The following is a 144,179-nucleotide window of genomic DNA, read 5'->3' on the forward strand; positions in this document are numbered from 1 at the left end:
GGCACCGTCCCCTGAGCCCCCCTGTAGAAGTCTGGCAGGACGCACTTCAGAGGAAGCTCTCAGCAGCTACTTCCGCACTCAAGAAGGGGTCACACGGGCTTTGAAGGTGCTGCTTTCTGTCCAGAGAGCTGGCGCTCGGACTCGAGGAGTTTGGACCCCGTTCTCTACTCATGCCTAGAAGCAATACCCCAGACACCCCGAGAGCTGCCCCCACATAACCCAGGGCATGGCTGGGAGCAGAGCTCCCCGCAGCACCTGCCGCTGAGCTGCATTCTCACAGTTGTGCGCTTGCCCTGGTGCTGAGCTCGGAGCTGCTGCCCTCGTGGCAGACGCGGTCCAGGAGCTGATGAACCAGCTGCAGCAAAGCAGCCCCCTGCATGCTGGGTTACTAGCTCCAGCTCGTGCAGCCGGCTCCATCCTCAGGGGACGTTGTCAGCTTGGGTCCCCTGGCACTGGCCCGCTGGGTCCGGTTAGAGCCGCCTTAGGGGCCGTTTAGCGAGTGCGAACGTTCAGATGGAAGCGTGGTTTCCGAGTGAACAGGGGCCTTTCAAGGAGATTAGCAGCAGCTCTCAGGCTCTTGGCAGATCATCAGCGTGGCCCTAGCTCAGATGGAGGAAGTTTGGGAGGCTGTCTCGACGTTAAAGTGCCCAGGAGAATGATGTGGGGCTCCAGGGACAGGGCAAAGGATTTGCTTTAAACCCCGGTTTGCATTGATGAGATGCTAGCAGCAGAGCGCACCTTTGACAAGAGGGTCACCACGCCAGGCAGGAAGCCCTCCAGCTCCTGCAGGAAACCTCCTCTGACTTTCACTTCAGCAATGTGCTTTCCCCAGAAGCTAGTTGACTGGGTTTGGGCAGGGTCTGGGACTGCAGGCAGTGGCTGCTACATCCCTATGCCATGACCGATCTGCTAATAGCCCTTTGTGAGCTTATAGATTTCCTGGAGGCTTTGCAGACCCGTTTCAGGTTTACTTCTAAAAGTATCTTGCCTGTTTAAGCCTGAGTTGTCCGGCCTGCTCCTCCCCCTCCCCCCAGCTACTGTAGCAAGAGCAAAGCTGGCCACAGCTGTACAGTTCTTTAAACATTTCATCCAGGTAAGAAAACACAGGCCTCCCGCTCCCGCATTGTCTCCTGATGCTGGTCTGTGCCTGCTTCCATAGCCAGCACTTGGCCACACCCACTGCTCTTTAGTTTTACGCTTGCTTTCCTTAGCAAGCCCCAGTCTGCCGCGGCGGACGCCGAGACTATCCTTCAGGTGCCACCTGGCATTTCGAAACAAAGGGCAGTCGCTGCACTGTTGGGATGGACGCTGCGTCCCCTGGTTTATATTTACAAATCGGGAGCATGTCCATTTCGAGAAGCCAAGATGCTCATCGGGCTTGTTTGAAAGAGGCCGGCCTTGACGGGGCAGATTAGAATCCGGCTCTTTCCCAAGCTAACAACGAACCCTGGCTGCTGCACTGTCTTAAAGGGAGAAGTAAAATGCCACTGTACCATGTGGCGCCAGGTAACTGCCTGTGTTATTCTGCAATAGGCCAGATTTAGTTCCAGGCTGCAGCCCGGGCTACCTCCTCCCAGGTGCGAGTCACGCCGGCACGATGGTTAGTGTGGTCCCGGGACATGCCTGGGTCGCCGCAGGCCCCACCCACTCACTGAGAAGGGCAGAGGTTTCTGCTCTGTGCCGGCTGCAGGGCACTGGGACGTGGCTGTGCGGTGGAGCTGGGGCACCTGGGGGGCAACGCTGCAATACACCGAGCTTGCTCCACTGGCCCCTCCCCCCGAGAGAGCGTGGCCACACGGAGGAGGCGCTGGGCGGAGAAGAGCCAAGAGAACCCCCCCGGCTGCAACGGCTGGGATCGGGCTGCACCCGGTAGCTCCCGAGAGCCAACGCCACAGCTGCAAGCGACATGGCGGTGCCAACGGGCTTTATTTTTCTCATCATAAAGCCAGGCTGTGCGCTCGCTAGGGCAGAGCCCGGCTGCTCCCTACACGTCGGTCTATATGGCGCCCGGCACGGCGCTGGCTGGCGTCCCTAGACACTCCTGTAGGACGGGCAGTGCTGCTGGGAGAACTGCCGAGGAGGGACAGGCCTGGGCCCCAGCATGCACCACGTCTCGCACCCTCTTTGAGGTCTTCGGTGCCCCCTGGCCTGGGGTGAAACGGCTCGGCAGACGGAATCCTTGTTGCGCTGGGGAACACGTGGCAGCCGTGTGAGGTTCTGTAGCTGCAAAGAAACCTCAGCTGAGGTTTGGGTGAAGGTTGCAGCTGGCTTCCACTTGTTCTTATGCACATCCCGGTACCCAGCTGCCTTGGCAGAAAGTCTGTGGCCTGGATGCCCGAAGGATGCTGGGCCGGAGGGGGCATAGGGTGCCCGAGGGGTACGTGGCTCTTTGGCCGGGACGTGGCATCCCTTCCCTCAGAGGTCTCTATCTCTTCCCTGCTGTGCTCATCAGTACCTGGCAGGAGGTGGGGCACGGCTGCTGCCAGAGAGCCCTGCGTGCTGCGCTCATTCCCAGTGCGTGCCGGCTGTCTGCACGTTTCCCTCCTCTCCCCGCCCCAAGCACCGGCATGCCCACAGCTTGGGGATGGCAGGAGCAGCGAGGTGGAACAATACCGGCGTGGGGAGGCACTTCCCCATGCCCATAAACAACCAGCAAGCACGTTCTCCTGAGGAGAAGGCATCTCACAGCATTAGTGACAGGACAGTGCTCGCAAAAATAATTGATGTGTTGACAAACGAGGGCAGCTCGTCACTCCCACACCGGTTCGCACCATTTAAAGTGTTTGCAAATGTGAAGTGAGACAGCAAGGCTGGATGTGCAGCAACATGACACAGCTTGGAGCTCTGCAGTGAAAGGGTCTCGTGGAGAGAGCAGCTATAGCGGAGCCAGATGGTTTCCAGCCATGGCTGGGGGAAGCCTCACAAGACTTGGGGGCTCCATTGCACACACAAAGCTCACCCCAACTTCTCCAAACCACCTGGGGCTGGCAGTGCACCAGGCCAGACTGACTTGCAAGACACCAAGTTTCTCCTGGGTTCAGATAAACAAGAAACATTCCAAGCAAGGCTGTTCCCATCGCATTTCTGCTCCCGTGTCTGGCTGGAGCTGGGACTGCGCTCTCAAGAGAGATCCCCGATAGTCCACCCTGAGCATCCCTAGTGCCCAGCAGGCTGTATTCTGGTCAGCGAAGCCAGGTTCCTTCCTGGACCCTTGCCATCTTCTGCCCCAGTTCTGCACACACAAGTGTTTTCTGTTAGTAATTGGGATTGGCCAATGGTCGGTTACTGGAGGCAGTGGGCTAGTGGGATTTGCCTCCAGCTCCCCGTGGAGCCCAAACGTTAGTGAAACGTTTCCATTCCATCCTGGCGGTGCTTACTCTACCACGATCTCGGTCAGGAGGGCGGGAAGTCTGCCAAGGATTCTGTTGTCCCACAGGGTAGTGGAGTTTGAGCAAGATGGTTCTCAGCAGAGGCCATGTCTGTTAGGGTAAGGGGCAGGCAGGAGCTCAGAACCACTCCAGTGCATGAGCAGTTGCAAACCTGATGTACATAGGGCGTGGGCTGGTCAAGCAGGTAAAACTGTCATGAGTCCAAGAGATCCTTGAACTTCAACTCAGTAGAGACAAGGGATCAAATGCAAAGATCTGCTACTATTCTCCCAACAGCAGCCCGTAATCAGCATAAAGCTGTAGCCTCTGATCCAAATCGGATGAAGAAATTACAGTTCATAATTGATTGTAAGATGTGATTTGTTGCTCATACTGGAAGCCAGCTGTAGCGTAGAGACCCTCGATGGTGCAGGGATGTTTGTATTGCTTCATAGCCTGGCTCACCGGTGCTCCAGGCAGCCACGAGGACGTGGGCTAATCTGCCCTGCAAAGGAGCTATCCCCAGCGCTGGAACAGCCCGTTCCTCTGGCGTAACTGCAAAGGGGAGCGAACAGAGCTGCAGGTCTTGCCATACTGGAGCAGAGTCTTCCTTGTGATCTCAGTGAGCATGGCTTTTCTGACAAGGACCCTCACCAAAGGCTCCTTCCCAAAGTGAGCTGTCATGGGATAAGAGGGAAGGTCCTCTCATGGATCGGTAACTGGTTAAAAGATCGGAAACAAAGGGTAAGAATAAATGGTCAGTTTTCAGAATGGAGAGAGGTAAATAGTGGTGTCCCCCAGGGATCTGTACTGGGCCCAGTCCTATTCAACATACTCAAATGATCTGGGGAAAGTGGTAAGCAATCAGGTGGCAAAATTTGCAGATGATCTAAAATTACTCAGGATAGTTAATTCCAAAGCAGACTGTGAAGAGCTACAAAGGGATCGCTCAAAACTGGGTGACAAAATGGCAGATGAAATTCAATGTTGATCAGTGCAAAGTAATGCACATTGGAAAACATAATCCCAGCTACACATACAAAGAAAGATCTTGGAGTCATTGTGGACAGTTCTCTGAAAACATCAGCTCAATGTGCAGTGAGAGTCAAAACTACTAACAGAATGTTAGGGACCATTAGGAAAGGGAGAGATAAGAAGACGGTAAATATCATAATGCCACTAGATAAAGCCATGGTACCCCAACATCTTGAATACTGTGTGCAGTTCTGGTAGCCCCATCTCAACAAAGATATACTGGAATTGGGAAAAGTTTCAGAGAAGGGCAACACACACAGACACCGACTTTTGTTTTTGCCAGTGAGTGTTCCTCTCCGCCCCCTCCCCTCCATGCAAGCAGCAGGCAGGGCCTTGGGGGGAAGAGGCTGAGCAGGGGCAAGGCCTCAGGGCGCGGACGGGGTCTCGGGGGGGGGGAGGAAGAGGCCACGTGGGGGCAGGGCCTTCGGGCAGAGCAGGGGGTGGGCATCCCCTATTATTTTCAGTGGGTGATGAAGCCCTGGAGCATCCACCGAGTTGGCATCTATAGCAACAAAAATGATTGGGGCAGGGAACAGCTTCCATAAGAGGAGAGATGAAAAAGACAGGGACAGTTCACCTTGGAAAAGAGACGACTAAAGGGGAATATGACAGAGGTCTATAAAATCATGACTGGTGGGGAGAACGTGACTAGGAACATGTCGTTTACCCCTTCACATGACACCGGAACCAGGGCTCACCCAATGAAATTACCAGGCAGCAGCTTTAAAACAAACAAAAGGAAGTGCTTCCCCACACAGCACACCGTCACCTTTTAGAACTCATTGCCAGGGGATGTTGTGAAGGCCAAGGCTAGAACGGGGTTCAAAAAATAATTAAATAAGTCATGGAGGATAGTTCCGCCAATGGCTATTAGCAGAGATGCAACCCCAGGCTCTGGGTGCCCCTAGCCTTCCACTGCCAGAATCTGGGGCTGGACGACAGGGGATGGATCACTCAATTGCCCTGCTCTGGTCATTCCCTCTGGGGCACCTGCCAGTGGCCACTGTCGGAAGACAGGATACGGGGCTGGATGGATCACTGGTCTGACCCAGTGTGGTCATTTTAATGTTCTTATGAAAAGCAAGTGAAAATATCTGTGAATATTAAACTACATGTTGATTTACTAGTTTCCTCTGTTAGACTGAGAAAATTCAATGATTTCAATTTCAAGGACAATCTACTGCACCGTTTTACAGCTAAAGTTGGTTGCTGGGAGAATGTAATTTTAGATTTTAACCCTATGGCACAAAACCTTTAAAATGAATTAATACCTAGATTCAGTCTGCATTTACAGCCACCAGTAGAATGACCGACTGTAGGTCTACAAGCATGAGCTAGCTCTCCCTTCCAACACACACACACACACTTCTGTGCAACAAAGACACATTCAAAGAAATCACTTTTCAGTGCCAATGGAGGACACTCTCAGGGTATGTCTACGCTGCAGTTAACACGCATGGGTGGCCTGTGCCAGCAGACTCGGGCTTACCGGGCTCGGGCTAAGAGGCTGTTTCATTGCGGTGTAGATGTCTGGGCTCGGGCTGGAACCCGGGATCTAGGACCCTGCGAGGGTTCCATAGCTCAGGCTTTGGCCCGAGCACGTCTACACCGCAATGAAACACACAGAGTGTCAGCTGGCCCGGGCCAGCCATGGCTGTGTAATTGCAGTGTAGACATATCTAAGTATAGCTGTGGCTACAGAGCAAACTTCTAGAGAAACTGGTTCATGTCCAGGAGCAGGAGCGCTATTTCCTGACTGGGTCAGGCCCCCTGATACTTCCCATGCTGCTAGTAATCCCCCCTCTCCCCGCCCTCCATCTCAACCATCCTACTCACTCCCCCGTGGAGAGGTGCCAGCAGCATCCTCCTGAGAAGGGTCAGGGCAAGGAGCTTACCAGACTGGCAGCCTGTGCCAGTGAACTTGGTGGGATCACCCCCACTGCAGTGGACAAATGGCCGTGTCACCAACCCCTGCACAGGTGGCCCTGCTGGGCACTCAGCAGCCAGGCCACACAGCCTGGGCTCCCCTCAGCCCGCTGGAAGTGGTCCCTCAGTCAGGGATGATGTGGGGTTTTGGGGCATGCCATGTGGGAAGCTGCCAGTCGCCCCTATTCTGGGCACCGGCGGGGCTGTCAATCCAGTACATAAGCTGAAGCAAACTAAGGCCACTTTAGTTCTGAAGGGGCGCGTCCACATGGGGGTTTAACATGCTCTGAATGGCACCCTTCATTAGCTCAGCGTAACCCTGCTGCGTGGCCAGGTGTGGACGAGCCCTTCGAGAGCAGCGGACATCTCCGAAGCGCTGGATGCAGCCACACAGACCTGTGAACTGGGCAGGCGAGAGCCTTTCGCAAGCACCCAGCCCACCACCCTGCATCGGCGGGGCCTACCCAGGCAGCATCCTCCTCACGCTGCCTGGCTGAGCGACTCGCACCAGGGCCGCGCAAACGGCGGGTGTGAGCCCGGGCCAAGGGGCGGTGCCGGAGTTGCTACAGGCACGGGAGGGCCACTGAGCTGCTGCAGGGCCACCCTGCAATGGCAAACGAGGAGATGCCGAGCCCGGCACTGACCGACCGAGTGACAGAACGAGATGGAGACGGAGACGGACCCAGCGACCTTGGGAGCGCCTGGATGGGGACAAATAAGGTTCCTCTGAGGAGAGCTGCCCCCTCATCCACCGCAGATGCCTATGTGGGAGGCAAGCTGCTTCTAGAGCCCCTGTGCACAGAGGGGGGACGTGGACTCCCAGGGCCCAGCGGCAGTGAGTCAGACGCTGCCGGGGGGGGGGCACAAGGGTTAGGGTGCTGGTCTGGGATTGGGAGACCTTGGTTCAATTCCTGGCTCTGTCATGGACTCCCTGTTGCCCTGCGACAAGTCAGCCAGACACCATGCCTCAGTTTCCCCTCTGTACGATGGGAATATAGCACGGCCCTACCCCAGGGCTGCAGGCAAGGTAAATACATCACAGGTTGTGAGGTGCTCAGACCCAGCGGGGGGGGGAGGGGGTCAGGTCAGCACCTCATGGGGCAGCATGGCCAAGCTCACCAGTGCAGCGTGTCAATGCACACAGCCACCCCCAAACCAGTCTGTCCCTCCCAGCGCCTGGGCCCTGCCCCTCCCTGCCCCCAGTGCTGCTGCCCCATAGCCTCCCCCTCCCTCCCAGCGCCTGGGCCCTGCCCCCAGTGCCACTGCCCCATAGCCTCCCCCTCCCTCCCGGCCCATCTCGGTGCGCCCCCAGGTCAGCACTCGGCTGCCCACAGCCCACTCAGAGCCCGGGTCTCAGCTTCACCCCCTTTGCTGCCCACGAGCCAGCTCCGCCCCTGCCACCCCTGGGAACCCCCTGGAAGGGGGTCGGGGGAGAAAACAGTCATGGGCCCTTGATGGCAAGGTCCCCCTGCTCTTTCCGGCGGGGGGGAGGGGGGAGAGTTGTCCCCCCCACCCCATGGAACAGATCCCTGTGACTGTCCCGGACCCCCACAGATCCCAGGGACTAAGGAGGCAGGAGGGAAGCCAGGTCCACCCCACAGGAACTCCGTGTCTCCAGCATCAGAGGAGCCGCCCCGGGGGGCCCTGTGCCCACCTGCACCAGCTCTGCCCCCAGGCCCACGGCTGAAGAGCAGGAATGGGAAAGGGAAAGGCCTGAGGCCAAAAGCACCCACAGCTGTGGGAAGTGAGAACTGTAAATATCTGACGCCATCCGGTGGAAACAGACAGTAACAGGCCAGCTCCTCCTGGCTGCGGCACTGAGGGGAGGGTGCGACGCTCCAGCCAGGAGCCGAAGAGGGGATCTATTCCCCGCTAGCATGAAGGGGATGCTGCCCCCGCTGCAGTGACCCCGGGGCTCAGCGGCTACATAGCTTGGCTACAGCGGGTGCAGGCCACGCCTCAGACGCTGAACTTTGCAGCGTCTGTTCCAGCAGCGCAGGCCTCTGCCCTGGCGTTACAGGAGAGTCGCCAGCAGCCGCCCAGAGTCAGATCCTCGGTACCTTATGCTCACGCTCAGGCCTCCAGTCACCAGAGGGCAAGATCATTAGAAAACACTTCAGCTGCTCCAGCTGCATCCAGCCACGGCACCTGTCGCACAGACACAGGGCCACAGTGCAAGGTGCGTCCCTAATGCACTGGTCCAACGAGTGCAAGCATCTCCCCTCCTCTAGTGCCTGATCCCAGTGCCTGTCCATCCTCCTCCTCGCTGCTAGAGGAGCCCTCTTATAACTTGGCTGGTAAAGGCTTTTGCTTTATGTGCGGAAGATCCCAGGTTCAGTCCCGCTCCATGACCTTCCCATTGGCCCCCATGGCTGCGGTAACTGGGCTCCTTGGAGACATGGATGAAATTATTCTCACAGCTCCCCTGGGAGGCAGAGAGGTTATTATCAGTGAGGCATTAAGTAACATGACCAAGGTCACACAGGGAGGCAGTGGCAGAGCTAGGAATTGACCCCCCCCAGCTAGTTCAGTTCTCAGGCTGATGTCTTACCCATAAGGTCATCCTTCTGCATTGGCCTTGAGGGCTGTACACCTGTGGCTATAGTTCTTTACCCTCTGATGGGAGAGTAGCTGCCCTCTCAGTCACTGACCTGAGCCAGGGGCTACCAGAATCCGCACTCTCTCCCCAGAAGCAATCCAGCCGGCTGGTACAGCAGCCCAGCTCTCTCTCCAGCCAATTCCCATTCAGATAACACATCAGTGCTCCTCACAGGCAGCTAATGACGGACTCGAGACTAAACTCATCCCACTGAAGACAGCACATTAAACTTCAACCATTTCCCCAGCAATGAAAAGTCACTTCATGGCCCCTTCTCTCCTGGGGTCAGGTTCTGCTCTCAGTTACACTGGTAAATCCCAGGCACTTTAGTGAAAATCAGTAGAGCGACTCCGGATTAACTAAGAGCAGAATTTGACCAGAAGGACCCAGCAAAACCAGAAAAACATGCACCAGGAAGGCAGATGAAATCCAGTGCCGACAAGCACGAGGTGAAGCACGCTGGAAGGAACCATCTGAACCACTCAGATGCTGATGGAGTCTAAATCAACAGACCCCTCAGGAAAAGACCTCCGTGTCTGTGTGGGCAGCTTGGCGAAAACAGCTCACTGGGCAGGAGCAGTCTGAGAAGCAAAGGTGCATGGGGGAAAAAGGACAGCATGATACTATCAATATGATAATGTTGTTCCCTAAAATCAAAGGGGCGTGCTGCCCTGCAATTCTGTGCCCAGTCCTCATCACCCCATCTCAGAAAGGAGATGGCAGAGAAGGAAGAGGTGCTAAGAGGAAAGCAGACATATAAAGAGAAGAGAGAGAGACTGGGACTGTTGCATTTAGAGAGAAGAGATCGAGAGAGAGACAATAATGCATGATCCAGAGAGGGTAAGTTGGACCCTGCTATTTACCCTCTAACAACACACGAACAAGTGGCCGCCTACTGAATCCAATTTACACCAGCCGGGGTCTGCTTCCCATCCCCCTCTGAACGTGTGTCTGTGTGCACACCTCGCAGCTCCCAGGCCCTGGTGTAAACCTCACTTACCCTCTTATCTGGGGGAATCTCCCTAACAATCCCCGGGAAAGAGCTGAAGTTAGTTTGATGGCAAATAATCCTGAAGTGAGGTTGAAAGAATGGCTGATTTGCAGTGACTTTTATAAAGCTAAATTAATGTCTTATAATACTAATAACTAATTAAAGCCACACTATAAATAGAACATAATTATAAAGCATCTGATGGGAACTAGTGTTTCTCCTAGTACTTTGTGGCTGATTGTTAAGCAGGACCCAATCCAGCATGTTGGTGACAAACTGTCTTCAAATCCCTCCTCCCTCTGTTTGCTCTGTGTATACAGCGCCTGGCACACTGGGGTTCTGGTCCATGACCAGGACTCCTAGACGCTATGCTCATCATCAGTAATATTAATACGGCCAAAAATCAGCCCGTAGGTGGGTTTTGCCCGACCACAGAAAAAAAGTGGCAGTTGTTGACAGCCACGGTACAATTTCAGACGCACCGAGTGCATGAGCTGACAAAGCATCACAGTGGTTGGTCCTCACCTGGGAACAGTCACGAAACAGGAACTGAGTCTTGCAAAGCTCCGGTGCTAATCTTCGGGCCCTTCGCTCCTGATCGCTACGGGAGCGATGACCAGCCAGCCACTCCCCGGGAAAGGAAGGTTAGATCTGCAATAAGAAAATCGCGCTCCCAGCAGAGTGATGGGACCAGCTGGGCAGCAGGAGGGTTGCCTCACCCAGCACAGGGCATTTCTGCAGGACTCTCGCCTAACCCTGCTCACGTGCACGTGCCCCCATCCAGCCACCAACTCCCTTTCATAGAATAAAGGGCCCAGGCTGGGGGTGGAGTGCTGCATGTAATATCACTAACACCTCTGGTCCCCCACAATATCCACTCTGCGGCCTGACAGGAACATTGTATCGGAATCCCGGAAACCCCCGAACATACCTGGGACAACGCAGCTGCCCAGCAGGTCTCATCTAGCTGGATGCAGCCTGGAGCCAGCAAGAGAGCAAGCGCATCCTAATTGCACACTAGAGGATTCGTTTTTGAAGTATGGCGATTACATAATAAAAACAGAGCTCTCCACATTGACTGCAGTCACCCTCCATAAATGTGTGTCTAGTACTGAACAGTGAATGCTTATTACCTTCCATTACCAGCCCGGTACCCCACCTCAGACTACTGGCCAGTGAGAGCTCATGAACAAAACAAGAGACAACATAGGCATTGGCTCAAAATGCAAAACCAGAGTTCCCATCCAAAGCCAGCTGTACTGGGTCATCTTACACACACACCCTCCCCCTCCTCCTGGTTTGCAAAGAGAAGGCTCTGGTCCAGCCCAACAGAAAGTTTTGCTTCAAGCTAAAGCCTGACCCTGTTCTCTAAGATCCAGTTGACCTGGGTTAGGTGACCAGTGATTGACGGCTTTATGAATGGAATTGGAGACAAACAAACAAGCATCCTTCTCCCAAACTGCTTGGAGCATAACCAACCCTAGAGATGATCACATCAGGTGCCAAGAACTAGAAACCAACATAGCAATCGAGTGTGAATCAACTCTGCCCTGGACTCCAAACTCAGCTCTAGATACGCACGGGTCACTGTGCGAGCCTGCACGTGGAGTCGCCGGAGGAGCAAGCTGTCCACAGCACAAAACCCAGAGTCATTAATATGAGAGAATGCAAAGGTAGGTTATCTCCCACGTTGGGACAGAAGCAGTTGACCTCTCCTGTTAAACAAAAGATAAGTTGTACTTTATTTTCCATTTCCTGTTAGCAATATGTCATCTGCAGCTGCCTTTTATGGTGCCAGCTTTAATATATAATCCATACCCTTGAAGTGGAGTATATCATCTGCTCATTACCAATGATAAATCATTTGCAAAATATTAAAATGCTTAAAGACTGTCATCTGGTCTTCATGAATTGCTTTGCAATCCATACGCTTCTGCCTGTTAAAGGAGAAAATGTATTAATCACAGAGCCGGGCAGCGCTATCATATTCCGCTTTATTTACCGTCTGGAGTACAAAGCTATCAGAGGTTCACAGCAGTGGAGAAAGAACCACCTCCATGCCCTACCATTACCAGCCTTCCTAGATAAATTGGACCTCAGCTATGGAAACTCATTAAGGTCATTAGGAAACGTGCCAATTCTCCAGGGAGCCGGCTTCTCTTAGATTAAAAAGAGAGAGAGAGAAAGAGAAAGAGGGAGTGTTGCTAACTGTGCAGTTTATTCACATCTACACAAGTGCACAACCTCAGGGAGAGAATAATCTAATACATTCTCCGTCAATTTAAACTCATTTCAATAAAAAAAGAATTAGATGGCAGCAAATGGCAGCCAGAGCAGATGTTACAGTATTTGTGACACCCAAAAGAACAAGCTGATAGAAACATACCCTGCAGAGAGGGTCCTGTTCACCTTACAACGGGGGCTGGGAGGAAGCCAGTGCAAGAAGATAGGAATAAATCACTCAGGACAGAGAAATAAGGGAAGCAGGAGGGTGTGGAGCACCAGCAGGCCAGGATCCAGCTGTCAGTCCTGGCGTAAATAACGACGCAGCAGCAGGTATGAATCCAACAACTTTCCCCTCTGAAACAACCCCTTACACTCCTGCTTTCAAATCGCTCTGCCTGCCTGCCACCTTCCGGAGGGCCTTCATTTTTCAGAGCTGAGATCCAGAGAGATTGTTCATTTGCATTCTCGTCATGCTACAAGGCCCTGACTGAGATCCAGCCCCATTGTGCTAGGTGCTGCATGAACACATAGCGCGAGACACAGTCCCAGCTCCAAAGTCGTCATGGGCTAAATAGACACGGGTGGGAGGGGGAACCTGGAGCTCAGAGTGATGAAGAGACTTGCCCAAGGTCACCCAGCAGGTCAGTGGCAGAGTTGGGAAAAGAACCCAGGTCTCCCACTTACCAGTCCGATGCCACAGATGATAGAAAGTATCAGATCCAAGAGAAGCCAGGCCAATTCACGGAATCCATCTTTGAACCAACAACCCATCCCATAAGCAATCTCTTCAGTAGCATACAGCACCTGTACGAACACGCCCCACACTCCCAGGATGCGGCCACAAACACGCCCCCCCGGGGCACGGGGCCGGGGCTTAGTCAGGTATCAGGACCTGGCTGGAGTGGACAGAACTTCCTGCAGGCCAGACCAACCCCAATATCGACTCCCCAGAGTGCCATCCAAGGATACGCAGCTACTTCCCACATGCTCCTAACTTAGCCCTGCTTTGCTGGGCCTGCCTGGCAAAGGGGCTCCCTTGGTGTGTGGCCATGCGCAGAGAGAGGCCTTCGTTCTGAGCTGCGGTTTCCAATGGCTCAGATAGAGTGGGGCTTTCCAAAGAGGTGCTGTCCTGCATGCTTTCTCCAGGGCCAGCAAAGAGCAGCAGAACCAAAAGCCCCGTCCACATTGGCTACAGCTCCCTGGCAGCCTCTGCAGACTGAGGTCAGACAGGCTTCCCCATGCAGGCGCATGGCAGGGGCGGAGCTGTGCTCAGCACCGCGTGCACCTGCCCAGGAGCAAGACGACAGGGTGCAATCGGCTGCATTGCATGCGGAGAGAAAATCAGTCCTGGGGGGAGGGGCTCTGTAGCCCGGGAGCCAAAGCAGGACTGAAGCGGTGCCTAGACCTTATACAGGGCCCCTCTGCCCAGGAGGGATTTTCACGGATAAGCTGCACCCCTCACGTTCCTGACAAGCTGCGAATGGGGCCCTTGGTTGAGCAAAGCCTGGGCGTGAGCCCCGTTCCCGTCAGCCCTGTGGAACCGAGTACTTGTCATCCTCCAGCTACACAGCTTCCCTCACCAAGTCGCAGTAAAGACCCCGATGATAAATGTGTCAGGGGCATGTTTCCCGGGGATGGAGAGCAGCGTGCGCTGCCCAGCTCTCACTCCCAGCTGGAGTAAGTTGGGCTGAACCCACCTTATGCTGAGGCCTCACTGAGCATGGACAGAGACCGAGCGGGAACCCCGTCTGGCTGACCTGTGGGTTGGCATGGCTACAATGCGGGTTCGAGTTATTCAAGTGTGTTTAGATTTCACGAAATGCTTGTGAGTTGCTGCTTGTGCTAATCTCACTTAGGATACCTGGATCCCAGGCTACGTGTTAGTCTGTACGCAGTTGCTCTGGAATGGTAAACCCCACCCCCAGGCAGGAGAGAGACATTACCAGGTGTGACAGAGCTCCTGGGGCAAACTGCTATCTCCTGCCCACCACAGACACCGGACACGCCAGCGTGGAACATCAGATGACACCTCCTCTGGCAAACCACTATTTCACCCTCCAGCCACGGCGTTAATAACTTGTGGGGAAAAGTGCCCGTCTGCTTTGCTGCCCCACAGTCACAGCGTGGGGAGGAAACCAGGCCAAGCTGGTGGATGGTTGCAGCAACTCTGGACGAAGCAGAGAGTAGCCTGCTGAACCTGTCCAGGATCTGCCATCAAGCGGACAGGGATGCAGGTGCAGCGATGGGCCCCAGAATGTCCCTAATGTGCCAGACTCTCTCCCACCCATCCTGCGCTGTAAGAACAGCGTTCGGTTCCCTGGTTGTGCTGAGCATCAGCGCGTGGTAAAGGGTCGGGAGCGCTCTTGTCCAGAGTGCACGAGCTGCTGTAGCAAAAGGGTGTCAAGAGATCAGCCACGGGGTCACAACCCTGTCCGCAGGATTCCTCCCTGGAACATGAACAGGCATTTGAGTTGGTCCTGCATGTTGTCTCCTGTCTGTCAACCAGAGATGCAAGATTGGGATCATCTGTCACAGCTTTCCAGGCAGCCTTAACAGTCACTGCATCTCCTCAAAGGTCTGGAGGAGCTACATGCTGGCACACATGGGCCTGAAATTGATGTATAATTCAAGCGGCCACTAAGAATAGGAGTGGACGAATTCAGCTCCGTGGTGACAAGCTGAGTGTGGTGGCCCGGCTGCAGAGCAGCGTTCAGCTGGAGCAAGCTCCAGGGCCAATGCAGATGTATGAAGGACCAAAGTGTCTGCTCCCCAGGAGGCTCCCCATCGTTGGTGCACTGAGGCAGTGCGGGAAGAGATTAATTTTCAGGTGTCCTAGTGAGGCTGGCATGTCAAGCTCCAATCACGTTTTGCTCCCAAGTACGTGACATTTGGTTGGAACAGCCATAACTGGCTTGCCCAGGGATCAAGGTGGGTTGACAGGCAAGAGGGTTGTCTTGATGGAAAGTCCTGGTCTCACTGAGAATCACACTTCATAGCTGGAAATAAGTAGCCAAAAGATCTCTGTCTTGGTTGAGATTCCCTTCAATCCAGGGGAAGCCATTTCCAGATCCATGTGCAGAGCTGTACTTGCCAGCCTGCCTTTCAGGAAGCTCACAGGTGAGTGCATCTTGAACAAGCGGGGAGGCCAAGCAGACCCTGGGGAAAGCCGTCGTGGAGAGGTTTAAGGTGACTGATTTTTCTCCCCTGCTTCTCGGCTGAATCTGCAGTTACTAGCCAGCTCTTTGCTGAACCACATCATCGGCCTACAGGGAGTAGCTTACAGCAGTTTGGCAGTCAGCCCAAGGCCCCGCGCAGTGCCATAGGCTGCCGGTAGCCCACTAAGGACGAGGCCAACTTTCTTCCCCGACTCTGTTTTGTACGTCTTGAGTCAAACCAAGCACCTGGTATTGGGTGCGTTGTCCCCTCCTGAATCCAGCCTGAATGGAAGGCAGAAGAGGATTTACTACATCAATCTGCACCAACATTAGTCTCTCCAGCTATGCCCTTGACAGGCGGGAAAGGAAGAGGGTTGGGGTTATTTCTATTTTTAAATACTTGCGGGGTACCTGCAGGAGACGGGGCAATGCAAATAGACACGACCGTGGCAGAACATACAGGGTTAGTTCAGTAACATCTCCATCTGCCTGCCCTTCCCCCAGCCTCTCCACCCTCTGAAACCCAAACATGGGACCGAGACCTGAAGAGGCCAGGAAGCCTAAAGTTATCTGGCATCAGCCCGTTGAGCAGGAAGCATTTGTCTGTAGCCTTAGTGTCCTGACTCAGCATTTCTGAAGTCCATAATTTACACGAATGAAACCCAGAGAGCAGCCGTCTGGGCGTGGACGGAGGGGGATCGGGCATGAAACAAGAGACAAGTGAAAGGTTTGAAGACATTTTCAAAGAAAACAGTGAATTAAAATCCCACAGCTCACAGCAAGAGGGTGAAGGAATTTGTATCAGATGCTGCTGGCTAGAATTTCATAGAATATCAGGGTTGTGGTGCGTCCATCAGAGAGATGCATGGAACAGCTTCATACCAGCTGCACCAGACCTCTCGGTTATCAGGATACACGGAGGCTCCAGCACCGGCCTCCCCCGAAGCACTGTGTTCTCACAAACGTCATGGCTGGAAATGACGGTGGCTCCCTCCGAGTCAGGGCCATGATCTGCCACCCAGGCTGGGCCTTGGCCTGCGGCAGGGAAACAGCAGAATGGGCCCTGCTGCTCTGTGGTGTGCGTTGGCTCAGGCTGTTTCACCTTCGCTTCAGGCAGCTTAATCCAGACCTCCTGCCCCAGCAGGCTCCAAACCCCCTTCTCCCTCCCCACCCAAAAGAGACGCGTGCTACTGGGAGCTGAGCCAGGCCCTGGGGAATCAGTCTCTTAAGGGCCTACTCTTGTTTCTGTTGTGGGGATTGGGGCCCCCTTGAGCCGGGTGCAGCAAGGACAGAGCTAGAGCCTGTCCCAGCCCCAGAGAGCTCGGGCTAGTTTGAGACCGATGCAAGGAGAGTGCACCAAACCCCAGGGGTGGAAGTGGGGGGTGAGGGGAGCAGCAGTAAGCTAGGACTATAACAGGGTTTAAAAGAGAACTGGATACATTCATGGAGGTTAAGTCCATTAGTGGCTATTAGCCAGGATGGGTAAGGAATGGTGTCCCTAGCCTCTGTTTGTCAGAGGGTGGAGATGGATGGCAGGAGAGAGATCCCTTGATCATTACCTGTTAGGTTCACTCCCTCTGGGGCACCTGGCATTGGCCACTGTCGGTAGACAGGATATAGGGCTGGATGGACCTTTGGTCTGACCCAGTATGGCCGTTCTTATGTTCTCTCATAGGGACACAGACTGGCCGCGTTTAAGAACCAGCACCTTGTTCAGGAACTAATTTCTTTCTCAAATAAAAACCAGCCCCATAACCAAGCAGCACAAGCCAATCACCACGGAGCGCCTGACTCCTTGCAACCCCACCCTTTGCTGAGATGCCTGCAACCAGGGGAGGGTGGTGGCTTTACAGATGAACGCAGGCAGGAGGGGCAGCGGGAAAGGATGTCTGTGGGAGGAGCAGCGAAATTGGCATCATCAAGGCTCAGGGAGACCCCAGCTCCTGTGAGTGCAGCCCCCACCACCCACTCGGGAAGCAGAGGGGAAGCCAAGAGTATCCGAGAGCTGGGTCCGTGACCTTTACAGACAAAGGCCAACACGCAGTGGGGAGAGGGGGAAGGGCCCCACCAGCTCCCAGCGCCAGTCCCACAGACAGGGCAGAGCTCTTCTCCATTTGGAAGAGGCTCCCTGGAGCCATCGACACTCCTGCAGAGCAGCTCCCCAGGGGCAAGCGCATCTGAACTCCTACCTGGCTGCTGAAGAAGAGGGGCAGGGAATGAGCAGGGCGGGGGGGAAGCAAAACGCCCCTTGCCCCTCCTCACTCCCAAGAGCAGCTGGCCTGGGATGCCCGTGAACGCACAGGGCAAATAACGACATTGTTAGAAATAGTCTAGAAGCCCAAGAACGGCAGCCCATTAAGAAACGATGAGGTCCCTGCTTTCCAAGCAGCAGCAACGATCTACATGCGTTGGCCTCCTGGGAGAGGGATTTAACATAGGGCGTCAGCTGGGGCCGACAGCTGTATTTGTCGTGGGGCTGATGAATAGTTTAAGAAACATTTGATACATTTCGGAAGATCAGTTCATCATGGCTTGGTTCAGGCTGAGGGGAAACATGCAGCCATCCATATTCCACGTGGTTATTAAGAAATTCATGTCGTGATGTTAGACACAAGGTTTCTTATCATTTTTCCACTGGACGAAACGGGTGTGAAAAGGAGACCACGTGGGGACGTGACAAATGGCTCCAGCAGCCAACAGTGAGTTCATTATTCCTGATTTAAACATCTTCAGTGAGGGGCTGGGGGGCTTAGTTTCAAAGTAATGAGCACTTGCAGCTCCCAGCAGGGCTGGGATTGGGACTTGCCTTCAGTTACCAAATAAATACGTTTCACATGATTTGCTATCATGGCAATTACCAGAAGTTCCCCTTGGGCCCCTGCAGGTCACAGCGACTGACTATCCCTGGATCTGGACACCCGGGGCTCCGTGAACAGGAGTTTTTAGACTGAATGACAGCTGGGTCAGAGCAAAGACCAGCGTGGCCAGCGAGCAGGGAAGGAGGTCATGGGGCTTCAGAATGTGTTTGCATGTCACTCGTTATCTCCCCAAACACTCGGCTCTATAGACACAAATCCTGGTGTCTGCTGAGCTGCTACACGAAAAATTAATGTTGGTGTGCCAAAGAACAGGCAGTCAGAGGCAGCGAACGGAGAGGAAGCAGAGGGCGACATGGCATGCATTCAGCTCAACAAGGCGAGCCGGGGGGCGGGGGGGTAGTGCTCCCTCCCTCCCTATGCAATTTACCAGGCCAACAGATCTGTGCTAATAGCGGCTCAACAAGCAACAGCTCGCTCTGAACAACTAGTCCCTCTAGGGTCACTGCAGCAAAGGAGTAACTTGTGTTCTCCAGCAGCATTCAAGCCCAGCTTTGCTATTTGCCGTCGGTACATTGGGTTTATATTCTCAGAAAGGCCACCCAGGGACCAGGGCTCCCGCTACACACAGCGGCAGTAGCTGGAGTGGCAGCCGGCTGAAGACCACCACGCTGCCAAAGCCGGTGAATTAGTGCAGAGGGGAAGGCACCGTGGCTCTCACAGTCCCTGCCGGGCTCATTGCTGTTACTTGTCGGACACCGTTAAGGAAGTGATGCTGGTAGAGAAGAGACCCCGCCCCCTCCCCAGGCCTCCCCAACGGGAAGGAGTGCAGCGGGACCCGAGCCTTGGGAAAGGGATGCCGGAGCCACAGCCTTTGCTCCCAGGGGCCGGCAGGAACATCGCACTCCAGAGGACGAGGCTAGTTCACTGACCAGCTCTCCCACCCCACGACCCTGCTGGAGATGCACAAACACACCAGCCTGTACCATCATCTTACGTTCGAACTCCCCATCAGCGTCTCCCCCTATTTCCCCTCGGAGCGCTCGCTGCCATGGAAAAGGTCCCTGCTCCAGCTGCTGCACAACCCACCTGCCCCACCATCAAAGCCATGTGCCATGTGTCGGCGGGGACCGAATGCCATCTCCCCCTAGCACGGCCAGAGGGGCCTCAGTTTCCTAGGGAGGAGAGGGCCTAGTTCTCAGGCAGAAATCCTTGTCTGCACTAGCTGCAGAACGCTGCTAGGCCCTTTGAGTGGAGGACATGTCTACACGGCCACGGGCAGGAGCCCCTGCAGTCTGGTTAGCCAAAGCTAGCTTGGCTCTAGCTAGCGGGAGTACCAAGAGCAGTGAAGATGAGACGGTGCACCGGCTGTACAAGCCCCAGTACGGCCAACCCCAAACGTTCAAAAACCATGAGTCAGGCTCACCCAAAATCCAGAGATTGGCTTTAAAGTCAGGAGATTGTGTAAAAATACTAGATTTGGGGGGGTCATTTGCCTTCTGCCTTTTAAGCCTTTAGGGTGCACTGGGGTCACATTTTGAAGCTTTCTCCACAGCCTTTAGGGCTAGAAACTCACTTTTTCTGTAAGAACGAAAGCTGAGATCATCGCATCTCCACCTGACTCCAGGAGCTGGGGCTTTAAGGAAAACAATAATTATCATGAGAAAATCATGAACGTTGGCAACGCTGAAGCCCGCCTAGATAAATTGAAGTATATTCATTGCAAGCCCGTACCAAGATCCACAATGCCATGTCAGAGGGTGGCTCTCTCCAGTGAGCCCTGAAATCAGGGTATATAAAAGTGAGGTCACCATGTGGGACCCCAGAGTTGACTGCACCCACAAAGAAGCTACAGAATCCCCACTGCAAAAGATGCCCAGACTAGCCAGAAAGGACTCGCCCCCATGCCAAGACTAACAGAATAAGAAGTGATGGGTTGCATTGCAAAGCTTATAGTAAAGAAAAGAAGGAGAAACACAAATAACCAACATTTGAAATAAGTGAAATTGTTTCTGATATTCTAAATTTAGCTCTTTTGGACCCACCAGCAGGGATCAGACTCTCAAACGTGCCTTAAAGAAACGTGGGTTATTGCTCCAAGGAGAAATAGCGGGAAGGCGATGAGTGTGTTAGGTACTAAAGAACTGATGATTATAAGTCAATGTAATGAGAAATCTTGGTGATTTGCATTGATCCTTGGTGTAACGACAATTGCCTGCAAGACGGTACCTACCTAGAACCTTGGTTGTGTCTACACTTGATTGATGAGCTGTATTGCATACTGAGGTGGTTCTGGGTGAATTAATAAATTGCTGATTGGTTAAAATAACCACATGCCCTGATCTGATAAATACTGCTCCAGTTAAAAGTTGACCTGAAAAGAACCCAGCATTACATTAGTAAGTGAATGCTCGCTGGACTCAGTACAAGGTGGTCACCCTTTTCGATTCCATTCTCACCATGGCTTTAACATGCAGACTGGGAAATCTAGTTTGTTTAATTCATCTTCAAGGTCTAAGTGGAACCTCAGCAGATTCACAGAATCGCCCCCCTCCCGCACTGTAAAAGGCAGGGAGTGGCTGGCCAGGGATTCTCTGTGAGGGCTCCAGGACTCTGGAATTTGCTGTCACTTGGGCTAAAGCTGCCCAAATGTGGTGACCTTTGGGGCATGCTGCAAAGGGCACCTGTTCCACAGGGGCATGGAGAGGGCTCTGGGTGCACTCCCCACAATGCTGAATGGGCAGGGAAGGGGTCCTGAGGGCAGCTGGCTGGGATCTTGTGTGAGATGATTGGTTTTGCTGCTGGGGTTTTATTGTTCCATTAATGACGTGCTAGGGGACCTACCCCGTTCCCAAAAATACAATGCACCCTCCATCCCACCCTGCTGACAGCCCCTCCCTTTGCTGCTCCCCATCCACCAGGCACCGGCACAGGGGAGACGAGCGCTCGCTTTCAACAGGACCAGTTGTGCCTCTTGCTCCTGGATAAAGCGCGCGGGGCTGGCTGAGACAGTGTCCCACCAACGGCCTTGTTCACACGGGGACTGGAGAGGAACAGTGTTAGAGGCACCTAACTCTTGCCCTAGCTTACAAGGAAAGGGCTGGGGAAAGGCACCTGCTTTCCTTGGGTTTTGTCCTACCCTCCCCCCTCGGGCCAGCGCCCTCTCCCGCCCCTGCTCATTCCCAGCTCTCTCTGCTGCTGCCCCATCTCTCAGCCCCCGCAGAGATCACCACATCCCCCCAGCTGGGTGACAGCACAGACTCCGCTCCCTACCGAGGAGGGGGTTAGACAACCTCTACTAGGGATAAATCTATTTAAATCAGCAGGCCTGGAGAAACTTGCACCCAAATGAGTTGCCCAAGAAGATCTCTGGCCCACTGAGGTTAATTTCTAATAAATCTGGAACAACAGGGAATTCCAGAATACTGGAAGAGGGCTAACGTAATGACAATGTTCAAAAAGAGCAAACAGGATGACCCGGGTAACTACAGTCCAGTTAACCTGAACATCAATCCCAGGAAAAATTATGGAAAAGCTGATACAGGATCAAAGGATAGGAATAAAGTGCCCGTCAACATGGTTATATGGAAAACAGGTCTCCACACAAACCTGATTTCATTCTTTGATGACATTACATTTGGTTGATAAGAGGAACTGTGTAGATTAATATACTTTAGTAAGGTGTGTCACTTAGTACCATGCAACATTCTAATTTAAAAAATTAGCACTATACAATTTCAACAAAGCACACATTACATAGACTATAAACAGACTGTCAAATCCCTGGAAAGAGTTTTCAATAGAAAATCACCATCTAATGGGGGTGTTTCTAGTGGTGTTCCGCAAGGATCAGTACCAGGTCTGACACACACATTCTCATCAATTACCAGGAAGTAAACATTAAATCACTGCTAATAACATTTGTGAATGACTCAAAAATTGGCGGAGTGGCAAATGACGATGAGGACAGGGCAGTCAAAACAATCGGGATCGTTTGGTAAACCAGACCCATTCAAATCAGATGCATTTTAAAATACAGCAAAATGCAAAGTTGCACATCGAAGTACCAATATTTCAGACCAGACCTACAGAATGTGGGGCAGGACCCTGGAAAGCAGTGACACTGGACAAGCAACTCAGCGTGAACTCCCAGCGCGATGCTGTGCCCAAAAGGACTAACGTGATCCCTAGATGCATAAATCAGAAGAGCAGTGGGCATGATTTGATGATTTAACTGGGAATTGGTCCTGCTTTGAGCAGGGGGTTGGACTAGATGACCTTCTGGGGTCCCTTCCAACCCTGATATTCTATGATTCTATGTTTCTATGAGTGGGCAGTTGATTTTCCCTCTGGATTGGCCATAGGTGAGACAGGCGCTGGATACTGGGGGCCGTTCTAGTGACCATATTTTAAAAAGGTTGTTGAAAAATTGGAGCAGGGGCAGAAAAGAGCAACAAAGTGATTCAAGGGCAGGAGGAAACGCCCGGCAGCGAGAGACTCAGGCTGGTCTACACAACCGCTTAAGTCGATGTAACTTATGTCACTCAGAGGGGGTGAAAAAGCCCCCTCCCCCCGAGCGACACAAGTTACATCAACCTAAGCGCTGTCCTGCCATCACACCTTCCGCCTCTGGCGGGGGTGTGGAGTAACGATGCCGCCGGGGAGAGCGCTCTCCTGTCAGCATAGGGCGTCTTCACCACACACGCCACAGCCATGCGGCTGCGCCGACGTAGTGCGGTCGTGTGGACTTGCTCTTATTGGGCTCCATCTGTTTAGTTCTGCAAACAGACAGTCTGCAGGCGATTTGATTACAGCGTACAGACACCTTCGCGGGGAGAAACCACCCGAACTAAAAGGCTGTAATCTAGCAGAGAAAGGCATAGCAAGAGCCAATGGCTGGAAGATTAAGTCCATTAAATTTAAGCTAGAAATAAGGCATTTTCTTTTTGTTTTTTTGAAGAGCGAGGGTGACGAACTGTTGGAGCAAACTCCCCAGGCAAGTGGTGGATTCTTCATCTCTTGACATCTTTCCGGAAGATGCTTTAGTCAAACAAGTGATTGGGCTCAGTACAGAGTAACTGGGTGAGACATAATTGCCTGCAACGTACAGGCCACCAGAGCAGATGATCTCGTGGCCCCCGGGGGCCTTCAACTCTGTTAATCGAAGTCTTGTCCTTCTGCCGTCTCCCTTCCTAGATTAGGGATCCAGTTGCAAATGTAAGGCACAAACTGGCAACTTAGCCGTAATTCCAGCTGAAGCTACTTCTAAAAATACTGAGGCAGTCGTCGACTTAGACTGAGCCCTCACTCTGCTCACGGACACAAGAGAGCAGGAGAAAAGTGCCTCAGAGACAAAGGGCAATGGACGCCGAGAGGCCAGTCAGTGTGGGCGCTGAAGAGAGCGGGATGCAGAAGCAGAGTATTTCCCCCCTGACCTGACGGGCTGGGCTTTGGGAGTCATCCACTCCTCCACTTCTGTTATCAAAGGAAAAGGAGCCTGTCAATTGAATCTACCTGGCCCTGCCGGATGATCCCGGATCACATCTTCAGGGAACATGAAAATCCACAGTTTCCTTACTGGGGTGAAAAACTCCTTCCGGATCACACATTTGGCATCAGTCTAACGCTGTCCATGTAAGCAAGAACAGTCGTCACAATGAGCCTCTAACAATCCCATCATCCAGCCTATCCCCAGGGCCCCAGTGGGCCCCAGCAGGAGTCCATTCACTCTGAAATCCTGGTAACAGACTCAATCCATGGAGAGAAAGTTCAAAACTCCCATTGTCCCTCAGCAGCCACCCCTCTTTCGAGCAGACGATTGACTGAGCGGCCTGTTAGACCAGCAGCCGTTCACATCTCAAGCCCCGACACTCAACTGGAAGTCCCATTTGACTATTAGCCCAGACACAGCTAGTGTCTTAGGGCACCACAGTAAGGAGCTGTTGACGAAGGGGGGATAGGATAGAGGTCTATAAAATCACGACTGGTGTGGGAAAAGTGCATTAGGAAGTGATATTCACCCCTTCACATAACACAGGAACCAGGGGTCAGCCAATGAAATTAATAGGCAGCAGGTTTAACACAAACAAAAGGAAGTCACACACAAAGCCCAGTCAACCTGTGGAACTCATTGCCAGGGGATGCTGTGAAGGCCACACTGTTGAACTGGGCTCAAAAAAGAATTAGATAAATTCATGGGGGACAGGACCATCCAGGACCGGCTCTAGGCACCAGCCAAGCAAGCACGGGCTTGGGGCGGCATGATTCCAGGGGCGGCATCCGGCCACCCCCCTTTTTCTCTGCTTGGGCAGTTGAGCTCTCTGAGCTTGCGGTGGCAAAAAAAACCTAGAGCCGGCCCTGGGACCATCAAGAGTTATGTGCCAACCCCATGCTCTGGGTATCCCTAAGCCTCTGACTTTCCGGAAGATGGGACTAGATGACATGGGATCGATCACTTGATAATTGCCCTGTTCATTTCCTCTGAAGCATCTGGCATCGGCCACTACCAGAAGACAGGATACTGGCCTCGGTGGACCATTGGTCTGACCCAGTCTGGCCGTTCTGGTGTAGCAGAGAGTCATCTTCTCACCCCACTGTCCTTGCTCCCAAGCGGAAGTGACTGGAGTGACTGTCTCTGAGGACAGAGTGGAAACTCAACAGCCCACGCCATTGAATCAGCCACAGAGTAGCGGATGCTAAGCCTGGCCCTGGAGAGGCCTTTCCCATCTCAGAGTTCGGCTCCCTCCTCCCTCTGCTTGGGGCCTGAGCACAGACGTACCAGAGACGGGCGGAAGTGGGAAGCAATGAACCCCATAGCGAAAGGCGTGGGGCTGGCATGGGGTGGAGCCCTAAGAACCTGCCATTCACCCCCCCCCCCCCAAGTCTCTACAACCTCCACTGCAGTTCAATGAATAAAACCACCCATCAGCTCTGAACTCCTCACCAACCTCCTTCCAGCCCAGACACAGAGCGAGGCCTTTTCAAACCTAAATGAGAGATTTCGCCAAGGTGCAGATGGAGGCGATAGCATGGCAAATCTCTGCAATTGTGTAATTGTGCTCCAGACCGCAGCTATTCAGTGCAGCCCTCGAGGAGCGCTGTTCTTCTCGGCACGGAGCTCGGCTGCACTCAGATGGTAATAGGAGAGGACCCTATCTCCCCACTCTTACCAGTCTCCTTTCTGTACCTCATAAAAAAGCTGCACACAAGTGTCTCTCTGCCGGGGGGGAGACAATGGTTTATCAGGAACACGATCATACAAGCCCCACTGATGCCCCTATTAACTGTCAGGAGAAGATGTGAGCCTCCTGAGCCCGTGGAGGGGCCAATAGCTCTCACTGGTTTCCACTGGCCCCTGTAGCTTCAATTAGCTACCTAGATATTTATGCAATACTCCGACAATTGAAAGACTCGGTGCTACAATAAAAATCCCTACGTGCAAAATGACTAGCGGCACGGGTGCGCCCTTACCTGCTAAATCCACCCCATAATCAGGGCAGGCTGCCTCCAGGAGGCTGGTGGCCACGGTTTTATTAAAAGCTGTGCTTTTGCGGCAAGAGGTACTAGCTTTATGTTACCATAAATTGTCAACAGTTGGTCAGATCCCCACAGAGACCGGATCGATACCCAGCAGAGGGGAAAAGTGCTGAGACAGGGAAAGCAATGCTCTAATTGGAACAAAATTTAAGAGTCCAGGGCTACCGCTGACAGTGCCTAATATGTTATAATTTATTGACGTCCCCTAAGATTAGGCTTTTGTTCTGGCTCTCGTTGTGAGGCTGCTGGGTGTTCATAAAATATCATAAAGCCTCATACCTAAGTCCAGGGAACAGGCGACGCTTGTGCGCATATTGCCTGCTGCTTGTGTCCTACAGCCAGTGTAACGAACGATCCTCCCTCCGAGAGCGGAAACTCCATCGCTCGTGCTCGGCAGAGCGGAGCCCGTCTCCCACGCCTCTTTCTCTCGCTGACCTCTGTCAGCGGCCCGTGATTTCACTGCTAGTGCAGTGCATATTAAATAGTGCTCCCTCCCTGACTGGGATCTGACAGCCCTACTTAAAGGTCATTCACAATCCTGGTACCCAGGAGAAGGCAGCTTCTTCTAGGGTTAGCAGCACTCAAAAGGCCCTTCTGCTGCACTGAAGTGAGGCTGGAAGCCAGGGTGCAAGTCTCCAGAAAGCGGCACCAGGCCGGGGTTCGCAGTTTGCTCACCCTGCCTATCAGCCCGAACAGCACGATTTGGAGCGTGGCTTTTATGCCTCCACAGAACCGGCCAGGCACATCAACAGCCGACATCTGAACCCCACCCAAAGCCAGATCCCCACAGAGCTGGTCTGCGCACACAGGAAAGAAACCCCACCAGAATCACTACCGCCTAGGCTGGCACGGGAACGGGAAACAGGCAGTTTGATTCGTAGGGACACGTTATAGCCCCACCAGCCAGCACAAGACTCTTCTCAGCCACCTGTCCTGAGAAGGGCCGAGCACACTCACTGCTCACCTGCAAGAGACACAGGAGATATTGCAAACGGACCAGGGACCGCCCTAGCCATGGAAATCCAGGCAGCTCCCAAGGGTGGCCGACTCTGCTTAGGGCCGCAGAGGTGCCAGGCCAAGCCTGCATGGTGCTGCAGCCCTGTGCACCAGGTCCAAAGCCACTCCTCAGATTTGGCCCAGCCAGCCCTCTGTCATAGAGGAGGGGTGGCCGGGCAAATCTGAGTGAGTGGTGCAGCAACCTGGCACTTCTCCCCACACCCCATTTCTGCCATAGCCACTGAACTGTCAGAAGGGTCACTGCACCCCCAGGAAATCCAGTCCTCCCCCCACCCAAGCTGAGAACCTCTGATCTCGGGGCTCGGAGCGGGCGGCACCCTGTGGCTTTGTCTAGGGAGGCGGATTGTCTTGAACTACCTGAAATGGCCAGTTATGCTTCCAGTCCCTGCCCCTCACCAGACCCGAGAGGGGCACGTAACCACCCCTGAGGGAGAGGCAGCCCAGGTTGCAGCCAGTGGGAGCCGCGGAGCCAGCGCTCTGGGTGGAGCCTCCAGGTGGGGGCAGCAAGCGGAGCCCCCTGGCTGCCCCTGTGCCTAGGAGCCAGAGGGATGGGACACCACGTCCTGGAGGCCACGCAGAGCTGGGCACGGAGCCTGTCTGCCCCGCTGTGGCCAAACAGACTTTTAGCGGCCTGGTCAGCAGTGCTGACCGGACCCAGCAGGGTCCCTTTTCGACCAGGCGTTCCTGTCAAAAACCAGACGCCTGGCAACCGTAGACTCAGATCAGCAAGCACTCAGGACCCAGGACTCACCTCACCTCATGTGGGGGGAGCCAGAGTCCGACTGAGACGTGGGTCCAAGCCTGTTACTTTGCAGTGTGGACGCAGCTCAAGCCCCAGACCCGAGTCAGAGGATCTAACCACAGTATGGCCGCGTTAGCGCAGTGGAGAGACCCGAGCCCAGCAATCGTCAACCCAGGGTTCCAGCGGAGTAGCCTAGCAGCCCATCCCTGCCCCAGGCCGCACACAGTCCCAACTGACCAGGCAGGCTCAGAGTGGGAGAAAGGAAACATCTGCCCTGCTCCACACATGGGGAACTGAGGCCCAGAGCTCAGGGACTTACTTCAGGTCCCATGGGGAGGCTGTACTAGAGCCGGGAACTGAGGTCTCCAGGCCCGGGCCTGCACCACAGGCCCATGGAGGCTCTGCCCAGCCAGCCGGGGAGTGCTAGCGATGGGCTGCAGGACCCTGGGCTCCCTCGGTCACTGTAGTGGGGTTTGCCCCGGGGGGAGTGGGGGGGTCAGTCCTGCAGCTTTGTGCTCCTGGGGGCACTGGAACAATCTAGTAAATCTCAGGTACCCAGACTCGCTCCACCCCCTCCTTCACACGTTGCAGAAAAGCCACCCCAAGAGGCAACCCCCAGCTCCATCCAGGACCCCATCCACACAAGCCAGGGCCCAGCCTTCCTGCTCCTCTGCCCCCCACTGACTCCTGACCGGCTTGCCCAAGCTGAGCCTCTGGCTGCATTAACTGCAGAGGTCTGGGGGCACCACGCCCTCGTTTGCTTCCTAGGCTGCAGCACCAGCTGGCCTCGTTAGTCCTGGGCGGACAGCACTGGCTGCAGCTCCGCACTAATCAATGTGACCTTTCGTACTGGCTGTAGGTAAAAGGGCCTCCAAAGGTCACACTGGCGTGCAACGCAAGCGAATCCTTTCACAGCCACCCGGCAACAGGCTTCCCCACCCCGCCGCAGGGAACGAACTTCAGTCCAGTTCAGATTCACCCTTGCGCCGTGCTTGCTCTCCGACAGGGGCAGGGCTGGCTCCCGGTGTGAGACCACAGCCGGTTGCAGGGGAAGCGTGGGAACGGCAGGGGCTCTGGAGGTACCGCGTCCCCTGGAGCGCGGCCACTGCACCACTTGCTTCCCGCTGCACCCGGCTAGCTCCGCTTGGGGGCGCTCGCCCGGCAGAGTCCTTGTGCAGGGGCTCCCGCTGCGTGGGGCCCCGTCTCCACTCCATCCTTCTGCAGCGGCACAAGGGCCAGCCCTTAGATTGCAACCCCGGGACGCAGGGCGCGGCCTGTGGGGTCACGCAGCACGAGCCCAGTGGGGAGAAGGACAGGGTCACTGTGGCTGAGGATCACGACTAAGCCCTGGGGAGGGTTTGGCGGGTGGTTCCACAGGCCAGCTTGAACCAGGACAGGAAATTTTACCTTTCCCAACAAGAGACGTCTCTGTAATGACTGAACACATTCCTACCAGCCGGAACGCGGGGGAGAGAGGGTGAAGAGAAAGGAGCCTCACAGCCCAGCCCTGTGTGGGACTAAGGTAAGGTCTCGTTTACACTGGGACTTAGCCCCAGTTCCAACCTCTGGCATAGCCACCCCGGGTGCAGCACAGCCCAGTTGCAATGCAGGGGCAGCTGCACCCTGCAAGTCACCACTGTCACAGTTCAGGGTAACTTAGGGTGACCAGGTGTCCAGTTTTCGACTGGAACACCAGGTTGTCACGGAGTCCCCGGGCAATGCTCTGGAACTGCTCCCTATGAAGCCAGGCAGGACTCTGGGGAAGTCTCTCTGGGAGCAGCCTGTCTTCAGGACACACAGCTCACCCGGCTTCCACCTTCCTGGGTCTGACCTCGGAGCATTCAGCATCCTCTGCCCCTCCCTGCGCTTCCCACAGCAAGTCCGCCCAGGCGAGGTCCTGGGGAAGCCAGAGGGTCCTGCCCCCCAACTCCGCAGTCAGACGGGACTCTCAGCCAGCCGGTAAAACAGAGGTTTATCAGACAACAGGGACATGATCTAAAACAGAGCTTGTAGGGGCAGAGAACAGGACCCCTCAGCTGGGTCCACTTTGGGGGGCAGTGAGCCAGACAACCATGTCTGCACTTCACTCCATGTCCCAGCCAGCCCCAAACTGAAACTCCCTCCAGCCCCTACTCTTCTGGGCTTTGTCCCTTTCCTGGGCCAGGAGGTCACCTGATTCCTTTGTTCTCCAACCCTTTAGCTCTCACCTTGCAGGGGGGAAGGGCCCAGGCCATCAGGTGCCAGGAAACAGGGTGTCGGCCATTCTCCGTGTCCAGACCCCTGCACACACCTGCCCTCTAGGGCTCTGCAAGGATCATGCACCCTTACCCCACCCCCTAGATACTTAAGAACTGCATAGGGGAAACTGAGGCACCCCCACACTATTCAGAGGAACCATTAAGAACAGTCCCACTTCATCACACAGGTCAAAAAAGGACCCTGGCGGCTCCGGTCAGCATCGCCGACTGGGCCATGAAAGGTCCAGTCAGGGGTGCTGCAGGGCTAAGGCAGGCTAGTGCCTACCTGTCCTGGCTGGCACCGCTCTGCGCCCCGGAAGTGGCCAGCAGGTCTGGCTCCTAGCCGGGGGGGCCACGGGGCTCTGCACGCTGCCCCTGCCCCGAGCACCGGCTCCACACTCCCATTAGCCAGTTCCCAGCCAATCGGAGCTGGGGGGAGGCCTGTGGCAGGCAAGAGCAGTGTGCGGAGCCTCCTGCCCCCCCCCCCCCCACCTACTAGTGTCGGACCCGCTGGCTGCTTCCGGGGTGCACGTAACGCGGCGTCAGGACAGGCAGGCAGCCTGCCTTAGCCCCGCTGCACCGCTGACCGGGAGCCACCCAAGGTAAGCCTGCACCCCAACCCTCTGCCACAGCCCTGAGACGCCCCCAACCCAGAGCCCCCTCCTATACCCCAACCCACTCATCCCTGGCCCCAGAACCCTCACTCCCTCATACCCGAACCCCCAGCCCTGAGACCCCCCCCAACCCGGAGCCCCCTCGTGCATGCCAACGCGTTCATCCCCAGCCCCACCCTAGAGCCCGCACCACCAGCCCAGAGCCCATACCCCCTCCTGCAGCCCAGAGCCTCCCCAAACCTGGAGCCCCCTCCTGCATCCCAAATCCTTGGCCCCAACCCGGAGCCTTCACACCCCAACTCCAGCCTCGGGCTCTGGTGCGTGTCAATGCTCCAAAGCCCACCACTGAGTTTGCCCCATAGTTACAAGTTCATAACGGTCTCCAATCCAGAACCAGAGCCCCACCTGGGCGATGCAGCCATTTCTGCTAATGCCGTTGATCTCCAGGAACAGGCAATCAGCAGACAATGACCCACTGCCCGGGTGTGGCATCAAAAGGCTGGGTTTTGCCTCACTGGAAGTGGGGGAATTTGCGTTAACTTCTCCCTAGTGATTCCCCGGGAAGTCCACTGCATGCTTGTTATCCCACAAGTCCGCCCTTGTCTGGCAGACTTTCAGTGAGGTCCTTTCCAACTCCCAGGCCTCGCATCACATCCCCCCTCCCGCCCCCTGAGAGGTTACATGTGACCCTGCATTTACTACAACGGACCCCAGAGGTACCTAATTAACCCTAATTCGATACGGCCTCCTGAGGATATTGCAGGAAACTGCCACATCGGTCGCTGCGGCTTGGGTTGGTTTTGCCCGCTGGGGCCTGAGGCAGCAGCCAGTGCGCACAGCCAGGGGCGGGGGTACACTCAGAGGCAGGGGTTGGGCCCACTGGCTTTGGGAGCAGCACTGGTTGCAAAGGGGCTACGACAGGAAATAGCACGGAAAACTGCCAGGCACCAGAATCTAAAGCCAATCAGCACCCCGTACTGCGGCCCGGAGAGCTCGCAGTCTGGTTTGATTGTTGGCGTTTGGGGGGCAGGGTCCGAGTCTGTGTTCCATGTTCATACAGCAGCTGGTACACTGGGGGGCCGGTCCAGGACGGGGGCTCCTCGGCATTCCCACAAGACAAAACATGCTGAAGATTCTCCCTCACTAGGGAAAGGAAATGGAAGATTTGCCCTGGGTTCTGCAGGCCAGGCAGGCACCCGCAGGAAGCCAAATGAGGCAAAGGAAGGCCCAGTGGTGATGTTGAGAATCGCCTTCTCCTGACACAGAGCGTCTGGTCCAAAGCAAACCCCTCAGCTCAACCCCCACCTCATCATTAGAAATCTTAGCCTTGTTTCACAATAAACTAATCCTGGTTTAGCCCTGCAATAATCCTGGCCAAGCAGCCAAACAACAGCTGGGCTTGCATGCTCTGCTCTGGTACTTAACCTTCTCTGGTGACCTAGATTTAACCACTGCACGTTCTAAGCTACTGTCCGCTCATTTCAAAGACTACAAAGCACCTTATGCAGGACCCTTCATAAAGCTAAGGAGCAATACAATCTAATCACAGCAAGATCAAAGCTCTCAAGTGTTTTCCAATTATCTGGTCAATACCCTTCCAGCTCTGTTAGGAGAGTTGCAGGGGGGTCTCAATTGACTAAGTGGCTGTAAAAACCTGCCAGGATTTGAAAAATATTGGCCAATAAGACTTAATATATTTTATTGTGTATAATTCCATAAAGCCTAAGGCTATATTAATATATCTTTACTATAATCATCGATAAATAAATGATGGGTGTATGATTTAATTTGACATCTGTCATACCCATCTCCATACAAGATATGAAACAATTATGCTCTTTAAAATGTAATAAAAATATGGATTTCATCTGCGTCCGTGACCTTACGGTGAAATTTAGAGGCCAAAGCTGGGGGTAGCCAAGCCACAGAAAAGGAGAAATGCAGGTATTCTGGGACTGCGAAGGGTAAGTGAAAACTAGCTGGTAGTGAGCTGTACGGCACTAGCAGGGGCCTTCACAGTCAACACAATTGCTTGGCTGCTGCTCCAGGGTCAACACACCCAGTGGGAGAGGACAAGAGGGGAGAGAGGCCTGTGGTTATGGCAGGAGAGCAGGGCTTGGAAATAGAGGGAATTTTCCAGTGACATGGGGGTTTTTTTTTAATCAGAAAATGCTTATTTGTCGCCACCAAAACTCTTGGCAGAAGCGTGTCAGTTTCAAGGAAACTTTTATCCTTGGGAAGGTTTCTCAGGCCCAGGATGGAATTTCTGATCCAAAGAAGAGGGATCCCCCAGACTAGTTCATAGCCCAGTGCTCAGGGCACACACCTGGAGTAGGGGAGACCCAGGGTCAAGTCCCTACTCTGCCCAATTCGGCACAGATCATGAGAGATGAGACGGGGGGAGTGGCCGAACCACTGGGCTATTGGCTAGTCTGGGGGTGCCGCCATTTGTGAAAAACATGACAAGGGCTCTGGTTTGCTCCGCGCTGCAATGAAAACAAGTTCTGAAACTTTGTTTTTTCCTCATGGCCCAGCCAGCCCTCCTCAGCAAGTCAGTGCCTGTCTTCACCACCAGCTGCCCGCAGGACCCCCGTTTAGTTTCCCTGGACCCCAGCTCCCACTCTGTATCCTGGGGTAACAGCCCTGCCAGACGGCCGACGTGGGTTGTGGGAATGGAGTCCGTAAGTGTCTGCAGGGGATGCCTGTATGGCCGAGAGCAGGGCTCTGGAGGACAGGTCGTGACACGGGCTTGTTAAATAGATGTCAATCGCTCTGCCCTGTGGCCAGAAGCTCCAGAAGGGTAGAGCTCTCTACCCCTTCTACGGTGCAAAGGGAAAAGTGGTGCCATAGAGACACTGAATTTGGATATGCTGCCTACCCACAATTCCTCTTGTGGCACGTGAGGAGTCACTGTAACCGTGCATGAATTTGGATTTTGGGGGGTAGTGGGCTCTCAGAGCAGCCTGGTGGGGGAGGTATCTTGTGGTAAATAGGTTATTTCCAACCAGTCAGGACTTTGCTCAAGGGTCTTATGAGTTCTTGGCCCCTCTCCTGTGCGGCTTTAGCTGTGAGAGGTGACCCAGATTGAGGACTCTGCAGCAAGACGTGACCGAGGACAGCAGCAGTGTTCTCCGTTGAAACTCCACCTACCCAACACCTCAGTACAGCTGATCCATTAAACTGCATTAAGGTGATGGCATCTCCAGAACAGCCAGCAAAGCACATGAGACAGATCATAGAATCATAGAATCATAGAATATCAAGGTTGGAAGGGACCCCAGAAGGTCTTATAGTCCAACCCCCTGCTCGAAGCAGGACCAATTCCCAGTTAAATCATCCCAGCCAGGGCTTTGTCAAGCCTGACCTTAAAAACCTCTAAGGAAGGAGATTCTACCACCTCCCTAGGTAACGCATTCCAGTGTTTCACCACCCTCTTAGTGAAAAAGTTTTTCCTAATATCCAATCTAAACCTCCCCCACTGCAACTTGAGACCATTACTCCTCGTTCTGTCATCTGCTACCATTGAGAACAGTCTAGAGCCATCCTCTTTGGAACCCCCTTTCAGGTAGTTGAAAGCAGCTATCAAATCCCCCCTCATTCTTCTCTTCTGCAGGCTAAACAATCCCAGCTCCCTCAGCCTCTCCTCATAACTCATGTGTTCCAGTCCCCTAATCATTTTTGTTGCCCTTCGCTGGACTCTCTCCAATTTATCCACATCCTTCTTGTAGTGTGGGGCCCAAAACTGGACACAGTACTCCAGATGAGGCCTCACCAATGTCGAATAGAGGGGAACGATCACGTCCCTCGATCTGCTCGCTATGCCCCTACTTATACATCCCAAAATGCCATTGGTCTTCTTGGCAACAAGGGCACACTGCTGACTCATATCCAGCTTCTCGTCCACTGTCACCCCTAGGTCCTTTTCCGCAGAACTGCTGCCTAGCCATTCAGTCCCTAGTCTGTAGCTGTGCATTGGGTTCTTCCGTCCTAAGTGCAGGACCCTGCACTTATCCTTATTGAACCTCATCAGATTTCTTTTGGCCCAATCCTCCAATTTGTCTAGGTCCTTCTGTATCCTATCCCTCCCCTCCAGCGTATCTACCACTCCTCCCAGTTTAGTATCATCCGCAAATTTGCTGAGAGTGCAATCCACACCATCCTCCAGATCATTTATGAAGATATTGAACAAAACCGGCCCCAGGACCGACCCTTGGGGCACTCCACTTGATACCGGCTGCCAACTAGACATGGAGCCATTGATCACTACCCGTTGAGCCCGACAATCTAGCCAGCTTTCTACCCACCTTGTAGTGCATTCATCCAGCCCATACTTCCTTAACTTGCTGACAAGAATACTATGGGAGACCGTGTCAAAAGCTTTGCTAAAGTCAAGAAACAATACATCCACTGCTTTCCCTTCATCCACAGAACCAGTAATCTCATCATAAAAGGCAATTAGATTAGTCAGGCATGACCTTCCCTTGGTGAATCCATGCTGGCTGTTCCTGATCACTTTCCTCTCATGCAAGTGCTTCAGGATTGATTCTTTGAGGACCTGCTCCATGATTTTTCCAGGGACTGAGGTGAGGCTGACTGGCCTGTAGTTCCCAGGATCCTCCTTCTTCCCTTTTTTAAAGATTGGCACTACATTAGACTTTTTCCAGTCATCCGGGACTTCCCCGGTTCGCCACAAGTTTTCAAAGATAATGGCCAATGGCTCTGCAATCACAGCCGCCAATTCCTTCAGCACTCTCGGATGAAACTTGTCCGGCCCCATGGACTTGTGCACGTCCAGCTTTTCTAAATAGTCCCTAACCACCTCTATCTCCACAGAGGGCTGGCCATCTCTTCCCCATTTTGTGATGCCCAGCGCAGCAGTCTGGGAGCTGACCTTGTTAGTGAAAACAGAGGCAAAAAAAGCATTGAGTACATTAGCTTTTTCCACATCCTCTGTCACTAGGTTGCCTCCCTCATTCAGTAAGGGGCCCACACTTTCCTTGGCTTTCTTCTTGTTGCCAACATACCTGAAGAAACCCTTCTTGTTACTCTTAACATCTCTGGCTAGCTGCAGCTCCAGGTGCGATTTGGCCCTCCTGATATCATTCCTACATGCCCGAGCAATATTTTTATACTCTTCCCTGGTCATATGTCCAACCTTCCACTTCTTGTAAGCTTCTTTTTTATGTTTAAGATCCGCTAGGATTTCACCATTAAGCCAAGCTGGTCGCCTGCCATATTTACTATTCTTTCGACTCATTGGGATGGTTTGTCCCTGTAACCTCAACAGGGATTCCTTGAAATACAGCCAGCTCTCCTGGACTCCTTTCCCCTTCAAGTTAGTCCCCCAGGGGATCCTGGCCATCCGTTCCCTGAGGGAGTCGAAGTCTGCTTTTCTGAAGTCCAGGGTCCGTATCCTGCTGCTTACCTTTCTTCCCTGCGTCAGGATCCTGAACTCAACCAACTCATGGTCACTGCCTCCCAGATTCCCATCCACTTTTGCTTCCCCCACTAATTCTACCCGGTTTGTGAGCAGCAGGTCAAGAAAAGCTCCCCCCCCAGTTGGCTCCTCTAGCACTTGCGCCAGGAAATTGTCCCCTACGCTTTCCAAAAACTTCCTGGATTGTCTATGCACCGCTGTATTGCTCTCCCAGCAGATATCAGGAAAATTAAAGTCACCCATGAGAATCAGGGCATGCGATCTAGTAGCTTCCGTGAGCTGCCGGAAGAAAGCCTCATCCACCTCATCCCCCTGGTCCGGTGGTCTATAGCAGACTCCCACCACTACATCACTCTTGTTGCTCACACTTCTAAACTTAATCCAGAGACACTCAGGTTTTTCTCCAGTTTCGTACCGGAGCTCTGAGCAGTCATACTGCTCCCTTACATACAGTGCTACTCCCCCACCTTTTCTGCCCTGCCTGTCCTTCCTGAACAGTTTATAACCATGCATGACAGTACTCCAGTCATGTGAGTTATCCCACCAAGTCTCTGTTATTCCGATCATGTCATAGTTCCTTGACATCACCAGGACCTCCAGTTCTCCCTGCTGTGTGTAGGGAGATGTGTAAAGAGCTCCTCAGTCCGCTCCTCCTCGCTGATTCCAAGCACAAGTTGGATTTGGTGGTGCAGTCCAGGGCCTAGCTCCTGTGGGACATTCTCAGCGGTGCGCAGGAAGGCAGCTGAGACTGACCACTGCCGGAGTGGGGCAAATTTTACTCTTTATTTGCTCTTTTGACTGTGGCTGTCTTTTCCCAAGCGCAAGCTCTGCTCCTTACCTTCCCACCAAGCCCCTCGCACGCACAGCCTCAGAGTTCTTGTGAGCAGGGAGATTGTGCCTGTTACGGGCACCCACAGAGGGGCGTTTAGTTTCCCAGATTTCTCGGTGGGGGCTCAGGGTGGTTTAATTATTTGTCCGGAGGGACCCTAAATACATTGTACCCAGCCCCGTTGCTGCGGTGGCCCACCTGGCAGAAGGGTTGCATGGCCAGCGTGTGAGGTTGCATTGATACAGAGGGCTGGAGCGAAGGCCGGCAGTGGCCGGGTCACGGAGGGAAGGGAGCCTGGAGGGAGAATTTGGAGAAGAGGAAAGGTGTCTGGGTCAGGCCGGGTGACCCCACAGCAGGGGCCAGCCCAGGACAGTTTGTGGGCCAAGGAGCTTGGAGCTGCTTGTGCGACAGAGCTCACTGAGGGAGCCGGGGTGCTGGGTGGAGAGCCAGGCAGCTGGAGGAGACCTGGGCAGAGCCCACAGCAAGGCAGGGAATTCAGGGAGGGGTGTGTGGCGGAGGGGCCCTGCCCAAAGATGGGGAGGAGGGGGCAGTAGCCAAGGCAAGGGCTGGCCTGGCCCCAGCCGCCAGAAAGGCTGAACTTTGGAGACACGAGGGAGGAAGAGCCAGCAGCTCAGCAGGAGCCTGGGGGAAGAGAACACGAATCTGGGCCTGAGGCTGTGAGCCTGGAAGGTGGCAGAGAGGGGCGCTGGCAGGGACAGGAGCTGCAAGGGGGCGGGTTGGTGCCCACCTTGCACAGAAGAGGCCTCGCTGCTGGAACACCCAGCTACAGCCGATTGCCCCGCAGGGCCTGGCCCGTTCCCTCAGCCCAGCTCCACACCACGTCCCCATGGGCCAGGCGCTGAGGGGTAGCTGATCCTCATGGCCACCCGGGCTGCTGTGGGGCCAGTGAGGGCAGCCAGAGGTGCCCCCTCCTTCCCCTATTTCCCTTCCAGGAGGCAGCAGCTCCTTGATTTGGCGGTGGGGGGGACAGGGGGAGGTGCTGAGGAGCAGCAGGGGGTGCTGGCTGAATGGGAGAGGCCAGTGGTGAGACCCCATATCTCTGCCACCCACCTCCGCACCCTTCCTGACCAGCAGCCACCCGAGGGCCCTGCCCCCCTCGCTGCTCCCGTGGCCCCACTGAGGCAAGCGGTGCCGTGCCGTGCACACGGAATACAGCAGCCGGGGCCGGCAGGAGCCTGAACGCACGTCTCGCGTCCCGGCCCCCAGGGGCCGAGTTTGGGCTGCGGCCCGCGTGTTGCCTCCCGGGCTGCACCCGCGCACAGCCAGGGTCTTGCTGGCCCGCGGTTCCCACGGCCTCAGGGAGTGGCCAGCCCCGGAACCCGCTTCCAGCGGGAGGAGAGGAGTCCACAAGGCGAGTCTCCAGCAGGGATCAGACACACACGCAATAGCCTAAGAAGCCCTCGACCAGCCCTTGTGGGTCAGAGCAACGTACCCGGCTCGGCTGCCGGCGCTGCTCCCTCTGGACCCTGGGTCAGACTCAGTTCCCGTCGTCAGCGCCCTCCGCGGGGTTGGCCCAGGCTACCCGCGGGGGCCTCAGCCTGCGTGCCCATGAGCTGCCCTGGCTACACCCCCTGAGACCATGGAACCGTCGTCCCCAAAGGCCAGGCTCGGACGTGCAGCAGGTGGAGACTTCTCAGCCACTGGCCCACGGCTCGTGAACTGGCTCCTGGGAGAGACCGGAGTGAGCAGGGGCCTCAGAGCCCCAGAGAAAATGGCCCCCAGAGCCGCCTCCCCCTGGCAAACTGCCCCCCCCCAGCCGCCTTCCCCAGGGCAAACTCGCCCCCACACTGGCGCTCCAGAGCAAATGGCCCCCAGAGCCGCCTCCCCTAGGCAAACCAGCCCCAGAGCCGCCGCCCCCAGGCAACCTGCGCCCCCCAGAGCCGTCTCCCCTGGGCAAACCGGCCCCCAGAGTCACCTCCCCCAACATGCAAAACAGCCCTTCCCCTCTGCCCCCAGAGCCTCTTGCTGTGATTTTGGGCAAAAATCCACAAGGGACTAGAAATAGCAACAAACTAACTTCCTCTCTGACCTCTCCTGAGGCTGGAGGAGATGCCAGGTCACCCATTAACTTCCAGCACCAGGGTCCTTTCATCCCTCCGCTTTCCAGCCAGGTGTAAGTCACATGGTCCAGTCGAGAGTTAGGTGGGGACTGGTAACAAGAACTGCTGTGCTCCTGAGCCTTTGTCAGAGGGGTACTCGCATGTCAGGTCCTGCCCGTTACTCTGGCTAGTCTCCCAAAGCCTGTGACCCTTGTCCAATATGCTTTGAACATCTCCCAACTTGGTGTCCTGTTACCTGCACACTCTAGGGCACCCACATTTATCTTTCTGTGGGCTCAAGGAGTAACCCCATTAATGTAGGCACCCACACCCTTTACTAGGTTCTAGGGCTCAGGGCCACCCATACCCAACTCCTAGAGCTCAGAGTGTAACTTGGTTAATTTAAGTACCCCTCCTTACCCAATTCCCAGGGCTCAGGGCATAATCTTCTGCCAGTTTGTGGGGCCTTTTACCAGTGAAAGAGCCTTACACAAGGATATCCTTAACCTCTATTTATTATCAGATCCCAAACCAGAACGCACGCACTGAGCATTTGATGCTCACCACTCCCAATAAGGCAGACAAACGTTTCCTAGGGGCCAGTCAGGATCAGGTCGTCCAGGGCTCCTCCAACTTCTGCATGATATAGTTGGCAGGGTGTTGAGATCTGGCAGCTCTGATCTTGGGCTGGGTCCTGGGGTTAGGTTCCAAAGAACTTCCTGTTGGACCCCAGTTTATATAGTTAAACCGGAATTCTGCTTAGCTGTACCTTAACCAATCATTTTAAACTAAAGTTCTACAAACAGGTTTCAGAGTAACAGCCGTGTTAGTCTGTATTCGCAAAAAGAAAAGGAGGACTTGTGGCACCTTAGAGACTAACCAATTTATTTGAGCATGAGCTTTCGTGAGCTACAGCTCACTTCATCGGATGCATATCGTGGAAACTGCAGCAGACTTTATATACACACAGAGAATATGAAACAATACCTCCTCCCACCCCACTGTCCTGCTGGTAATAGCTTATCTAAAGTGATCATCAGGTGGGCCATTTCCAGCACAAATCCAGGTTTTCTCACCCTCCACCCCCCCACACAAATTCACTCTCCTGCTGGTGATAGCCCATCCAAACTGACCACTCTTCAAGTTTAAATCCAAGTTAAACCAGAACATCTGGGGGGGAGGGGGTAGGAAAAAACAAGAGGAAATAGGCTACCTTGCATAATGACTTAGCCACTCCCAGTCTCTATTTAAGCCTAAATTAATAGTATCCAATTTGCAAATGAATTCCAATTCAGCAGTTTCTCGCTGGAGTCTGGATTTGAAGTTTTTTTGTTTTAAGATAGCGACCTTCATGTCTGTGATGGCATATATCACCAATGTGATATATGCCATCATGTGCCAGCAATGCCCCTCTGCCATGTACATTGGTCAAACTGGACAGTCTCTACGTAAAAGAATAAATGGACACAAATCAGATGTCAAGAATTATAACATTCATAAACCAGTCGGAGAACACTTCAATCTCTCTGGTCACGCAATCACAGACATGAAGGTCGCTATCTTAAAACAAAAAAACTTCAAATCCAGACTCCAGCGAGAAACTGCTGAATTGGAATTCATTTACAAATTGGATACTATTAATTTAGGCTTAAATAGAGACTGGGAGTGGCTAAGTCATTATGCAAGGTAGCCTATTTCCTCTTGTTTTTTCCTACCCCCCCCCCCCCAGATGTTCTGGTTTAACTTGGATTTAAACTTGAAGAGTGGTCAGTTTGGATGAGCTATTACCAGCAGGAGAGTGAGTTTGTGTGTGTATGGGGGTGGGGGGGATGTGAGAAAACCTGGATTTGTGCAGGAAATAGCCCAACTTGATTGTCATGCACATTGTGTAAAGAGTTGTCACTTTGGATGGGCTATCACCAGCAGGAGAGTGAATTTGTGTGGGGGGGTGGAGGGTGAGAAAACCTGGATTTGTGCTGGAAATGGCCCACCTGATGATCACTTTAGATAAGCTATTACCAGCAGGACAGTGGGGTGGGAGGAGGTATTGTTTCATATTATCTGTGTATATATAAAGTCTGCTGCAGTTTCCACGATATGCATCCGATGAAGTGAGCTGTAGCTCACGAAAGCTCATGCTCTAATAAATTGGTTAGTCTCTAAGGTGCCACAAGTACTCCTTTTCGTTCTACAAACAGTGTTTTGTACCAATCCTGGCCCACTACAAAACAATTCTTTAACCAATCAGACCCCACCACTATAGCTGATTTAAATCTTGCAAAATTAGTTATGCAACGGACAAACAATTAAAGAATCAGACAGAAACCATTCAGATAAACAAGAGAGAAGTAAGGACCATAAAACAATAAAGAAGTGGGGATTTCACTCTCACAACTGTTGATAAGTGATTCCCTGCCAGACAGATGCCATCAGACAAAGTTTTCTTTAAACCTCTTAAGATCTGTATCTTTATCTGGTGAAGGTGGATTCTATTCGAACAGGATCTCCTTCTTAACAGCCCAATATTTCATTGTTTGGATAGAATTGAGAGAGAATGTGACTTTCTACTTCTTGGCTCATGGCTGCTGCTGTCCTAACGTAGCTGCAGAAAAAGATCTCTGGCCTTACAGTCCCTCTCTTCCATTCAGAAAGTTTGCATGGCTCCCAGGAGGTCACAGCTTGCTCGCCTGCTGAGGTCTCTAAGCATTTGACTCTAGTGATCAAGTGTCATTGCTCTAACAGCCTACGGCAAAGTCGCCAAGCCAGAGGCTCAGATCCCAGATCGGCAACTCTGGGTCAGCTTCCGAGCACCCCCCACAGGGCTTGCTCCTTAGCAGCGCCAAGGCGGGAGTCAAGGCTAACTAGGGCATCACCCCTCCTTCCTTTCCCAGCATCCCTGGTGTTTCTTAGCTTTGCCAACGAGGACACTAGTTCTGCTCTGGTAATGCTCAATCTAGAGCCTGGGCAGGCCTGTTCCTACTGTGGAAATTCATGTGGCGTTTAAAGCTTCACCATCGCTCATCTAGCGATCTGGAGTCTCACCCAGCTGGGTACTGGGTCCATTTTGGGTGCTGCCATCCCCCGGGAAATTTATTTGCCAACATACCCACTGCAGACAAAACCTGGCAGAGGATTTTGAACCGCTCAGAAATCTTTGCTTTGCATTCCTTCACCCTCACTACCCTGCAGAGGATGCATGCATCTCTTGTAAACAAAGCACAACTCCGAGGGGGGGCGGGGGGGGGGAGCCCGGCTTGTCTATTGCAGCCAGCTCCTGCCTCCCCAAGCTCTCCATCTATGTACCGAGCAGGCACAGCACAGTAACTGGCTGCCAAACCAACATTCAATCCAGCCCTCAATTTAATCAATACAGAACAGGCTGGTCCGGGGGGACTGCAAAACCCTATTTAAGGCTACTCAGATCAGGCTGCTTTGAGAAGGGCACAGACTTTCCTTATGGAGGATACAGACTCCGAGGAAGAAGCTGTCACTTGTACCAATGCACTGGCCCAATTAAGCTCCTGCATTATTCAGAACATGATCTAGAAGCTTCAGAGCCAAGTGTCAGGACGTCAGCGCCTGACGGGTCACCTGGCCCCTCCGGAGTCCAGGCCGCTATGTGGGGGAAGCTTCCAACGGCAGGAACACACGGGATTGGTCTTGGGCTCTGAGTATCAGCTACGGTCCTGCCTGCAAGGGGAGATGCACTGGAGAGGAGCCAGCCCCCCAGTTGAGCCTGGGTCGCGGCTCGTTCACACCAGTGAACAGTCACATCATGGTCACATCGGTGGCAGCTCCTGCAGAGGGTGGGCACTAAGGGAAGCCAGGGCGCCCGCTCAGCAGAGCCCATTAGTCCAGAGGCACAACGGACCTGCTAGTCTCTGGGCTGCTGCTGCAGACGCAGCTAGCGGAGGGAGCCCAAGTTAACTAACAGACCCAGAGCCAGGGGCTCAGCCGGCCACGACACGTGGTTTCCTGCTCCCTACGGAGCCCAGGACTCAGAGCCCACTTTGCCTAATGGAAAAGACAAGCCCAGGAGGGGAAGGAGCAGCATGCAGGCAGTGCTGCTAATAGGCAAATGCAGGGGAATCCCCGCAGCAGCTGGGAAAGAACAGAGCACGGGGCCCCCCACCTCCGCCAGCCTCAAGCAGCCCTGTGACCTGGATGCTTCCAGAAAATCACCACAATCCCATCTGAAGTCTCACCCCAGTGGCTGAAGAAGGGCTAGAGCAAGACTCCACTAGGGAGCTGCAGCATCGGTCTCTTCATTAGCTTCTCCGGGCTTGTGTCTGACGCCAGCGGTAAATGAGATAGTTAAGGCATGGCTGGTTTCTCAGCTTGGTTAAAATCAATGTGGTGACGCTGGCAGACCAGGTACCAGTTCCTGCCAAGGCCCGTACACCTCACTGGCCACGGACATGGAGCGTATCACCAACCAGCAATTTCAGAGAGCTGGAAACCAGTCTGGCTCACCTGTGCATTAGCCTTGTTAAAACTGATGTGAAGTTGAAGGTGTTTAGACTAGGGTAGGGCTGTCAATTAATCGCAGTCAACGTACATGATTAACTCAAAAAAATTAATCGTGATTAAAAAAATTAATTGCTATTAATTGCCGTTTTAATCGCACTTAACCAATAGAAATTAAATATTTTGGATGTTTTTCTATGTTTTCATATATATTGTATTCTGTGTTGTAATTGAAATCAAAGTGTATATTACTTTTGATTATAAATATTTGCACTGTAAAAATGATAGACAAAAGAAAGTACTTCTCAGTTCACCTCATACAAGGACTGTAATGCAATCTCTGTCGTGAAAGTGCAATTTACAAATGTAGATTTTTTTTTTGTTACATAAAACTGCGCTCAAACAAAACAATGCAACTTCAGAGCCTACAAGTCCACTCAGTCCTATTTCCCGCGCAGCCAATCGCTAGGAGAAACCAGTTTGTTTACATTTACAGGAGATAATGGTGCTTCTTATTTACAGTGTCACCAGAAAGTGAGAACAGGCATTTGCATGGCACTTTTGTAGCCAGCGTCACAAGGTATTTACATGCCAGATATGCTAATCATTCACATGCCCCTTCGTGCTTTGGCCACCATTCCAGAGGACATGCTTCCATGCGGATGCCACTCATTAAAAAAATAATGAGTTAATTATATTTGTGACTGAACTCCTCAGGAGGAGAATTGTATGGCCCCTGCTCTGTTTTACCCACAGTCTGCCCTATAGTTCATGTTCTAGCAGTCTCTGATGATGACCCAGTACATGTTGTTCATTTTAAGAACATTTTCACTGCAGATTTCACAAAACACAAAGAAGGTACCAATGGGAGATTTCTAAAGCTAGCTACAGCACTTGACCCAAGGTTTAAGAATATGAAGTGCCTTCCAAAATCTGAGAGGGACGAGTTGTGGGGCATGCTTTCAGAAGCCTTAAAAGAGTAACACTCCGATGCAGAAACTACAAAACGCGAACCATCAAAAGGGAAAAATCAACCTTCTGCTGGTGGCATCTGACTCGGATGATGCAAATGAACATGCGTCAGCCTGCACTGCTTTGGATTGTTATTGAGCAGAACCCGTCATCAGCATGGGCGCATGTCCCCTGGAAGGGTGGTTGAAGCATGAAAGGACATATGAATCTTTAGCACATCTGGAATGCAAATATCTTGCGACGCCAGCTACAACTGTGCCATGCGAACGCCTGTTCTCACTTTCAGAAGACATTGTAAACAAGAAGCGGGCAGCATTATCTCCTGCACATGTAAACAAACTTGTTTGTCTTAGCGATTGCCTGAATAAGAAGTAGGACTGAGTGGACTTGCAGGCTTTACAATTTTACATTGTTTTATTTTTGAATGCAGGTTTTTTGTACATAATTCTATATTTGTAAGTTCAACTTTCATGATAAAGAGATTGCACTACAGTACTTATATTAGGTGAATTGAAAAATACTATTTTTTGTTTTTTTTACAGCGCAAATACTTGTAATCAAAAATGTAAAGTGAGCATTGTACATTTTGTATTCTGTGTTTGTAACGGAAATCAATATTTGAAAATGTAGAAAACATCAAAAAATATTTAAATAAATGGTATTCTATCATTAACAGTGCAATTAATTTTTTTTAAAGTGCTTGGCAGCCCTAGTTTAGACTATATGAAATGCTTGTAGGATGCTGCATGTATTGATCTCGCTTATAATATCTGCAGCCCATGGTCTAAAGTTACACTGAGTGTTTCCATTGCAAACCTCTGTCCCTGTGTAGCTCACCGGACAGGAAAGCAGCCTGAATTATTGCAAAGTGCTGGTCCTGCATTCCAGGGCCCACTGAAACCAAACGAGCCATTGTGAAATAAAGGCCAAAGACTTTGTTGATTGTCCACACACACACTCCCCCACCATGAAAAGGAGACAAGTGCTGACACTTGTTCCATCAGTTTGAACTCCAGAGGAAGGGAATAAAAATCCCTGACTAGAATAAACGTGACCACGGTGCCGTTTGGAATTTGGAGAGGATGATACTTATAAGCTTAAGCAAGGGATCCCCAAGCTGCTTGGCGTGGGTTAGCCGTCCAGGGCAGACAGATCTTGCATATTAGAGCAGCTTCTATTATCTTATGAAACCCAAGTCTAACTCACTTGTGTGCTTGTACGTTTACCTGCTTTAACCTTGTAAGTAACATTTCTTTTCCTTAGTTAATAAATCTTTAATTAGTTTACTACAGGACCGGCTACAAGTGTTGTCTTTGGTGAGAGATCTGAGGTGCAAATGACTGGTCTTTTGGGACTGGGAGTAGCCTGAATATTGTTCTGATATTTTATGTAAAGGGACCATCTAGCACAAAGACAGGCTTACCTGGGTGGCAAGACAGACTGGAATGTTCAAGGGGACTGTATGACTCCATGGCAAGGCCATTCTAATGCTTGAGGAATTCACACTTGTTACTTGGTTGTGAACTTTGGATGGGCTATCACCAGCAGGAGAGTGAATTTGTGTGGGGGGGTGGAGGGTGAGAAAACCTGGATTTGTGCTGGAAATGGCCCACCTGATGATCACTTTAGATAAGCTATTACCAGCAGGACAGTGGGGTGGGAGGAGGTATTGTTTCATATTCTCTGTGTATATATAAAGTCTGCTGCAGTTTCCACGATATGCATCTGAGGAAGTGAGCTGTAGCTCACGAAAGCTCATGCTCTAATAAATTGGTTAGTCTCTAAGGTGCCACAAGTACTCCTTTTCTTTTTGCGAATACAGACTAACACGGCTGTTACTCTGAAACCTTGGTTGTGAAAGGTAAGCATTGAACACAACCAGTTTGGGGTTTGTGCCCTGAAGATGGCACTCTCGGCCGTGAGCCTCTCCAGACACTGTGGCAAATGCCTCTTGATTTTGTTATGAAATTTCCTGAGGCCTCCAAGACACTGGCAGCCTAGTAAATGGCTGAGTCTTGTTCCCCCTTAATGGCTGGCCTCATACGTGCCCTGAGTCAGAGGTGCTGGCATTCATTTCAGAACTGCACCATTCACACGGTACTGATGGACACAAGCTGCAGTACGGGTACATGGGGCCGGGGGCAGGACAAGGCGTCAACAAGGGAAGGAATATTAAGCTCAGCAGCCTCCAGAAGCAGCAGGTTTAGCTCAGGCTCCTAGTGCAGCTGGGAGGGAGCAGGAGTCCCCGTGACAGATCTGGAGATCAGTCCACGTTTGGCCACCAGCAGGTGTCTAGCTCCCCGCCCTGCTGCACAAGGAGTCTCCATAGGAAGGGAGGCTGCAGTGGCTCCACTTCCTCTTTTGAGCCGTGTGCCCCAGAGACGGGGCATCCTCCCAGCGCATGCGGCAGCCAGGACAAGCGCATGGAGCAGAGCGTGGCAGACGAGACAGGAGCGTCTGACCCCTGGGGACAAGGGGCCGGAAGACGACAGTCGAGGGGAGCGACTCGCCTGGTCATCAGAGGCTACGTGTCTGAGGAGAGTCTCCCCAACCCCTCCTGCAAACACCATCCCCACCGCAGTGGCTCCACCAGTCCCAGAACGGCAGCCTGAACCCCGCCAGCAGACGCACGGCACCAGTCTCAGCAGCCCTACGTACTCACAAAGCACAGGTCAGACCCGGAAAGTCATGAGGTCTTAAAAAGAAAGATGTGAGGCTCTTGGCCCGTCTTTGGTTGTTCCCAGCCCCGGTGCTGCCACCACTCAGTGGTGGAGGTACCTGCTAGAGGACCCTGCCTAGACCAGGGTACGCCGCTCCGCACTGGGCTCAGAAGTCACCATTCCATCCTTAACCGGCCCTTCTGGTCCTTGGAGCCGGACTGGGACGTTACCCTAGTTACAGCTGTTCAAGCCTCCATACTGTGTCCCCTCAGTGCTCCAACCTGGGGTGCCTTTTACACTGCTTCATTGTGAGCATTCCCACTCCTGGTGTCCGCACACCCCGCCTCCAGCCTCTACGTTACTCCCCGCTGTGCTGCACGAGTGCGACAGCCGCCCACTCCCGAACTGTGTTACCAAGTGACACCAGCCAATTCCCCGTCCCAGACTTGTCCCCAGAAATGTGCATCTTGTACCGCCCAGCTCTCTCCTCCTCTGGACAATGCGAGCTTATAGAAACTCCATCCCTTCATGAATAGGAAATAATATGCACAACCCCTATTATCTCCAGTGGAGGTTCCCAAACACTTCAACCAAACACACTGGTTTAGATACAACTATTTTATTAACTACAGATATTTTTTAAGTGACTACAAGTAATGAGGCATAAAAGGTAAAACAAATACCTAACTTAACGAGCTAAGTGAATTCAAAGCAAAATGGCTCTCTCACCACATGCTTTTGCAGTCTGACTGAATCTTTCAGCCAGGATCCCTCCCCAGTCCAGTGATGCTTCCTTTGTCTTTCAAGTATTGTCAATGCCGTGAGTAGAGATGAAGGGAGAGAAGATTTGGGGGGCTCTGTTCCCCTTTTTTTTATACTTTGCCTTTCCTCTGGAAAATCATCTCCAGCTGGGGTTCGGGAGATAGGATGTCTGTGTGGACAAGAACTTCCAGCTGTTCCTTGGCCATAATGTAAATTTCTTGCTCACCCCCTTTTTCCTGCCAAAGAATGACCACTTAACCAGGTAATTGTCCATCTGACGTTGATGACACCTGGCTCCAGTGTTGGCTAGCCTTTTGTCTCTGGGGAACTGGTTTGAAGTGGTTTCCCCAGACTTGGAACATGTCTTATAGAGTAGAATCTTATAACTTTACATACAATGTTGCCACGCACATTTTACCAGGACAATAATGTTCAGCGGAATACAGGTTTTTGAATGAAACCTCACAAGGCATACTTTGTACAAAATCCATTATAGTTTTGTAGAAAGGATGAACATAGGGATACAGACTGTCACGGTGCTTCCGGTTCAAGCAGCCCAGCTCCATACGTACTTAGCCACGACAACAGGAGCCACCTCCCAGCCTGCCTGACCACAGCCTGGAGTGTTCATTGACATCAGAATTCGTCACAAGCAAACAGCTGGTTGGAGCTGTAATCACCCATCAGAACTGGAGATTTCTCCAATCCCTTCTCCTCCAGCCCCACAACCAGGCTGGAGCACTCCCTCCAGCACGTTCGCCAGCACAGCCTGGAACAAGCCAAGCAATGGAGCTGGAGAACTACTGTACATCCCTGTTCTGACAGCATAGAATCAATCAGCAACTCATCTACATTCCAGGAGAGCTCCCATGTTCTCGTCACTGACGGGGAAAAACCATCACTGCATAACCCACCAAATGAAAAACAATATTTAATTAGGACAGAGCTAGGCAAGCACACAATTAAATGGTCTATTACTATCAGTCTTACCCAGTTTAAGCCTCAGTTCAATAAGGGGCCATTAAAAAAGGCTAATCGAATAGTGAAATGTACACAGGGAAGTTACATGTTGCATTTCAATAACTGCTCCAGCGCAAGAGATCTGAGGAGAGTTCTGCCGAAACCAGCATGAAAACGAAAGGCAAATGGGAGCAAGAGGCAGGAGTCAGACAAGACCTGAATGCGAAGCCTCCCAGCTCCCTCCCGTGAGAATCGCAGCTGTAGGACTCTGCAGTTCCTCCTGGAGAGGCAGAAGCAAATGGCCAGAGAATTGAACCAGCTGCCTTTGCTAAGCAGAGGCCCAAGACTTCCCATTTTACTAGGGAGCCTGACAGTGAGGCTGCTTGAGAGGAGCCTGCACCCTGCATAAGGGGACCGTCCCCAGACACCAGCCTGGGGGCATGGCAGACACGGGAAGGGCTGGAGGAATCCACCCAAGGGAGCCAAACAGGAATCAGAGCGATTCAGACTGCTAGCCTGCTCCCCGCAGACCACCACTCACCAAGATAAATGAGGCTTGCACCAGCTTGTCATCTCCCCTCCTCAGGGCATCACAAGGGGATTCCAGTCCAACATAGCAACGGCCATCGGCAGCACACGAACCAGAACATCCAACATCCTGAGTGTCCGAGAGAGAGGAGGCCTGAAAGAAAAGCGGGATGGGGCAGGGGGTCTGCTTCTCCTTAACCTTAGCAAACAGGAACCATGCCTGGTCTTCCCCGCTTCTGCTGGAGGACTCCTTGGTGGCCTGGAGTGGAAGGCTTCCCAGCCCTCTGAGGAAGAGATGCGAGTGTTGTGCCTTTTACTGAGTGTGCTCTCCGACCCACCGTTGGTCAGGAGATGGAATTCAACTTCTAGATCGCTACTGCCCTGGGCAGCAATGGAACCCTCTGGTTTCCCAGGCTGCCTCCCCCGCCGTGCAAGGGTGAACTGACATTGAAGACGACACACTGGATCTTTCTGTCTTTGCTGAAGAGCACACGGCAAAGTGATTCAGGGCCAGGGAGCGGCCTGGGTTGCCTGAAGTTCCCAGCAGCGCCTTACCAACCTACCACGCCATCCCAGGCCCAAGCAGAGCTGAGCTGCGCAGAGCAGTACGAGGGTGGATTTCTGGGAGGGACTGGGTGAAGCCCTGGTTTAGCTGCGGACACTTTTCCAAGCGGAGCAGGAAGTGACCTTGCGGAGTGGGGCCTTGGGCATGAGGCAGTGGAGTGAAGTAGGATTTGTCGTGCATCCAACAAGGGGCTCTGAGCCAACACCGGAATCATGGACATTCGCTCCCTTTAGGTCTGCGCTGCACCTTGGAAAACCAATTCCATGAAAATCCTGCCTCAGTGGTATATAAACCCACCGAGCCCAAGGCATCAAAACATTTCACTCCTCTCGGAGTCTGCAGACCTGAGGAGCCTCCAGATGAGTTTCTGAAACTTGCCTCCCTGTCAGGGTTTAACAGGATGGTTGTGCCATCTAGCGGCCACAAAGGAGATTCTACGCTACCCACCAGCAAGACACGAACCATGTAATTTGAACATCGTAGAATCTCATCTAACTGTAAGAAGTGCCTTTGGATCTGGCTTATCTCCTATTATTTGCTCACAGGGACAAGAGACAACCCTGCCCCCGGTCACTAAACTGCCATGTCAGGTATAAAGGCTCTGTATACCACCTGTATACTAGACACACTGCACTCAAAGCCACATAGTCCTTGTACTCTAGAGCTCACAAGTCCAGGCAGTAGCATGCAAACAGAGGAGGGCGAGGGAATGCCCGGTGAAGCCAGGGGGCTGATTGGAGGTGAGTGGCCACAGCATGACAATGCCATCTTTATGTGTGTCCCTGGGCCTGGCCTGAAGGAGAGAACTGGCAGGAGAGATGTGGTGTCAGACCAGGTTCAGGAAAGGGTTTGAGCAAGGAAGGGAGGCCAACCCAGAAATGGCAGTGAGACCCCAAAGGGAGAAGTTAGTCCGTGGCCAAGGTGGAGCGAAGTGGAGAAAGGGGAAAAACAGGGAGTATCGCAGATATGAAGAAGGGGCAGGTTTATGGGGTGAATCCGAACCACATGCCTTGGGTAGCAGGCACCAACCCCTCACCTCTGAAGAAAGCTCATACAACCAAGATGCATGGTAATAAATTTATTGTATTTTATTACATTTTCCCACTTTTTCCACTTAATTCCAATTCCTTGTATTCAAAACTCTTCTTTCTGAAAGAAAATGATCTTTTAACATAAAAATATAAATTCTGCATATTAAAAGTGCATACACCTCGAATAATAAAACATACAAATAAATAATAAAAGGCATCACAGTCTCATGCACTTGTCCTCAAATAATTTAAAAGTTTTTATGGTACAATGTTCAACCCCAAGTAAAGACAGCCTGCTTTCCAGATTACTGTACAGTTCAAAAACATTAAAATACAGAAGAGTATCAAAGGTAGGGTGATCCCCACTGCCCAGTGTCAGCGTACAGTGATATGACATGCAGCTTTTAGAACTGTAGATATTCCAGTGTAAAATCTGAAATTTGGTGACCAGAAGAGAAACTGCATTTGTAATGGGACTTAAAATTCAATTTTAACCAATGGTGAGGCACAGCTGGTGAGCAAACCTGTATACTCTGAAGGCCAAGTGTTCTAGCCATGTGTAGCCTATATCCCCTGGTGTTTAATACTACCCAAGGCTGTATAGCACCTAGAAACATTTCCATATTGCATTGCACAAATGCTGCATCCTAACACAAGCTTTCTTGAAAAGGGTTTGTGCTGCAGGACCTTAAGAGTGGAATAGAATGTATGTTTGCACCTAGTTTTAATCTGTGCCATTTAAATACTATTTGCAGGTATACTGGATGTTAGTGGCTTTTTAAAAAACCCCGCTAAGCTTTGAAAAACCAGAAAGATACTGTAGGAATCTTCATTTTACCTTTGTTCTGCAAAATAAAGCTCCCAGTGGTAACAAACGCTTTATGGTGCTTTTATTAAGAAAACCATGTAGTACTTTCATCTCACCACAGATTAAAACTAAATTTTAGTTGCCTCCACAGATAACATGAGATACTGCCAAATTATTTCAGAGTCGTAGGCAAATGACAGCAAAGATAAAGAGGATTACAGTAAAATGATTTGGAATGTCATTTCAAAACAAACGTTCTTTATAACTGCTGTTGAGCTGAGAAAAAAGGGTCCTGGAACAGATGCCACAAAGAAATGGAGGCAGTAAGGATGTCCTAGATGTGACCAGTGACTGACTGGATTGTTGGCGATGGAAAAGATGTCTCTATAAGAGGGAATATCTCCTATCGGGGTCACACTCAGTTTTCCAGAAAAATTATAAACACATTTCATTGTGGCTCTTCAGTTTTCCGTACTAAAAATGCCTAATCCCTCAAGAAGTCTTGAAACCCACCTTTGAATTAAGAGGGCACAGTCTCTTAGACCAGCTGTTCTCAACCTCCTAGGGCACCGGTACCAAGCTAAGACCTCAGCCAACCCCATGATGCTCCCATTAGGCCGTGCATGCTCTACCAACCATGGAGTCTGCACTCACACAGGACTGAGGCTTGGTGGTCATAGCCTGGGGTACACAATGGATTGTAGACAGCCAGTGAACAGCAGGGCCTAGGACAAAAGCTTATCATTCAGGGAGGAACCTAAGATCCCAGTCACCAAAGCCTGCTGTGCCAACGTAGGCAACATGCCAATGGCTGGTAACCACTCCCTGAGAGACTGAAATTCTAAAAAAGCTCTTTTAGACTGTCAACACTGCTACGGGTGACCTCCTTGTCTCACAGCACGATGTACAGAATGGGTCATTAAAACCATATAGAAAGTGGCAGGCTACATACAGAACATAACAGAGTCAGGCTATTCCGGTTAAAAATCTATAAAAAAACAGTTTGTTCTCATTTCAACACTTCAGATTCCTTTCTGACTTTACTCTACACTGCAGTCTTGTCAGTAATCCAAAATTCTGCAAAGGAAAGAGAATCAAAGATGTGCAAATAAAGCAAGAAACTAGATACATGCTCCTCTCTGGTGCTTGATACTTTCTGTGCTGACATGCAGCTGCACTGGGACTCAAAACCAGAGCCCCAGAGTCTACCTAGTAGCTTGTGATACTGACAGTGCAATCTCTAGTTTATCTTTAATGCTTGCATAGTTAATAAGTGCATGCAGTCAGGAAACAGCAAGAATTGCCATGCAAAAATGGTCTTCATTTCTTAGGAAGAATAGTTGGTCATGCTCAAATTTCTGTTGTGACAAGGAGACAGCTCTGCGTGTAGAGACTGGGGAACTTGCAGTGGGCCAAATGGACTGTAATTAAACTGGTAGTTTTCTATCTAAAGCATGTGGTTTTTGACTTAGCCATACAGATCGCGTAGAGTTTTAGAGTTAAAAGTTTGTACATCCATCCAAAGTGAGCCACCTATCACACTTACAAAGAATTGTAGGCACCAGTTTGTCTATCAAATGCAAGTAACACAAAGTACAAGGTGCCTCTATAAATACACTTCATTTAAAATGTACTTATAGTTAACATACTTCTAAATACTACCCATAAAACCTTGCCCAGAAGGGTGAAAATAATTTCTTCAGATGGCTCTAGGAAGAATCTAGCTACGGAATGAAGGCTCAGCTCTTCCGCAATCAGAAGGCAAGACATCCGGATTACAAGCGAGTAACTAGAGACATTTGAATCTCCACAATTTAAGAAATAAATTCATTCACACCAGGCCCACCCAGAGATGGTTATAACCATCTATTAAGCCCTTCAAGATGACTAACTCTCTCCCGTCTCCTCTGAGGATTGTGTGGCTCTGCTGGAAGTTCAAAGACAGAGCTAACACTGGAATTCCCTACTCAAAGAACTCTCACATCTAGTAACTTTCTCTTCCAGTTTACCAGTCTCTGATCTTACAGGATTCTCACCTGTGAGCTAAACAAGCTGGAGACCAGACTCGACCCCACTAAAGGCTACACTGGCAATTCAACAGAGGCCCAAAGGCTGCACCTGACTAATAAAATGGAGCAGGATTACAGCCACTTGTCTTTACTTCAGAGCTGCAGGCATGAAGACTACAGGACCCAGCATACAAACCCATGAGATCAGAATGGCATCCTGGGTCCTGCCATCTCCCCAGGTTGCATCTCCTCCACATTAGGTATGAGCTGCTCTGGGAGCCAAAGCTAAATTAAGTTACTGTAAACCAGGTACAGGTAACTGCTTCAGGGCAGTCCAAGACCTTTAAAGGACTAAGACATAAACCCCTGCCAGACCTGGCTTTTAGGACTTGCAAAACTCACAGCCAAAGGGACCCCGTACTGGGGTTACCCCTAATTTAAGATTGCTCTGTTGTGTTAGACAACAGCACACACCAACTGCTTCCCCTTCCTCTCATCTTGCAGGAAGGAGAAAAAGTGGATTGATGGGGAAGTGAGGGAAAGAGATTGAGATGTCCCTCCTCCCCAAATCATCTCCTCAGTGGGAAGCCTCCAAAATCATGCAGATGGCCCTAGAAAAATCTACTCCCCATAACTGGTTCAATTAGGGCTAGCAGGACAGATGCTTGGCTTAGATTCATATTCAAGGTGGTTCTTTTCTGGTCAAGCATCACATATCCCCAGAATTTCACATTCTATTTGATATCAACAGAACCCAAGGGCAGAGGATGCAGAGAAAAGCAGCGAACGACCATCACACTTTCCAGACAGTTTTGTGTTCGGGTTTCATCTGTCCATAAAGATACAGCTCCAGTTCTAGTTACTGGTAAGAGTCATGGCCATCATATTTTACTCACTTTGCCCAAAGTTGTGCACTTTATGAGACCAGCAACAGAAAACCACCGCCCTATATAAACTGAAGTGATTTGCTGTATGGCTCAGCCTGCCTAGTCAAAAATATACTGCAGCAAAAATAGATATGAAGTGCAGGCAGTCTGCCACAGGAGAACAGCACGTCACTCACTCAGAGATTTCGTTATTATACTCTTCCCTAGAGATGAAAATTAATGGGAAGAGGGCAATATTCTAAAAACTTCAGATGGGCGGGATTGACCAGTCGTATGTGTCCTGTGTATCATAGGTCCTGTTTTCAAAGGCGCAGATACCAACTCGCATTGGACAGTTTGCAGAAGAGGAGAGGATTTTGGAGCTAGTAGGAATTCCCAAGAGGGATTATTCGCAGACCCCAGAGAAAGATGGGAGTTACCTACCAGAACGGGGCAGTTTGGCTGTTTTTGATCTTAACTATTAGAATATTTGGCAACAATAAACTTCTTGTTCCCATTTTGGCGCTGCAGCTTCTGGTCTGTAGAGCAGACTCACCACATGGTGCTGGCGCACTGGGTTAGCACTGGTCTACAGCACAGTCAGTCTCAAGACGCTGCTGCAAATTTGCTTCAATAGGCAGTGAACACAAGCAGTAAAGCTACCACTTGGAACCCCTAAATCCACTGTCAGCTGTACGTAATACAGGACTTGCACAATGAATGAGTGCACAAGAGGGGAAAGCTATTCCATAAGGTCACTTTGCACAATGCCACCTCACTAGAAAGTGCATCAAACTAGGCCCAGCCTATAGTGAGATGTCGGACCATGTTAGCACTGCCTACTGGAAAGGTGTTTCTGCTAGAAGAGCTGTCGCAACAAAGGAGCTAACATGGTTTGCGCTCTCAAGACGACAAAGCCTTAAACTAATGCTTCAATATCAGAAATTTTAGGTAGAAATTTACGACTAGAGGAATATGCCCAGTAACTCCTGCCTGTTTAGGAAACAGGGTACAAGAAACAAAACAATCCAGCTTCACAAATTAAAATAAATTTTCCATGCTTCTCTCCCCCTTTTTGCTCCATTAAGTGTGCTATAGGAACAGGAATGAATGGAGTCTATGGCCATGTTTGGCTTTTAAAACATAATCCACGACATGGAAAGTCAGGTAGAGTACAGAGAAGTGTTACAGGCTAGAGCGCTGCTTCTGGGTATCAAGAATGCTTGTCCTGCAGAGCACATGGTCTGGACTGGATGGTGTGGGTTACACTGCACATGGGTTCGTATTCACAGGTTACACAGAGCTTTGTGGTATGCACAATCACGTATGAGGCCGTATATGCAAGTCTTGTGTATTACCAAGATGAAGCTACCCTGAAAGTAAATTTCTCAACAGCTTGTTGCAGATGAACTAAGTGTAAGTGATCAAAGAGCAGCCACAATCAGTGACCTGTGAGCAACTTGCCCAAGAGGTTCAAGAGAGGAGACTGAACTGGATATTTAACAATAACTATTTGTTCCAGGGTCATTTGTTATTGTAATACTGAGCATGAAAGGTTAATAAATAGGTCTGTCCACACACTAAGCTCACAGAGCCAGAAGTGTTCATGTGACAGGCAAAGAATTAATGTACATAATAATGTAAACTGGAGATGATTTGTGCACACAGTACAACCTGGCTATTATACACCACTTATCACAAAACACAATTCCATACATGAAGGACAGTTTGTTGTTTTCTTAAAATGAGAATGCAATTCATCATCATCATCATCATCTCATGAAATAAAAAAAGACAATGCCACATGTGTGTCAAAGGACTTGAGGGAAGAGAAGCCACCTTTCAAAGAGAAAGTGTGTGCAAAGATGTTGCCGATGTAGTGTTTTAACCCTGACAGAATTTCCCAAAGGACAAGAAACCAGACTTGTAAGACATTGTTGCAGCTGGACTCATCAGCAAGCATTAGAAACGTAGAATGAAGAGAAGAATGTGGGACTACACTATTAGTCCAAATACAACCCCGCAGCATTGTGGCCTGGCCACACAGAGATGCGTTGAAACACACTCGGAAAATGCAAAAAGGCAGCAGAGAACATGTGGTTATCTATTGACTTCTCCAGCAGATAGAGAGATGCCACTACAATGAAGCCTGTGAGCATGTCTGTGAGAAAATGCTTCTCAGGGGTTTAACGATAAGGGTCCTACCAGCATCACTATTATTCAAGACTCAGAATTCCAGCTGTCTTTCTAGGCATTGTAATAATCTTTCACCATGGACATTTCACAGCTAATGGCTGGCAACTGACTAGTCATTTTCTCTGTTGCTTAGGTAACACTTCAAAGGAAGCTAGAGCAGACAGTGGAGTCTCCAGATATGCAACAACAAAAAATTAAGCCTGTTGGAATGAAAATATGAACCCTGTTCTGCACACACATACATGGGAGTACCTTTTGGATCTGTCCGGTCACTAATGCTAACCCTCCTATACTGGCTGAGTATATACCTGAGAAACAACATTAGTGTTGAGATATTGCCCTTTAAAAAGCTTCAAAAATGGGGGACTGGGGAGAGCACAAAGAAGCAGCAGTCTCTCTTTTCACAGTTCCCTTAGCATCTTCTGCAGCCAAGAACCAGGCCACACATCAACACAGACGGAGCCTGCTTAGACTAAAACCAATGGAATATTAGTTCACAGTTCTATAAAGCACGCTAGTTACAGTATAATGGAGTCACAGGTTTCAAACCTGGTGTCTGAAGAAAGTTGTTGCATTTTTCTATAAAGAGACTGTACAAGTGCTATGGGACAGTTGTGTTTATATTCTATGACTCCAGCTGGACTTCACTTGGTATCAATGCTGGCCAGCTGTGGCTATTTGGTTTGATGGCAGAATCAAAAGGCGCTTTACCAATTTGCAGTTAAGTTCTCCTCAAACACACATTAGGCACATAAACAAAGAAACAACAAGAACTCAGCATAAATTAGCTCTCAGCAGGAGAAAGAAAAACACCTGGATTGCAGCATCTCACTGAGGTTTCGGAGAAGGCCGTGCAGACATGTGCATGCTGGAAGGTAACTTTTTCAGTGACTTGTCAGCAGCCTGTTTGTCACTGGAAGGAGACTGCGCTCCGGGGTCTAGCTGGGAAGACTTGGATTTGCGGCTGGACAGCAGAGAATGTTTGCTGGATGTGGCATCTTTTGGGACAAGCTTCTCTTTCACAGCAACCTTGGTGTTTGCATGAGAGGATGGTGAGAGGCTGCTCTTCTCTGACTTGTCTTCTGCCACATTTTTACTGCCTGGCTTGGAGGAGCCACCTGCAGTCTTTTTTGAAAGCATTGTCGTCTTCCCCAGATCAGCTGACCGTCGGGTCTCCTTCTGCCTCAGGGCTGATTTGAAGAAAGACAGCCCTTTATCTTCTGACTTACTGTCCCTCTTTAAACCTGAACGCATACTGATGCTTGGGGACCTCAGGCTGGCCATAGAGGAGCTCCGCACATGCTTGCTATCCATTGCTCTGCTCTCACTTCTAGGCTGGCTTATCCGAGGAGAGCTAGTTCTTGAGCTAGAATTGACACTGGTCTTATCCGAACCAAGGCTTACCTTGGAGCCCTCCCTGCTGAGGCTTCGGTCTGAAGTCCTGCTCTTCCCAGCAGAGGGCCCCCGTGTCACTGAGCCCGAAGTAGTTTTCTTGGCAGCTGTGGAGGATGGGGAAGAAACTGACTTGTGTTTCTGTTGAGCCCATGACAAAGCAGTTTCCTGGAGTTTGGCACCAGATTCCTTTCTAGCCTGGCCGGAAGCAGGAGATGCATGTCGCCCATTAGTCCTGGAAGAATCTGTCTTGCTTCTGGAACGGGAAATCTTCTGAGAGGTCTTTAAAGGAGGGGCAGAGGCAGAAGAAGAGTGAGAAATTGGGGATTCTTGGCTAGACAAGACTGTCCTTCCTTTCCTCAAACTTTTATCTGGCTCAGAAATGCCTTTGGAGCTGGGAGCTTTCTTCAGGGTGCCATCTGCCTTCTCGGAGAGCAGCCCTGTCCCACTGGGGGCTTTCACCTCTTTGACTGGAGAGCTCTCTACAGAGTCACTCTGATCCACAAAAGCAATTTGATTGTTGTTATCAAAAGGGTCCAGAGCCAGATGGCTCCTGTCTGCTTGCACCGAGCTTTTCCCATACGGGTCCATGAAAGCAGAATTCGATTTCCTTGCAGTAGATTCCTCTCTGAATAACCCTTCCATGACAGCCAGAGGGGCTCTGCCCACAGTCCTATGTTCTTGCCTCCTGCTGCTGTCGCTTGATTCTGGGTAACTGCTGGAGAGATTCCTTAGGCTGCCAAAGCAGGAGGTGGACACTTTATCATCAGCAGCCTCCCCGATCTTCTCCAGTGTCGAGGCAGAAGCGCGCACAGGGGAGTCTCCAGGGAAGCGTGAAGGAGAGTTGGAGCGCATCTGCAGCTTTGCAGACAGCGACCAGGATGGCCGGACGCCATTTTCATTTACTGCCAGAGGGCTGGTGACAGAGGATCTAGAAGACAAGCTCTGACGCTGGACACTTCTTACAAAGGGTCGAGTTGAGAACCCCCCTGCAGGGGAAGAGAGCAACACTTACTTTTGTAACTCAGAAAGCTAAGCCAGCAGCACATAGAGAAATCCTGGAGAAGCAGGGTGCAGCCAGCAGCTATTGGGGTATTTGTAAAGGTGAATCTGCTAGCATTCTCTTTCCTGGGGAAATGAGAAGATCGCACCCCATGCGTGCTTTGAGCATGGCAACACAACACCAGCAGTTCTCATACTGTGGGTCAGGACCCCAAAGTGGGTAATGACCCCATTTTAATGGGGTTGCCACGGCTGGCTTAGACTTGCTGGGCCTCAGAGCCGAAGCCCAAGCCCCACCACCCGGGGCCGAAGCTGAAACCTGAGGCTTTAGCCCTGGGCGGTGGGGCTCAGGTTACAGGACCCTGCCTGGGGCTGAAGCCCTTGGTCTTTGGCTTTGGCACCCCCAGGACAGCAGAGCTCGAGTGGGCTCAGGCTTAAGCCCGCCTTCTGGGGCCATGTAGGAATTTTGTTTTCAGAAGAGGGTTGTGGTGCGATGAAGTTTGAAAACCCCTGCTCTACACTAAACTCACGTGGAGTGTCAGCCTGATATTGCTCCCTACAAACATGGAAGAACTTAATTCTCAAAAAAACAAAAAACGTTTTCTAGAGGGGCTGGGCACACGCTGTGGTTTCCCCCTTACATTTTCTTCCTCTAAAAGGCCCCCTATGCTGGTTCCCACACTCCCAAAAAGGGCAGCCCATCAGTGCCACTCAGTCTCCTAGCACTTCTTGATCCACTGTCTGTTGCTCCCAGAGGCTGGGGACACTGCCTGCCTGCCTCCCGAGCTCACCCTGCTCAGCTTAGGGAGCCCACTCCCAGGGCTGTGTGCATTCTGCTGCTATCCGAGGAGAGAGTCTGTATTGAGAGGAAACACTGGATCCACAGACCGGTTTTGATTTTATAACCCCCTGCCCACACTGTGTGCCGGAACGCTCACCATCATCTTCACTCCGTTCACCAGTCAGCTCAACTGATTCCGAAAGCGAGGCCAGAGACGTGCGTCGTGAAGAAGCTGCTGAGGCGATGCTGGGCTGTTTGCTGCCAGGAAGCCGGCTCACCCAGTGTTCACACAGAGAAGAGCTTGTAGAGCCTGCAGAGGGGTCAGGGCACTGAGATCAGACCAGCAGCATGTGGCCAATTACAGATCACACCCCCCCACCAAGGCACTGATTGATCACAACCAAATTACATTCCTACCATTAGGATTCAACTCTAACCCCCAGAAACCAGCGCTGCGCCTACATGACTGCAATGTTCTGACTAGCTGAAGCAATAAATCCACATTCACGTCCCATGGTTTGGCCCATAAAGAGAAACTCTTCCTCCAGCAGCATGTGAACTGCAGCAAGAGAGCCACTAGAGCCGAATGCAGCCCAGGCTGCCACTCAGACCCACGGCAGTGATCCTGACCCTGTCCCAACACCCCTGTGCCTTCGCTTCTATCCAACCCCACCATGGATGGAGTCACTCCCTTCAGTTGACTGACTGGCTGCATTTGGTTGACTTAGTGAATTAAGTGAGATTCTACCAATGACAGACCAGGTTATATTTATACCATATCATTGTAATTGGATGAACAAACTAACTTCAGACTGGTTAGCTTTAAAAAAAAACAAACAAAAAAACCCCATTTTAATAGAAGAATAATGCTCCGGCAATCTGACTGGCTGCTACATATACAAACATCCAAATCAAAATGGGCTCCAAGACTCACCTATTTACTCTTTCCCCTTCGCTTTCTCCCCTTCATATTCAACTTTCCCCTTACTATATTCTTCAACTCGCAGCCCTTTGGAGGTGATATCCCCCTCTAACCCTGCCCCACCCCAGTGCATGCACACGTACCATTTCCCTGGAGGAGATTTTTCTTCCTTTTGTGGGAAGGAGGGGAGAAAAAAAATCAGCCTCCCTTTGTGGCTATTAAGTCTCCTGAGATTTCTTTAAGGCCCTGCCCATATCACATCTTACCCATGATTTTGTAACCAGGCACAGCCACTTCAACCAGTTACGAACAACCCTTCAGTTTGTGGCCAGGGGGCAGGGATCAACAGTCCCCATCGGTACCTGGCCTGGGCCAGGGAAGCTAACGATCCAACCAGCAGCCCAAATCTGGTGATGAAACCTGGGTACAGGGCACCTGACGCACGGTGCACACACGTAGAAGTAGTTTGTTTGTAGGAGTGCATTCTGGGAAGAGGCTAAGCAGCCAGCCTACAGCAGGGAGAGCATGCCTGGAGAACATGCAGGTGGAGCTGCCCCAGGGACACATGGAGCTGTCCACGTGGACTGGCCTCCTATCAAAAGGGGACTGACCAAAGCCCTGTATACACAAGATCAGCGTGCCCCAGATAAAAAACAGAGCTGAACTGGATCCAGGAAGGAAGCCCCGTGCCTCTGGCAGGGTGAAGGGACAAAGCTGAGTGCAGTAACTGAACTGGAAGCTCCCTGGGCATGGACACTAGCCGGGTTGGTTACGGTTCCCTCTGCACCGAGGAGACCAGAGTCCGGCCATGCTAGTGCAATCTGGCCAGCAGCATTTTTATCTCTGGGGTACAAGTGCCTGTGCATTAGCTACAGGAGCGGGTCCCCCAGAGAACAGAGCCAGTGCAAGAGCAGCCGTGGAAGAATTTCCCAGCGTCTAGAAGAGGCCTCAGTGGGAGCAAACTCAGGCCAATGCTCTAGGACGGCCAGAGCTTGGGCTGTAAGCTCTTTGGGAGCCGTCTCTATTCCTGCCTGGTCAGCACAAGCTGAAATCGTCACTAAGAACGGGCAGCCACAAGGGCTAGCGGCACAGCTAGGGAGCTACGCCAGCTCCCTGACCACTCCCACAGCAGCCCTGTGCAGCAGGGGCTGACGAGGAGTGAGACACAAGGCTGATCTGATCACTAAGCTAAAGCCCTTCCTTCAGTTCTATAAGGAAAGACCAGGTAAGTTCCTTGACCAAGCCAGCACAGCTTTACCTGCCACAGAGCTGTTAGCTGACCACGATGGGATCGTCGTGCGCCTCTGGTAGAAGAGGATATAAGCGGTCTGCTTGCAGACTTCATTTTCTGCCAGCTGCAGCACATCAGTATCATCAAAGCAGTACCACAAGCCATCTACAGAGTTCTTACAATATGCTGTGAGACAGAAGAGTGCGTTAGAGACCTCACAGCACCAGGCACCATTCACTTCATTCCTGCCAACCCAGCAGCCAAATCCACTGTATGACAAACTGCAAGCAATCTCTTCCGCTACCACAAGCTCAGTTAGACAAAGTGGAGAAGGATGGATCACAGATTTATTATCCTGGCTACCCATACTCTGAATGGCCAGCAGGAAACTTGCTGTGCATTGCCCACCAGAGATGTGCATTGCCCACATGCCGGTGCCTACAGTTGCCCCATGCTGTCCAGAGAAGGGACCCCTGCTTTGGGGCAGCTCTATTTGTTTTATTGTTTGTTTGTGGCATTTTGCCTCTGTTGCTGTATTTTGTCTCTTAACTAAACCTATTCAGAACGATGCAGGACTATACCATCCAGAGAACACACACGGAAGGAATGGCATGTGTCTCATCACTGGGCTGGGAGTGCACAAGCACAGACATTGAAAGGTGTTAAATTCCTGTCTCTCGCCAGCTGTTCCTTAGAGCTACAGAAGGCCACGCAAGTAGGGATCTGCTGGGATATGCACACACATAGCTGAAGCATCACCACATCACATATACAACACAAGCTCTGGTGGCAGGCGAGCACTGAACAGCATTTTGTAAGATGTAAGGAGGGTTAATTTGATCGTCCATTCTAAGGATTATGGCTTGTTAGCATTTTTATCTGCAAGAAAAGCAGTTAGGATGACTGGGAGAAACTAATTTTTGTCAGATTTGATTGTAGTTTTATCTAATGTGCAGCTCATTTCTAAAACCCTATTGGCACTCCAGACTCAGGCAAACTCCTGTCAGAGTCAAACAGGGCTCTAAGTACCTACCCAGCAGCCCTCATCATCATGTTCTCCAAGCACCTAGAGTTGGAGTCCGCTGTTTTACTGTGTTTCTAGAATTACTGGCACTAGAAGAAGCTGTGCACAGGCTGTTTGGTAGGACGTGTGAAGGGAGTTTGGGCCTACAGGGCATTGTTCCAGTTCCCTGTAAGCAGGTCACAAAAGGCCATAAAAACACACCTATAAAATTGGACACTAAGTGGCCCCTTATTAGCAGGCTCAGGGGGGCCAAGCTAGAATCCTGCACGTTTGGGAAGGCGGCATATCAGTGAGGCTACAGAGATCCACCCTGGAAAGTGCATCAGTCTAAAGCTGCAGAGCACTTGCCTGTATAGTGCCCTCCTTGCATAGTGCCGTGGTGATTGCACACGGCATACAGGTCATAGACATAGTCCTCGGGATCCCTTCCAAGTCCGTAGGGTCGTCTCCATGGGGACCAATGAGACGGCAGACTCCAGCTACTCTGACTACGTTTGACGACGTGAGGGGTCATATCCAAGCCGGTCAGAGGGAACTTGACCATGTTTTGAAGTTTCATTCTTCGGTCTCCTTCCTGTTTAAAAGGAAATGTGTGTTACAATGGCAGGGAGGATCCACAGCTTGAGGAGAAGAGGAATGCATGATGCAGAAGCACAGTCACACCGTAAGGGACTTCTCTCTGCAGCTCCTCTCTCCAGAGGCTACTGAGCCACCAACACAGCAGCAAGAGAAACTAGAGCAAAGTTCCAAAGCCGAAAGCGATTATGGCAGACAGAAGAACGCACAGGATGGCAGGCAATGCCGACATGTTCCGGTGCGCAGTAAATGCGGCTTTGAACCGCAGTGTCAGTTGTGTTTGGTTTGCACAAGAACCACAACTCCAGGTGTCAGTACAAGCCCATCTAGGATATTCATACTTCTAGTGAGCACAATTGGCCACTTGGGGGCAGTATTCCATTGCAATGCAGCCGAAAGGCAAAGGGCTAATCAACTGCCTAGCTTCAGAGGGTCAGTAGTTTGAAAGCCCATTTTTCAGTGTTCCTTTTGGAGTCTCCCACTTCATGCACCTGTTTCTTACCTGTCTAAACCTCTTTAGATGTATGATGAGAACATCAGGTAAAGTCCATAGGCTCAGTGTAATACTCCCCTGCTGCAGCTGCTTGCAATGGGGGCAGCGCCATGCATCATCTGGAGCAAGCTAAGAACAAGGAGCATTAGCAGCTGTTAGCTGGCAAACATCTCAATTAAACCATTTACCTACAGCCATTGCTCACTTATGCGCTCAGACCCAGTGCCTCCAGACACCGGCTCCAAATACCTTCACTGTCTGGCTGGCATGCTGGCCAACCGGGGCTTCCAGCAGCACAGAGGAGCTCCCCAAATTGATGGTGCATAATAAACATGGAGGGGATGGATGCAGGAGACACTTCAGCCAGTGCAGCTGTGCAAAGCACCTACTTCTACTTCCAAACACTCCCTTCCGTGTTCTCTCTCACTCACACTCTCACTCACACGTAATAAATGGACAGGTCTGGCAGTATGAGAAAGCCATTTTTTGCTGAGGGCGAGAACACTCTTGCCCACGGTCTTCATGGCTCAATGGATCACAGACAAATACACAGCTGAAGTCAGTCTGGCTCATCAGGGTATTAGTATTGTTAAAATAGGTATTGGAATTACAAGGATGTGTTTTGTGTTGAAAAACTTTATTGAATGCTTGTGAGCCGCTGCATTAATCTCACATATAACATCTGTATCCCATACTGTAAGGTAATATTTGAACATTTGTATTCTAAGCCTTTGCAACTGTGCAAATTACCAGACAGGAGAAACATTATTTATTGTCAGGTTTCAGAGTAACAGCCGTGTTAGTCTGTATTCGCAAAAAGAAAAGGAGTACTTGTGGCACCTTAGAGACTAACCAATTTATTTGAGCATAAGCTTTCGTGAGCGAAATGCTGATCTCCCACAGAAGGGGTTCTATCCTGCTGGACAAGAAGGCCCATCAGCGCCAGATGGGCTAGAGTGAAATATCATAGGTTGACTATGAGCTGCCAATGTGATATGGCTGTGAAAAAAGCTAATGTCGTCTTGGGATGCATCAGGAGAGGTATTTCCAGTAGGGATAAGGAGGTTTTAGTACCGTTATATAAGGCACTGGTGAGACCTCACCTGGAATACTGTGTGCAGTTCTGGTCTCCCATGTTTAAGAAGGATGAATTCAAACTGGAACAGGTACAGAGAAGGGCTACTAGGATGATCCGAGGAATGGAAAACTTGTCTTATGAAAAAAGAAAAGGAGTACTTGTGGCACCTTAGAGACTAACCAATTTATTTGAGCATGAGCTTTCGTGAGCTGTAGCTCACGAAAGCTCATGCTCAAATAAATTGGTTAGTCTCTAAGGTGCCACAAGTACTCCTTTTCTTTTTGCGAATACAGACTAACACGGCTGTTCCTCTGAAACCTGTCTTATGAAAGGAGACTCAGGGAGCTTGGCTTGTTTAGCCTAACTAAAAGAAGGTTGAGGGGAGATATGATTGCTCTCTATAAATATATCAGAGGGATAAATACCAGAGAGGGAGAGGAATTATTTAAACTCAGTACCAATGTGGACACAAGAACAAATGGATATAAACTGGCCACTAGGAAATTTAGATTAGAAATTAGACGAAGGTTTCTAACCATCAGAGGAGTGAAGTTTTGGAATAGCCTTCCGAGGGAAGTAGTGGGGGCAAAAGATCTATCTTGCTTTAAGATTAAACTCGATAAGTTTATGGAGGAGATGGTATGATGGGATAACATGGTTTTGGTAATTAAATATTCATGGTAAATAGGCCCAATGGCCTGTGATGGGTTTTTAGATGGGGTAAGATCCAAGTTACCCGGGAAAGAATTTTCTGTAGTATCTGGCTGATGAATCTTGCCCATATGCTCAGGGTTTAGCTGATCGCCATATTTGGGGTCGGGAAGGAATTTTCCTCCAGGGCAGATTGGAAGGCCCTGGAGGTTTTTCGCCTTCCTCTGTAGCATGGGGCATGGGTCACTTGCTGGAGGATTCTCTGCTCCTTGAGGTCTTCAAACTACAATTTGAGGACTTCAATAGCACAGATATAGGTGTGAGGTCTTTTTTAGGAGTGGTGGGTGAAGTTCTGTGGCCTGCATTGTGCAGGAGGTCAGACTAGATGATCATAATGGTCCCTTCTGACCTAAATATCTATGAATCTATGAATCAAAGGACAAAAGACTGGTGTTTACTCTCCCCCCACATCCAATGAGGAAGAGTCTTGCAAGTGAATTCCTCCCATCAGCTCAGTTTGCAGCTCAAAGCAGAAGGGGACCATGGGTATAAAAGCCCCTAACAAGAAGGGACTGTATCTCTATGCTGTTTGGACTCGAGGGCAAGGCTTATTTGGCATAAGCAAAAGATCTGCCAGATTTAGCCCTAAAGGTCATATAAAGCTTATTTATCATAGAAGCTTTTATTATCTTTTAAAACTTAGACTAACTCATTTGTGAGTATCTATGTTCCTGCTTTAACCTTATAAAAAACTCTTGTATCCTTTTCCTACACAAATCTTTAGATAGTTTATTATAGGATGGGCTACAAGCGTGGTTTCTGGGGGGAGATCCAAAGTGCAAGTGACCTGGGATAAGTGACTGGTCCTTTGAGACTGGAGTGTCCTGAATATTGCTGTGATACTTGGTGTAAGGGATGTTCTAACATAAAAGTCAGTTTACCAGGGTGGCAAGACAGAATTGGGAGTATCCAAGGGGACTGTCTATGACTCTGTGATTAGGTGCCTGAGGAGTTTACACTTGCCAGTTGGTTGGTGAAATCTACGTACAGAGCTCACAGCCAGTCTGGGGTTGGTCCCTGGTTCCGAACACTCCGCCCTTAGGTTGGTACTCATGCTTCTGAGCCACCGCAGAGCAGCTTGACCTTAGTTTGGGGGCTACGCTGCTTTCTATGTGTACGTACAGCCCCTGCCCAAGAAATGGGGAACCCAATTTAACGTTCTGGACTGTGCCAGCCCGTTTCATGGACAGGCATGTAGATCACATGTGCATGCATGAAAGTGACATTTGCATGTTACCCTCCTTTACAGCCCCATGTTTATCATGTACAGAACATCCCTCCCAGAAGCCATGAAAAGGCTGCTCTCTGAAAGCACCTGACACCAAGCTAGCAGTCTCTCCCTCTAAAGTTCCCTAGCTTGAAGAAGTTCTTCTACAAAAGGTTAAGTACAGCATGATCTAGACGAGGGGAGTCTCCAGCCTTCCTAATAGTCTCCATCTAGCAGGGAGTGCTAAGAGAAAGAGGCAAGACCATTGGAGTGAAGGAACCGTCAGCATGCTTGCTGAGGAGGCCTGTGAGCATGGTGGCTCAGACTGAGCACTGTAGCTCCAAGGTGCACTTGTAGAGGCGTTACAGGCAGCCTGCACTGCAAGAGAAAAAAATCCTCCCGGTCTGCCTCAGAGACTTAGAAACACACAATAGCATAGTTCCGTGAGAAGAAAGAGAAGCCCACGCGGTCTCCAGACTATCGTAAAGGAGATCTGCAGAAAGCATTACCCCTTCAAAAGGCAGACGCTGCCAAGGCGGGGGAGGAGGATTTGAACCTGGGGCTCTGACACCCCAGTGAGTCCATGTCTGCAGAACAGCTACTCCAGCAAACTAGTGAATCTAGGCAGCACTGGAAGTGACTAAAGCAGCAGAGAAGATGATGGAATCCCATTCTCCTCCAGAACTTCCCGCTCCATATTTAAAGAGGCCAGGCCCTGGACTCCTACCTGTTCCTCTTTGGTGTAAAGTTGGAAACACTGAGATAAAGTGCAGGACTGAGGTTGGTGATGAAGCTCCCTCTGCTGACGGACACTTTCAGAGTCTGGGACGTACTCATCCTCCATGTTCACAAACAAACTGCATCAGGGAAACAAGGCATTTACCAGCTGTACAATACACACATCCCAACGTTACAGATGAGCCATTGCAAGGCTGGAAGTATTGCTTGCTTGATCTGTCCCATCCCATAGGTAGCCAGCCTTGGTAAGAGGCTGCTCTACAGCAATTCACTCAAAGAAAGGAAAGCAGTTTTCACTCAGCCTTGGGTCTAGACCAGATAGCAGAAAAGCCACCCCATGAATTTCCCTTAAGACCCCTCGGGCATGAATGGGAGCTGTGCACATGGAGCAAATGGTTTGTGATGGAGAAGCCAGCTCGTATATTTCGGAATCCAGGCTAAACAGAAGTAGGGATCCCACCACACAGAAGCTCCCGTAGCTTAGATCCTCCTGTCTTTACAGCTACAGTTTCACCTGAACATTTCAGAAGCTGGAGATTTTATGGGATTTAACATTTTGCTGTATTTCCTATCATGCCAGGCTGTTTGCAAATATTTCCCTGCAGTTAATGCAATCATACTTACTAATCTTTAGTCTCTTTGTCCCATTCTACCACTAATTTCACATGAGCAGTTCCACCCTGTCCACATGATTTCAGTGCCCTGGAGAGAGAAGCAGACATTGTAGGGTTAGAACAGCACTGAGTCTAAAGCTCAAATCACCCTGTACTGTGTATGTGTGTCTATATCTATACCCAGTGCGCACCTTCACCCCCTGAGCTAACCTAGGAGGGCCCTATGAAGTAGGAACTCAGCTAGATCAGAGAAGCAAGTCTTTCAGCTTAGCTACTACTGCCGCTAACCGGCTGCATCGATACAGACACGGTACTCAAAAGAAAAAAAAAATCCAGCAAGAACAGCTTATCCATAAAGTCTCCATTCACAAGAATGACCAGATATGCTGGGGGATTTTCCTTTGTGCTATCAGCAGGGAATCAAATAAGGAAATGATACCAGAAACAAACTACTTGTCAATTCATGTGCTAGACACACCTCACTGTGCAAAATGGGGCAAAGAAAACAACTCAAACAGCAAGTTATGAAGCCAGCAACATGTGCGACCAGAGAAACAGCATGAACCAGATTTTCTGTTAGCCAGTTGGATTCCAGCATTTTCTCCCTTGAAAAATGGCTGATTTTGTCTGTAATCAAGACTGTCCCATGGACAAGACTGACAAGAATTTTAAAGGGTTTCTCACATCCAAAATTGGAGGCCCTAGCCACTCAGTGTACTATGGTATGTAACAGAGAAGAGTGGTGCCCACAAAACTTTGCCCCAGTGAGCTGGCCAAATTCCAATTTGGGGATCTACCTGTGGTATTTCATTATGCCTAAGGATATGATTCTGTCACAGAGGTCACAGGTTCCGTGATTTTCCAGGATCTCCGTGACTCCTTCTGGAGCAGGGCTGAAGCAGTGGCTGGGGTTTGGTCAGCATTGCTTGGGCTGGAGCAGCGGCAGTCAGCCCTGCTGCAGGAGCAGCCCCTGGGTCCAGCTGGATTGCCCCCCCCCTGGGGGGGGGCAGCAGCAGACAGCCCATGCCGCAGGGAGCTGGAACAGCTGCAAGCCCCTGGCAGTGATCTATTTATCCATCCGTCCCACCCTCCTACCCTACCCCCTGCGCAGGGTATTTTTAGTAGAAGTCAGGGACAGGTCACAAGCTTCTGTGAATTTTTGTTTATTGCCCACAACCTGTCCCTGACTTTTACTAAAAATAACTATGACAGAATCTTAACCTTAATTATGCCCATCACTTCAGTATTTTATTGCTGGCCATCATATTCCCTTGGGTACAGTTTCTTGCTTCATTCCCTGTCTTAAGGATAATGCAGTAATGTCACACGCTGCTCCTATGGTTTTGTATTCCAATCTATTCTAGCTACATATGTGACTCTGCTCACACATTATCTAAGCACCTAGATGAGTGTACATTGCAATGATGGGTGAAGTGGTTCTTGAGTAAGTTCCTGAAGCATTGTGGGATGGGAGTACTAGGGAAAGGCAGAATTACTATAATATGTTCCACTCTGGGGGCAGAAACCCAATTTTAGAGATGACGTTTTAGAGCCCACAGTCCCTTCCTTGTTTTCCTTCGACACTAGCACGTTTAATGCCAGTTAACAGCCTGCAAGTTGAATTCCTCTCGCTCCTAGAGATGGTCCCATCCTTGGCACAGCTGAACAGCCCTTGCTCAGTACATTATACATGGCTTGCGATGGGCAGCAGGCGGAGCCCCCCTTTGGGGAGGCTAACCCCCAACTCTGCCCCTTCTGCCTGCACCCTCCCCACAGCCTAAGCCCCAAGAGCCCCTGCCTCAGCTGGAAGAGCCCCAGGCCAGCTGAAGTCCCGAGTGCCCCCACCTCGGCTGGAGGAGCCCCGGGCTGGCCGAAGCCATGCCGTGCCTCCCCACCCCGGACCCAGTCTGCCTGGGGAAAAGCGTCTGTTACAAGATGCTTTTGATATGCCCCATGCAGGTTCCAGGGCGGCTGCGGAGGTGGTATGTGCCGCCTCAGCTGCCCCGCAACCTGCATGGGGCATAATAAAGCAAAAACTTCACCGCCAAACCCCACAACCAAGCGTCTGGCAGCAACGGCAAGGGTCCCCTGGCCTATTCTATCTGCTGCCCATGTGGCTTGCAGTCATTTTACGCTGTCTGTTACCATCTCCAGTGCCGCACACCTGCCTCTCAAAGCTTCTCTCATCTTCTCTCCCCATTTATTTCTAATCACTTGCTCTCCTTCTCCACACAGTACCAAGTAGGAGTTTTCTAATGGAATTTTCTTACAACAAATATAAAATAATCCATGGCCATCCAGGTTTAGAAAGTCTGTCTGTGCTCCCACACGTAAGGCACCCGCCTCCTAAGGGCTAAGCAGCAATACTCAACTGCAACACTAGAACAAGTGGGTAGTAACTGGGAAACACTCTGCCCCCCTGGGGGACAAGGCCGTGCTTACCGTTCCACAGTGGGGTGGCAGAGGGGTCGCTCCTCCTGAGGTAATAGGTACGTTATGCCCACAACACTAACCACCCGCAAGCTGAATGGACACACCTATGGTAAACAGGGAAAAATGTTAACTGGTTGAATGACTGAAGTTAGATTTATTCTAAGAGGCTGGTTCACTCCCTGCAAGTGCTAAGGCAGGATCTGTCCCTCTGAGTATGCGTTTCACAAGAGAAAACAAGTAGATTAAGTTCTCGTGGCTACTGTGCTAAGAGTAGATGTTCCTGCACCTGGAAGCCAACGCAGGGACACTTGAAAGAGCTGAGGTTTGGGAGAATCACCAGGAACTCCTCCGTAGTGATAGGCAATGTCTCCTCTCTCCCCTCACCTGCTTGTTCTTACACAGACTTTTCCAACAGACATGTCTACTCTAAGAGCCACCTAGCATGCTTGTGGGAGCCATGAAAACATCAACTAATGTTTCAAAGTCTTTTCGAAGGGAGATTTCTCAATTAAGAAGGTTAATGGCAGAACTACAAAACAAAGGCTGGCACCGGTTTGATCTTACAAATGACTCATTACAGCTTCAAGCCTCAGATTTTTGCAATTTAAACTGTGAACAGTTTGAGGCTTATTGAGTGGGGGTGTGAGGAAAATGAGCAATCATCTCATTGAAACAATTATAAACAAAGGACTCACTGGGACAAAAGTTCCCCAGGAATACAGAGTTGGAAAGATCAGCTTGGGTTCTAAGCAGATCGCCAAAGTACTAAGGGGACAGGAAAATTCTCTGGCTTGCCATCTAAGCTGATCTCAGCTCCTCCATCCACCTCGTGCAAAGACCAAAGACAAGCAGGGCCCGCATCAGGCTGAAGCCAAACGGCACCCAGAGCACTCTAGTGCACCTGCTCCCCTTGGCACTGCATTTCTATCGCTTGCCTCTGCTCCGCTGGAGGTGCCCAGCTCCAGGGCAATCCCTTTGGTGCTCCCCAGAATGGGTCACACACCAAATTTCAGACATCTGCTCATCCCAATTTTGCCAAACCCAGGCTTTTTATATCGGGGGGAAATTCCAGGTATGAGACATAAACATTTAGTGGCTCTACGGTTTAGACAGAAAGGCTCTGTTTTAAGGGGTGTAAAAGGCAGACGTCTCCTGTTAGCTGGTTTCAGTTATGGAAGGAAGCGTAAGACAAGAGTTCTTCTCGCGTGCTGCTCTCAGAATGGCGAATAGAGCTCTTGACAGAAATCCTTTACGTGGGAGCTGACTTCATTCAGCCCCTGCCCAGGCGAGCACCTATACGTTTTCAAGGTGGTAAATAAAAGCGGGCAATTCAGCAAACGGCACACGCAGGCTGACCTTCAGACAGCACACCACCCCCCAGTATATATTTCATGTAAGGAATGTTCCATCACCACACACACAGCCCCTTCGCCACTTCCAATCAACTGGATTTTCCATCAGCTTCAAGCTACGAAGAGGTGGAAATTCCAGGAGCAGAAGTGTCAGTCTATTTTACCTGAATGCAGGCCGAGGGCCGCAGAATATTCTGCATCTTCTCCAGGATTTCCTTCTGAAGGAGATCCCACACAATTGTTTTCTCCAGGTGCAACACAAAGGGCTGGCCAAACCTATCGAAGGGAGCAACGTTTTAAGAAACCATTAAAAGATTAGTCTTTTTGAAGGGACGATCCTGTTATTTTCCCTTTTCTCACTGCATGTCTACAACATGACACTGAACAGCATCAACCCTGCCAAAGCCTGGAGTTTCAAAGATAAAGAGGACACACTGTATGAGATTGCCAGCACTGGCCCAATTCTGCTCCCAGCAGAGTCCAGGGCAAAGCTCACCCTCTCCTCGTTAACTCCAGTTACCATCTCAGGAAAACACATACGGCCCAATTCTACCCTCACCCCACCTCCACTGACTTCAGTGGCGCCCAGGCCTCGGAGACCTATTGAGATCACAATCAAGCCCAGACGGATTTTGCGGAAGGGAGAGTGAACATTTAGTGGTACACCCTGGAGCACACAGGGACAAATTACAAATGTTAAGACTGCCTCAGAGGTCACATTCAAAAGGGCCTTGTCAGTTGGTTCTAGCTTCCCACCAACAAAGTCCAATTTTCAAGCTGAATTACGAAGACGAGGAAGGAGGATAAACTTCTCATTATAAAATATTTCCCATTCCCACTCGAGCACCTCAGCAAGAGCAGAGAGAGCCTTGACATTTGGCAGGGAGGCACATCAGGTACGAGTGTGAACTGCACCACCCTCAAAGGACAGGCTGGCTCATCAGAGGTGATTTCAGGCCACCTGATGGGATCTAATTCCCTATGACACACACAGTTCCCATTAGCAATCACAGAAGTTGTGCCCATTTAACTGCAGACTCAACTATTAATGGTTTCAAATGAACCCAATGGCTACATCACTGAACATACGTTTTTAGTGGGCCAACAAGTCTTCACACATCACTCTGGTCCCAACAAGAGTTCGGACTTTACACTGTGGCTCCAGAGAGGTGTCTATGTTGTCGTCTCAGTACATGGAGAGTTATAACAGAGAATCCTGGCTTTCCATGGAGGCCACAACCAGAGGTGTAGCCTGGAAGCTGGCATTTACCTTTTCCCCTGCTGTCCGGTAGATGCTCTGTTGCAGATCAGCAATACAATCTTGTCACTGGCTGCTGAGCGAGTAGAGGTTTCCTGTTTCCCTGACTTCACCGCCCCTTGTGTATAAGATGTTGTTCTGTGGTGATCAGTGTCATATTTCAAGCTATTCAGGTTATTGTTCACATGAATTCCTGGAACATTAGGGGAGAGAAGGCATTTTAAATGGTTTTCCTCTACAATTGGATCCTTGTGCCCTCCATTGACAGGGGAGTGTCAACATGCTCTCAAGAAGTCTTCTTCTAATTTAGAACAGCATGTCAGTGTAAAATCAGTGCTTCTAGATTGGGTCACTTAGATTAGATTCATTGTCGAATACTTTAATTCTATAAAAAAGTTATTTTACATACGTGATTATTTCTATACAACAGAGATACGATATAAAACACACACACACACACACCCCCAGTATCTCACACTGGAAACCCAGTTCAATTGTTGCATAGGCACCTGTAGTTTTAGGGCAGGTCATTTTGTTTGTACATAGAAGGAGAACTGTTTGAAGGAGTAAACGAAAAAACCCTTGCTCATTTTCAAATATAAAATTTTGCTTTTGTTCTCCTACATCCCACTCTCAGATGTTTCCTCCTCTAGTTGGTGAAATCTGTATCTGCCAAATTGCCAACAGAACTCCAGCAAATCTAGCTTCTTTTGGTCTCCTTCTCTGCCTGTGCACCAGCAGCATGCAGTTCAGCTGGAAAATGCACAAACTGGCTGAAGCATATGTTAGCACCCGCTGTTGCAAAGAAGACAGGAGAAACTCAGTGCTTTCATCCTGCAGGATCTGAGTTACTCCTATTGACTTGAATAAGAGTTACCCAGACATGGAGAGAACAGGGGCCCCAAGGGCACATTTTGTTTATTCCTGAAACATCACCAGCAATCTGATTTTCATAGCAAAATTTTAGCTTTGTGTCAGAGTTCAGGACAACTGCCACGGTCCCTTTAGCAGCCCAAAAGTTGCACCCACTCTTGTGCTTCCAGCCCTCCAGCTGTTGCCAGAGAGCGAGTGCCCTTGCGGTGCCACTAACGGGAAATACAGAGGCAGGTGCTCTGAACTGTAACACATGTGATGACAGTGTATTTGGGATCTGTAACAATCTGAATTGCAGGAGTGCCAACAGCGGTAAAAGCAAGTACTGAAGAAGGAAAAGCACAGAGACAAGTGTCTCAGTCGTCATTTTGGGAAAAGAAATAGCAAAAAGACTGGCGAAAACGAACAGCTGAAGAAAAATGGGCTGGTTGAGTTATGCAGAGAAATGCTTTCAGAGCGGATTTGTCTAAATCAATCAATTTGTTGTACCCTAATGACCAGCTGAGGAATGATGGTTCAGGTTTGCAGAAAACCTCCAGCCTGCTGGAGGAGGATTCAGCAGATGGAGAGCCCTGCAACTATGTGCCATCCAGACCAAGCCCACCACTGCAAGAGGAGTGGTGGACAGCTCAACAGCTGGAGCAGGAGAAGCAGGAAACCCAACAGTTTGCAGGGCGGGAGCAGCAGTGTCTGTATGAGAGAGAAGGGGACAAGCAGCAGCACTACCAGCTCCAGACAGAGCGACTGCAACAGAGGAGCAGTCGCCCAGTAGGTGGAACCAGACCCCAGTACCTGTACTGATGGGTGGTATCCCTCGCTTTAGGGAGGGGAATGATAGGGATGTGTTCCAACATGCTTTTGAACTGGGGCGCTAGCTGAATAAAGTGGGGGGAAGGAACATGGTAAGGTACCTTGCTCCACTGCTGTCTGGGACAAAGGCCTTGGATATCTTTACCCTTACGGGAAGCGAGGACTATAAAGATGACAGTTAACAAGCTTTGTTACAAAAGTTTAAACTGACCCCCAAAACGTATAGGAGAAGGTTTCAGGGAGTTTAGAACAAAAGGGACATGACCTATGCTGAGATTTCAACTAAAACAAGGAGTTATGCAAGGAAAGGGGGAGCAAGTTGTTGGGTGACCATGGTCAATGAGACCTACATATTAATGGGGCTGACAGCCTGAGCTCACACTGTCAGCACCGGAGCAGAAGGAAGGGCCCAGCTGTAAGCCTGTGCCCAGCTGACAGTTCAGGCTGCATCGGAGGAGAGAGGAGGGGAGCACAGGGCTGTCTGTGTCCCACAATGCCCTACTTCAGTTGGTGGATTGGATGTGATTCTGGGGAGGACGTGCACCACCAACAGAAGGCACAAGAAGGAGCTTTAATTACTGTGGTGGCTGTGAGTCAACTTAACTTTGTAGTGTAGACAAGTCCTCGGCTAGTCTCAGACAGGCAAGGACAGGCAGAGGGCAAAAATGCCTATAGCATAGCTGACTAGGGGAAGGGACATCCCATTTCCACTGCCAGTGTCCATGAGGAGTCTGGTTACATCCCCAGAGCATGCAGAGTGAAGGGCGAGGCGTGAGTGCTTGGTGCTCAGGAGAAGGGACAAGACCTACTGACCTAAAGGGAAATTAACTGCGCCCTAAAATGCAGATCAGGAAATAAAGTTCTCTGCCAGCCCCTAAAAAGGGACCCCGGGGCAGAACAGAGCCTGATGATGGCAATGTCTCCAGCCAAAAGGAGGGAGACTGAGGCAGCTGTGGTGCACTGACAAATCTACAATACCTACCCCAGTGTGGGAAATGCACAAGTACAGGGTAAGACAGCTGCTGGGGGGATAGTGAAGGATCCTGAGCCAGGTGGGAGAGGGAATTCTGCTCACCTTGACTCACTGGGGATTAGGGGGGTGGACAAAAGGAACCAATGGTGTGGGAGATCAATACTCCATCACCTGCACCCAGAGGAGCTGAGGTGGGGCCACCAGAGTCCTGGAGCCCAACTTCAGGGGAGGTGGGGCAGAGAAAGGAATCTGGCTATGGGGGAGGTTTGAAGACATTCCCTCGGCTTGACTTTTCCTGTTCAAAGCAGCGCATTGTTGACAGCCACTGCAGAACTATTTCTCTCTGTGGTCCAAAGAACGGCTGCTTGTAAAATTCCTGGGTGGTGGGAAGTGGGGAACCTCAATCCAGAACAGAAGCAACTGACCCCTTAGGGCCCCACAGAACATGACACATGCTCCCTAGAAACTGCACGAGCAGTGGGAGAATTAGGTCTCAAGTTTCCATCCAAAGAGTTTGGGGTAGCAGGGCAAGAAGGTGCTTGTGAAAGCTCAGTCCCATATGTTTAAAGAGGAAAATTATGTAGGATGCTGGTCAGACAACGCCTTACAGATTTTTGAAGGATGTTTGCTAGTTTGCTAGCAGGGTTGTTATCTGAACAGGTGAAACGTAACACAGAGAAGTAACAGCACAGCTGCCACCCAGGGAATACCCCCACCAAGGCACTCACTCAACGTGCTCCCCTCGGAAGTCAGTCAGCACCCTCATCACACCCACTTCCGCAGGAGGAGAGATGTGGCAGACTGACAATATCCTGACTGAGCTTCAATGAATTAAGTTACACCTTACTGAATTATGGTTAATACCTCTGGGGTACACTGTATTAGAAATGCAAGTGTTTATTTACTGTCATGAGATTGTATGGACCTTCTTTAGCAGGAAGACAAGATTAATGCAATCTCTGAAAGGTACTAGGACCATCAAAGATCTTTTTGCAACGTGTGAAGTGAATTTCCTAGGAAGTACTTGGAGGTAAGGGGAATGCCAACCTCTTGAAGATACATTCTGAAGAGAGAGGCCCACTTTGTACCAATTACCTACTTCTGGAAATGCCAGGTCAAAGACCCCTGAACTGTATAACGTGCGAACTGAACGTGTTATGAGTGTGCTTGTTCTGAGCTGAAGCTGTGATGAACTGGTAACCCTAAGAACTCTCTTAGGGAGGGGTACTGATGGATTTGTCCTGCCACAATCCATGTAAGGCTTGGGGTTCTTAGTACACTTAAAAGCATGTCTGTAGGTTCTTTTATTGTTTTTAATAGGTTTTCCTCTGCAATGCTTTTTACCGGTAGAATAAAGTAGGCTTGATTGGGAAGTCTGTGCGGTAACATATCTGTAACAATTATACTTGTTATCCATCTCTAAAGAGAAAACATGCAGGTGTTCTTGAGCAATTTGTCCATGCTGGGAAGTATTCAGTGAAGGCAGGGACTGTGCAGCCTTGGGACACCAGGTCAGAAGGAGAGGGACACATGTCTCCATCCAAGAGAAGCAACAGCTGGGGAGCTGGACGCCTGAGCAAGTGCCCTTGCTGAACTACTAATGAGCAACACAGGTGCAGTTGCCCTGTACTGTAACAGATTGCTTGGCAGCACCGCTCCACCACAAGATTTGGTAATGCCAGGTTCCAAGCTAAGCCGTCTATGTTTGGAATGCCAGCCCGTGGAAGCAGAGCTCAATTCAGAGTCAGCAAACCAGGAGACAATCCACGTACCGCGTTAGGCCTAGGACATATATAACCAAATGCCCCCTTTTCAAACAAATTCCCCTCAGTCAATACTCCAGTAGAGGTGGAGTTGGAGGGAAGAGGTGTTTAGAAGACCTACCCACTTACCTCTCTGACTAAGGATCCCCTCAGGCCTAAATATCTCAGGGGTCTCAAAGGCAAAAATGCAGTCGCTGTCCTGAACCGTGTCCAGGTCATCGGCATCACAGAAGGAGCGATGGAACCCATCGTAGTACATCTCAGTCAGCACAATCTACAAGGCAGAAGTGGAATAGCAGCCATTAGACCATCAGTGCCAGCCATGGCCGAGCTGCAAACTCCCAGGATGGCAAAAGAAGTTAACGAATGGACTTTCGCTGAAGCATTTTGGATGGAGGATAGGAATTCTCCAGTCTTACAGTACCAGCCAATAAGGAGAAACTGGGGAGGGTCTGGCCATGAGGGAGTAGCTGGGATCAAGGGAACACATGCAGAGGTTTTCGTGGGACCCTTCGAGTGTCATCTTAGTAGTTTTCCCTTCAGAGTCTCAAAACCTGAGGACATTTCCCATGAGCCCCTGCTGGTTTCTCAATAGTGAGCAGAGTACACATGGGCACTCTAGGGCTGTTAGGCAGAAGCACCAGGCTTTCCCTTCCTCAGGTAACAGAGCAAAAAGGAGCAGAAGCAGCAGTGCACCTGGAGGCCTAAGCAGGGCACTGGTATAACCTACAGGCAGCCAAACGGATTCATGGGGGAGTTACACATGAGAGACAGTGCGTTTGGTCTAGTTTCTGCAGTCACCCATTTCCTCCATAAATTGAGGTCCACTGATCTGAACCCCGAGCACCCATTGTTACCTGCCACATCAACCAGAAGAACAAACAGATCGGAGGACACCAGCGGCAGCACGGCGACCGAAGATCAGCCCATTACCTGCTCAGTGGGTATCTTGGTTTCCATGGATACCGCTTCACGCAACTTGGCCACCGTTCCAAACAGAGGTACTGCCACACCGATGCGCATACAGTGCGAACACCTCCCTTGGTACACCACGGTGACATACAGAGGGCTGCAGAGAATACAGGGGAGAACTGGGATGGCTGAACATTTCTATACAGTACCTAGGAAAAAAACAGCCCGAGCTAAGCTTGGTCAGATCGACAAAGCAGGCTGCAGAACCCTGAATGGGGACTTTTACATTGCACACATCATAAGAATGCAGACCATTTCTGATCTAGTTATGACTCAATCTCCAGGCCATTTAGGGATGGGGAAACAGTGTAAGGATGTCACTCAGTCCTTGGGTTGCGACTCAAGCCTAGTTCCCACATAGAGTTCCCTAAGAGGCTGGTTGCATCATCAGTAATGAAGTCATACATGACCATTCTGGGCCACATTACCCTGGAGCTATTCAGGCAACAAGACCCACCCAGCAGATGCTTTGGAGTCCCAAATACCAGACCCTTAAATAAAGGAGGGGATGGATACTTATCTTGCTCCAAGTTGGAGGTATGTTCTCTATGGTGCTAGCCTCTACTCTATGTACTAACTGGGGAGTCCTCCCAAGGAAGTGGAATCACAGAATACAGTTCCTCAATGAGGCCACCCTAGATGACCTCTTGATTGAAGGGCAATCCTAATTTTACCTCAAGGATCCTTGTAACATGGCCCAGATCAATCAAAACTGACATCCTAAAGGCACTCTCAAAGAACTGCTGCTGGGAAAACCCACTGGGTTAAAGAGAACGGGAAGAGTGGAAGCATTTTTGTAGCCTCTTTTCTACAGCTGGTTGGAAGTTTTCCCACAGAACATTTTCCCATTGGCAAAAGCCAATAGCAAAATGGCCTTTCTGCAACCAAATATTTTCTGTTTACATTTTTTTTAAAAATTTATATTCTAGAATCAAAGAAATGTAGGGCCGGAAAGGACTTTGAGAGGTCATCTAGTCCATCCCCTGCACTGAGGTAGGAACACGTCAATCTAGGTCATTCTCTGGCAGATGTTGTCCAACCCAATGACTGGGATTCTACAGCTTCCCTAGGCAACCTATTCCAGTGCTTAACTAGCCTTATAGTTAGAAAGTTTTTCTTAATATCCAACCTAAATCTCTCTGTTGCTGCAAACTCAGCTCATTACTACTTCTCCTACACTTGTTGAAACCAGAGAACAATTAAAAAAAAAAAAGTCAAAATCAGAACAAAAAACTTAATTCCAAAATTTCATTTTGGGTTAAAGTTTTGTAGGAAATTTCAATCTTTATTGTTTTCATTCTGCTTTGTATAAGAAAAGCTTTTAGATTTATGGAATTCTCTGACAAATAAGAAATCTAGTTCCCGCACAGCTCATCTTTTCAGCATTTTTTGGGGGCTCAGAATACAGCTCTACCAGTCCATTCAATTCAACCTCATCTGCCACAAATCTTGTTGGCGTCTCAATCTCTTCTATAAAAAGATTTGCAATGCTACCAAGCATTGGGAAAGTCGCCCAAAATTTAATTTCGAGGCACAGATTAGCACATTACCGTGTATGAGGCAGAGGAATTGGTAGAGAGATGCAGAGGAAAGGGTCAAAGGTGTTACTCTGCTTCTGACAATGAGGGCACGTCAGAGAGGACCTGTTAAAAACATCAATCGGGTTAAAGTTACATCTCCCATTTAACTAGGGACAAGCAAACCATCAAGAACAAAAACAGTGACCCTGCTCTTCCCTCCTGATCAAACCCCTTCCCCCACACACTCCAGCAAGGCTCTGCGCATTTTGCTGTAAATGAAAGGCGCCTAATTCCCAGATGCTCACGCAGTAGTTAGTCTCTGAGCTCATTTATTACAGGGCATGACAGGAAGACAGGCTCCTCTCTATTATTCCACTTTGCCTCCACTAAGAGACATTTGTGAAATTAACAATTCACCCATATTTGATTCTAATATAAAGAGACTGACAAGGACTATTCTCCCCCAGACACGTGGGCGAGGGGAGGTTATGCAGGCAGCACTGCATGGGCCTCAATCTCATTCACTCAGAAAGAAAGGAGACTCCTCACATGCACAGGCACACACCCGGAGTATTTCATATCCCAAATTAACAAGCCATAAGGTCACTAAGTCTTGCTCATGATTCTGTAACATCCCAAAGGTTTATTTCTTTGCCACTGGGGAGCCCCAGTGACATGCTGGGAAGACCGTTTAACAACTCAATCTCCTACACCAGACTGGCTGCAGTGCTGCTGGGAGAGTTTGGAAACTGGCCTGTTTTTTTCAACTTCAGCTCTCAGGTGGAAAACTGTGGCTGTTCCCATGAACAAAGGGGCAGTGAAGGACTAAGCGCAGAATTTCTTTTCTGCTAGAAGGCTTCCTCATTAATGATAAATTACTACAAGCTTGTTTGGGATTCTAAACTCAAGCAGCCACCACATGCCTCCAGTTCATACCACAGGCTCCTGACTTGGCACAACCCAGGCAGATCTCAGACATGCAAAATTGTGTCTCACACCTTTGCACCCTGACCAGTCGGGCTGGAAACGCCATGGGGGCTTAGGTTGGGGGTGAAGGCTGAAACAAGCACTCCTGATTTACTGGCAAGAGGGAAACAAATGTACGTTTTCCACGGAAGTGACAAAGAATTTTAGTGCAATAAAACTGGCCGTTACTCCCCTTTGGAGCAAGATTTCATTTACCAGAGTGAGAGACAACCACTAAGGGAGTCTGATCAAGTGGGGCATGGAGACACAGCAGCACTGTAAACAAAATGGAGGGCTGCAGAGGGTTACTTGCCTGCCACCTCTCCGTCCCCACACCACACACAGCCCTGCTGCACTGCACCGGGCTCTGCCACCAGGGATGAAAGAATCTTATTGTGATTATAAAGACATGCACATAAACCCCATAATCCAAGTGTGCTGAAAGTTACTGTACCTGTACTGAGCTTGAAAGAGTTCCTGTACGAAAGTGCTACTGATTGGAAAGCCTGGTGCCTCGAGCAGTGCAGCATCCTCCAATGGTGGCTGAAAAGAAAAAGCAGTTCTAAAGGGAAGCCTGCCAGGATATGCAGGAGTGCCACACCAATCACATACAAGAGCCAAGTTAGGTTCTCCTGAGCTAAACATACCAGGACAAAACCAAGTATTTGAAATTGCAAGTGCTTTCAGGCCCACAGAGGGGACTAGAGCAACTGAGCAGCATCTTCGCTGGACATAGCTAGCACACCAGTAAGCTGCCAAACTTAACTGGTGGCAGAGTCAGGGGTCACCATTCACACTGGATTGTGCTGGTGCACACTTGCCATGCATTGACTGAGAAGGCTCTTTGCAGCCACAGGGGCCAGGAACAGCCCACCGGCTACTGCATTTGTTACAGGAGAGAGATCATGGCTGGGAAGTAGGGCTGTTGATTAATCACAGTTAACCCATGTGAATAACAAAAAATTAATCGCGATTAATCACTGTTTTAATCTCACTGTTAAACAGAATACCAATTGAAATTTATTAAATATTTGTGGGTGTTTTTTTTACATTTTCAAATATATTGATTTCAATTACAACACGGAATACGAAATGTACAGTGCTCACTTTATATCATTACAAATATTTGCACTGTAAAAACGATAAATAAAATAGTATTTTTCAATTCAGCTCATACTAGTACTATATGCAATCTCTATCGTGAAAGTGCAACTTACAAATGTAGATTTTTGTTATATAAGTGCATTCAAAAACAAAACAAGTCCACTCAGTCCTTCTTCTTGTTCAGCCAATCATTAAGACAAACAAATTTGTTTCCATTTGCAGGAGATAATGCTGCCTTCTTCTTATTTACAATGTCTCCTGAAAGTGAGAACGGGCATTTGCATGGCACTTTTGTAGCTGGCATTGCAAGGTATTTACTAAACATTCATATGCCCCTTCGTGCTTCGGCCACCATTCCAGAGGACATGCTTCCATGCTGATGATGCTCATTAAAAAAATAATGCTGTTATAAATATAAAGGGAAGGGTAACCACCTTTCTGTATACAGTGCTACAAAATCCCTCCTGGCCAGAGGCAACATCCTGTTACCTGTGAAGGGTTAAGAAACTCAGCTAACCTGGCTGGCACCTGACCCAAAGGACCAATAAGGGGACAAGATACTTTCAAATCTTGGGGGAAGGAAAGCTTTTGTTTTGTGCTCTTTGTTTACAGGGTTGTTCTCTCTTGGGACAGAGAGGCCAGACAGAAATCCATCTTCTCCAACCCATCCTAATCCAAGTCTCCAATATTGCAACCAGTATAGGTAAGCCAGGCAAGGCGGATTAGTTTATCTTTTGTTTTTATGTGAATTTTCCCTTTGTTAAGAGGGAGGTTTATTCCTGTTTTTTCTGTAACTTTAAGGTTTTGCCCAGAGGGGGGATCCTCTGTGTTTTGAATCTGAATACCCTGTAAAGTATTTTCCATCCTGATTTTAAAGAGGTGATTCTTTTACCTTTTCTTTAATTAAAATTCTTCTTTTAAGATCCTGATTGATTTTTCATTGTTCTCAAGATCCAAGGGTTTGGACCTGTGTTCACCTGTACAAATTGGTGAGGATTATCATCAAGCCTTCCCCAGGAAAGGGGGTATAGGGCTTGGGGGCATATTTTGGGGGAAGAAGTCTCCAAGTGGGCTCTTTCCCTGGTCTTTGTTTAAAATGCTTAGTGGTGGCAGCATACTGTTCAAGGACAAGGCAAAGTTTGTACCTTGGGGAAGTTTTTAACCTAAGCTGGTAAGAATAAGTTTAGGGGGTCTTTTATGCGGGTCCCCACATCTGTACCCTAGAGTTCAGAGTGGGGAAGAAACCCTGACAAATGTATTAATTAAATTTGTGACTGAACTCATCAGGGGGAGAATTGTATGTCTCCTGTTCTGTTTTTCTCGCATTCTGCCATATAGTTCATGTTATAGCAGTCTCAGATGATGACCTAGCACATGTTGTTTTAAGAACACTTTCACAGCAGATTTGACAAAATACGAAGAAGTTACCAAGGTGAGATTTCTAAAGCTAGCTACAGCACTTGACCCAAGGTTTAAAAATCTGAAGTGCCTTCCAAAATCTGAGGGGGACGAGGTGTGGAGCATGCTTTCAGAAGTCTTTAAAAGAGTAACATTCTGATACGGAAACTACAGAACCTAAACCTCCAAAAAAGAAAATCAACCTTCTGCTGGAGGCATCTGATTCAGATGATGAAAACGAACATGCATCAGTCCGTACTGCTTTGGATCGTTTTTGAGCAGAACCCGTCATCAGCACGGAGGCATGTCCTCTGGAATGGTGGTCGAAGCATGAAATACAATATGAATCTTTAGCACATCTGTCACGTAAATATCTTGCGACACCTGCTACTGCAGTGCCATGCAAACGCCTGTTCTCACTTTCAGGTGACATTATCTCCTACAAATGTAGACAAACACGTTTGTCTGAGCAATTGGCTAAACAAGAAATAGGACTAAGCGGACTTGTAGGCTCTAAAGTTTTACATTGTTTTATTTTTGAATGCAGGTTTTTTTGTACATAATTCTACATTTGTATGTTCAATTTTCATGATAAAGAGATTACACTACAGTACTTGTATTAGGTAAATTGAAAAATATTATTTCTTTTGGTTTTTACAGTGTAAATATTTGTAATCAAAAATATAAAGTGAGCACCGTACACTTTGTATTCTGTGTTGTAACTGAAACCAATATATTTGAAAATGTAGAAAATATCCAAAAATATTTAAATAAATAGTACTCTTATTGTTTAACAGTGCAATTAATCGCGATTGATTTTTTTAATTGCTTGACAGCCATACTGGGAAGCTAATACAGAGATATTTTGTTCCAAAAGGAAAGCTTCCGTGGAACCACTACAAAAGAAATGCCCCTGCTGGCCTGTGCTGGATTTGCCTTACCTTCAGTGGAGGTCTGCCATTGTATTTCACTAAATTGTTCAGGTCTTCATGAACTCTGTCTAACAGCCAGAGCAGAAATTCCTGCGCATCATGCTGTGAGTTCCCTCGGTACTGCATGGAGTTCTTCGAGACAATGCTCTGCAGAGGAACAGCAAAGAGGCCTTCAGAACACAGTATAAGCCCAGGGTCAGAACATCTGTCTTCAGGAACAGCCCTGTGATCAGAAACAGGCTCAGCTAGCCACTATATTCAGAAACATACAGCTTCCCTGTTGTCGAGGCGCAGCGTTTACAGGTGGAAGGGGCAGTGGGTTCTGTGCCAAGCTTGCAGTAAGCCGAGAGCCGCAGCAGATGTGGAAGGTGCTCTCTGACCTGAAAACCGGACAGCAGGGCTAAGACAGAGGTTGCCAAGGGGCCTGGTTTCTATTTTAGACAGACATGTAAGTGATGCACTGGCTGATGCAAAGAGATCAGCACCAAAACGACCAGTCTGTAGAACTAGCACTAGCTAAAAATCAGGCAGGTGCATTTTAGACCCTCTACAGTGGAGCAGCATCACGTGCAGGGAGGCTGGCACAGGGGTCTCTTGGAGAAGGTGTAAAACGCCCCTGGCATGTCCCCCCCATCCCTCCCAGAACAAGAGGAAAAATCCAGCTCCATTATTAATATTCTGTTTTGAGGGACGATCTACATTCCTAGTCTAGCCAGGCCAGCAATACTCACCTGGCATGGATGGGACACCTATACTGTAACACAGCTTTGTCAGTTCTAAACCCATGCTAGGAATCATGTCACAGCCTAAAAGTGTGTAACTTCCTGCAACACAGATGCTACTATGCACACAGTAGTACAGTTAGATCCATAGCACGCCCGGGCCATAAAATTCCCCATTATTTCAAATTGATAAACATGTCTTCACGGTGTCTCTGAGCTTGCGCAGTGTTACTGTGCACAGTTAACCAATCGCCTGTTCAATCCAGAAGTGGCTGCATTTCAGTGATAAGTGAAGTGATCTACAGGTAGGTAAATGTCAGGGCAGTTTGCAAAGTGCTTTGGAATCATTTTGGATAGGTGTTCACGACATATCTTGATTAGCTTCATACTCAACGTATGGAATCCTTAGCTTTAAGCTTTTGCTGTTAAAACGTGTCTTTGGGCTCAAGCTTGTGTCAAAGAGCCAGAAGTCAGAAGAATCACATAATCCTCCATTGAGAACACTCAACCCTTGAAGATAGCTACATAAATCCAAAATTTATCTGGATTAGCAAATAGAAATTCCAGCCACTGCTACAATCCTGGCAAGGGGCTGCATGCCCGAAAGCACATTTACCAAGTGTTTCATCAACAAAGTGCAATTTTTCCCTTTGGTAAATATAAAGCATCAATGACCCAGTGCACAAACCTAGAATGGAGAGCATGGTTTGCCTTCATATCAGATATGTTGCTACAAACAGGACTTAGCTGTCTGCCTGGAGAGGCAAGGAACTGGGAAGTTTGCCAGAGAACTGCACATTTATCTAGCTATCAGAAAAGTACTATTTATCATACCACTACTGTCCTGGACTGAAGCCATTAAAGACAGGCTGCCATCAAGAACTACATCTCCCAAAGGAACAGCTCCAGCAGACAGCAATACCTGATGGAGTCCCTTCACCACTTCTGTAGAGCAGAAGTGATTTCAAATGCTGGTTGTTAGATTTTACTCTGAGAGCCACACATTCGGAGCGGGGGAGGCAGACATCTGGTCTTTTACCATTGTCTATACATAGGAACATCATGGCTCTGGAGCTTAGAGTTGTGATTGAAAGGAGTCTCAGAGCTAAAGCGACCCTAGTATTGACAAGCTAAACTGATAATTGATATTTCAACCTGTTTTCTCTAGCTGAACACATGGTCTTTACAAGCATGTGGCAGATAACTCCTCAGACCCATGTCATCTAGCCTGGATTCTACCTCCAATATTCCCATCTACACAAAAGGCTCCTGTCTTAAGTGCTCCAAAGCCATCTCCCCGCTCCCCAAACCCATCTTCAGTAAATTCTGACAAGGCCATTCTGCCCCCGAAGCAGACTGTGCCATCACACTCCACGCTATTAATCATGTTTATCATGGTGGTGCTAAGGACCTGTCAGGAATGAAGCCCCATTGTGCCAGGCACTGTACAAATACACAGTTGCAGACAGTTCCTCTCCTGAAGGGCATACAACCTAAATAGACAGGACAAGACAGGGTCAGGGAAGGGACAGAACACAGAAGCAGAGTAAACACTCTGATGCTAGCAAAGGGCATAACCACCACCAACCCAACAAATACTCCCCAAAGAGACTGCAGGTGGTGATGAGAGAGAGAGAGAGAAACGCGCACACACACCACGGCTGGAGCAGGGATTGAGAGAGACTCGACTCTCTGGAGAGGGATTTCCACACCAGGGAAAGCTGTAACACAGGAGCCAGAGGAATGAACCTAATTTACATCCGAGTTCCCAGAAACGTATTCGAAGCATGTGCACGCACCCAGGATATCTGCCCAGACTTGATTCTTCCTGGACATAAACAGGAATTGCTTCTTGGAGTTTACAAGCTGTGAAAACCTGCAGTTCAGCTTCAACACCGCTGCAGTTTCAGGGATTGTGCTGGCCAGACTGCTGCTTACAATGCTGCTGCCTGTCTTTAGCCATCCTGCCACACAACATCCAGGCCCCAAACCAAACTGACCAGAGATCGAGAGACCCGAAAATGCCAAATATTGCTGGAGCAGCTTTGCCCAGCTTTTGCTAATGACTCCTGGCCAATAATGGGAAATCGGATATGGCGTGACAGGTGGAGAGATCAGCCATGTCGAGAGGGGGCTTACTGAGCAACAGCAACCGCCATTTCCTCAGCGTCATGGACCTGTCGAGTAAGTCGCCTGGGAAAGCGGCCCAGCACCTTCCTTCGGCCTGTCATTAGCCAGGAGGGACCCACATCTAAACTCCAGCGGTCACAGGGCAAAACCGTTCCTGTGTCTTAGTCTCAGCAATTGTATCCAGAAAATAATTGTCAGATTCCTCATTGAGCAAGGCTCAACTGCCAGGTGATCTGAAAACTACTGTGAAGAAATTGAAAAATAGTTCTCTTTCCATACCAGGCATGTGACAGGGCAAGCTTTCCCAATGCAACCGTTGCCAGTCCAGGAACAAAATATTCCTGCAGGACCAGAAACAAGAAAATGGGGCTGTAAGAGCAGCACAATCAGCAATAACGGCATAACCAACCCAGGGGATTGCTGGAAGAGACCAGACATTCTGCACACACGCTCATGTTCTCAAGCCTCCCCTTCTCTAATCAGACTTTACAACAGATTTGTGAAAGGAGGTAGGGCTACTTATGTTATCCCTCTTGGAAATGGAGTCACCACTGGGGAGGGAAATGGGCCAATCAATATCGATTCTAATTCCTCAGTAATCTGCCCACTTGCCCCGAAGCAGCAAATGAGAGGAAGTGGAAGCTAAGGCCTATAATCTGCTCTCAATACAGATGTGCAATTCCCACTGACATTAGTGGATTTACTGCTCATGCCTGCACAGGGACTAGTGTCTTCCCACGTGCAAAGTCTTGTATACACCTGAGACCCATTATCCTCCTCATCCACCCCCACAAACCAAAGGGTTGCCATACAGAGAGTCATAGCTTGCAGACATTTAAACCTAGTCGACTCTGTCAGGAATGGCAGGGGAACCTGTGGATCTACAGTCCCGGAAAGCCTCACGGAAAGGACAGTGTCCTGACAGAGAACACACAGTACTAACAGAGCCCTTTGCATACTGTATCAGAAACAGGCAATGTAATAGCATTCACAAGCAGGCAGCACTGAACTGGGCCGGAGGTATTTGCAGAACATTGTAGTTTTAAATCACATAGCCCAGCAACTGGCAAGAATGCGGCTGAAGCAGAGATGAAGGAAGAGCAAAGTTATGAGGGTCCATCAGTAGCCAACATCCTGGCTCTGTAGAAGCATTTGATTCAGAAGCTCTTGGACATGATTAGAGGATTATCTCCACCCCACCCCCTCATTCATCTTCTATATATTTACACTAGCCTGCTCTCTGATCACTTCTCCACCACCATCTTTTTAAGAATAAAGCTATGTCTACTCTGCATCATTTACAACGGCTGTCTTGAAGCACTACAGTGGTGCAGCTGAAGCCAGTGGGGGAGAGCTCTGTATGTGCAAGTGCTTACCCACGCAGCTGTTGTAGATACTGGTTCATTGAGGCTGGATTCTTCCCTGCCACTTTAAACATTATGCTTCAACGGGAGGAAGTTAGAACAGGGAGGTCCCTCTCCCATCTCTGAGTTCTCTCAAATACATTTAATGGAGTGAACCTTTACAACATGGCAAATGAGGACAGACCTTGGCTTGCAGCCAGTACCAACAGCATTAATATCCAGCACTTGTACTTTCAATGGATATCAGCAATACGAGGGAAACAAGCAAAGACTAACTTGCTGTAAACATTCAGACCCCATTTTAACTAATATCCAGGGGATACCTCACACCCTCTTTTTGGTTTCAGAGGAGTCCACCAGCAGGGAAACAAGGAGGCAACATTGGTGAGATTTCATGGTATGTGGAAAACAAACTCCAAACCTCCCAGAAAGGCAGAAAATAAGGATTCAGGCCCTCCACGCTTCCCTTCCAGCAGGAACATCTAGTTAATTATGGTAATTTTACCCATTTGTAATATTTAATATAGAGAATCTAGGCGACAATCACAGATTTGCAATTCTCTCTCTCAGATCACTTCCCTGCCAAATCCCCTGTACACATCCATCAAGTGTTATCCAGGACAAGATAGTAATTCCTGACATATAGGACAAAATATTTGGAAGTTATACTAAAAACTCAATGGGCACAAGCAGGAGTAGCCTTTAAGATGCGACCTTGTCATTTTTATATTTGTTTAGCTTATAGCTGCTCTCACAGTATCAGATGGGAGCAAACAGCTGGAAAGCCTAAAGTGGACAGTGTTTGGCTTCTTGTTAACCAATGTAGTGCAACATAAGCTTTTTTTATGCTGATTTGGTGAATCCAATGACGGGGGGAAAAAACCACCAGTTTTGGGGAATTGCATTTCACTTATAACATTCCAGGATTCAATGAGACTCTCATTCTTTGCTCCTAGATGAAAGACCTTGCATTAGGCTGTTTTAAAAACACATCCAAATGAGTTCCTTACCAGGTATATAACCCACTTTTCGCCTTTATTTACCACTCCACCAAACTGTCATCTGCAAATTTACCTAGCAATTTTATACTTTCTTCCAGATCATTTCTAAAGATATTGAATAGCATCAGGCAGAAAGCATGTCCCTAAGGGACCCCACTGGCAACACTCCCATTGGAGGAGGATTCTTCCTTTACAATTATTTTTTGCTATCAGTTCACCAGTTTTTAGTACACTTTGTATGGGCAGCAATGATTTTGTATCATGCTAGTTTTTTTTAATCAGAACCTCACGCATGAAGTCGATGGGAGTTCTGCAATTTGGGCCAACAGTTTCTGAAGAAAGTATCTACAGCAGGAGTCAGCAACCGATGGCACGCTGCTGCCTGCCGGGTCCCAGCTGCCGGCCCCGCTCAGCCTGCTGCCAAACCCAGGCTGGGACCCCAGCAGGCAGCAGCGTGCCATTAAAAATCCCGCTCTTCTCCGCTCCCCCCGGGAAGGGTAAAGAAGCTTGGTCCTGCCGGCTGCTATTGCAGGGCAGGCAAGCTCCCCCACCTCCCTCCTCTCCCCCTTCCCCCAGCATGCTGGGTTCCTGCCCCTCCTCCTCTCCCTCCCTGCCGCTGATCACTGATGGCCCTTGCGGGGGAGGAGGAGAAGCAGCAGAGCCCTGCTCCGGGGAGGAGGCTGCGAAGAGGTGGGGACAAGAGGTGGGGACGGGGCCTTGGGGAACCAGGGTGGAATGGAATCAGGGCATATCCCCACCAGCCCCCTGCCGTGAGCTGCTCTGGGCAGAGGGCTGGGAAGTACCCCCACGACCCTAGCCCTCTGCCCTGACCCCCCCCCCCACACACACCCCCAGCCCTCTGCCCTGATCCTGGCACCCCTACACACACACACCCAGCCCTCCCACGCCCTGACTCCTGCACCCCCCTCATACACCTCCAGCCCTCTGCCCTGACCTCTGCACCTCCCACAACCCCAGCCTTGACTCCAGCACCCACCTCACACATCCCCAGCCTCCTGCCCTGACCTCTGCAGCCCCCCCGACCCCAGCCTTTACTCCAGCACCCCACACACATACCCAGCCCCCCCACACCCCATGCCCTGACTCTTGCACCCCCCACATTCTCACCCCCCACACACACACATACACACTCTCTCTCCTACCTGAACCCCTCGCACCAAATGGGAGCTGCCCAGGTAAGCACTCCACACCCAAACCTCCTGCCCCAACCCTGAGCCCCTTCCCTCATTCTAGCTCCTGGCCAGACCCTGCACCCCAACCTGCTCCTTCACCCCCAGCCCTGTGCTCAGTGCACTCCCACCCTCAGCTCAGTGCAGAGAGGAAGAGAACGGGCTAGGACCAGCGAGAAGGTAGGTACCCACTCTATGTGGGCAGGGCCGGGATCCCAGACCAGCAGCGGGCTGAGCGGGGCCGGCAGCTGGGACCCTGGCTGGCAGGAGCCGGCAGACAGAATCCCAGACCGGCAGCAGGCCGAATGGCAACGGGCTTTGTTGCAAGGATAAGTTCCTGGGTTAGTGGTTCTGTTGTGTGGTATGTGGTTGTTGGTGAGTATTTGCTTCAGGTTGCGGGGCTGTCTGTAGGCAAGGACTGGCCTGTCTCCCAAGATTTGTGAGAGTGTTGGGTCATCCTTTAGGATAGGTTGTAGATCCTTAATAATGCGTTGGAGGGGTTTTAGTTGGGGGCTGAAGGTGACGGCTAGTGGCGTTCTGTTATTTTCTTTGTTAGGCCTGTCCTGTAGTAGGTAACTTCTGGGAACTCTTCTGGCTCTATCAATCTGTTTCTTTACTTCTGCAGGTGGGTATTGTAGTTGTAAGAAAGCTTGACAGAGATCTTGTAGGTGTTTGTCTCTGTCTGAGGGGTTGGAGCAAATGCGGTTGTATCGCAGAGCTTGGCTGTAGACGATGGATCGTGTGGTGTGGTCAGGGTGAAAGCTGGAGGCATGCAGGTAGGAATAGCGGTCAGTAGGTTTCCGGTATAGGGTGGTGTTTATGTGACCATTGTTTATTAGCACTGTAGTGTCCAGGAAGTGGATCTCTTGTGTGGACTGGACCAGGCTGAGGTTGGTGGTGGGATGGAAATTGTTGAAATCATGGTGGAATTCCTCAAGGGCTTCTTTTCCATGGGTCCAGATGATGAAGATGTCATCAATATAGAGCAAGTAGAGTAGGGGCTTTAGGGGACGAGAGCTGAGGAAGCGTTGCAACAAAGCCCGTTGCCAATTGTGCCCACATATCTATTCAGGGGACACCATCACAGGGCCTAATAACATCAGCCACACTATCAGAGGCTCGTTCACCTACACATCCACCAATGTGATATATGCCATCATGTGCCAGCAATGCCCCTCTGCCATGTACATTGGTCAAACTGGACAGTCTCTACATAAAAGAATAAATGGACACAAATCAGATGTCAAGAATTATAACATTCATAAACCAGTCGGAGAACACTTCAATCTCTCTGGTCACGCAATCACAGACATGAAGGTCGCTATCTTAAAACAAAAACACTTCAAATCCAGACTCCAGCGAGAAACTGCTGAATTGGAATTCATTTACAAATTGGATACTATTAATTTAGGCTTAAATAGAGACTGGGAGTGGCTAAGTCATTATGCAAGGTAGCCTGTTTCCTCTTGTTTTTTCCTACCCCCCCCCCCAAGATGTTCTGGTTTAACTTGGATTTTAACTTGAAGAGTGGTCAGTTTGGATGAGCTATTACCAGCAGGAGAGTGAGTTTGTGTGTGTATGGGGGTGGGGGGGATGTGAGAAAACCTGGATTTGTGCAGGAAATAGCCCAACTTGATTGTCATGCACATTGTGTAAAGAGTTGTCACTTTGGATGGGCTATCACCAGCAGGAGAGTGAATTTGTGTGGGGGGGTGGAGGGTGAGAAAACCTGGATTTGTGCTGGAAATGGCCCACCTGATGATCACTTTAGATAAGCTATTACCAGCAGGACAGTGGGGTGGGAGGAGGTATTGGTTCATATTCTCTGTGTATATATAAAGTCTGCTGCAGTTTCCACGATATGCATCTGAAGAAGTGAGCTGTAGCTCACGAAAGCTTATGCTCTAATAAATTGGTTAGTCTCTAAGGTGCCACAAGTACTCCTTTTCTTTTTGCGAATACAGACTAACACGGCTGTTACTCTGAAACCTGGGAATAACTAAGTATTTTAAAGTTTCAAGAGTGAGCTATACCCTAGGTATTAGGGCCAATGTATGAAGTTTAATGCTCCAAGAGAATGTGGCTGAAGTTGGATTAGCTAGAAAAACCCAAAGAAATGTCGGAAAACCAGGACAATTTTTCCCCTAAAGCAGCATTTTTACACATTTCCTCAGCATTCATTAGTACATATTTTGCTGAAAAGGTTACACAGAAAATTCAATTGGTCCTTGAATTATTGGGCCAACTTTGTAGACCAAATTCAACTCATTCAAATGAGTAAGAGGGACTTCAGTCCCAGTTTAAGTGCTAATCTCAATACAACCTTACTCCAATGCCTCCACAATAATAAATTTGCACTTTACAGCCTTGTCAGAGCATTCACCCTTCCCACCAGACAGCACTTCACCCACTGAAAAACTGCCTAGGATATTAGCCCCAGAGGCAGAAAGTCTACATCACAGACCAGCCTCACAACCATCCTCCTCGCCCTCTGGCCACTGAGAAGGAAGAGAGGGACAAGCAAGAAGCAGTTCTATGGCCTTGTCTTGATTAGGCGTGATGTTAGCCTGTTAGCTTTAACTCTACCAGTTTAGCATGCCAAAGACAGCATGCCTTGTTTATACTAGATTTTAAAACATATTAGTTATATGCTAATATGTGCTATCACCACACCTTAAAATCCTAGTCTAGACAAAGCCTCAGAGGAAAGTCTGCAGAACCCCTCTTGGAAGTATATAAGGTAAAAGTGAGCTTTCTATATAGAAATAGTCTACAGAAATCTAGGCACAAGTTGCCCCATTTCCCCTTCCTCACTATTGTCTGCACATCATTCCAATCAAAAGCCTAGTGGCATTTGACCAAAAGCTTCACTGATGAGTTTTCATGCCACAAGGAAGCCAGCCAATACTGTAGAAATGGAAGTCTCTGTTCATAATGGAGAGAAAAAAGCCAGGCAACTAGAAGCAAACAGCACATCTTGGGTGGTATCTTCCTTCTCTGCCCCACAGATCTCCAGGATACTTATCCTGCCCCAACTCCCTAACATCGAGAAGGGAGCAGGCAGAGAATAAAGCCAGTTGCCTGTGGAGATGGATCGCTAGGTCACTGGACGTGAATCAGGAAGTACCACAGAACATCAGCTGCAGTTCCCTCATGAGTTGCTTTGCTCTGGAGACTCCACCGACAGTAGCTGCACCTTCCCGGTTCTATTCAGGCCCCTTTTGCCATCACTGCTGTGAAGTGGGTTTGTTCCTGAAACTTTTATATTTGCTGGTCTGTGAAATGTTACATGTCTTTCTTCTAATAAGATGCTGTGGCAGCAAAGTAATCAAAGGACAAGCAAGGTAGACAGGAAGCAAGAGACATATAGCAAAGAACACAGTACAATCTGGCTGTACCGCTAAGGAGCGCAATTAAACCTAGAGGAAAGATCAAGAGTAGACTCTTAATTACAAGTGCAATTTAGTAAGACAAAAAAAAAAAAAAGATGTTCTTTAAATTTACACTCAATGGCTTGGTAATGGGATAGGGTCCTTCTCACTGCCAGGTCAACAGTTCAAGTCAAGCCCATTCTCATAGCCTGCTGCCTAGTCACTAGATGAGAACACACTACACTGATCTCTGGGGGGCAGTTCAAAATTGGCACGTGCTCACACCACAAGAAAACCCACCACAATTAGTACTAGATTAATGAAACTGTCCAAGTTGTCAGATAGTTAAGAAAAATTGGATGGGCCACAAACGCAGAATAAGGAAGCCCCCTTGCACTCAAGTGGTGCCCACACTGAGAATTTCCTGCAGTTTTCCCACTGTTAGTCTAGCACCTGTACAGATCAACTAGGGTACACAAGCCACATGCCTTCCTTTGCTCAAGCAGCTCCAGATGACAGTGCTAAAATGCCTGTGCTGATTCACAGTAGTAAAACTGAACAAATACTTAGGCCAGCAGTGAGAAAACAGCATCAAATTCTCAAGGTAGACAAGGCCCTAAGATAGCGCCTCTACATCAGGACACAGGAAGTCTGGCAGGACAGAGTGGGGAAGTCTGTTCTGCTGCCCATGCTATATAAGTTCAGTGTACAGCCTATTTCACTATACAGTAACTCCAGCATTTACCACCAACTACAATCTCACAAAAATTAGAGGGTAGAAATGTGAAACAGGGTCACTAGGAAGAAGGGGACGTTTGCAAATTCCACACTCAGATCCTGTCTACACTGAGGGAACTACATGGACATAAACCCCTAGTGTGAGAACCTTACCCAGACACAAGTTGCTGTTCACATCAGTCATGTGTGTCTAAACTAGGGGATCTGCATTGGTGCAGCTACATCAGTGCAGAACACTATACACAAGACCAAACAACTAGTTTAATTTACTGCTCTAATCACAAACAGTAAATAAAATCACATGGAACAGAATGATTAGCCTTTCATTTGCTGTTTCTGTTCCCTGGAACACACAAGATTCTAATGGAAAAATATGGGCCTGCTATTTTCCAGTACATCTCTGGTAGGAAACAGCTGTTAAAAGGCTTTTGTACGTACACGGATGAGGCTAGCTCATTAGAGGTCTGAAAACATAATGGCACAGATGTGCACAGGAAAGATATCTATTCTTTATCTTTCAATACAGAACACCAGTGACGTTCAGACAGATTTTTATCACACACAAACCTCATTCTGCATTTGGGAGATGATGTTAGAGGCAGAACATCCCATGCTGAGAGAGAGAGATCTCCATAGCACCAACGTGTCCACCTCCACCCTGCTCCACACACACCCGCCCCTCCCCAGCCAGCTATCCTTCTCTATAAAGGTGAAATAGAAATCCGGAAACTGCAGAGTTTGTTTCTCCAAGAGCAAAACACCATGGAACTAAAAAGGGGTTGGACAGTCAAGATCTTCTATTTGTCCCCAAAACAGGACACCGTGTCCCTGAAACACTGGAGACTTCAACCAAAAAGCCACCTGGGCTTGCAATGACTGGTGTGAGGCCACCACATGTTCCTTCCTGGCCTGCGCGCCACTGGGCTGACTCCTCCATCGCGGGACCAGCATGGCCTCCAGATACAGAGGACAGTACAGAGGAGGAGCTGCCTTAACTGTAGGCAGGGAAACGGTGCCAAGGATACAGAAGCAGATGAAACAGTCTCCCTTCCCCACACCCTTAACAGTAGCAGTATCAACTGGGGTGGGGGTGGGGGGGTGGGGAAATGAGGCAGAAATAGAAGAGGTAATACAGCAACAAAGGAAGGGTTTGTTTAGAGTAGGAAGAAAGCCAATGTTGACCTAATCTCAGCCTAAACACATCGGCCAACTCTGAGCAAACCTCAAGCTTTTTTCCCCACCAGATGTATCCAAAGAGGAGACTGAATCCCAGGGGAGGCTGCAACAGGAAGAGGGATTCCATGTTCCTCTCCCTGCCCCACTGACTGCAGTGCCTCCTTGGGGACAGAGAAGGAAAGGGCATCTCTGTGAGGGGGCAAAGAGAAAATGTTTGGGGGGGTGGGGAGAACACACAAAAACAGAGCACAAATACAAAATGGGGAAAGGAAATGCCGTTGCTTCCCAATAGAGAGATAAGAAAACACAGAGAGGAAACAGTGGGGGGAAAGCTCTGCCCAACACTCCTGTCACATTCCAGTGTGCAATGCATACAAATGAGGGGTTCCATCCCCCCCTGCCCTGAAACCTTGGGTGCCTCACAAAGTTTTGCTGTTGTATCTCCTAACCTGGGTCACTCTCAAACAGCATGCAGGGCACGCCCTGAGTGTCTGTGTATAGCTGCAGCCCTGGTCCAGCAATTCTGACTCGAGGAGCCTGTCAGCTACATACCAGCTACACTCTGACCTCCAGCAGCCTTGCTTACTATGTGCAGGGTGACCCCAACACACTCCCAGTCCCAAATTTTCCCCAAAATGTGTATTCTGCACTGTCCAGCCCTCTCCTGGGCAGTTCAGTTAAAGTAGCAAACTACTGGAAATTTGTTCCCTTACAGGGGCAACAGACCTAATATCTGGAGTTACCCAAACACTAGATTAGTTTTGATTAAAAACAAGTTTATTTAACTTCAAAGAGATAATAGTTGTACTCACTCAAGGCAGTAAAGTCAGAAATTATTACAAAATAAAATGCCTTCTAGTAGCTAAAACTTAAACTAGATTTGATTCAAAGTAAAATCCTCACCACATTACCAGCTACGCTGCTGACCACATTTTCAAATCAGAATCACGCCCAAAGTCAAAAGGCTGGTTCCTTTGTTTTCTTAGATGAGACAGAGATAAGGAGAGAAAAAGATAACTTGGGGTGATTTTTATAGTCCAGTCACACTTTGAAATGCGTTGTCCTGAGGGTTACCCAGGGACAAAGTATCTTCCAGCTGACAGGACAGAACCACAGAGTGTCCTGGTGAAAGAGGTTCTATGTTGTTGCTACTAAAAGGCAGATCAATCTATTCCTGTCCCCCCCTCATTGCCAAAAATGGCCACCAGAACAGTGATCGCCAATCAACTTTTATGACAGCTCGCTAGAGGAATCAGCTTGTCCTTTGTCTTTGAGTTACCGGTTTACCCTTCTAGCTGTTCCAAGAACCCTGTTTACTGCTTAAATATATTTACTTCAGTTTACATGTATTTGTTTAGGATAGACCTGTTTAACTACTGCTTAGTCAGGGCTACATAGGTTTGAACATGTGCTAACAATGTCCTAGGGGGGAATTCATAACTTTACATATAATGTTGCTATGCACACTGCTCCATGATATTATTGACCAGTGAGTTATTAGTTTTCAAATGATACCTCCCAAGGCATATTCTGTACAAAGATAATTACACTGGGGTGCAGGGTGTGAATATGGGGGTGCAATCGGTCACAAACAACTCCCCAGACAGAGGGAGGCTTAGCATCCCCCAGATTTCCAGCTGATCTGGAGAGTCATTCCTCAAACAAGTATTAGATGGTGGCAACCAGGCACGGGCTCAAGCACAAGTGCCACATCTCCTGCAGCAGAGGATACAGCAGACCTTAGGTCACCATCAACTCGCCCTTCAATTTAAGAAGGATCAGATATGGGGGAGGGATCTGGGGAAGGGAGAGGGGGGATAGCCAAAATAATCCTCTCACTAACCCTCCCAAAAGTCCTAATCCTAGACCTACAAAGGGCTAAGTGGCAAGGGGGGGTTAGCACACAGTCACATGGCTACTAAAGCCATTGGGAGAAAGAGGTCTCTCCACAGGGCTTTTTGGCTTCTTGGTGGTGAACATTCTGGAACATGGGGACTAACAAGAAAGATCAGCCAGTCGGAAGACTGTGGCACAAATTCACTTCATCATGATTTCTACTCTAGTTTAAGATGAGTCAGAAGGACAGTCCTTTGAAATGGCACATTTGTATTTCAAAACAGTACCTCTCAATGACTGTTGTATCCCAGTGAATAGAAAAAGCCACCTCCTATCTCAAAAGGTAGACATTTCAAGAAAGCTTTTATATACTTAGTCCACAGAGAAACACCCAGTTTTATGGCTCCTGGTGAAGTTTTGCTCCAGGTTTTATAGGGCTCTCTCACGGCTGAGTATTTGTATGTACACCTTCAGCCCCCAACTAAAACCCCTCCAACGCATTATTAAGGATCTACAACCTATCCTAAAGGATGACCCAACACTCTCACAAATCTTGGGAGACAGGCCAGTCCTTGCCTACAGACAGCCCCACAACCTGAAGCAAATACTCACCAACAACCACATACCACACAACAGAACCACTAACCCAGGAACTTATCCTTGCAACAAAGCCCGTTGCCAACTGTGCCCACATATCTATTCAGGGGACACCATCACAGGGCCTAATCACATCAGCCACACTATCAGAGGCTCGTTCACCTGCACATCCACCAATGTGATATATGCCATCATATGCCAGCAATGCCCCTCTGCCATGTACATTGGTCAAACTGGACAGTCTCTACGTAAAAGAATAAATGGACACAAATCAGATGTCAAGAATTATAACATTCATAAACCAGTCGGAGAACACTTCAATCTCTCTGGTCACGCGATCACAGACATGAAGGTCACTATCTTAAAACAAAAACACTTCAAATCCAGACTCCAGCGAGAAACTGCTGAATTGGAATTCATTTGCAAATTGGATACTATTAATTTAGGCTTAAATAGAGACTTGGAGTGGCTAAGTCATTATGCAAGGTAGCCTGTTTCCTCTTGTTTTTTCCTACCCCCCCCCCCCAGATGTTCTGGTTTAACTTGGATTTTAACTTGAAGAGTGGTCAGTTTGGATGAGCTATTACCAGCAGGAGAGTGAGTTTGTGTGTGTATGGGGGTGGGGGGGATGTGAGAACCTGGATTTATGCAGGAAATAGCTCAGCTTGATTGTCATGCACATTGTGTAAAGAGTTGTCACTTTGGATGGGCTATCACCAGCAGGAGAGTGAATTTGTGTGGGGGGGTGGAGGGTGAGAAAACCTGGATTTGTGCTGGAAATCACTTTAGATAAGCTATTACCAGCAGGACAGTGGGGTGGGAATAGGTATTGTTTCATATTCTCTGTGTATATATAAAGCCTGCTGCAGTTTCCACGATATGCATCTGAGGAAGTGAGCTGTAGCTCACGAAAGCTTATGCTCTAATAAATTGGTTAGTCTCTAAGGTGCCACAAGTCCTCCTTTTCTTTTTGCGAATACAGACTAACACGGCTGTTACTCTGAAACCTGTATGTACTACAGTTAACCTTCCTAGCCTTCGCACATAAAGTAATGCCATCTGGCCAGACAAACAGTAAGCCATCCATTATTATTGTGTAGATGGAGAGGAATAAGCCACATGCAAACAACATCTCAATGGCTGTTTAAAAGCTCCCTGCTCTGTCTCAGATGGACATTAAGCTGACAATGCACTGAGCTCACCACTAGCCTCCCAAGCATGTTTGACTGTCATGCTACCCTGGTACTAAAAATAAGGTGCTTATAACTTTGATAAACTGAACCCTTTTCCTTTGTGAGAGATTTTACAGCCTCGTAGTAAATTCAGTCTTTCAGAATTTAAGAAAGAAATACAGCCATCAATTGGCCATCATGAAGATCAATCAGGCTTTACCGTCTTACTGCATATGAAATTGCTAGGAGAAGCGTTAAGGCTCTTTAACCTTATCCAAAATTGCTTAATCAGTCTTGTTGCCAAACACAGCTAAGCATGGCATTCCAAAGAGGAAAGCGGAAGCCTCTCTGGCAGCCCCTCCCCCTCCCGAAGCTGCTGCTATGTTCTGTTCAACACCAGAGCACTCGCCTTCTTCAGAGAGACAAGTGTGGTAATTTGCTTTTCCCTAAAGAAAATCACAGCCTCAATAGAAACTGAGCATATTAAGAAGCAGCACAGTGGATTCCTACCCCATGTTTCATACAAATTCATAGATCAATGAACACTGCCCAGCTTTCCCTATGCCAGCAGCCTGGCAAAACACTAGCAGTTAGCCCCATTCCTCTAGTTTTAAACTTTAATGATCCTATTTCTAGTTTTCTCTAATTTTGTTGAAGAAAAAACAATTTGTCAGGGACACCATAATCATAAGCCTTCCAGTAAAATAACCCACTCCTTTGGTCACGCAGCAATTGGGGATGGTACTGTACAGACAACCCTGCTATTAAAAATATAAACATTCAGTGAATCAATCGATATAGCTAGACCTGGGTCTCAATGCTACTGGGCAAAATACCAAGGGATGGGATGCTGTTTTCACATGAGCAGGATTCAAAATGTAGTTAAAATGCAGAGACAGGGCACAGGATTGGGACTCAGGAGACCTTAGTTCCCCGCCACTGACCTGCTGTGCAATCTTAAGCAAGTCAATTCCCTTTGCAGTTTTCCTTCCCACCTTTTTGCCTCATATCTCAAATTAGATTGTAAACCCACTGGGGCAGGGACCTTGCTTTTATTTCTTCTGTAAAGCTCCTAGCACATTTCATGTGCTGTAAAATGTGAGAACTTAACTGTCATGTCAGTCACATCCAAAATGATCAGATGTCACTAACTATTCTTAAAGGCCAAATTTCAAATGGGACTTTGAATAGGCTCAATTCCGTGGCAAGCACACTCATTTATAAATGCTAGGCTGCAAATGAAGGGTTAGGACATATGGATTAATTTCAGTCTCATTGGAACAAGTCACTCACTTATTTTATCATGTCCCAGTGGGTGACTAAAAGGGGCAGCTTAGATGTTTTTGCTGCTTATGCTTTGGCTGTATGATAAAAATTGTGACATAAGTTACAGTGCCCAGCCACCTCTGAGATCACACACCTCATTAGAAAAAGCTTTTAGGGCTATCTGGCAAAGCAACATACAGCTACAACTGTAAAGTTGCTTACCCCTCCTTGTGTTTGTTTCCTTTCCCTTCTAAAAATGTCAGGCCTCATTGCCACTCTTCTTCCTTACTGCAGACCTGGCTTTACAATGGAGGCAGCTTCTCCTGACTGTTCAACATTGAAATTTGCTTTCTGTTTCTAACTTCCTTCTCCTTTACCACTCACAGCCTAACCCACTCAAATTGCCAACAAACCACTAAACTTGACAGATCAAAGCAGCAGCCTGATGACGACCTAATCTCAGTGAGCCCGCCTCAAGGTCAGAGCAAAAAGGCAGCAAACACTGACTAGCATTTTGAAATATGTTTGGGGTCTTCTAGTAGCAACTACAGACAAGTAGTAAAAGCAAAGCTCAGATTTTATTGATGATTAAACAAAAAAAATTAACTTGGGAAGACTATCAGAGACTTTAGCGAATAGCAGGTCACATTTACTCCCGATAACATGCCAGAAGTGCTTCAATTGTTTTAAAGTAAAGTTTAAAAACCTTCTGTTCAATTTTAGTAAGAAAAGGCACCTGACAATGATACCAACTAACAGAGCAGCTGTGGGATTAGCACTCAATTCACCACATCTATACTAACCTTTTTTTGGAAGTCTCCCATCATTACATCTCTACCAGTGGTAGCAAAGATGGGGCAACGGCGTTTCAAGTCACCTTGCCTAGATCTACGCCAGCCTAGAGAAGCACAGTGCCAAACACCCAGCAGTCTACACTAGCGCTACCAACACGTGAAATTGGCTGAAAAAGGCAAACATGACGTGACTGGGTTCAAGCCTGCACCCCATCCCCTCGCGCTGAAGCAGAACGGACAGGCTGGAGTGATCACTTGCTGAGTGGAGCGCGCTCCATAAACACATTACTGCCTCACTGCAAACTCCACTAAACATGATCAACTGGGAAATGCTCCCGAAACAAGTTTTAAACGGTGCATTGAGTTGCTTCTTTCACAAGAAGAACTATCCATAGAACAGGAAAATGGTGGGCCTGGAGCCAAGGTTAGAACCACATACTGTTTCATGTTTCAGAGTAGCAGCCGTGTTAGTCTGTATTCGCAAAAAGAAAAAGGAGGACTTGTGGCACCTTAGAGACTAATAAATTTATTTGAGCATAAGCTTTTGTGGGGGATGGGGGTGGGGGGGAATAAACAGGGGGAAATAGTTTTACTTTGTATAATGACCCATCCACTCCCAGTCTCTATTCAAGCCTAAGTTAATTGTATCCAGTATGCAAATTAATTCAAATTGCAAACTGGATACAATTGACTTAGGCTTTAATAGAGACTGGGAGTGGATGGGTCATTATACAAAGTAAAACTATTTCCCCATGTTTATTCCACCCCCCACTGTTCCTCAGACTTCAGAGTAACAGCTGTGTTAGTCTGTATTCGCAAAAAGAAAAGGAGTACTTGTGGCACCTTAGAGACTAACCAATTTATTTGAGCATGAGCTTTCGTGAGCTACAGCTCACCGATGAAGTGAGCTGTAGCTCACGAAAGCTCATGCTCAAATAAATTGGTTAGTCTCTAAGGTGCCACAAGTACTCCTTTTCTTTTTGTTCCTCAGACGTTCTTGTCAACTGCTGGAAATGGCCCACCTCGATTATCACTACAAAAGGTTTTCTCCCCCCCAACTCTCCTGCTGGTAATAGCTCACCTTAAGTGATCACTCTCGTTACAGTGTGTATGGTAACACCCATTGTTTCATATTCTCTATGTATATAAATCTCCCCACTGTATTTTCCACTGAATGCATCCGATGAAGTGAGCTGTAGCTCACGAAAGCTTATGCTCAAATAAATTGGTTAGTCTCTAAGGTGCCACAAGTCCTCCTATACTGTTTCATATACAACTATTTTAAAACAAACATGCAACTGACCTTTTGCACAGAATAAAAAGAACTGACCACTATGCTGAACGTGCAGGGTACAAGATATTAAACTCTGACCTGAAGGGGGATCCCATTGCCCGTATAATAATGAACTGGTTTCCTAAAAGGACTATCTTTTAGTCTAATGCATGGGATGGAAGCTAAGAAGCTCATGGCCCAAATGACTGCATGTGTAGGGCAAAAGTTCTGCCCAGAAGGTCAGCATGGGCCAGGCAGCCCAGGCCAGGCAGCAGACTGGGAATTTCTAACTTCTCTCCATCTACCAGGAAAGTAGGATCCATAGCAATGGACTTAAGCACTCATTAAGAGTCACCTTTTTAAAGGTCAGAAGCAGAATTAACAGATGAATGACCAGAGTCCAATGTTTATCCAACTTACAAAGAAACTGAGCTTTACTGTCCCTATAGAAGTCAGTGATCACAAGGCAGCATGTGTTAACGTTTGGATAAAAGACATATAACCAATCTGTATTAAAAGAACTGCCTTTACGCAGGACGTAGTTCAATTGTCTATTGCAGCCGTTTGCAAACTTTTTTTTCGCGGACCACTTGAAAATTGCTAAGAGCCTCGGCGGACCACTTAATGATCTTTCCAATTGTTGTTTGTACTGTTAGGTAACTATTGTAAAGCACTTTGGATAAAAGCGCTATATAAAAAAAAACCTTAATTAACTTTTTTTTGTCTACAAATGAAAGCACACAACTCAGATTTTAATATCAGTAGTCTTACCTTTCTAATGCAACGGATGTGCCCTCTCTCCCCCGCCCCAGCAGCCCCCTAACTGGAGCTGGGAAGGAGGAGAGTGACTCTCCAGCAGCCGCAGCCCTGGAGCTGGGGAAAGTCGCCTCTTTCTCTGGCCTCCACAGCGCTGCATGTCCCAAATTCCCTCAATCCCTCCTCACCCCACTGCCCCCTCCCACCTACTCCCCAAGGCCACTACCTTATCTTACAAGTGTGTCTTCTCCAGGGTCCAGGCACCTAATTAGTGGAGCCACGCCTGTGTGGCTCCACTAATTAGGTGGGTGGCCCATCACTCTCTCATGTGCGGCCGCTCAGGCACGCACCTTAGAGGGAACTATCCGCAGACCACCTGAATTTAGCTTGTGTGCCATTGGTGGTCCGCGGACCACAGTTTAAGAACCTCTGGTCTATTGCAACAGAGCTAGCTCTTATTTAAGCAGATTGAAACCAGAAATATTTTATTATTTCTACTAGGACTTCACATAGCAAGCTCATACCATAGTGGGAGTTGTCAACAGTCAGCAGTGGAAGGCAATAACCCATTCCTGGAAACATGTCAGTGGTCTTAGGAAAGCACTGCTTCATACCATAGTGATGATATTCAAATACATATATTGGATCAATTTATTCCTTCATCCCTAGATTTGCTCAACATTTCACCATTTGTACAGACTTGACCTAAACTGATACAGAACATAACGAACTTGTACTAACTGGTAAGAAATTTCCCTGTTACACAAGAAGCATTCCTCTCTCAGAGGTTTTATTTATATAAGGATTTCATTGTTCATACCACATGCACTTTGAACACATTTGTCCACAGAACATTTTGCTTTACTACTGTCCCTGGATTGCACACAAATGCTGTTGTGGAGTATGGGCAACTCTTCTAGCAGTAAAATTCCTATGTTTCTACTCCCCCACATACAGGCGCGCATCCCCAGAAGTAAAGCCTTTGAGGATGGATTGCTCTTTCCCCCACATAGATGCTTTAGATTCTCCACCTTTTCAAACATGTGACACTTACAATATCTAAACCAATGATTGTGCGCTAACCCCATCCAGCATGAGATGCTACCTCTGTCCAAGGCGCAGAAGCAGTAACATTCATTAAAGCCAATTAAAGTGCCTGATATTCTAAATATTCAACACTCATCCTGACCTTTAGCTACCACCATCCCTAATTTGTGCAGTCAGTTCCACAGTGATGTCTATGTACGGTATTTCTAATGCACCCAACACTACCCTGCACTTGGTTTTCCCAGGACTGTGGATTGCTAAATTTTGCAGAACAATTAACTACATCCGGTTCTGAGACTTCAGCATCTCCACAATATTTACAAGATTGCTTCTCATGGTACTGGTGCTTACATCAAGAATGTCCCCAAAGCATGTGCATCTTGAAACCCTAGGATTTATTTCTATACAAATACTAAGTATTATAAATTACACGAACAATAGAATGGGTGCAGTTTTGTCAATATAGCATAGTGATCAAATTTATAGCACTCCTGGCAGTTATCCATCAGCTCTGCTAAGAATTCAGCTCAGGATCAAAATGTCAAAATTTACAAAATACAAATGCTCCTTTAAGGCAAAGTTACCAAAAAAAAAAAAAAAAAAAAGCAGTCCTCAACTCGTAGAATGTAAAGCATCACCATCAACATGCTCTAGCCAACTAAGGATGCTTTACAGCCTATGTACTCAGGTCCTGAGTTGACGGGCAGTTAGTATGTAAAGTTCAAAAGAGAATATATAATATTGTTCCCAGGAGAAGCCCCATGAGAAGGAGAACAAGAGCCCAAGGAAGGCCAGTTAGGGGAGTTTGGAGAGTGCTGAAAGTGGGATTTTCAAACCCTAATTCTCACTGCTTTTAATGGAAATTGGACATCGAGATCCTTTAAGCAGCTTTAAAAATCTCTCTGGCACAGATTGTTGTGTGTGTGTTAGAGCCCAAAGCTGTTCAGAGGAAGAAATGGCAAGCTTACCCAGCAATTGCGTGTTGCCAATCCCACAACATTACCAAGAGGAGAAGGAAGCAGAGGCTGCGAAATTGGCACTAGTTAGCAGAGCTGCTGCTCTCATTAGGCAGAAAAAAAGCCGAACAGCCAGGTGGTCGTTGCATTGTGTCAGGGCACAAGAGCCACAGGAAGCAGAGTCCCCCCAAGCAGAGAGCTGGAACACGCGCCACCTCTACATTCAACAGTGCTTCTTCCGCAGAATCTCCCCCTCCAACCCTGCCCAGCTCCATTACATAGTGCTATTCTCCCAAAGCTAGTGCCGAGAAGCTACCATACAAACACACAGATGCAAGTATCAAGACGTCAGAGGAGAGGAAGAGCTGCCATCAAGTCGTTTTTCTAAAAAGCCAGAGACCATGTGAAAACTCGGGAGAAGGGCTAGTGTCTGGCAAAGAGAGATTTAACAGAGTACAATTACAATAAGAACAAGTTAAAGCGATTCTATAGTTCTAAACGCAGACAAAAATGTCGAGTCCCCTGGCAGGCTAGAATCCATCTGCTGGGCAGGAGTTCGCAATCTGGGAGGAGATTATCTCAGCTGCATGCCTCACTGCATCTCTGCCCCCTTTCTGGTCTCCGGGAGAGCCCTCCTCCCCAGTCAGGCCCCATGCCTTTACCTCTCCTGGGACAGAATTCCATAATTCTCCCACTCTTACCCAGCATGCTGTAGCCCAGGACCCACTGCACCAATCACAGTTATCAAGCAGGTCTGACTAGGTTCTTCCCTTGAGGAATTCTGGACCAGTGGTCACTACATATACCAAACAGCTTCCTCAAAACCAAAGCATTGCTATGTTGTTTATTGTTTAGTAGGAACAAAGCACTTAGAGAAAAAGGATTTTAGAACAATATACTTGTATGTCTATCTTATCTAGTGGTTTACCATCCCCAATGGTAACCTAGATAGGCCTACCCTCTTCAGACACCTCCAGCTGGTATCTGTATCTTAATCTAGTTCCCCAAGCAACTCCCCCCTCTCAACAGGCAGAGAGAGTCCCTTTTTACATTGCTACAGTCCTTTTGAGCTTCTGGCTCCCTCCGGTCGGAGCACTGTCTCTCAACAAATCAGCTGTTCGCTGAGAAGTGGCTTATCTTGAGCTAGGCTTATTAAAATTTAGGACTGGAAAGTACCTTCTCTTCAAGATAATTTGCTGCTTTTTCTCTTCCAGCTTATTTTTTCATACAGCCCCCTGTGATGCTATCTAATTAAAATATGACCATGCAAATCATTGCTGCTACCACTGTTAGATAATTGCAACGAATCTTATACAAAATGTGACACGTGGCCAGAAAGGGTTAAGCAGCTTGCAGGATAATTGACCCAGAATCAACCATTAGGGAGATGGTAGAACAGTATGTAAATGGTCATTAGGGCCATTCCATGGTAGATGGTCTAGAACTTTGAAATGCAAACATGTATTGTTAGAAATTAGAGGTGATATTAATTGTATGTATGTACTCATATCTTGTTAAATGCAAGCCATGTAAACACACAGTTTCTGTCACTATAGCTATTGATTCAGAGATCAAAAGGGAATATTAACATTTAGATTAATCTTGGGTGCAATAATGTCATTGTGTATGTGTCTCTTTAAAGTTTGTGATAGACTGCCTAATGGATAAATTGCCTTGTGTTAAATTGGGTAGCTAATCACCGGTGATTCTTAGGAAATCAAAGTATCCGTGACTGCCTATTGTTCGCCAAAGGACTCCGAACTGTATAAAGATGCCTTGGGTCTCAATCCATTTTATCTCAGATCTGCTTGATGCTTCATGCAGGGGAAGCTTAAGCCCAAGATTGAGATCTCCAGCCCTAACCTGGAATTACCCCGAATATAATTATTGGACTATAACCCATGACTAATTCTGAAAGAACTCTTTGCAACTACAAAGCTCACCATCTCTGCTATGAATCAGTCTCAAGAATTGTACTCATGTCTGTATGTATACTGATCTTTTAACCAATACTCCCTCTTTTTTTAAATAAATATTAGTTTAGTTAATAAGAATTGGCTGTAAGCATGTATTTGGGTAAGATCTAGAATATTCATTAACCTGGGAGGTAATGTGTCTGAGCCTTTGGGATTGGTAGAACTTTATGTGATGAAGAAGATTTCCAGTAATCCTCCTCATATTTGACTTGGGTGTCTGGGTGGAGGCCTGAGGCCGGGTGGCTTTAAGGAAACTGTGTTGCTGGCTTCTGAGGAACCAGTGAGGTATTAGAGAAGTCTGTTTTGTGCTGGAGGTAAATTTAAGTATTGGAATATCCACCAGCTTTGGGGATTGTCTGCCCCATTCTTTGGAGTTCACCCTTATTGAGTGACCTCAGTTGGCTCCCCTGGGACCCTGGTCACACACCCTAACTAAACCAAACCAATATATTTATGCAATAAACATCTCATCAATCAGATCAACACACAGCATTCATCAGTTACAGGACAGTTCCACTTCTATCAGAGAGCTTAATGAGTAACTCCAAACATCATCTTCCCACAATGGAGCCTTACCTTAAAAGTTGGAATTGGTTGCAGACACCATCAGTGGATCTACCCGCAATGGATTACACACAAAGCATCGGTCTGGAACAACGATAATCCAGTGGAACTGGGTAAGCAGTTTTATTAGTGTATAATGAGCTTTGGACACCCCCTTTATCAAAGGCCAGGACATAAATCCAGGGCTTTATTTAAAAATAAAACAGGTCCTAGGAGACTGGAGAGATCCTGGGACACTCACAAAACATGGCACATCTGACCAAAGAGTGGATAGTGATTCTAGCTCTATAAACATTATCTTTTCACTACAGAACTAGCTACAGCAAGCTCCACAGAGTTACCACGAGAGGTATGTTCTACAAACTCTCTGTCTTAACCGGATTTTCTGGATTTTTAAAAAAAATACGATTATGTGATTCATGGACCATGGGTTAGGCAATTTCTCACAGGCAAACTGAACGGGAAGAACACACCTTAACCGCTACAGAAACATAGTGAAGGATAAAGGGTGTTTGGAGCCTTCATCCACTCTGAGGTGCCTGTCAATAAGGGTTCAGAGGGAGTGCCCTCTCTCAGAGGACAAGTCGTAAGGGCAAGCAGATAGAAGAGACACTCAAGGACCAAGGAGGAGACAAGAGTCAGCAGGGGTGCAAGTGACAGTAGGAGTCAACAACCCAGGCAGATCAGCATTTTCTCCCCATCCCAACTTACTCCACAGAGAGAAGGGAAAATTGTGTTTGTCCAGCAACTGTCCAGCTCCATCCCAAGTCACAGAGCAGAGGGGACTGGAATTTCCACAGCATGCTGGCTGCTACACTAACAGTTATAGGAACTTTACCTTTGGGTAATTATTTTCTGGTAACAAGCTTTTAGGGCTTCCAAAAAGTCTGCACACGAAGTTATTAGGATGGGGTGCAATATTGCTCTCCTCTAGATACCTTCAAACTTCAACAAACATATTAAAGACTGACTAAGGAAAGGATAAAAAGAAAAGGAGTACTTGTGGCACCTTAGAGACTAACCAATTTATTAGAGCATAAGCTTTCGTGAGCTACAGCTCACTTCCTCAGATGCATATCGCAGTTTCCACGATATGCATCTGAGGAAGTGAGCTGTAGCTCACAAAAGCTTATGCTCTAATAAATTGGTTAGTCTCTAAGGTGCCACAAGTACTCCTTTTCTTTTTGCGAATACAGACTAACACGGCTGTTACTCTGAAACCTGTCATAAGGAAAGGATAGAATTAGGAAACAGTGTGTTGCTTCTGATAACAGGATAACATTCGTTTAGCTAAAAGAAAAGGAGTACTTGTGGCACCTTAGAGACTAACAAATTTATCTGAGCATAAGCTTTCGTGAGCTATGGTCCATCTTCACATCTGCAAGGAGTGAGCAAGCAGGTTTATACCAGATACAAAGTGATTTGATGATTACACTCTGTCACGTGCTAGCTAGGCTGCCTCTTTACAAGGGGCAAGCTGTTTCTAGTGAATTTACTTTTTGCATTCTCTGTCCTGAAGTGTAACCATCCTGAGCCTGCCGTTAAATCCTGTGTTTAATGGGATTATTTGCTAACTGACAGATTTGCACAATGCCTCTTTAAAGGTATAAGTAAATACTCTTGTGTGGCTAAGGCGGGGACTGTAAAGTATGGGAAAAAGTAGAACTTGAATTTTTCCATTTAAAAGCGAGAGCTAAATGAATGGTTTCAGAGTAGCAGCCATGTTAGTCTGTATCTGCAAAAAGAAAAGGAGGACTTGTGGCACCTTAGAGACTAACCCATTTATTTGAGCATAAGCTTTCGTGAGCTTTTCTTTTTGCGGATACGGACTAACACGGCTGCTACTGTGAAACCAGTAAGTTAGGGTGTGAATCTATTGTCCGTGTGGCCCCTCTGAATAGGATAAACAGGAGTATATCAAAGCATGCTAGGGACCTTTTAGTGCATTGCAGCAGGGTTCACACGGACAGCTAGTGAGCTTAGATTTACACTCCATTTTACTGACTTCATTCAGACAATCCCTCAACAGCATTCCCCATGATATGTTGCTTGACAGATCATCCAGAAGGCTCCTCAGGTGACTCAAAAGATGGTATGCGAGAGAGGCATATAACGAATGCCTAGAAAGAGGTGTTCACCTAGCAGTTGTGGGGTTTTTGAGAGGAATGGGAATGCAGAAGAAAAGAGTTCTACTAAAACCTTTTGAAGGCAGGAGTTATTTCTATCTAGGTATCATTGTTATTAATCATGAACATGATGGTAGTGCTTAAAGACTAAACAAGTGAGACCTCATGGATGCATTGTACAAGCACAAGAGTAGTAGATGTTCCCTTCCCACACTTCCATCGCCATTTTGTCACTGCAATGTAAACTCCTCTGCAATCTGAAGTCATTTATAAATTTCCAAATGCAAGTTCAACTGATTATTTGATCATGGCAGTCGAAGGAGTAATTGGTAACAGTTTATATGATCCATTCAAAGACTAGTTTTTAGACTGTGGACTCCTTGGGACAAGACTGTCCTTTCTCTATTCAGGAAGCACTTTGCACACTCCAGACACTATCAGAAAAAAAATGATTTGAAGTATCTGTGTCCCCAAGCATGTCTAGAAATGGTTTCATTATTCCTGCAGTTCAAGGGCTCTGTTCTTCAAGTGCTTATACAGCCCAGCACGATACTCAGTATTGAAAACTCAAGTGTTCACTCACATGAGGACCCCACACAGCAACTATGCACAATGTAATCGCTGAATATGCAGTTCGTGGGGTGGGAGGAGGTATTGTTTCATATTCTCTGTGTGTATATAAAGTCTGCTGCAGTTTCCACGGTATGCATCCGATGAAGTGAGCTGTAGCTCACGAAAGCTCATGCTCAAATAAATTGGTTAGTCTCTAAGGTGCCACAAGTCCTCCTTTTCTTTTTGCGAATACAGACTAACACGGCTGTTACTCTGAAACATGACAGGGACAGCAGCTAGTGGGGCCCAGCTCACAAATGAATTAACAGACCTCCACAACAAAAAACATGGAAATAGCAGGACTGCAATGGAAAGACATCAGTGGATTTCCTGTGTGGAAACAGACAAGATTGCTGGCCATTGTCCCAAATTCAGAAGATCAGGGAGCCTAAATTGTGTCCGTGCAACCCCCAAATGGGCAATTTAACAGGAATCAAGAGGGCACACCTAGTAGATACATCGGGTGGGTCAGGATATTACTGTCTTCATCTTCAGTAAGAAAGTGCAGCATGTGAAGATTACATATTCTGGAACTTGATGGGACCTAGTTGCTCAGATCAAGGTACAGCACTGCATGCTGGGACCTGCAATCTCCACTGGTCACACCATCATTTGGATAACGGAGCCCTATGGTGCCTTCAAGAGCCACATCAGACGCACAAACCATACTTCCAGCTGCTCTTGCTATAATCCAGTACATCCTCTCTTCATCCTGCCATGCAGGAAAAGAATTCACCATTTAGATGAACAAAATGAAGTCTCCACTGTCTCTTAATCCTGCAAGGGAACGCTGAATTTTGATGCTCCAAAGAGTCATTGTTTCAAAGAAGGTAATTTAGTAGTACTGTACTCTCACTATGCTAGGAGTAAAGTTAGCCCAGGAATAACCTCTTACTGTAGCTTTGTCAGGTGCCTTTCATCCCAAAGGACCGACAGTGCTTTAAAGACTACAGACACAAGATCACTTCCCCCACCACCACAGAAGTGACCTGACTTCTGGGGCAAACATGACAGCTATTTAACAGCACAATACTTTACAGTAGCTTTGGGCAGAAACTAAAACTGCAGAAGAAATGTTTAAGTAGGCAGAATGCACCCAAGTAAAACAGGAGTTGGCACAGATGTGGAGATTAAAATCCTCCACTCTTGCAAAAAGTGAAATTGGATATTTTCACGTGGTCAGAAACTTGGTTTGAGTGTAAGAATCTACCCTTTAAAATGAGTGACTCTGTAAGAATGGCATCTTACTATTCAACAGATCTACTTTCTGCTCAAATAAATTGGTTAGTCTCTAAGGTGCCACAAGTACTCCTTTTCTTTCTGCATGTAATCAGTCAGACTTGCTCACCTGAGCGACAAAAACAAGTTTTAATTTTAACACATTAACACTGCAGAATCCACACAGCAATGGAACAGCAAGGTGGATGCTTTCTGGGCTCTCACAAAACCAAGAGAATTGTTTATCAAGTTTCAATAGAACACTAAAAATAAAAATACTGGAGTTACTAAGGATAGAATCTGATCTGCAGAATATTTATTACTGGTGACGATACATGAGCCAGAAAGCACCTCATTTGATTTATAGCTTGAGTCTGTGGCACTATCATGTAAAATGCAAGTCTGCTTTTTTGAAGACACTTAGAAGCTAAGTTAGGTCTCTGGAGCTGCTGAAATACAAATGTTGAATCCCACAAGGCCCCTTACGGAGAAGCTTGTTTCAAATTAGAACCATGCTTTGCATTCCTTCTGAAAGACAGCATCAATACAGTACTCTCCTGCACCGTGCTGGGAAGTCGTGCCCACTGAATCATGAACACCAGGTCCTACAGCACCTGCAGCTAGACTACAAAAATTGGAAGTCATGTGACAGCAACAATGCAGTGGTTCTCAACCTGTGGCCCTATCAGCACACAGCTGCAGCCCATGTGACATCCTCAGGGCCACACAAATACTATATATATTGTGTGGATGTCGTCCACATAACAGAGAGAGCGCTTCATGTGCGGCCCACAGTAGTAAATAGGTTGAGAACCACTGCATTAGTGGTAAGCTACTAGGGCAGCCATGCAAACCTGCTCTGTCCTGTCATGGTGCCATGACTACACCAGTGCTTGCAATATTCATGGCAGCAGTTGTAATACAGGTAATAATTTTTCTTGTGTAGACCAAATCTAGGGTGAGAGTTCTCCGAGGAACACCAAGAAGTAACCTAACCCAATAATGCTTCTGACTAGACCACAAGTTAAAACTATCCCAGTTTTCACATCCGGAAATAGAAATGGCAAAGAAAAAGTGTGGCCTGAGGCAAAAGCAAGCAGTTGTTACAGGAGACTACTTGAGAAAGTACTATTTACACAAAACAAACTGTTCATTGCTCAGCTTTGCGAACCAGACGACTGAAGTATACCTTCTGCTCACAGCCACAAGTTGGTTCCACCAGGCAGCTTTCAATTAGCAACATATGGGCCACATATCTAGAAATAAGAAAAGGAGGACTTGTGGCACCTTAGAGATGAACCAATTTATTTGAGCATAAGCTTTTGTGAGCTACTTCATTGGATACATGTTTTTATACACACAGACCATGAAAAAATGGGTGTTTATTACTACAAACACCCATTTTTTCATAGTCTGTGTGTATAAAAACATCCTCACTTTTTTTCATGGTCTGTGTGTATAAAAACAAACATCTTCTGTATTTTCCACAGTATGCATCTGATGAAGCGAGCTGTAGCTCACGAAAGCTCATGCTCAAATAAATTGGTTAGTCTCTAAGGTGCCAAGTCCTCCTTTTCTTTTTGCAAATACAGACTAACACGGCTGTTACTCTGAAACATATCTTAGAAATAGTATTTCAGACATGTCAAGAACCCCAAAATTCTGTTCCACGGGACTTTGGAATAAGCTTTAAGACAGGAAAAGACCACCAAAACAAAGTCTGGTACACACTTAACTTGCTATGTGCCTGGTTTGGTATTGATGTTAATAAGTTAAAAACTTATTCAGAGAAGGGTTCTCAGGCAAACTAGTCCCAAGGGCAAGGTTAGCCACTGGCACATGAGACTGGATCTGAGTAAAGAGAGAGGAGGGCTAACTCAAAAGTAAACTAGTTTAAGAAGGTAAGTAGTGTATTGCTAGCATAGCCAGGTTAACAAGCAACTGCTGCTCTACAGACAAGAAACAAGCTGTTTGCAAACACTGCCAAGTTAACCTTCACGCTCGATTTCAATATTTCGTTTTTTGCTTTGCATGACAGAAGTTTCAAACTTTGAAAACTCCAATCTGCTGTTTGTCTGTTTACAGACAGCTAGCATTTTTGCTTACTCAGAACTGTGAGAAACAACATTCTCCATAGGCATTGGTTATCCCAGAGAGTCACTAGTGACTGCCAATGTACAATATGCCTTATGAATCTGCTTAAACTTCAGCTAGTGGTACGCATCTGGTCCCAGCTTCTTAACAGAACCAAAATTAACATTTCTGGCCAAGAACAAAAAGATAAATATCCACTAAAAAGAGTTCCTTTCTCCTGAAAACACTTAATTGAAACAATAAAGGAATCTCCCTAGTGCACTGGTATTCAAACTTGTTTTCTGGTGACCCAATTGAAGAAAATTGTTGATGCCCGCAACTCAGGGCTGGGGCAGAGGGTTGGGGTGCAGGGGATGGAATGCTTGGGGACATGAAGGGATGCAGGAGTGGGGACAGGGATGAGGGGTTTGGGGTGCAGAAAGCAGCTCCAGGTTTGGAGGGAGGGCTCAGGGCTGGGGATTGGCAGGCAGGGTTGGTCCCAGGCAGCAGCACAGCAGAGATGCTAAGGCAGGCTTCCTGCCTGTCCTGGCATTACAGACTGCACCGTACCCCAGAGGAGGCCAGCAGCAGGTCCGGCTCCTAAGCAGAGACCCACAAGCGGCTCCACATGGTTCTTGCCTGCAGAGACCACACACCCCAGCTCCCACTGGCTGGTTCACGGCCAATGGGAGTGCAGCGCCAGTGCTCAGGGCGGGGCAGTGCCTGGAACCCCATGGCCTGCCCCGCCTAGGGGGCAGATCTGCTGTTGGCTGCTTCCAGGGCACAGGGCAGTGCGAGAACAAGTAGGAACTAGCCTGCCTTAGCCAGGCAGCACCGCTGATGCCCCTTTTAACTGCCCAGTCAGCAGTGCTGAGGAGAGCCGCGGGGACCCAGTGCTTGATGTTCCTTGACCCAGTACTGGGTTGCGACCCACAGTTCGAAAACCACTGCCCTAGTGTATACCAAAGCCCTCACGCCTGTAAATAAGATAGCTAAACATTAGGTCAGCCTATGTCCTACTAAAGTATGACCTTGTATAACCTGCCTTTCCTCTTGCTTTTTCAGTTACAAGTTCTCCTCTTAGTCATTATAAACGGTGAAAGATTTCCACATAGCCCGGGGCCAGCTAATGGGCGTGAACAAGGAATGGCAGGTGCCCGTGTCGGGGACCATAGCACAGCTGTTCAATAAAAATCAGACCCAATTCAAAGAAAGCGCTGCTGAAGGCAAAACGCAGCGCCGGCAGGCGAGCCAGAGCGGTGACCCAGGGCGGAGCAGAGGCACATGCCCGACCGGTTCGCACCCCAGCCCCTCACCTGCGCGGCTCAGTGGCGGGCGTGGCGCGGAGCACGTGTTCCACAGGTTACACCCCTGGGCCAGAGGCAGGCGCCGGGGAAAGGGCCAGCAGCGGCCCCCGGCCCAAAGGCAGCCGCGCCCCCAGGGCTGCCCCGCCTCACCTTGAACTCGCGGCTGTGCTGCGGGGTGTACTCCAGCGTCCAGAGCGCCCGCACCAGCTGCGCCAGCTGCTCGGTGACCTCGCCCTTGGGCGGCGGCGGGGCGGTGTCGCCGGGCGGCGAGGCGGCGTCCGCGGCGCGGGGCGGCTCGCCGCCCGCCTGGCCCCGGTAGTGCTCCAGCGCCAGGTACTCGGCGAAGAGCTCGGTGTTGCTGAGGCACTGCAGGACGGCGTTCATGAAGCACGTGTTCCCGTGGTTCTTCAGCCCGGCCACCCCGGGCACCGGCTCCAGCGCCTCGGGGGGCGGCGGCGGCGGCGGCGGCTCGGGGCTGGGCGGCGGCGGCGGCGGCCGGGCCGGGTGGAAGCAGCTGCCCAGGCCGCGGGCCGCCGCCGGCGGGGGCAGGCGCGGGGGCTGCGGGCCGCGGGCCGCCTCGGGCTCGCTGCTGTAGTGCGACAGGGTGGAGAGGGTCTTGAGCACCCGGCTCATGAAGCCGCTGAGCGAGCGGGCCGAGCCCGCGCCGGCCCGGCCCCGGAACAGCCGCTTGCTGAAGGAGCGTTTCTCTGGGGGGCCGCCGGCCGGCCCGGGGCCGCCCACCCTGGACATGGCTCCCGAGCCCACGGCACATCCCCGGCGGGCGCTGCGATGGGCCGCGGCCTCCCGTAGCCTCTGCAGCCCGGCTCCCGTCCCCGCTGGGCGGCGAGCAGAGCGGCGGGGGGGGGGGGCTCACCGGGACTCCACGGAGCGGCGGGGGGCGGGGCCACCGCGGGTCACGTGCCCGCCGTGAGGCCGCCGGCGCCATGTTGGGCGCGGGCCGGCCCGGCGCCATCTTTACTGGGGCGGCACGTTCGGAGCCCGCTACGGGGGCCAGAGCTGGCGGCCAGGGTCCCCTTCCACTTCGCTGCGCAGCCCCAGCCCCGAGTACAGCAGCGGCCCTGGCGGGAAACCCCTCCGGGGCCCGCAACGGGCGCCGTCCGCAGGATCCTGCCTAGCGCCCCCTCAGCGCCTGCCCGCCCGGCAACCCCGCCCCAGGGCCCGGGAGACCCTAGGCCGGGCAGGGGGCGGAGGGTGGCACCAGAGGCCATCTTCTGCCACCAACTGCCCCGCCTGTCCCTGGTCTGTCACCAACTGCCACCTTCTGTCACCAGCTGCCACCAACTGCCCCGCCTGTCCCTGGTCTGTCACCAACTCCATCTTCTGCCACCAACTGCCCCGCCTGTCCCTGGTCTGTCACCAACTGCCACCTTCTGTCACCAGCTGCCACCAACTGCCCCGCCTGTCCCTGGTCTGTCACCAACTCCATCTTCTGTCACCAACTGCCCCGCCTGTCCCTGGTCTGTCACCAACTGCCACCAGCTGCCCTGCCTGTCCCTCTTCTGCCACCAACTGCCACCTTCTGCCACCAACTGCCCTGCCTGTCCCTCTTCTGTCACCAACTGCCACCAGCTGCCCCCGCCTGTCCCTGGTCTGTCACCAACTGCCATCTTCTGTCACCAGCTGCCACCAACTGCCCCGCCTGTCCCTGGTCTGTCACCAACTGCCACCTTCTGCCACCAACTGCCCCGCCTGTCCCTGGTCTGTCACCAACTGCCACCAACTGCCACCAACTGCCCCGCCTGTCCCTGGTCTGTCACCAACTGCCACCTTCTGTCACCAACTGCCACCAGCTGCCCTGCCTGTCCCTCTTCTGCCACCAACTGCCACCTTCTGTCACCAGCTGCCCCGCCTATCCCTCTTCTGCCACCAACTGCCCCGCCTGTCCCTGGTCTGTCACCAACTGCCATCTTCTGTCACCAGCTGCCACCAACTGCCCCGCCTGTCCCTGGTCTGTCACCAACTGCCACCTTCTGCCACCAACTGCCCCGCCTGTCCCTCTTCTGCCACCAACTGCCCCGCCTGTCCCTGGTCTGTCACCAACTGCCACCTTCTGTCACCAGCTGCCACCAACTGCCCTGCCTGTCCCTCTTCTGCCACCAACTGCCACCTTCTGTCACCAACTGCCACCAGCTGCCCTGCCTGTCCCTCTTCTGCCACCAACTGCCACCTTCTGCCACCAACTGCCACCAGCTGCCCCGCCTGTCCCTCTTCTGCCACCAACTGCCACCAGCTGCCCCGCCTGTCCCTCTTCTGCCACCAACTGCCACCAGCTGCCCTGCCTGTCCCTCTTCTGCCACCAGCTGCCACCAGCTGCCCTGCCTGTCCCTCTTCTGCCACCAACTGCCACCTTCTGTCACCAGCTGCCCCGCCTATCCCTCTTCTGCTACTAACTGCCCTGCCTGTCCCTGGTTTGTCACCAACTGACATCTTCTGTCACCAGCTGCCACCAACTGCCCCGCCTGTCCCTGGTTTGCCACCAGCTGCCCTGCCTGTCACCAACTGCCACCGTCTGCCACCAGCTGCCCTGCCTGTCCCTGGTCTGTCACCAACTGCCATCTTCTGTCACCAGCTGCCACCAACTGCCCCGCCTGTCCCTGGTCTGTCACCAGCTGCCATCTTCTGCCACCAGCTGCCCTGCCTGTCCCTCTTCTGCCACCAGCTGCCCTGCCTGTCACCAACTGCCATTTTCTGTCACCAACTGCCACCAGCTGCCCTGCCTGTCCCTGTTCTGCCACCTTCTGTGACCAACTGCCACCAACAGCCCTGCCTGCCCCACTTCTTCCATCAACTGCCCCGCCTGTCCCTATTCTCTCACCAACTGCCACGTTCTGTCACCAACTGCCCCGCCTGTCCCTCTTCTGCCACCTTCTGCCATCAACTGCCCCGCCTGTTCCTCTTCTGCCATCAACTGCCCTGCCTGTCCCTGTTCTGCCACCTTCTGTCACCAACTGCCCTGCCTGCCCCACTTCTTCCATCAACTGCCCCGCCTGTCCCTGTTCTCTCACCAACTGCCACCTTCTGCCATCAACTGCCCCGCCTGTCCCTCTTCTGCCATCAACTGCCCTGCCTGTCCCTGGTCTGTCACCAACTACCATCTTCTGTCACCAACTGTCACCAACTGCCTCGCCTGTCACCAGCAGCCATCTTCTGTCACCAACTGCCCCGCTTGTCCCTCTTCTGTCCCCAACTGCCCCACCTGTCACCAACTGCCTTGCCTATCCCTGTTCTGTCACCAACTGCCATCTTCTGTCACCAACTGCCCTGCCTGTCCCTGTTCTGCCACCAACTACCTCGCCTGCCACCAACTGCCCCGCCTGTCCCTCTTCTGTCACCAACTGCCTTGCTGGTCACCAGCAGCCATATTCTTCCACCAACTGCCCTGCCTGTCCCTCTTCTGTCACCAGTGGCCATGTTCTGTCACCAGCTGCCTTGCCTGTCACCAGCAGCTGTGTTCTGCCACAGCCTGTCACCAACTGTCCCACCTGTCACCAGTGGCCATATTCTACCACCAATGGCCACATTCTGTCACAGCCTGTCCTCAAGTGCCCTGCTTGTCACTAGTAAGGTTACCACCCAGCCAGTATTTGACTGGCCTGGCTGTTTTGGGGGGGGGGCGGGGGTTAATGGATTTGCCAGTTGCCAGAAAAATAATTTAATCTGCCGGGTTTGGTTTGTTTTTTTTGGCTGGGTCTAAAGATTTGCATTATCACAATATACTGGGATATCTAATGTTAAAAGTTTCTTTTTAGTGTATGCACAACGTGTCTCAAGTGGCATGTGACCAGGATTCATCACCAAATTTAGTCCACTGGTTGGATCACTGGCAGGGAGTGTGACGTGAACCATGTTTCATGCCCCCCCAAAAGTTTCTGTGTCTAGATAAAGATGCTGCAGTGTTCACACTTCCATAGTTAAGCAATAACAGATCAAAACTGTTGAAAATGTAGCAGCTGTCTGCCCACCAACACGCAAGTGCACTGTGCTTGTGTGTGAGAGAGGATTTGAGTCGCGAGGGAGGAGATGTGAGGCATATTAAATAATGGAAGATGAGGGCAATGGTGCAAGTGATCCTACTACACCCCCGAAAAAAAATCTCGCACATTCAGTGACAAGAAACAAACTACAAAGACCGGCTGGCAAAATGTGCTGATAAACAAATGTCCATTTATTATCAATGATGTTATCAATCTTATCTATATGTGTTATCTCTCTAGATACTATAAGTGGCTGTTGAAGGGGGGGAGTTGTGGAGTTACCTTGTCGTTTGGGTTATGGCAAGCGTGCCTTGTTGGGGGAAGGGGTTGCTGGGTTTTTTGCATTTCAAGGATGGTAACCCCAGTCACCGAGGGCCGTGTTCTGCCGCTAACTGCCCCACCTGTCACTAGTGGCCATGTTCTGCCATCAGCTGCCCTGCCTGTCACCAATGGCCATGTTTTGTCACAGCCTGTTACAACTTCCCCATCTCTCACCAGTGGCCATGTTCTCATGGAGGACAGGAGAGATACTCAAGGACTGGAAAAGGGCAAATACAGTACCTATTTGTATAAAGGGGAATAAGGAAACCCAGGGAGTTATAGACCGGTTAGCTTCACGTCAGTACCTGGCAAGATAATGGAACAAATAATCAATTTGTAAGCACCCAGAACAAAATAAGATGATGAGTAACAGTCAACATTGATTTGTCAAGAACAAATCGTGTCTAACCAACCTGATATCCCCCTTTGACTGGGTAACAAGCCTTGTGGGTAGAGGGGAGCAGTATATACGATATACCTCGACTTTAATAAGGCTTTTGACACTGTCTCACACGGTCTCATAAACAAACTAGAGAAATACAGCCTAGACAAACCTACCATAAGGTGGGAGCAAAACTGCTTGGGAAACTGTACTCAGAAGCCAATGCTCAAACCACTGAGCTATCTCTCCTCCTCAGAGAGTAATTATCAATGGTTCACAATCAAGCTGGAAGGGCATATCGAGTGCGGTCCTGCATGAATCTGTCCTGGGTCTGGTTCTATTCAATATCTTCATAAATGATTTGGATAATGGTATATAGAGAGTACACTTATAAAGTCTGTGGATAATACCAAAATAGGAAGGGTTGCAAGCACTTTGGAGGACAGGATTAGAATTCAAAATGATCTTGATAAACTGGAGAAATTGTCTGAAAATTCATAGGATGAAATTCAATAAGGATAAATGCAAAGTATTACACTTAGGAAGAAATAATCAACTGCACAAATACAAAATGGGAAATGAGTGCCTAGGAAGGAGTACTGCCAAGAAAAGAATCTGGGGGTTATAGTGGATCACAAATTAAATGTGAGTTAACAGTATAATACCATTGCAAAAAAAGCAAAATCATTCTGGGATGTATTAGCAGGAGTGTCATAGGAAAAACATGAGAAGTAATTCTTTTACTCTACTCAGCACTGATAAGGCCTCAACTGGAGTAGTGTGTCCAGTTCTAGGCACCACACTTTGGGGAACATGTAGATAAATTGGAGAAAGTTCAGGGGAGAGCAACAAAAAATGATTAAACATCTAGAAAACATGACCTTGAGGAAAGATTGAAAAAAATGGATTTGTTTAGTCTGGGGAAGAGAAGATTGAGGTGGGACATGATAACAGTCTTCAAGTACAAAAAAGGTTGTTACAAAAAGGAGGGTGATAAACTGTTCTCCTGAGGACAAGGCAAGAAGTGATGAGCTTAGATTGCAGCAAGGGAGGTTTAGATTAGACATTAGGAAAAACTTCCTTACTCTAAAGGGTAGTTAAGCACTAGAACAAATTACCTAGGGAGGTTGTGGAATTTCCATCATTGGAGGTTTTTAAGAACTGATTAGACTGACACCTGTCAGAGATGGTCTAGATAATACCTTAGTCCTGCCGCAGTGGGCAGGGGACTGGATTAGATGACCTATTGAGGTCCCTTGCAGTTCTACATTTCATAGAATTGTAGGACTGGAAGGGACCTCGTGAGGTCTTCTACTCCAGTCCCTGCACTCATGGCAGGACTAAGTTATTATCTAGACCAAGGGTCTCAAACAGCGGCCAGTGAAGTTATTTCCTGTGGCCTGCCATAGGCGCTGACTCCACCAGCAGCCAAGCTGCCCTCCACCCCTTCTTCCCCCCCTGAGCACGCTGCATCCCTGCTCCTCCACTTACCTCCCAGCACATCCCGCCACTAAACAGCTGTTTGGCGGCACTTAGGACTTTCCGGGAGGGAGGGGGAAGGAGCAGGGACACAGCATGCTCAGGGGAGGAGGCAGAGAAGAGGCGGGGCCAGGGCGGGAATTTGCGGAAGGGGTTGGAATAGGGCGGAGTTGGGGTGGGGACTTTGGGGAACGGATTGGAATGGGGGTGGGGCCTCGTGGACTAGACCAGCAGTCTGAGGTATGAATTTCAGCATGTATGGTTCTTTGCTGTGAGTAGTTGCAAAGAATGTTTGTTAAAAGAGGCAACGTATTTTGATTGAATAGTTACTTTAAAAAGTTCCTGCCATTACGGTGATGTTGATAGACTGTTAGTGTAGATCATCATCAGTGTTACTGACCACATAAGGAATAATTACAGGTGTTTATATTTTATTAAATCCCTCTTCGCATTACAGTTTTTAAAAAGTTATTACATTGACTTTTAATAGCACACTATATTACTCTTCATTTTTTTCATTTTTGACTATACTTTTGTATCGTTGTATGAAAAGGTTTCAGTGATGCGGCCCTCAGGCTAATGTACTAGTGCTCATGCAGCCCTCGTGGTGATCTGAGTTTGAGATCCTTGATCTAGACCATTCCTGACAGGTGTTTGTCTAACCTGCTCTTAAAAATCTCCAATGATGGAGATTCCAAAACCTCCCTGGGCAATTTATTCCAATGCTTGACCACCCTGACAGTTAGGAAGTTTTTCCTAATGTCCAACCTAACCCTCCCTTGATGCAATTTAAGCCCATTGCTTCTTGTCCTGTCCTCAGTGGTTAAGGAGAACAATTTTTCTCCCTCCTCCTTGTAATAATAAAGGCAAAAAGTTCTGAGACATTCACAGTTGCTCCTGAGATCACGCTTTTAAAAGCTCAGAATATCACAAGACGTGTGATAATATCACAAGAGCTGGAAAGTCTGCTGCCTGCCACTGTGCCTGCTGCCACCCACTGCAACCCTCCCCTGATGCCTGTATCACTCACCACTACCATCACTGCCCCTCCCTCTCACAACATGCCACAATTGCTCCCATATGTCAGCAACTGCCACTCCAATTGCCACCTGGGCAGTCTCTGTTCTGTGATGAAAACTGGACATGAGCCTCCAGGACTGCCAGTCCAGCACATTTCCCCAGCATAAGGTTCACTTAAAGAGTAAGGATTATGCCTGCAGACCCACCCCATACTCACATGCTCGTGTCAGCTTTTGACATCCCCTGACAACGGGGCCCTGGCCTGGCTAGCTTCTAGGTGCTACCTCATTATAAATGTTAAAATAATAATAATTTTGTTCTCATCCCAAAGCATCTTCACTGACATGGCAAACAGTGCGGCATCCCCATCCATTCCTGCCCGTGGCTCATCCCTCCATTAAGCCCAGCCTGATCATGTCCCTGCACACTGTGTCCCACCATCTAGTTGGTGGTTGGCCTCTAGGTCTGGCTGACCTTGGTTGCATTGGCATTAATAATAATTAATAACTTCTCCAAGCAAAGGGAAACTTGCCTTTGGGGCACGCTGCTGCCATTCTCTACCCTGAGACCACCCTCACATAGTGCCCGGGGCAGCGCTCCTTGCTCCCAGGCTCAGTCAGACACTTACCTTCAACCTCAGGCACTAATCATTAGTTCACCCCCATGTGCACATGCCATGCACTCTTATTTCTCCAGGCCCGCATTTCCTGTAGATTTCCTGTGTTTTCTTTGGCACCAATGACCCTTCAGTGTGTGCCAGTCCCATGCCTCCAACGCCTGGCTTTCCTCCATGTTCAGGGATTGGCAGCAGCTCAAGGGCTGGGCTTCCTATATTTATTTGTAAAGAGGTAACTGGGTAAAGATCACTACGAATGGGGGGAGGTCAACTAAATATTTCTCTTCTCTTTTTAGGGGAGAGTGGAAGGGAGGTCCAAAGGGGAAACCCAGCAGGGCCCCCCGGTGTGTTTACTGAGCTAGTGGGGAATTAAGGACAGTTCAGAGCTGTAATAACTAAACATATTTGAAAGAGAATGTGGTTTTACAAAATAAGGAGTGATAAGAGCCCAGGAGACATGGCAGATTTAAAGATGAAAACTATGGGGCAGATCCTGCACTGCAACTCACGAGAGACAGTGCACAGAAAGTGCAGTCGAGGGAGGGAGGGAGGACAAGGTGACTTTAAGCCACCTTTGTGCCTTCCAGATTCTGAGCCTCTAATGGGGCCTAAACATCCCTCAACATAATTTAGAGCAACTACGAGCATAAGCTAGGGCCACCAGGTATCCGGTTTTGGACCAGAACACCCAGTCAAAAAGGGATCCTGGCAGCTCCGGTCAGCACCACTGACCGGGCCGTTGACTGTCCGGTGGGCGGTGGCAGCATGCGGCGGGGCTGGCAAGTTCCCTGCTAGCCACCATGCTGCATGGCTCCCAGGTCAGGAAGCAGCCAGCATGTCAGGCTCCTAGCCTAAGGGGCGGCCAGGGGGGTCTGCGTGCTGCCCGCCCCCCGACCGCCGGCGCTGCTCCCATTGGCTGGGTCGGGTCAAGGTAGGGGAGGAACTAGCGCAACTTGCAAGCACTCAGCAGGCTGCTGTTGAGGGGTCGTGTGGCGTGCGCCTCTCCCGCTGCTGCCCGGCTTCTCCTCCTCATGCTCCTCATGCCGCTGGGCTCGAGCTGCAGCCAGTGCCCTGCAGCGACCCAGGGTCTGTCTGTCACCCCATCACCGGCACCCAGGAGTTTGAGGTATGTGTATCCTCATCTCCAAGTGCTAGGAATGGGGCTACACCCCCATCTCCCCCCTACTGCATCCCTCCCCGTCCCAACCCCGCCGCACCCCTGTCCCCCGTCACTGCTTCCCTCCCCGTCCCAACCCCGCCGCACTCCCATCCCCCGTCACTGCATCCCTCCCCGTCCCAACCCCACCGCACCCCCGTCCCCCGTCACTGCATCCCTCATTGTATCCCAACCCCACCACACTCCCATCCCTCGTCACTGCATCCCTCCCCGTCCCAACCCCGCCGCACCCCCATCCCCTGTCCCCGCATTCCTCCCCGTCCCAACCCCGCTGCACCCCCGTCCCCCTCCACTGCATCCCTCCCCGTCCCAACCCCACCACACCCCCATCCCTCGTCACTGCATCCCTCCCCGTCCCAACCCCACCGCACCCCCATCCCCCGCCACTGCATCCCTCCCCGTGCCAACCCCACCACACTCCCATCCCCCGTCACTGCATCCCTCCCCGTCCCAACCCCACCGCACCCCCGTCCCCCGTCCCCGCATTCCTCCCCGTCCCAACCCCACCGCACTCCCATCCCTCGTCACTGCATCCCTCCCCGTCCCAACCCCACCGCACCCCCGTCCCCCGTCACTGCATCCCTCCCCGTCCCAACCCCACCGCACCCCCATCCCCCCATCATTGCATCCCTCCCTGTCCCAACCCCACCGCACCCCCATCCCCCCATCATTGCATCCCTCCCCGTCCCAACCCCGCCACACCCCCGTCCCTCGTCACTGCATCCCTCCCCGTCCCAAACCCACCGCACCCCCGTCCCTCGTCACTGCATCCCTCCCTGTCCCAACCCCGCCGCACCCCCATCAGTGCATCCCTCCCCGTCCCAACCCCGCCGCACCCCCGTCCCCCGTCACTGCATCCCTCCCCGTCCCAACCCCACCGCACCCCCGTCCCCCCATCAGTGCATCCCTCCCCGTCCCAACCCCACCGCACTCCTGTCACTGCATCCCTCCCCGTCCCAACCCCGCCGCACCCCCGTCCCCCGTCACTGCATCCCTCCCCGTCCCAACCCCACCGCACCCCCGTCCCCCGTCACTGCATCCCTCATTGTATCCCAACCCCACCACACTCCCATCCCTCGTCACTGCATCCCTCCCCATCCCAACCCCGCCGCACCCCCATCCCCTGTCCCCGCATTCCTCCCCGTCCCAACCCCGCTGCACCCCCGTCCCCCTCCACTGCATCCCTCCCCGTCCCAACGCCACCACACCCCCATCCCTCGTCACTGCATCCCTCCCCGTCCCAACCCCACCACACCCCCATCCCCCGTCACTGCATCCCTCCCCGTCCCAACCCCACCGCACTCCCATCCCCCTCCACTGCATCCCTCCCCGTCCCAACCCCGCCGCACTCCCATCCCCCGTCACTGCATCCCTCCCTGTCCCAACCCCACCGCACCCCCGTCCCCGCATTCCTCCCCGTCCCAACCCACCGCACTCCCATCCCTCGTCACTGCATCCCTCCCTGTCCCAACCCCACCGCACTCCCATCCCTCGTCACTGCATCCCTCCCCGTCCCAACCCCACCTCACCCCCATCCCCCCATCACTGCATCCCTCCCCGTCCCAACCCCACCGCACCCCCATCCCTCATCACTGCATCCCTCCCCGTCCCAACCCCACCGCACCCCCGTCCCCCGTCACTGCATCCCTCCCCGTCCGAACCCCGCCGCACCCCCGTCCCCCGTCACTGCATCCCTCCCCGTCCCAACCCCACCGCACCCCCATCCCCCCATCATTGCATCCCTCCCCGTCCCAACCCCACCGCACTCCCATTCCCCTCCACTGCATCCCTCCCCGTCCCAACCCCGCCGCACCCCCGTCCCTCGTCACTGCATCCCTCCCCGTCCCAACCCCGCCGCACTCCCGTCCCTCGTCACTGCATCCCTCCCCGTCCCAACCCCGCCGCACCCCCGTCCCCCGTCACTGCATCCCTCCCCGTCCCAACCCCGCCGCACCCCCGTCCCCCGTCACTGCATCCCTCCCCGTCCCAACCCCGCCGCACCCCCGTCCCTCGTCACTGCATCCCTCCCCATCCCAACCCCACCGCACCCCCGTCCCTCGTCACTGCATCCCTCCCCGTCCCAACCCCGCCGCACTCCCATCCCCCTCCACTGCATCCCTCCCCGTCCCAACCCCGCCGCACCCCCGTCCCCCGTCACTGCATCCCTCCCCATCCCAACCCCACCGCACCCCCATCCCCCGTCACTGCATCCCTCCCCGTCCCAACCCCACCGCACCCCCTTCCCCTCATTGTATCCCAACCCCACCCCACACCCCTATCCCCCCATCATTGCATCCTTCCCATTTCTCACCTGTCCTGCCCCCCACACCTACCCATCTCAGCCCTGTACCCCTTACAGCACTCTCCCACCCATCCTCTCCACATCCTAGAGCCACCACCCCATGTCCCTCACCCCCCACATCCCTGCACCCCATTCAACTCCATACACTGCTGCACTCCCATTATATATCTATACATCCCTGTGCCCCCCACATCCTCATGCACCTGGAGCCTTATGCCTCTCCCTGCATCCCCATCGACTCCACATTTCCCCCCCCCCATGCACTCCTCTCTCCTCTGTCACCCCATCGCTGGCACCCAGGAGTTTGAGGTATGTGTATCCTCATCTCCGAGTGCTAGGAATGGGGCTGCACCCCCATCCCCCCCTACTGCATCCCTCCCCGTCCCAACCCCACCGCACCCCCATCCCCCGTCACTGCATCCCTCTCCATCCCAACCCCACCGCACCCCCACCCTGCTCTCATCCTTGGCCTCTTTCCCTCCCCATCCTCTCTCCTCCACCCCACCCCCTCTTTTCCCCTCCAGCCCACCCTCCTCTCTTCCCGGCTGGGTGATTTAGGCAGTCCCTGGAAAAGTGTATGTAAAAGTGTCTCTGTGTAGGCAAGTGTGTGCATGCAGGCATTGTATGCGTGTAAGAGACTGTCTTTGTGTAGGGAGGTGCGTGTATAGCTGCATGTGTGTATACCTATGTGAATAAAATTTGCAGCCTAACTCTTTGACTTTTGCTGGGCACAAAAAATTGATGACATAAAATCTGTGTGTATTCATTTCATAACAAGTTTTTAAAAGAGAAGGGAACTCTAAAAGCAATGTATTATTTCTTCAAAAGTGAATGTTGTTGACTAGTAATTGCAGAAGAGCCAATGGATCATACATTTCTCCCCACCTTTGCCTAGCTACATTATAAACTCTTTGTTGCAGACTCTCTCTATTTACGTGTGTGTCCAGCACCTACCACCCTGGAGCCCTGATCGTAGTTTGGGTCTCTAGGCACTAAACAACAAGTCTAATATTAAATTATGTGGAAGTCTATGAGTTAGTGCATGCTGGATGGGTACACATGAAGACACGTGTGTATCTGCTCTAAGCCCCACTCCCAAAATGTCCCCTATGCCCAGTTCCATTGAGGGGGCAGTTTTGAGCCATTTATATCAATCCTACAATGCTCCTGCACTGGGAGAATTCTCCTGGGCCCATTGTGGCTCATTTTACAGCCCCTGTGTGTTACTATAGCAGTGTACCAGAGCCAGGCCAGGGCCAGAATCACTCCCTGCAAATCTACCAGGAACTTCTGAAGTGAAGGCCCGTACTGTGTGAAGCATGCCAAGTACTGATTCACTCCAGACACTTTCCACATCACCTGAGTCTTCCTTGGCAGATTCCCACCCAAATAACGACTATGCCTAACGCTACCCAGCTTGTGACAGCTGAGGAGACCATGACCTGGGTGGTGGCTTCACGCACATTTCCTGCGCTTTCATAGAAAAGAATGCGGTACACAACAGGATTTGTGAGGAGCAGGACCCTTGCTATGAAGACGGCAGGGAAAGGGGGCTCAATTATTGTAGGGAACCCAAACAGTTGCCCTACTGAGATTATATTTTTTTACTTACCGTGCATAGATTTTATATTGTGTGCATCCACTTTACTGTTGTTTTATTATCATCATCGTTATTTATTATTTCTACTGTGAGAACACTAGAGGCCCTGATCCAGGCCCCTTTGCACCAGGCCCTGTACAAGGGGTGAGAGCTAGGCCAAGAATTTGGGCAGCTGTAAAAGTGGCATAAAATGACCATGAGCTCCTCCTCCTCTGGAGCTGTGCCTAGCTCACTCAGAGGCCAGGCCAACGTCTTTTATCAGAAACAATAAAATGGCCTTTCTTTGCAAGTTCTATCCCCTCACATTGGCCCAGCAATGGAGCCCAAGATAAATCAGTTCTGTACTGATCAGCATCCTATATTACCTGGTATCATATTGCACTCAGATGTGCGGTTTGGTAATTTACTGCTGCAAACCATATCTAGCAGTCTTTCCACTCAGCTTGGCTTTGCCTAAGCTTATGGTTTGGAGACATGCCTCACTGCTCTGATATTGTGGTTCGCACACAAATCCTCACATACAGTCGTTTTCATTCCTAAAAGTACTTTGGTTAGTTGATATTTTTTGCAGAAGGTATTTTACCACCTCTCGCGCATGGCAGTATTTCTGTGGCTTCCCGTAAGCCAGCTCTTTGTTATGTTTTACCATGCTCTGAAGGTCTGAGTGCCTGTGTGTGCACTTCACAGCAGTTATCTGATCAGGGCAGTTCTCTTTCCAAAGCTCCAATTCACCCTTCTGCAGGGGGGTCCATTAGCAATATGGCAATGAGCCAGCTCGTCTGTGTGTGTACTACTGCCCTCTACTGGCTAGAATCAAAACTGCTCATTAAAGTACGGTTATAGTTACAGTATCATTCAGAGGCCCCCGGTCCGGACTTGGCTCTATAGAAACATGTAGTAAGAGACAGTCTGACTCACAGAGCAAGCGTCTGTACTGCTTCTTGCTAGTGGAGATTCTCCTTAACTCAGTGGTAGGAGCCTGTGGTTTGAATTAGGAGGATCTGGGTTCTGTCCCAACGGTTGGTTTGAAGTTCCAAGCATGGACCGCCGTGGCAGCTGGGAAGACTTAGCTGGCCAGGCATTTGTTAAAATATGTCTGTGTCTGGTTTATCGCCACTGTACAAGAACCCTCCTTTTACCTGCATGTTTGTTACAAAAATTCCCTCACTATGTTTTTATTTTCAGATAATTTACAATATTTAAATTGTTCTGTAAGTGGATGCATGGATCTGGAAGAAGTCTTTGTGCCTAGTACATTAATGTTGGTTAGAATATGATGTTAGATTTTATTAATAGGTTTCCCCTATGTCCCACTGACATCAGTCATATGCAACTATTGGGCAGCAGCAGGGTGTTCAAGCAGAAGTGACTTTTCTCCGCTTCGTGAGGTCTGACTTGTATAACCTGTTATGGGCACAGTCTGAGATTCACGGTGGTGTGAATGAGGCCCACCAAATCCATACCACTGACTTGATACATAAAGCAGCAGGGGCCTTCTGATCACCCACCACAAAAAGAGAAACAGGATTACACAGACTAGTTCACACTCTGGGATCAGAAAACAAGTGACACATTCTTGATATTCACAATTGCCCCTCTCCCCAGGCTTCCCCAAAAACCCAGGGGAGGGAGGAAAGGCCAAAGACTCCATGAAGTCTGTTGGGGACCTTACCATGTCAATTATTAACCAAGGAGGTGCTCAGATACTGTAGTGATGGATGCCAGTCCAGAACCCTGAAATACGTGAAGCTCAGGAATGCTTCTCTTAGGTGTGTGGGATTAGTGAGATAAGCAATTGTAATTTTTACAATGACTGCTTTAGCATGTCAGCGCTTTGTCTGCAGACACCTTATGGATCCCATCCCGCGCCCTCTGTGAATGTAATGGAATAGTTCCAGGTACAGCTGATTTCAGACACGGCCTGTGGACAGCCCTCCTCTTTCTCCCCTCTCTATTGGCAGCACCAGTGGAAACTCTGAAATCCTAGTCATGATGTTGTTTGCAGCTCTTGGGCTTAGTGATGCAAGGCTGCCATTTCCACACCCTGGAAATGACCCAGAACTGTATAAAGATTAGCCAGCTCCCTGTGACCAACTTCAGACTGTAGGGGAAGGGAACTGCTCCAAGTTTGGGTTCAGACACTGCTGAGATCACAAGAAGCCACGAACATTTCATCCTGAGGGCCATTCTTTCCCCAAACTCCTCAACGCCCACTTTCCAAGCTCCCAAGTGCTAGCACACGTGGAGTGTGAGACCAGTGCCAATGCCACCTCAGGAAGCAGTGGGGCTGGAGAGCCAGAGCTGTGTAAGTTTTCCTCCATACCAGGCCCATTCCCTCCATAACATCGTGTCTCTGGGCTAAAACCACAAAGGGACGTAGGTGTTGCAATGCTCAATCCAAGCCCCGCCCTTTTGAGGTAGTTAGATACTGAACTCCGGGCCCTAGGAAGGTGCCTAGCTCTGCTTGGGATTCACAGCCATGAACTTTCTCCTGGAATTAGGCACCTAAGCCAGGTCGGCCTCCCTTTCTCAATAAAGAACAGAGAGCAGGAGACCCCATTACAGCAGTAGCCCAGGGGGCATGATCAGGGCACTCACTTGGGATGTGGGAAAGCTGTTTTCAAATCCCTACTCTGCCTGATTTGCAGCAGGGACTTGAATTTGGGTTTCTTACATCCCAGGTGAGTCACCTGATGGCCCGCCATGCTAGGGGATTCTGCTGAAGCTGGTCCAGGGCTCAGGCCTGGGTGAGGGTGACGAGCCAGCACTAGGATGTAGGTGGTTTGTGCATACCAACTGGCAGACACCTCACCCACTTTCCCAGAGAAACAGCATCTATGGAGTTGGGCAGCAACTTGAGCAGGAGGTTGGAGGATTTCAGTTAGCACCAAAGCTCTTTTGTGGAGCTGACCCTCTGCCATTATCTCTGGCCCTTTGTTTCTCCCATAGCAGCACGTATGTCTGACAAAGAACCAGGATGATTAGCCATGTGCCCTGTTTCCTGGCTTGCTGTCTGCCACCAGCCGCGATACACCTCGGGCAGCAGGCAGACTGGTGGTCGAGGGGGAGTTCCTGTGCAGCCCTGCTTTCCACACAGAGCTGGCTGCATAGGGAAACTGACCAGAACTGCACAGTTCCCTGCCTCGGGGTATGTTTCCCCCTGAGAATTATGTGAGTCCCTCAATGTGTAGAGATGAGTAACCAAAACATTTGTCTAACCCTCCACATGGCTATCCCATGGAGGCATTTGTTCCTCCTTGTTAATACATGAGGAAGAAACGCTTTGGGGAAGTACCAGGGGAGCACACTGTAAAGAAAATCACGGGGAATAACCCCCTCCCCACATGTGTACAAAATACCCTAATAGCCTCGTATACCTCATCCCCCCAACCACACACTCATGCACACCCTGCCTTCCAAGAGATTTCTTAGTGCTCAGAGGACATCTCTCTCCACCATCTCCCAAGATCTGGGAGGAACCTGCGCTCACGTTGGGGTCTCCCACATGTTGTACCTGTGTGATAACCCCCCCCACACACACACACACACACACACACACACCACCAGGCAGCAGGAGGGACATCCAGAGCAGGTGCTCATCCAGGACAGTGGTTTTCAACCTTTTTTCATTTGGATGGAGGTGCGGACCCCTTGGAAATCTTAGACACAGCCTGGGACCCCCAGGGTCCATGGATCATAGGTTGAGAACCCTGATCTAGAACCTCCACAAGGGACTGACCTTGCTTGGAGTGAGGGAGTGAAGAGCAAGGAGGGCAGGCAGGCTCTGGGGCCCAGGGCTCAAGAGGCCGGGAGCTGACACTAGGGGGACAGGAGACTCCGTTTGGGAATCCTCGGACAGTATCATTGTGACTTGCTCTCCTTTGGGGCAAGTTTTATGTGTCTTGTGTTTGTGTCAACATTGAGACTGCGCCTTGTTCCTTTGAAAGTAATGTTCAGAAAAGCCAGGCAGAGGGTGCAGTGGGGAGCGCTGCCCCACACCCATGGACAGGAGGGGAAGTGCCCCACGCTTTAACCCCTTCTCCTGCTCCATCCCCTCCAGGGCTTTCACCGGGATGGCCCCGGTCCACAGGCTACTGTCCTGGGAATGGGAACCCCGGGCAGCGCTCCGCGCTGCTCTGCGGCTGGCCGGTCCAGTGCCCAGGCTCACCCCATGTCCCACCAGAGGGGGCAGCCCCGCAAGGCCCCTGCCTGCAGCCCGGGCCGCCCCACTCCCCGCAGCTGCAGCCCCCCGGCTCCGCAGGGAAGGGGCCCCCGACGCACGCAGGGGCAGGCTCAGCACCAGGCCTGCCGGCAGGGGGCGCCGCCGGGCCGCCGCGGGCCGGGCAGGGGCGGGGCAGCGGCAGGGGACGGGGACGGGGACCGGGACGGGGCGGCCGCAGCAGGTGCGGGTCGGGGCGCAGCGCTCGCATCCCGCAGTGACACCTGCCGCCTCCCGCCTGCAGCACCCGCCGGCCGCCGCGCCGGCCGCATGGAGTCCCGCAGGCCAGGAGACGCCCGAGGTGAGAGCGCCCCGGGGTGCCCCGTCACTGGGGTCCTGCCCCGGAGCAGAGCGGGGTCCCAGGGGAGGGACCTGGGGCTGCGGAGCAGAGCGGGGCTCGGGGAAAGGGACCCGGAGGGGGGACGGAGCAGAGCGGGGTCCCAGGGGAGGGACCTGGGGCTGCGGAGCAGAGCGGGGCTCGGGGGGAGGGACCCGGCGGGGACGGAGCAGAGCGGAGTCCGGGGGGACGGAGCAGAGCGGGGCCCGCGGGGAGGGACTCGGGGAGGACTGGGGGACGGAGCAGAGGGGAGCCCGGGGGGACGGAGCAGAGCGGGGCCGCGGGGAGGGACCCGGGGAGGACTGGGGGACGGAGCAGAGCGGAGCCCGGGGGGGACGGAGCAGAGCGGGGCCCGGGGGGAGGGACCCGGGGGGGACGGGGGGACGGAGCAGAGCGGGGCTCGGGGAAAGGAACCCGACGGGGACGGAGCAGAGCGGGGCCCGGGGGGACGGAGCAGAGCGGGGCCCGGGGGGAGGGACCCGGGGGGGACGGGGGGACGGAGCAGAGCGGGGCTCGGGGAAAGGAACCCGACGGGGACGGAGCAGAGCGGGGCCCGGGGGGACGGAGCAGAACGGGGCCCGGGGGGAGGGACCCGGGGGGGACGGGGGGACGGAGCAGAGCGGGGCCCGGGGGGACGGAGCAGAGCGGGGCCCGGGGGGAGGGACCCGGGGGGGACGGGGGGACGGAGCAGAGCGGGGCCCGGGGAAAGGGACCCGGGGAGTGCGCACCTGTCTGTCCTAGCGCGCTCAGGGTCCACGGGCATCTCCTCCGCCCTATGGCCTCGGCGCTGACTCCTGCCAGTCTCTGCGCTGGGGTGAGCCGGGCAGCCTGCGCCAGGCGCTGCGATGCCCCCTCCTGTGTCTCCGGGCAGCCAGAGCCTTCCCCCGGGCCGAGGGTCTCGTGTCCCCAGCTCCCCTCCCCGGCCTGGAGACACCGGCGCCGTTTGGGAAAGACCGGAGCGTTTTAAAGGCGATTCTGTCTCTGCAGCTACCCCAGCGCCTGCCTCCGAGAGCTGGCGGGGCTCCGCGCCCCTGGCTGGGCTCGTGGCTGGTCCGCCTGCCTGGAGAGCTGGCGGCAACCCACAGCTCCTGGGGCATGGCAGAGCTTTTCAGCCTTTCATTCTCTTCCTGAGCGAAGGGTCCCAGGACCGATTGGGACGGGGACTGCTCATGTACTGCTTCTTCCCGGCAGGAGCCTTGGGGCCTTGATCCTTCCCTCCTTGTATAGGCAAAACCCAGGGCCAGGAGGAGTGCTGGGGATGGACCCTGCAGGTCTGTCCCACCAGTGGGAGTTCTGCACAAGGGTTTGTGCCCAAGGAGGCCAGGTGAACCTCAGGGCAGGGGGTGACAAAGGAGAGCCCCAATTAGCAGAGAGGTGAGGCTGGTGCCTTCCAGGGCTGCTTCAGTTCCACTTCCTAGAAACATCCGGGTAGAAAATAAGTGTGTATCTTTCACGTTAAAATCAGCAAACACTTGTAATAATGGATAACTTAAACCACACGGGAAAGCTCCTGCCTGGCTCTTGCTTTCAAATGCGGAGGGACCCTTCCCTTGTCACAGATCATGGCCCTGATCCTGGGGAAACTCATGCATCCGATGAAGCGAGCTGTAGCTCACGAAAGTTCATGCTCAAATAAATGGGTTAGTCTCTAAGGTGCCACAAGTACTCCTTTTCTTTTTGCAGATACAGACTAACACGGCTGTTACTCTGAAACCTGTCATGCACCTGGGTAACTTTACTTATCTCAGTAGCCCTATTAACTTAAATAGGACTGACTGCACCAGTAAAGTTGCTCACTTGATTAAATCTGTTGTAATTGGCCCCAGTGTCTGTACGTACAAGATGATGGTTTCCTATTTCTTGAGTAAACTTCATTTTTCTGAGTAACAGCCGTGTTAGTCTGTATCTGCAAAAAGAAAAGGAGGACTTGTGGCACCTTAGAGACTAACCAATTTATTTGAGCATGAGCTTTTGTGAGCTACAGCTCACTGCATCGGATGCACACTGTGGAAAGTACAGAAGACGTTTTTATACACACAAACCATGAAAAAATGGGTGATTATCACTACAAAAGGTTTTCTCTCCCCCCCACCCCACTCTCCTGCTGGTAATAGCTTATGTAAAGTGATCACTCTCCTTACAAAGTGTATGATAATCATTTTTCTAACATTTTGTACATGACTGGAGATCTGCAGGTGTGCGTGTCTTTACGTCTGGTTTTGAATAGTGGGATTTTCCTTTAAAAGATTCATGAATTCAAGAGACTTGGGCAAATCTGCAATAAGAACATATTGTGGAATGTCAGGTTTCAGAGTAGCAGCCGTGTTAGTCTGTATTCGCCATTTCAATGTGCCATTTGTGTGGAAGTGTTTTGCTATTTTTTGCACAAATGCATGTGACAGTGACACTTCCTAGTTGGGAAATATTTAGAAAAATGATCAGTGATGCACTTAGCAGCTGGCACTGCACCAGGACACTTTCTAGGTGCTCAAATTCCATGATACAGAATAATAGGCTAGGGCCAGTAACTGCGGGTTCCTGTCTCTGTAGCTGCCAGGTGTTTCTATTGTAATCAGAGGCCTGTGCTTCCCAGCCTGGCAGCTGTGTCAGTGAGCTGCTATGCCGATGTCATTATCCTGTTTGCCCTGGAAGTGCCTGTAATTCTCACTTAGGGCCCAATCCTGCAAACAGTTCTGTGTAAGAGTAACTTTACTCATGTCAGTAAACCCCGGCGTTGAGATCAACAGTATTTGCAGGATTGGGCCCACAGTGAATTTGGTGCAAGAGGAGCAGATGAGCTCTAAGGCAGGGGGCCCTGGCTTAACACAGATCACCCGGATAATTAGCAAAGGGAGCAAGCAAGAAATACCAGAGATTAATGAGTTTGCATATGCCTTTGCTAGATTTGTGAATGCCCTCCAGAGACCGCTGTCTGCTTAGGGAAGTGGCCTTTTACTCACTTGGTTCCATATTGTTTTAAAATACTGAATACCTTTCCCAGATAGGGTTGCCAACCCTCTAGGATTGGCCTGGAGTCTCCAGGAATCAGCACTGATCACCTGGTGACTATTGAAAGTAATCTGGGAGATTTTAATAGGATATTTTAAACGACATTTCGTCATGTTGGGGGAAAACATCTCCCAGAATAGCTTCAGTCAGAGTTGGCAACTCTACTCCCAGACCTGAAGAAGAGCTCTGTAATGCAAAATCATAGAAGATTAGGGTTGGAAGAGACCTCAGGAGGTCATCTAGTCCAACCCCCTACTCAAAACAGGACCAAACCCAACTAAACCAGCCCAGACAGGGCTTTGTCAAGCCAGGCCTTAAAAACCTCTAAGATTCCACCAACTCCCTAGATAACCCATTCTAGTGCTTCACCACCCTCCTAGTGAAATAGTTTTTTCTAATATCCAACCTAGACATCTCCCACTGCAACTTCAGACCATTGCTCCTTGTACTGTCATCTGCTGCCACTGAAGAGCTGAGCTCCATCCTCTTTAGAACCCCCCTTCAGGTAGCTGAAAGTAGCTATCAAATCCCCCCCTCACTCTTCTCTTCTGCAGATTAAACAAACCCACTTCCCTCAGCCTCTCCTCATAAGTCATGTGCCCCAGCCCCCTAATCATTTTTGTTGCCCTCTGCTGGACTCTCTCCAATTTGTCCACATCCTTTCTGTAGTGGGGGCCCCAAAACTGGACACAATACTCCAGGTGTGGCCTCACCAGTGCCGAATAGAGGGGAATAATCACTTCCCTCGATCTGCTGGCAATGCTCCTACTAATACAGCCCAATATGCCATTGGCCTTCTTGGCAACAAGAGCACACTGTTGACTCATATCCAGCTTCTCATCCACTGTAACCCCTAGGTCCTTTTCTGCAGACTTGCCGCTTAGCCATTCGGTCCCTAGTCTGTAGCGGTGCATGGGATTCTTCCGTCCTAAGTGCAGGACTCTGCACTTGTCCTTTTTGAACCTCATCAGATTTCTTTTGGCCCAGTCCTCCAATTTGTCTAAATCACTCTGGACCCTATCCCTACCCTCCAGCATATCTATCTCCCCCATCCCACCCCCAGCTTAGTGTCATCTGCGAACTTGCTGAGGGTGCAATCCATCCCGTCCTCCAGATCATTAATAAAGATGTTGAACAAAACCGGCCCCAGGACTGACCACTGGGGCACTCCGCTCGATACCAGCTGCCAACTAGACATTGAGCTGTTGATCACAAAAGCTTGTCTCTCTCACCAATTGCTGGTACAATAAAAGATATTACCTCACCCATTTTGTTTCTTTAAAATATTTTTTCACCCTCCATGTGTAGAGTTAAACATGGCTCCTGGGCAGATGATCAAAGCCAGGATCAAGAAGACTTTGCCAGTGACTGGCCCTCAGGCTCCAACAGTCAGTGAGCTGATGCATTGGTACTGCATGAACACCAATACGCATGGCTGCCGGCGTATCGTGGTATCAAGGGGACGCTTGCGCAGGTTCATCTGGATCCTGCTCACCTTGAGCGCCGTGGGGCTGATCCTGTGGCAGTGTGCTGAGCTCGTCATGTCCTATTACACGGCCTCTGTCTCAGTCACTGTGCAGTTCCAGAAGTTGCCCTTCCCCGCTGTCACCATCTGCAATATCAACCCTTACAAGTAAGCCATGAGGGGTCAGGGGATGGCTAATTACTGTATGAATGGCAGGGTCATGCCATTATGGCCAGGGTGGGCATGCTTTCAAAGGACACGAGGAAAGTGTTTCTCAGACATTTGTTAAATAATTTTTCCTCAAAACTCTGTCCAGCACTGAGCCCCTCAGGAAGCTTATCCTGCTGCTCTGACACCCCTGCTCTTTAATTCCATCCCCTTATTGTTAGCTCTGCCCCCTTCCCACAGCACCCTAAAATGCTGCACCTCTACTTTCTGGCTGTTTACACTCATCAGACATTTGTAGCCATATTTGACTTACCAGCACTGAGCCAAGCTAGATGCATTTAGCTTGTTTTATCTTTCTGCACGCATCAGCCCCCCCAGTCCCCTCTCTCTGAATGCCGTCCTTCCAGTAATGGAGAGCTCAGGCCTAACTAATATTCCAGGCACAAACTCTCCAATGGGGGACAGAGAGTTTTCCATCTCCTCTTGCTTGGATGGGATGCCTTGGCATATGCCATCCAAAATCACATGGGGTTCTTTTTCCTGCCAAACTGTATTGCACACTTCTGTCTAATCTGCTGTCCGCTCTCCCCACCCCAGTCTCTCTCTGCCATTCTTGCTTTCTGGTCTCTCCTGCCCACGGAGGATCTGCATTTCAGACTGTATTGTCCCAGCTGCATTGTCCCCAGGATAAATCTTTTCCATTTCTTGTCCATCTTTCTGCTCTCTCTAGTTTTGGCAATTCCTCCTCATTTAGTGCAATCCCCCAATATGTATCTGTTACTGCCTTCTCTAGCCTCTCCAGCTCATTAATTAAGATTTTAAAGAAGCGCGGATCTTACAGTGACCTCTTCACAGCTCAGTCTGTTGCTGTTTATAATGGCCTGTTGTCCATAGTCCTTCAGTCAATGGGCAATCTCTAGGATCTAGTTTTTACCCAAGCCAATTCAAATTAATTGTGTGAATAAAAGTTCCAAGTGAAGCATCAGCACTGAGTCAGTCTAGGGAGGAGAATGAGGAAGAGCTGGGTGTCCCCTATAATGGGCTATTCATTGTACAATGCGTAGGACAGGATAGGACTGTAGGGAGTAGTCCAGCAGGTTGACACCGGGAGAATATGGCATGTTATTTACTATTACCTTCTCTCCAATGTAGATATAGTGCAATGAAAGAGCATTTGTCTGAACTGGACAAAGAGACAAAAAATGCTTTGGAGACTTTATATGGCTTTTCAGAGGGCAAATCCAAGATACGTCGGGATGCAGATGACTGGAACGCTACAGAGAGCAAATTTCTTGAAAGAATCCCTCTGCTAAAGTTCAAAGACCTCTCTAAGAAGACTGTTACTGAGATTCCAAGTGGCAATAAGCGGAAAATTGAGACTAGTGTCTTTCACCAAGGTTCCAGCATGGTGAATACTGGGGAGCCACAAGATGTCGTGGGCTTTCAGCTGGTGAGTTCCATTCCTACGTGGTGACTGGGCGCGGTGTTGGCACAGGGAGTGGATGTGCTAGGGCAGGCACGACTGTTTGAGCAGATGACAAGTGTAGCAGTGGAGGGAAATGATAAAACTTTCAAGAGTTAATTGAGGCTTTAGAGAGGAATAGATACAAAGAACCTTCCAGGATGGAGAGACCCTGTACTGTAGGTCTTCCAAATCCATCGGTTCCTTAAACATCTCCATCCAATGCTTCCCGCAGATTATTCCGCATACCCACAACCCTCGGGGACAAAAAGTTCTTTTTGAAATCCAGCCTAAACTGCTTCCTCTTTATTGCCAACCATGACACCAGGGAGGTCATTTCTTAGATCCCCTATGATGAGCCCCCACTAGCCATGCTTCTTTAAGGTTACACACATTCAGTTCCTGATGTCCATGCTCACAGGAAAGGCCACTGGTGCCCAGATGAGCCACTTTGCTTCCTCTGTACCTTTTCCAGACTGATCTGCCTTCAGAATGCACACAGTTCTCAACACGAGGTCTACCAAGGACTTTTTGAAGAGGAACTGTTTGTATCCCGTAATACCTTATTTGTCTTTTTTTCCTCCACCTGCAACTAGAAACTTCTTGCTTGAGTAGCATTGTTCAGTAGAAATCATATTGCAAACCCTTCAGTGGAAAATTATACCACATCTTCCTCATCTGAAACTCATTTTCCTCCTTTATTATTGTTAGTGTGACCCAAACAACAGCAGTGACTGTGCAGTTTACACATTCAGCTCTGGGGTAAATGCTATTCAAGAATGGTACAAGCTGCATTATATGAACATCATGGCACAAATACCCCTGGAGACGAAAGTGAATATGGGCTACTCCGCTGAGGATCTTCTGCTGACGTGTTTCTTCGATGGCATATCTTGCGACACAAGGTCAGTGCACAAAAATTACTCACCAGCCTAACTTCTCACTTCTTAAAATAAACGTCAAACAATTAGGAATTAAATGTTTGTTATTTACAGAGTGCAAATCAGTGCGCTCAGGAATATACAGAGCATAGAGGAAGCCACCGTCCCTTGCTTACTATCTAGATTAGGCGGACTGCACCATTCAGACTGACAATCAGCCAATCACCAGGCTCAGAATGGTGAAGACAGATGTGTAAATTTTAACATTGTGTTACACACGTCTTGCTCTGACAGATTATCGCTGACAGGTTTAGCAGTAAACGTGCATTTGAAGGTGGGTTGAATGAAGGAGGATAGTCATTTGGAGCACAAAGAAAGACTGTTAAAATGAACTTCAAGCACCAAACCTGCTTGTTCTCTCTCAGGCTCATGGGCGATCCAGTGAGTAATTTACATTGCCATGGGCAGTTAGACCAGAGCCTAGGATGAAAAAAATGTTTGCTCTCTTTTAGAAACTTCACCCCTTTCCATCATCCACTGCACGGCAACTGCTACACCTTCAATAGTGGAGAAGACGGGAAAGTCCTGACCACTTCCACAGGAGGCAGCGAGTATGGTAAGGGGACCAAGCTGGTAGAGACATTCGAAAGCAGATTGTTCAGGGAACTGCATCCTAAGGGGGTTGACGGACATGTCGGCATTAGACGTGTTATCTGATTGGGTTGGTTCAAATGAACATTTCCCCAAGCTGTTGCCAAATCTCATGAATCAAGTGTTGTTGCATCACTAGAGTTTTTCCACCTGAAATTATTCCTCTCCAGTTATGTAACTTGGTTTTTTAACAGGTTTTCAGTAACATTCGAAGTCATCACTAGTAGTTATTATTAGTTGTGTTGGATGCTAAAGATTAGCTGCAGGAGTACTTGGACACTCCAATGATATCTGGACAATTCCACTTGAAGCCAGATGTTTAATCCAAACGGATGATGACAGTTAAAACTGAAGAAGATTGTACAGTGACCATAGATGAGTCAACTCTCCCTGAGCTAGGGCTCTAGCTTTTTTAACCCCGTTAATGCTATTTCTTTGTTCTGCAGGATTGCAGGTCGTTCTTTACATAGAGGAAGCAGATTACAATCCCTTCCTGGTGACCTCTACGGGGGCCAAAATCATTGTCCACGACCAGCAGGAATATCCCTTTATTGAAGATATTGGCACTGAGATTGAGACTGCAGTGGCCACCTCCATTGGGATGCACTTTGTGAGTGGCAGAGATCTTTCTTCTCGGGCTCATGAGCGCTTACAAACACTGTGTTAATTGTGTTAAATAGATCCCCGCTGCTGCCTCACAGCATCCAGGAAAGCTAGCAGAGAGCTGGGAGGGTACATTTATGCCCCAGGCCTGGCTATCTAAAGCACCTTAGAAAGCATGAGGCCAGAGAGAGAGCCACTGTAACTAAGCTGTGTTTGAGCACTCTCCTGACTCAGGTTTTACTGCTCAGGGGTGAGAGCTGTTGGAAATACAGGCCTGTGGGAATCCCACACCTACGGGTGATCCTGGTTTTATCCCACGGATTTCTTGAGGATTTTGATGTTTTCTACAACGTCTGAGGCACCATCCACACCATCAAACCCCTGCTTTAACTCATGTTCTGCAGCACAGTACAGACATGGTTGTGGGTCAGATCAGGTGGTTTGGCTGCCAGAGCAGACGAGCTAAAGCACAACTCTGACGTCTGGCTATTCTGATTGGCTAGATGGGTCTGTGCTTACTGCCCTCCTGGCTGTGAAGAGACCTTTCCAGGTGGCCATGTCTGCACTCGCCTGCCTCGGGAAATCTCCCACCATTGCTATCACTCAGGGTAGGGTGGAGGCTGAAATAAGGTGCTGGGAGTTTCCCAAAGTAGTATTTGGAGTGGCTGGGTGTGTCAAGCCGTGCCCTGATAGTCCATGCATTAGAAAGGACAGTAGGGTAAAGTCTGACAGGTTCACATGTGCATATAGTTGACTGTCTTCCAGGTGTCTGGATAAGCATTAGGGACAAGTGACTTTATAGTGTCTAAAAATATGGGACTTTCCCAAAGAGGCTTGTAGCTTTCTATAAAAGCAGGCATGAGTAATCAGCAGCAGAGGGTTAGATCTATAGAGACCTAAATACCTCCCAATCCTGCCTAACCCCCATGTCCTTGTTTTGATGCCTATAGAATAAGAACAACTCCACATATCACATCAGCAAAACTCTACTAGAACAACTCTAGATATTGAAAAACATGGTTTGCCTTGGCATTCCTCAACCAAGTCATACACTGCCTTAAAGTCCCAGAGTCGTGTCTTGAGACAGCTGGTCACAGAACAAGACTTGGTGCACAGTGAATAAGACAGTCACTCAAACAGAAAAGATTGACAGCACACAAATTCTGATGTGGAAGAAGTGCCCTTTCGTAGCAGGGAGCCATTGCAAATATTCTGAATGTGTAGGCGGTTAGACTTTGAGTACCCTGAATTATGGTAGGCAGGAGGCATCTCATGGAGGCGTCAAATATAATTAGGAAAAAATCTAAAAACCATTCTAGCCACATAATCTCCTACTAAAAGCAACCTACGTCCTACAGGCTAATTCACGTAAGCTAGCTTCAGTCCTGCCCCATCATTGTTATAGTTTAGGACTGTGCTCCCAGGCCGTCCAATAAGCAGCACTGAATGGTCTCTTTCCTTCAGCTCGGCTGGGGTCTCTCAAGTCAACATTTGTTTTCTGGTTTTCAGACTCGGTCTCACAAGCTAAGCAAACCGTACAGCGACTGCACAGAGACCGGCACTGACATTCCAGTAGCGAACCTCTACAACAAGAGCTACTCACTCCAGGTAAAGCTCTGTTACGCTTGCTTTTTCAGAGACCAGGTGGGGGATGTAATATTAATAAAATTATTATATCTGCTCTTGGACCAACTTCTGTTGGTGAGAGAGACGAGCTTTCGAGCCACAAGGAGCTCTTCCTCAGGCTTTTCAGTCATTTGAGCGATCCCCTTGTACAAACAGCACAGGATTCTGCCCCCAACCCTGCAGGATCACTGCTGCAGTTGAATGCTTTGGATCACAGCTGTAGAATACCGCAGTACTTTTAAAATCAGGGTTTTGTTCCAAAATGATTGAAGCTTGAAGTTGCCTTGGGGATTCTGTCATATAGCAGGAACATTAGCTCATTATGAAATTCTCTGGCACTGCTGGACTGGAAAATATTGGCCAAACAAATGTTGCAGCTTAGTAAGCCTTGAAGCCAGAAATTGTGACCCCTGTCAGATAAGACTCCATGAACAACTGATACTATCTAATCTGTGTCCAACCAGCAGAACGCTTACAAAGAAAGTTTCCACTAGTTTTGCAAGGCTCCTGTAATAGGCTCCACCGTGAGAGCATCAAGCATCCTGGTTTCCTCCATGCTAGTTCCCATTGCTCTTGTATTAATTGCTACTTTTTGCAAATCCAGTACCTGGGCTTGATTTTTCTCTTAATGGGTATTAAAATGCCAGCACCCGGTGATGTGATGCCAGCTGAGGTCACACGGGCCTCCAGCAGAGTTAGTGCCTTAAAGCATGGAGCCCGGCACTGCAGTCGGTAGGGACTGAAGATGGGGCCCCACCTACTGGAAATGCCAGCTGAAAATGTTAGTTCCTGCTGGTTCCAGCTGACAACCCATTTAGGAACAGAGCAGTAACCTAGAAGCAACCCAGGCCTGCTTGTGCATTTGTTGACCCATGGAAACCCAACTCTTGGTTTCTTTCCCTGCAGATTTGCCTGCATTCCTGTTTCCAGAGGGCCATGGTGGATACCTGTGGCTGTGCCCAGTACGCCCAGCCCTTACCTCCCGGGGCAGAATACTGCAACTACAAGAAATACCCCAACTGGAGTAAGTTCTCCACAGCATGAGTAAAGCCCCTGCACAGCCTCC

At 49.7% G+C, this 144,179-nt stretch overlaps 2 protein-coding genes across 3 annotated transcripts in view; one reads left to right on the plus strand and one right to left on the minus strand.

The window, feature by feature from the left end:
• Window positions 1–48,798: 48,798 nt before the first annotated feature.
• On the minus strand, window positions 48,799–116,651 carry USP31 (ubiquitin specific peptidase 31). 2 transcript variants are annotated; one of them, XM_073361598.2, is made up of 16 exons: window positions 115,951–116,651; window positions 84,545–84,682; window positions 81,556–81,644; window positions 80,166–80,258; window positions 78,577–78,712; window positions 77,773–77,917; window positions 73,237–73,417; window positions 72,131–72,242; window positions 70,624–70,718; window positions 68,192–68,269; window positions 67,557–67,686; window positions 63,843–63,962; window positions 63,113–63,338; window positions 61,768–61,926; window positions 59,745–59,897; window positions 48,799–58,793 (listed from the first exon to the last, which is right to left on the minus strand). In XM_073361598.2, exons 1-16 carry the CDS (start codon window positions 116,548–116,550, stop codon window positions 57,241–57,243), a joined length of 4,008 nt encoding a protein of 1,335 aa, XP_073217699.2. In that variant the 5' UTR covers window positions 116,551–116,651; the 3' UTR covers window positions 48,799–57,240. The 2 variants fall into 2 exon arrangements, with proteins under 2 accessions (XP_073217699.2, XP_073217700.2); XM_073361599.2 differs by lacking the exon at window positions 63,843–63,962.
• Window positions 116,652–133,146: 16,495 nt separating this feature from the next.
• The window catches only part of SCNN1G (sodium channel epithelial 1 subunit gamma), a 16,089-nt gene continuing 5,056 nt past the window's right edge, over window positions 133,147–144,179 (plus strand). Inside the window, exons 1-8 of the mRNA XM_073361368.2 lie at window positions 133,147–133,212; window positions 137,566–137,890; window positions 139,043–139,340; window positions 140,064–140,257; window positions 140,746–140,849; window positions 141,331–141,494; window positions 142,997–143,095; window positions 144,020–144,137. Of these exons, the coding sequence (XP_073217469.1) occupies window positions 133,182–133,212; window positions 137,566–137,890; window positions 139,043–139,340; window positions 140,064–140,257; window positions 140,746–140,849; window positions 141,331–141,494; window positions 142,997–143,095; window positions 144,020–144,137 (1,333 nt within the window). The 5' untranslated portion in view covers window positions 133,147–133,181. The remainder of the gene's footprint in view (window positions 133,213–137,565; window positions 137,891–139,042; window positions 139,341–140,063; window positions 140,258–140,745; window positions 140,850–141,330; window positions 141,495–142,996; window positions 143,096–144,019; window positions 144,138–144,179) is intronic.

Source organism: Lepidochelys kempii, chromosome 10 (genome assembly GCF_965140285.1).
Source record: "Lepidochelys kempii isolate rLepKem1 chromosome 10, rLepKem1.hap1, whole genome shotgun sequence".
Lineage (NCBI taxonomy): Eukaryota > Metazoa > Chordata > Testudines > Cheloniidae > Lepidochelys > Lepidochelys kempii.

What these genes read in the sequence shown, in the direction of transcription:
- USP31 (XM_073361598.2), bottom strand. Translation starts at nt 116,550, where the DNA reads ATGTCCAGGGTGGGCGGCCCCGGGCCGGCCGGCGGCCCCCCAGAGAAA. An exon ending in TTTACACCAAAGAGGAACAG is followed by an intron (nt 63,963 to 67,556) that starts GTAGGAGTCCAG and finishes CCTTGTTCTTAG; the next exon opens with CTTGCTCCAGATGATGCATG. An exon ending in ATCTAAAGAGGTTTAGACAG is followed by an intron (nt 63,339 to 63,842) that starts GTAAGAAACAGG and finishes CCTTTTAAACAG; the next exon opens with GAAGGAGACCGAAGAATGAA.